The following is a 144,179-nucleotide window of genomic DNA, read 5'->3' as shown; positions in this document are numbered from 1 at the left end:
TGTACTCTCGTTGGACTGGAAACATACTGCTGCAGAAAATTATCTTGAACACATTCCAGGAACTCTCGCCATTCTTGCCATTTGTGCTATTCCTATCCCAGCATATCTTTGGATCATTGAAGTTCCCCATTATGATTACTCTATAATTCTTGTACCTCTCTATAATTTCTTTGCAAATTTGTTTCTCCACATCCCTTCCACTAGTTGGTGCTCTATGTACCACACCATTCAATGTTATTGCGCCTTTCCCACTCCTTATCTCTTGCCAGAGAGATTCCGTCCTTGACCCCTCTGGAACATCCTCCCTCTCCAGTACTGTAATGCCATCTTTAACCAATATTGCCACTCCCTCCACTTTTCTTCCTTTCCTGTCTCTCCTAAACACCTTGTACCCAGGAATGTTTAACGCCCAGTCCTGCCCTTCTTTGAGCCAGATCTCTGTTATAGCAATAATAACATAATTCCATTTGACAACCTGTGCCTGCAGTTCACCAATCTTATTAATCACAGTCTGTGAATTCACATACATGCACATTAACCCTGATTTAGGCTTCACTTTCCCCCTTATTCTGACCCCATCTAATGAGTTACTATTGCCTACTCTAATTCTATCCGCAAGCATGACCCAGACCTCCCTGTCGCTTGCCATTTCAACACTCCACCCTGCTCTCATGACCACATGTCCATCCTTGGTCTGCTGCATTGTTCCAGTGAAGCTCAACGCAAACTGGAGGAACAGCACCTCATCTTCCGACTAGGCACTTTACAGCCTTCCAGACTGAATAATGAGCTCAATAATTTTAGACCATGAGCTCTCTCCTCCATCCCCACCCCCTTTCCGATCCCCCCTTTTTTCCAATAATTTATATAGATTTTTCTTTTCCCACCTATTTCCATTATTTTTAAATGTATTTCCATCCATTGTTTTATCTCTACCTTTTAGCCTATTTCGATCCCTTTCCCCCACCCCACCCCCACGAGGGCTATCTGTACCTTGCTCGTCCTGCTTTCTACCCTTAATGTCACCTATTAGCACATTCCTTAGATAATATCACCACCTTCAACACCTCTTTGTCCTTTTGTCTATGACATCTTTTGGCTATCTCCACCTATCACTGGCCCTCTATCCAGCTCTACCTGTCCCACCCCCCCTCCTTAAACCAGCTTATATTTCACCTCTTTTCTATTTTTCCTCAGTTCTGTTGAAGAGTCATACGGACTCGAAACGTTAACTGTGTTCCTCTCCGCAGATGCTGCCAGGCCTGCTGAGTTTTAAGATATATTTACTCCTGTACTCAAATCCCCTTGTGATGAAGGCCAGCATACCAATTGCCTTCCTAATTGCTTGCTGCATCTGCCTTAGCTGAACAAGAACACCCAGGTCCCTTTGGACATCCATACTTCCCAACATCTCACCCTTTAAGAAATACTCTGCCTTTCTGTTTTTTTTCTATCAAAGTGGGTAACTTCACGCTTATTCACACTACATTCCAACGGCAATGTTCTTGCCCATTCAGTTGGCCTGTCCAAATCCCCTTGACGCCTCCCTGCATCCTCCTCACAACTCACACTCCCACCTAGTTTTGTCATCAGCAAATTTTGAAATACTACATTTTTTGCTGGCAAAAATGGTGACAACCCACATGAGACCTCCCTGAGTGCACTAGTTCATTACGAACTTCCCAGCTAATGTAATCAAGAAGACGATCAAATGCCCAAGAGTGGCCTCCCAGTCTGAAAAGCATCAAACTGTACACATATTATACCGTACTTGCAGTCACAGGAAATGTCTTCCAGAAGCCTGTACATTTTGTTAGTGTTAGACATTGCGAAACGAAAGGGTCAGAATCTTTCCTGACAGAAGACATTGAAGCAATGCAGGAGTTTCTCTGAACAACCTGTCAAGGATTAAAGTGAGTTTTAATGGAGTTTTGATCGAAAGAAAAATTGCAGTGGCTGAAGAAATGGAAACTGAAAAAAGTTAGTTAGCATCTTTACAAAGGGAAGGAGGGGTAAGTGCTTCTGGCTTGGACCCAACAACTTAAATTTATATAGCGCCTCCAACACAGAAAAACATCCCGAAGCGCTTCACCAAAGCCGAATCAGAGAATGGCAAGCGACAAAGATACGACAGGTGGGAGGTAGCATCAAGGAGGGTCTTAAAGGACAAAATAGCGACCGGGTAGATGGAACCAGCTGGCATTTCTCTTCTTAAAAACATGTTACAAGTATCGTTAAAACTAGAATGAGCTACGGTTCCAGACAACATTGATCCTCACCCAACACCATCACCACAACAGGTTATCTGGTCCTTTATCTAATTGCTATTTGGCGGGAGCTTGCGGTCCACAAATTGGCTGAAGCGTTTCCCAGCCTTTCAACAACTTCAAAAAGTATTCCATTGCCCATGAAGCGCTTGGATGATAGCTAAAGATTGTGAAAAGCAGTCCATCAATGAAAAGACATCTCTCCTTTCACAGGTTTGATTCGGTGCCTATGCTATTGCTCTAATTTTAAGAGCATTGAAATGATATAAAAAATATACTGAAGGGCTGTTTTGTTTAAAAAGAAATAAACACCATTCTGAAAATGAAGGTCTGGCGCTGGCTCTTTAAAGCACAGTCATCATTTCTATTTATCCAGTTTAATTACCCTGTAAAACTCCTTAAAAATGTGCTGCTGTTCCAAGTAATTTAGTTAAAATCCGATGGTTAAAGTCCTGGGAATTAAACAAAAGTTCACCTAAATGCAAAGGAAAGGACAGGATTTGGGATCTAAGACCTGGCTGGCAAATCTCCTTTGCTGCTTTCAGAGGCTTGTCCACCTGTACACAAGTGAGGAATAGACACTGGAGCAAAAGACAGCACTGGTCACAGCAGCAAGTTCCAGGGCACATTACCTGACATGACATTTGCTCACCTTCTCCCGATTTTCTTGGAGGCGGTTTGAGGGGCGACTTGGAAAGTTGGAGTGGTCACTCGCAGGCTCACAGCATTTCCAGTGATCTCGACTCCTGCAGCTTCGCTTTGGGAGTTCCTTCGCCGCCCCCTTGGCGTGTTCTTTTTCTTTCTCTCTCTCTCTCTCTCTCTCTCCCTGTCTGTTTGAGAAAGTTGCCGAGCTGCAGTTCTGGCTCTGTGCCCTGAGCCCGAGGAGCTGAAGGAGGGATCGGCTTTCTCCAACTTGGCAGACAGGACAGCTCCTCGCCAAGTGTAGAGGGCATCAGGGGCAGGACTGGTCGACAGGTGAGGTCAGCCTGAAGGGGGACAAGCGGTGGGTGCCTGGAGGAAGCGGCGAGGCGAGTGCTGAAGGGAAGAAGCGATTGTGGTGACAGGGGGAGACTATGAGACTATGAGTCTTACCCCTGTCCTTCAGCCCAAGGAAGTCAGTGTCGGATTTCCCTTCATGTCGGGGCACGATTCGACACTTAAATGAAGGGAACGCGTTAAACAGGTCCGGGGATGTCTGCAAAGATTGAAATGACTGTGCAGCTTTAGGTGGGGCGTTGATTTCATCATTTAATGATCATAAATAATCAAATCAATCTGAAGGAAGCAGACCCTTGAGAGGGGCGGAAACGGTCAATTGCACCAGGAATGTTAACATCCTTGTTTGTTATGCTGCATCTTGTCTGTCCCCAGGCATTTCCAGTTATTTCTATTCAGATTGATACAGTCTCGACGTCCTGAGTGCCTTTGGCCTTCTGTGCATGTAAATCATAAGAACCAACGAATTAGGAGCAGGAGTAGACCATTCGGCCCCTCGAGCCTGCTCCACCATTAGATAAGATCATGGCTGATCTTCTTGTCACCTTAACTCCAATTTTCTGCCTACCTCACCCCCACTCCCCCCCCCACCCCCCCCATAACCTTCACTTGTCAATCCAAAATATGTCTAACTCAGCCTTAAATATACCGATGACCCAGCCTCCACTGCCCTCTGGGGAGGAGAATTCCAGAGACTAATACCACCCTGACAGAAGAAATTCCCCCTCTTCTCCTTCTTAAATGGGAGACCCCTTATTTTGAAACTGTGCCCACTTGTTCTAGATTCCCCCACAAGAGGAAACATCCTCTCATCACACCTATTCTGCCAAGCCCATCAGAATCTCATATGTTTCTCGTTCTTCTAAACACCAATGTGTTTAGGCCCAATCTACTCAACCTTTCCTCATAGGACAATCCCTTCATCCCAGGAACCAGCCTAGTGAACCTTCTCTGAACTGCCTCCAATGCAAATATATCCCACCTTAAGCAAGAAGACCAGAACTGTACACAGTATCCCAGGTGTGATCTCACCACTGCCCTATACAGTTGTAACAAGACTTCCCTAGTTTTATACTCCATCACCCTTGCAATAAAGACCAACATTCCATATGCATTTCCCTTCCAAGTCACTCACCATCCTGACTTGGAAATATATCGCCGTTCCTTCACAGTCGCTGGGTGAAAATTCTGGAACTCCCTCCCTAACAGCACTGTGGGTTTACCTACACCACATGGACTGCAGCGGTTCAAGAAGGCAGCTCACCACCACCTTCTCAAGGGCAATTAGGGATGGGCAATAAATGCTGGCCCAGCCAGCAATGCCCACATCCCATGAATGAATAAAAAAAAATGAACCTGCATACCGACTTAATGTGCAAGGACACACAGATCCCTCTGTACTGCTATTTAAATAACATGCTGCTTTTCTATTCTTCCTGCCGACGTGGACAAGATCACATTTTCTCACATTACACGCCATCTGCCAAATTTTTGCACACTCACTTAACCTATCTATATCCCTTTGTGGACTCTTTGTCTCCTCCTCACTATAGTACAAGGGTTTGGCACATATAGGGTTAATGTGGGACTGTGTACAGTACCATCCACACAGTGATTTAAGAGAACACATGATCTGCACCTAGAGGTCAGCGTAGTGTTGGACAGAGGTGTGTGTAGAAGCAAGCATGGAGACAGCTTCTAGTTTGAACCTTTACCGTATCTTTGTATATAGTTTCTAGTAGTTAATAAATGCTTACCGTTGAACTACCTAAAACTACGAATAACTTATTAAGACCTACCAAACTACACACAACACCTTACAACATGGTGACAGCAAATGGAATATCTCGAAACCTCGCAGAGACTGCAGAAGAAGATTAAAATCATGGAACATGAAGGAAAAGTCAAAGAAGCATTCTGACCTGAAGAAAAGCTCAAGGAATGAAAGCTTAGAGGGAAATCATCATAGAAAAGTTCCAAGGAAAGGCTTGGAAGCTGAAGGCAGAAATTAAATTCCTCGCTGCAGCAGATGACTCAAACCAGCTTCAATACCCAGAGTGTGCAGAGTCAGCAGACCCAGCAATTCTGGGACAACACCGGTCCTGAAAAAACTGCAGTGGTCAAAAATTTCTGTTTAAACCACAGTCCAAGAAAGCTGATTCCCAAGTCAGCGCCTAAACAAATTAAAACAAAATAATCAATTAAAAAATAATCACAAATGCATAGGCAGCTTAAAAATCCCAGCAAAATCCAGGATTCGACACTCCCTAGACCTAAGAACATTGCTGTAAAGCAGGGAAGACTCTAGCCAGTCGATCCAGGCAGCCATTGTTGAAAAAATTTAAATGCTGAGATTGCAAACGCCATTTCTGCAGGAGCCCACCAAAACTGGAAAGCGCTGTAAAACCCTTTGTGCAGAAGCGTAAGGCGACACTATCTTTGATTTTCAGAATCCTCTTAAAGCTGAACCTGCAATTTAATATTTTACTATGGATAAAATGTTACTTTGGTGTCGGTGCAGACTTGATGGGTCGAAGGGCCTCTTTTGCACTGTGTGATTCTGTGATAAGAAATCCACTCTTCCAGATCAATTTGGACTTATCCAAGGCCCAGATCAATCACAAAATTGGGGATCTGGAGAAAGAGGTTCCTTAACTGCATGATTTCTTCAGGTATGGATAAAAAGACAGAAGTTGAACAATTTAACACACTACTTTATTCAGTCAGCCCAATAGCTGACATTATAATAGTTATACAAGGAATCAACAAATCATCTGCAAAATTTGGTGAAGTTTTAAAATCATTCAACACTTATTTTAACCTCAGAAGTAACAAAATCTTTGAAAGGGCTAAATTTAATAAACGTGTCTGGCAGCCAGGAGAACTTGTCAACTCCTTCATAAATGATCTGTACAGACTGGCTGAAGGATATGATTACAGTGACCTGAAATCTGAGCTAATCAGGGATAGAATAGTTGTAGGAATGGCAGACGATGTACTCTCAGACATACTTCAAGCAAAGGAAGATCTAGCCCTTGAAAAAGCCATTCAGATTGTCAGATAATCTGAATTCTGTTTGCAGCACAGATCCATATTAAGGGGAGAAAGCAAACTGTGGTGCAAAGTAAACCCCACTGTCCAGTTAGTGAAACAGCACAGAAACAGAGACACCCTGAGTAGATGACAGTCAAGAGAGGAACCAGCAACGAGAAGAGCCTCACCCTCCAGCTCCGATGCCAGTTGCAGAGATAAACCCTGAGACCACAGAGCAGAGAAAAAAAACACTGTAGCACTGAGCCCAGAGTTTGTCTGCCCCGTAAAGACATGGATAAACTAGCCGCCTTCTATCACTACAATTGGGGAATCGATAAAGAGTGATTCAATGGCAAAGAATGGAAATAAAGGATGAAAAGACACCCAGATGCCAGAACAACCTCTGATTCAACAAAGTTTACCTGCAGTGATGGACCCTACCTTTGGAAGGGTTATAAGGCCGCCAGACTGCCTGAACCCATGACCCCAGAGACTTGAGAGCAGAAGATGGGGCAGTAGTAATGATACCATACATGGGTAAACTGGGATAATTTGTAAATACGCTGGATAAAGACTAGGGGGGAGGTGTGGGTCTGGCACATAAATGGTTAAGGTGGGACTGAGTACAATACTGCCCACACAGTGATGTAAGTGACAAAGTTTTACCTCATGTCCCTTCTAATCCTTCTACCAATCACCATAAATCTGTGCCCCCTGGTAATTGACCCCTCAGCTCGGGGAAACAAGTCTTTCTTGTTTAGCCTATCTAGGCCCCTCATAATTTCGTAAACCTCAATTAGGTCACCCTTTAGCTTCCTCTGTTCTAAGGAAAACAACCCTAGCCTATCCAGTCTCTCCTCATAGCTGCAATTTTCAGGCCCTGCCAACATTCTTGTCAATCTTCTCTGCACTCTGTCCAGAGCAATTATGTCCTTCCTGTAATGTGATAACCAGAACCGTACACAAAATTCCAGCTGTGGCCTAACCAGAATTTTATACTGTTCCATCATTACATCCCTGCTTTTGTATTCAATACCTCTCCCAATAAAGGAAAGCATTCCATATGCTTTCTTGACCACCTTGTCCACCTGCCCTGCCATCTCCAAGGACCTGTGGACATGCACGCCAACGTCTCTCACTTCCTCAACCCCTCCCAATAACTTACTGTTTATGGAATATTCCTTTGCCTTCTTGACTTCTCTAAACACATTATGTCACACTTTTCCAGATTGAATTCCATTTGCCACTTCTCCGCCCACTCAACCAAACTATTGATATCATTCTAGAGTCAACAACTATTCTCTTCACTATCAACTACACGGCCAATTTTTGTGTCATCTGCACATTTCCCAAACATTCCTCCCACATTTAAGTCTAAATCATTAATATATACAACAAACAGCAAGGGCCCTAACACTGAGCCCTGTGGAACACCACTGGAAACTGTTTTCCATTTACAAAAACATCCATCGACTATTACCCTTTGTTTCCTGTCACTGAGCCAATTTTGGATCCAGCCTACCACCTTCCCCTGTATCCCAAGAGATCTCACTTTCCTGACTAGTCTGTCATGTGAGGCCTTGTCAAATGCCTAACTGAAATCCATGTAGACAACACCTACTGCACTACCCTCATAAATCTTTCTTGATAATTCTTCAAAAAATTCTATTAAGTTAATAAAACACAATCTTCCCCTAACAAAACCATGCCGACTATCCCTGATTAATCCGTGCCTTTCTAAGTGACAATTTATCCTGTCCCTCAGAATTGATTCTAATAATTTGCCGACCACCGAAGTCAGCTCACCTCTCAGCCTTGTAAAATTTGTCTTCCCCCAATTTAGAACTTTTACTCTTGTTCTAACTTTGTCCCTTTCCACAATGGTGTTAAATCTATCTATATTATGGTCACTATCTCCAAAATGGTCCCCCACTGCTACTTCATCCACTTGCCCAGCTTCATTTCCTAAGACTAAATCGAGAATTGCGCCTCCTCTCGTTGGGATTGTTATTTGCTGGCTAAAAAGTTCCCTTGAATGCAGTTCGAGAATTTTGTGCCTTCTGTGCCCTTCACAGTGTTAGTATCCCAACTGATATTAGGGTAGTTGAGTCCCCAGTGATTACTGCCCTATTGTTTTTGCACCCAGAAATTTGTCTACATATTTGCTCTTCTAACTCCCTTCCACTATTTGGGGGTCTATAGTACACTCCTAGCAGTTTAGCTGCCTGTTTTTATTTCTGAGCTCAACTCTTTTGGCCTCATTTGATGCTTCATTTAGTATATCATCCCTCCTCACAGCTGTAATTGATTCTTTAACCAATAATGCTACACCCCCACCTTTTTTATCCCACTCCCTATCCTGCCTGAAAACTCTATATCCAGGGATGTTGAGGTGCCATTTTCACCCCTCCTTAAGCCAAGTTTCCGTTATAGCGATCTCATGTTGCCATGTATCTATCAGTGCCCTCAGCTCATTAGCTTTATTTACTATGCTCCTTGTATTTACATATATCCCTTGAACATTGCCAAACTCCTGTGCTGTACACTTTTTAACTTGTGCTGCTTCTGTCTTTCAGAGTCACTCACTAATTCTCCATCTCCCGTTCCTTGCCCTGAATTTGCTCTCAGGTTCCCATCCCCCTGCCAATCTAGTTTAAACCGCCGCCAACAGCACTAGAAAATCTCCCTGCGAGGATATTCATCCCAGTCCTGTTCAGGTGTAGATCGTTCAGCTTGTACAGGTCCCACCTTCCCTAGAACCGGTCCCAATGCCTCAGAGAGCTGATGCCCTCCCTCCTACACCAGATTTCCAGCCACGTCTTTATTCACTTAATTCTCCTATTTCTATACTCACTTGCATATGGGACAGGGAGTAATCCTGAGATTACTGCTTTAGAGTTCCTGCATTTTTAATCTCCTTCCTAGCTCCCTAAAATCTGTTTCCAGGACCTCATCCCCTTTCCTACCTAAATCGTTGCTACCAATGTGGACCATGACCCCTGGCTGATAACTCTGCCCCAGAAGAATATCCTGCAGCCGCTCCACCACATCCTTGATCATGGCACCAGGGAGGAAACAAACCATCCTGGAGTCACATCTACGGCCACAGAGACACTTGGCTGTTCCCCCAACTAACGAATCATCTATTCCTACTGCTTTTCCCCTCCTCTTTCTCCCCTCCTGTATAGCAGAGCTGCCTGTGATGCCACAAATTTGGTTCTGATTGCACTCCTCTGAGGAACCAACATCCTCACTGGTATCCAAAACAGAAAACCAATTGGTGAGCAGGACCCCAGGGGGTTCCTGCACTACCTGCCTAATTTTTTTGGACTGCCTGGTGGTCACCCATTCCCTTTCTGCTTCCAGGCTCCTAAGATGCAGTGTGACCACCTCTCTGAACGTGCTATCCAATTAGCTCTCAGCCTCGCGGATGTGCCACAGTTAGTCCAGTCACCACTCAAGCTCCAAAATCCAGAGCTCAAGGTTCTGTAGCTGGTGACACTCCCTGCACATGTGGTGATCTAGGACACTGGTAGCATCCACAACTTCCCACATATTACAAGACACGCATTCCAAATGACCAAGCTGTCCTGCCATGGCTTCAATTTACTTCCCTTGCGTTAACTTTATTTTACTTTGGTTTACTTATACAGCTTTATTTTATCTGGCCTCGACTTAACTTTATTTCCCTATTGTTTGTGTTTCTTACTTAAATGTAAATAGCCCTTTCTTTTAAAAATAATGTGTTTTCCTAATTCTCAGCTACTTGTTGACACTGCCTAACAGCAGTTTCTCACCAACCAATGAACTTATGTTTCTCCTGTGATGTTAGGTGCTGCTGACTGCCTGGCTCGGGGTCCTCCTCTCGCTCTCTCCTCCAGGTGCTGTTGACTGCCTGGCTCAGGGTCCTCCTCTCGCACTCTCCTCTAGGTGCTACTGACTACCTGGCTTGGGGTCCTCCTATCGCACTGTCCCTTCAGTGCTGCTGACTGCCTGTGTCATACATCAAGTGTTTCCCTTTTATCTATCTTGCTTGTTACATCCTCAAAGAACGCTAATAAAATTGTCAAACATGATTTCCCTTTCACAAAACCATGTTGACTCTGCCTGATTGTATTATGTTTTCTAAATGTCCTGTTACTAGCTTCATAATGAATTCTAGCATTTTCCCAATGACAGATGTTAAGCTAACTGGTCTATAGTTTCCTGCTTTCTGTCTCCCTCCTTTCTTGAATGGTAGTGATATGTTTGCAGTTTTCCAATCTGCTAGGACCTTTCCAGAATCTAGGGAACTTTGGAAAATTACAATCAATACATCCACCAGCTCTGTAGCCACTTTTTTTAAGACCCTAGGATGTAGGCCATCAGGTCCAGGGGATTTGACAGCCTTTAGTCCCATTAGTTTTCCCAACACTTTTTCTCTAGTGATTGTGTTTGTTTTAAGTTTGTCCCTCCCTTTTCCCCCTGCTTTTCTACTATTCTTGGGATGCTTTTTGTGTTTTCTACTGTGAAGACAGATACAGAATACTTGTTCACAGTCTCTGCCATTTCCTTGTTTCCCATTATTAATTCCCCAGTCTCACCCTCTAAGGCACCAATTTTTACTATAGCTACTATTTCCCTTTTATAGAAGTTTTTACTGTCTTTTTATATTTCCTGCTAGTTTTCTCTTATACTCCAATTTCTCCCCATTATTTTGATCCCAGCTGATGTTACTGCTGGACAAATCAGATCCCAGGGTGGAACCCGGCTTGATCCGTCCTATCTTTTATTTTTTGTTTAAAAATGTGGAGGATGGCTACTGAACAGAGTCACAGGAGTCTGCCGATAAACTTTTAACAATAGAATAAAACATTTATTAAACAATAAAATATGAACTATATTACACTGCTGCTTCACCCCGACTATACCTTTACAGATATATAGACAAATAGTCGTTTTGTAGTACAGAACTTGATTATTGCTTGACCAATCGGGGTCCAGCTGCCTGGTTTAAATTTTAAACAATTCTTGGCAGTTAACTGTCAATCACAATCATTGGTGCATTCTCCATGGCAACGCCTCTATCAGAGTCCACTTGCCAACCACATAGAGTATAAATTGTTGTCTTTGCTCTATATTGGTATTCTTGCGAAGTTTCCTGAAGAGTGGAAGACGAAAAGCTTCAACATGCGTCTTTTTTCAACAATGCATACAAATTCGTAAAGATAACACAAGTTACAAAATCTATCTTATACTCGAATGTTCACAGTAAGCATAGAGTTCATGTAAACTAATAGGTGAACTGCAGTCGGACACACCACACTCCAAAACCAAGTTTCTGTGGACTTCTCATCAACTCCCCAGACGCTCATCACACGGTGAGCCAACCAGTCTCACTGAAATGCTGTCTTTCTCACGAGGGCTTCCAATCTCCATGTTCCAAGAACTTGCCCTGGAATTCTCTCCCAAATGACGCTTTCACTCAGACATCTCCAACAAGGATGCGCCCCCAGGGTTTCAACCTCTCTTCCCAAGGTTCCTTTCCCCTGGATCTCTACATGCATTCAAGATTCATCTTCCGCAAGCACACTCTCGGATATTCAACTGTGCCAAGCAGAACACCACTGATCCAAAGACCAGTAGTGAGGAGTCACCAACCTTCGGCTGTCTCCTCAGATCTTCTGGCTTCTCGCAAACCCACCTTGTTCCAACTTTGCTCCACACAGCTCTGGCTCTTTAATTCAGAGCCTTTTTACTCTGCTCCTCACTCTTAACTTCACTTAACAGGATCTGTTTCAGATCCCTGTCCTTGTCCCTTAACTTGACTGTCTTCCTGGGACCTCTTTCTGTCCCACTCCGGGTTTGGGACTTTTTCTTTGTTTTGGAACCTGCTCCAGATCCCCCCTCCTCTGTCTAGCTTCTTCTGGCACTTTCTTCCGAATGGCATTCTCTTCTAGATCACGTGACCCTCTTTTCCCGCTGTTTCACTTTCTTCCTTATTTTCCCTTCTGCTCAGGCGTGCGGGAACAGTTTCCACCTAAAAATGTTTTTAAAATGCGCATGTGCGCAAGGCCGTTTACCAGCCCATGACCGAGAAAATGCACCAGTTGCACACATGCGGCCATTCTCCGGCCAGCACGTGCGCAGAACCACTAAAGATTGGAAGGGAGAATGGACTGTGCATGTGCAGCCCTTTCAGAGCTGGGGCCCGCTGGGAACTGTAGTTCTCAGCCTCTGAGGCCCGATCTCCATCTTGAAAGGCACATTTTCTCTTTTGCTTCTGGGGTCCGTCACACCTTCACTTTGTTTTAGTCTTTACCCATTCCTAAAATTTTCCTAAGTTTCTGGCCTCCCACTAACCTTTACAGCATTGAACACCTTTTCTTTCAAGTTGACACCACCTTAACTTTCTTAGTCACGGATGGTATATCCTTCTCAAGAAGAAATATATCTTTGTTGAGACGTATTAAATACCTCCCATTGCTTCTCTACTGTCTTACCTTTTACCCTATTTTCCCATTTCACTTTAGCCAATTCTGCCTTCATACCCCTTGTAATTGCCTTTACTTGAGATTAAGACACAAGATTCAGACCCAGATTTTTCGCTGTCAAATTGAATGTGAAATTCTAACATGTAACGATCATTCTTATCTAGAAGATCTATTACTATGAGGTGATTAATTAGCCATGTCTCATTACACATTACCAAGTCTAAAGTAGGCTGTTCCCTGGTTTGCTCCAGAACATATTGTTCTACGAAACTGTCCTGAATACACTCTATGATCTCATTCTCTAGAATACCTTTGCCAGTTTGATTCATCCAATCAATATGAAGATTAAAATCTCCCATGATTAGGGGAAACCTTTCTTACACGTCCCCACTCTTTTCTTGATTTATACTCAGTCCTGCTGTGCGGCTACAATCAGGAGGCTGATAAACCAATCCCGCCAGTGTCTTCTTTCCATTGCTATTTCTTAACTCCACCCAAACTGTTTCAACATCTTGATCCTCTGAACCAAGGGCAGATCAATGCGACTGGTAGGAGTCATCCTCAGTCCCGAGGGATTGACTAAGGAGAAATAAGAGTTGCATGTGAGACGTTGAACTGATCTCTTGCCAGTATTTGAAGAATGCAACCGGCACATTCTTCAAAAGCAGAATAATTCCCTCCACTACTGAAGAGGGACAGAGGTGATGTTTTCGCTGTGTTTAAATCCCTAGGGAAGGATTTGGCAGGCAATCGCTTGGGAAGATCAAACCTCCATTCGGCAATTGCCTTATAATCAGAACCATCCGATACTCCAATTTAAATCACAAACATTGGGTCATTCTGTCTTAAATTAATAGCTACTCAGAAAACATTAAAAGAATTTAAACCACTTCTGACTCCTGGGTTACCAAAGTGCTGACATCCCCTCTCTGACCCCTCACGAGACACCCCCAACCACCCTGAGCTCCCCACTGACCACCCCCCACGACCATCTGACCCACACCCCTCACTGACCAACCAAAGCCCTAATTGACCACCTGACCTCCTGAACCCCCACCCCCCACTTGACCCCCTCACTGACCACCCGATCCCTCACGCCCCCACTGACCAACCAACCCCCTACTGACCATCCAAACCCCCAACTGACCACCTGACCCACTCAACCCCACACTGACCACCCAACCCCCCCACCGACAACCCAAACTCCAGACTGACCAACTGATGCCCTCATCCCGCACTGACCACTAGACCACCCAACCCCCCACTGACCAACCGACACCTCTGACCAACCTGCCCCACTGACCATCTGACCCTCACTGACTACCCAACCCCTACCCTGACGGACCCCCACTACTCCAATGGACCCCACCCAACCGACCCCCCTGACCGACTCCTCAAACACCCACCCCCACCCCCCACTGAACACTGGGTGTCCCTGACCAGCTCACGACCGACCCCACTTGCCATCTGACGCTCAACCCCAAACCAATTTATGCCCTCAACCGGCCAAATACCCCCCACCAAACTGCACCCCCCCAACTAAACACCGCAGCTCCCACAACACTCAAGAAGCTTGACACCATCCAGGGCAAAGCAGCCCACTTGATTGGCACCCCATCCACAAACATTCACTCCCTCCACCACTGATGCACAGTGGCAGCAGTGTGTACCATCTACAAGATGCACTGCATGAATTCACCAAGGCTCCTTAGACAGCACCTGCCAAACCCATGACCACTACCATCTAGAAGGACAAGGGCAACGGACATACGGGAACACCACCACCTGCAAGTTCCCCTCCAAGTCACTCACCATCCTGACTTGGAAATATATCGCCGTTCCTTCACTGTCACTGGATCAAAATCCTGGAACTCCCTCCCTAACAGCACTGTGGGTGTACCTACACCACACGGACCACAGCGGTTCCAGAAGGCAGCTCACCACCACCTTCTCAAGGGCAATTAGAGATGGGGAATAAATGCTGGTCCAGAAAGCGACGCCTATATCCTGTGAAAGAATTTTTTAAAATCCCGAGCCCCACCCCCTATTGACCAACCATCCCCCCACCAATGACCAACTGACCCCTACCAGACCAAACACCCACATCCCCACTGACCACCAACCCACTACCATCACCCCCCCAACCTTACCCACTTAACTTACAAACCTATATTCTCCATGGCTTCTGAAAGTGGCTGGACCTTTAAACTTACCTGCTTTACAGAAGCTGGTGCCATAAAAGGAGAGGGGGATGGCTTCCTTAACTCCGACTCTGCAGCCCTCGACTGAAGGCCTCAGGAGCGCACTGCTCTACACAGTTCTCGCCCGGCCTGAGTTGGAAAGCTAGGTGAGAAAGGATCGGCTGGATTTCCAGGTAGGAAACATCGTAAATAGGAGCAGGATCAGGTCATTCGGCCCTTCAAGCCTGCTCCACCATTCAATATGATCATGGCTGATCCTCTATCTCAACGGCATACTCCTGCGGTCTCCCCTTGATGCTTTTAAAGTCCAGAAACCTATCTAATTCTTTCTTAAATATATTCAGTGACTTGGTTTCCAGAGCCTACTGTGGTACAGAATTCCACACAAGTTCGCCACCCTCTGAGTGAAGAGGTTTCTCCTCATCTCAGTCCTAAATGGCCTACCCCATATCCTGAGACTGTGACCTCTTGTTCTAGGCCGCGCCCCCTCTGCCAGAGGAAACATCATCCCTGCATCCAGCCCTTCCATCCCTATCAGAATTTTACATGTTTCAGTGAGATCCCCTCTCCTTCTTCTAAGCTCCAGCGAATACAGGCCTAGCCAGCCCAATCTCGCCTCATGCGACAATCCTGCCATCCCAGGAATCAGTCTGGTGAACATTTGCTGCACTCCCTGTATGGCAAGAATATCGTTTCTTAGGTAAGGAGACCAAAACGGCACACATTACTCCAGGTGTGGTCTCACCAAGGCCATGTACAGCTGCAGTAAGACATCCTTGCTCCTGTGCTCAAGTCCTCTCACAAATGAAGGCATTTGCCTTCTTAACTGCTTGCTGCACCTGCATGCTTCCTTTCAGTGATTGGTGTACATGGACACCCAGGTCCCTTTGTGCATCAACATTTCCCAATCTATCACCCTTTAAATAAAACTCTGCCTTCCTTTTTTTCCCACTGAAGTGGATAATAGAGTCATAGAATCATAGAGGTCTACAGCACAGGAAAAGGCCCTTCAGCCCATCAAGTCTGCGCCGGTCAAACAAGTACCTAACTAATCCAATCCCATTTTCCAGCACTAAGTCCATAGCCTTGTATGCCATGGCAAGTGCATATCCAAATATTTCTTAAATGTTATGAAGGTTTCTGCCTCTACCACCCTTTCAGGCAGTGAGTTCCAGATTCCCACCACCCTCTGGGTGAAAAAATTCTTCCGCACATCCTCTCTAAACCTCCTGCCCCTTACCTTAAATCTATGCCCCCTGATTATTGATCCCTCCACCAAGGGAAAAAGTTCCTTCATGTCTACCCTTACTTATGCCCCTCATAATTTTATGCACCTCAATCATGTCCCCCCTCAATCTCCTCTGCTCCAGAGAAAATAACCCCAGTCTATCCAATCTCTCCTCATAACTAAAACTCTCCAGCCCAGGCAGCATCCTGGTAAATCTCATCTGCACCCTCTCTAGTGCAATCACATCCTTCCTATATTGCGGATTCCAGAACTGCATGCAATTCTCTAGCTGTGGCCTAACCAGCGTTTTATACAGTTCCAGCATAACCTCACTGCTCTTATATTCTATGCCTCAGCCAATAAAGGTAAGTATCCCATATGCCTTCTTAACCACCTTATCTACCTGTCCCGCTACCTTAAGGGACTGGTGGACATGCACACCAAGGTCCCCCTGATCCTCGGTACTTCCCAGGGTCCTACGTTTCATTGTGTATTCCCATGCCTTGTTTGTCCTGCCCAAGTCTGGGTTAAATCCCATTTTCCACTGATCAGCCCATCTGACCAACCCTTCTACTTCCTCCTGTAATCTAAGAATATCCTCCTCACTATTTACCACCCCACCAGTTTTCGTGTCATCCGCGCACTTACCGATCAACCCTCCTACATTCAAGCCTATATCATTTATATATACCACAAACAGCAAGGGACCCAACACTGATCCCTGTGGAACTCCACTGGACATACGCATCCAGTCACAAAAACACCCCTCGACCATCACCCTCTGCTTCCTGCCACTCAGCCAATTCTGTATCCAATTTGCCAAATTGCCTTGGATCCCATGGGCTCTTACCTTCGTTATCAGTCTCCCATGAGGGACTTTATCAAAAGCCATGCTGAAGTACAAGTAGACTACGTCAAATGCATTGCCCTCATCTACACACCTGGTCAGCTCTTCGAAAAATTCAATCAAATTGGTCAGACATGACCTCCCCTTAACAAAACCATGCTGACTGTCCTTGATTAATCCCTGCCTCTCCAAGTGTAGATTAATTCTGTCCCTCAGATTTGCTTCCAATAGTTTCCCCACCACTGAGGTTAGACTGACTGGCTTGTAGTTCCCTGGTTTATCCCTTCCTCCCTGCTTGAATAACGCTACCACATTGGCTGTCCTCCAGTCCTCTGGCACCTCTCCTGTTGCCAGAGAGGTATTGAAAATTATTGCCAGCACCTCTGCTATCTCCTCCCTTGCCTCACTCAACAGCCTGGGATATATTTCATCTGGGCCTGGAGATTTATCTACTTTTAAGCCTGCCAGACCACTTAGAACCTCCTCCTTTTCTATGCTAATTTCTTTAATTATATCACAGTTCACCTGCCTGATTTCCAAACACACGTTGTCCCTTTCACTTGTGAACACTGACACAAAGTATTCATTTAGAACCCTACCTACGTCTTCCAGCTCCACACACAAATTATCACTATGGTCATTAATGGGCCCTACTGTTTCCCTAGTTATCCTCTTACTCTTAATGTACTTGTAAAATAACTTTGGATTTCCCTTTATTTTACCTGCCAATGTTTTTTTATGCCCCTTTTTGCTCTCCTAATTTCCTTTTTAAGTTTCCCCCCTTACACATTCTATACTCCTCTAGGGCTTCCGCTGTTTTGAGCCCTCGGTATCTGCCTTAAGCCTCCCTTTTTCTCTTTACCCAATCCTGTATATCCCTCAACATCCAGGGTTCCCTGGATTTGTTGGTCCCACCCTTTATCTTTACTGGAATATGTTGGCCCTGTACTCTCCCTATTTCCTTCTTGAATGAGTCCCACTGCTCTGACGCAGATTTACCTAAAAGTAGCTGCTCCCAGTCCATCTGGCCAAATCATATCTGATCTTATTAAAATTGGCCTTCCCCCAATTTCGAACTCTGAATTCAGGCATATCCTTGTCCTTTTCCATAACAACCTTAAATCTAACGGAGTTATGATCACTATCTGAAAAATGTTCCCCTACTGATACCTCTACCACTTGCCCGGCTTCATTCCCTAAAATTAAGTCCAGGATCACCCCCTGTCTTGCAGAACCTTCTATATACTGGCTTACAAAGCTCTCCTGGATGCATTTTAAGAATTCCCCTCCCTCTGAACCGATCACACTATGACTAACCTAGTTAATTTTGGGAAGTTGAAATCCCCCACTATTACTACCCTATTATTTTTACACTTCTCTGAAATTTGCCTACATATCTGCTCTTCTATTTCTCCCTGACTGTTTGGGGGCCTATAGTACACTCCCAGCAATGTGATTGCTCCTTTTTTGTTTTTAAGTTCTACCCATATGGCTTCATTTGAGGAGCCTTCTAAGATGTCATCCCTCCTTACTGCTGTAATTGATTCCTTGATCGATATTGCAACATCCCCTCCTCCTTTACCTCCTTCCCTGTCTCGCCTGAAGACCTTATATCCTGGAATATTGAGCTGCCAATCCTGCCCCTCTCTCAACCTTGTCTCTGTGACAGCAATGACATCATACTTCTATGTGTTAATTTGTGCCCTCAACTCATCTGCCTTATTTGTCAGACTCCTTGCATTAGAATAAATACCATCCAACCTTGCCAAACTCCCTTGTGCCTTAACTGGTCTATAATTTCTATGCCTTCCAGATTCACTTGCTCTCTCTTCTAATTTTGGGTGTGCATCTCCTGCTGGATCCTACTGACCCTCCTCTCAGGATCCCATCCCCCTGCCAAGTTAGTTTAAACCTTCCCCAACAGCATTAGCAAACCTCCACACAAGGATGTTGTTCCCATTCCAGTTCAGGTGCAACCTGTCCACCGTGTACAGATCCCACCACCCCCAGAAATGGTCCCAATGCCCCAGAAATTTAAAGACCTCCCTCCTGCACCATCTCTCCAGCCACACATTCATCTGGATTAACCTGCTATTTCTATACTCACTAGCGCATGGCACTGAAAGTAACCCAGAGATTACTACCTTTGAGGTCCTGTTTTTTAATCTGCTTCCTACCCCCCTAAATTCTGCTTACCGGACCTCATCCTTCTTTTTACCTATGTTGTTGGTACCAATATGTACCATGATCTCTGTCTGTTTGCCCTCCCCCTTTAGAATGCCCTGCAGCCATTCAGTGACATCCTTAACCCTGGCACCAGGGAGGCAACATATCATCCTGGAGTCACACCTATGGCCGCAGAAACACCTGCGGCCATAGATGCGTTTCTTGGAGCAATATGTTGTGGAACCAGCCAGGGAGCAGGCTATTCTGGATTTGGTTTTGTGTAATGAGATGGGATTAATTAATGATCTCATAGTAAAGGATCCTCCAGGGAAGAGTGATCATAGCATGATAGAATTTCAAGTTCAGTTTGAGAGTGAGAAACTTGAGTCCCACACTAGTGTTCTGGAGTTAAACAAAGGTAACTACATAGATATGAGGGCAGATTTGGCCCTAGTGGACTGGGCAGGAAGGCTACAAGGTAGGACAGTTGATGAAGAGTGGCAGATATTTAAGGAGATATTCAATTCCTCCCAAGTAAAATATATCCCAATGAGGAAGAAAGATGGTAAGAGGGGGAAAAAGCATCCATGGCTAAGCAAGGAAGTTAAAGATAACTTAAAGCCAAAAACTAAGGCATACCAAATTGCAAAGGTCAGTGGCAGGCTGGAAGATTGGGAAACTTTTAAAGATCAACAAAGGGTTACTAAAAAAATAATAAAAAGAGCAAAGGTAAATTATGAAAGAAAACTAGAGCAAAATGTAAAAACTGATAGCAAAAGCTTCTACAAGTATATAAAAGGAAAGAGAGTAGCTAAAGTGAATGTTGGTCCCTTGGAGGACGAGACTGGGGAGTTAATAGTGGGGAACACAGAAATGGCAGAGACGCTTAATCAATATTTTGCCTCAGTTTTCACAGTAGAGGACACAGTCGAGTGGATGTTTCCCCTTGTGGGGCATTCTAGAATGAGAGGCCATAGTTTCAGGCTAAGGGGTGGTAGATTTAAATCAGAGATGAGGAGGAATTACTTTTCTCAAAGGGTCGTGAATCTGTGGAATTCACTACCTCAGAGTGCAGTGGATGCCGGGACGCTGAATAAATTTAAGGAGGAGATAGACAGATTTTTAATTAGTAATGGGTTGAAAGGTTATGGGGAGAGGGCGGGAAATTGGAGTTGAGGCCGAAATGAGATCAGCCATGACCGTATTGAATGGCAGGGCAGGCTCGAGGGGCTGTATTGCCTCCTCCTGCTCCTAGTTCTTATGCCTGTTCCCCTTACTATCGAGTCTCCTGCCATTATTGCTCTTCCCCTCTTTTTCCTCCCCCTCCCCCCACCCCCACCCCACCCGTGCAGCTGAGCCACTCACATGAGCCATGATCATGGCTGCACTCTCCAGGGGAATCGTCACTCCCACCGTTTTCCAACACAGGAAAACTATTCTCGAGCGAGTTGCACCCTGGGGATTTCCTGACTACCTGCCTGACACCTTTCTCCTGACTGATGGTCACCCATTCCCTCTCTGTCTGCGCTTCCATCAGCTGTGGGGTGACCACGCCTTAAAACGTGCTATCCACGAAACTCTCAGCCTCGCGGATGCACCTCAGTGTTTATAAGGTAACTTCACATTTATCCACGTTTTACTTCGTCTGCCATGTATTTGCCCACTCACTTAACCTGTCTAAATCGCCCTGAAGCCTCTTAACATCCTCCTCACCGCTCACATTCCCACCAAGTTTCGTGTCATCAGCAAACTTGGAAATATTACATTTGGTTCCCTCATCCAAATCATTGATATATATTGTGAATAGCTGGGGCCCAAGCACTGATCCCTGCGGTACCCCACTAGTCACTGCCTGCCCTCCAAAAAAGACCCTTTTATTCCTAATCCCTGTTTCCTGTCTGCTAACCAATTCTCAATCCATGCCAATATATTACCCCCAATCCCATGTGCTTTAATTTTATACACTGACCTCTTATGTGGGACTTTATCAAAAGCTTTCTGAAAATCTAAATATACCACATCCACTGGTTCTCCCTTATCTATTCTGCTAGTTACGTCCTCAAAAAAACTGCAGTAGGTTTGTCAAACATGATTTCCCTTTCATAAATCCATGTTGACTTTGTCTAATCCCGCTGATATTTTCTAAGTGCCCTGTTATCACATCCTTTATACTAGACTCTAGCATTTTCCCTACTACTAATGTTAGGCCAACCGGTCTCTAATTCCCCTTTCCCCCCCCCCCTCCTACTTTTTAAATAGCGAGGTTACATTTGCCACCCTCCAATCTGCCAGGACTATTCCAGAATCTATAGAATTTTGGAAGATGACAACCAACACATCCACTATTCCCATGACCACCTCCTTTAGTACCCTGGGATGCAGATTATTGGGCCCTGGGGATTTATCAGCTTTCAGGCCCATTAATTTCTCCAGCACTATTATTTTAGTGATACTAATTTCCTTCAATTCCTCCTTCTCACTAGATTCTTGATTCCCTAGTATTTCTGGGAAGTTATTTGTGTCTTCCTCCATGAAGACAGAACTAAATTAGTTGTTTAAATGCTCTGCCATTTCCTTGCTGTCTATTATAAATTCTCCCATTTCAGATTGTAAGGGACCTACATTTGTCTTCACTCATTTTTTTCTTTTTATATACTTATAGAAGCTTTTATAGTCCACTTTGATGTTCCTTTCAAGTCTACTCTCGTACTCTATTTTTCCCCTCTTAATCAATCTCTTAGTCCTCCTTTGCTGAATCCTAAACTGCTCCCAATCCTCAGGCTTGCTACTTTTTCTAGCAACTTTATATGGCCCCTCTTTGGATCTAATACTATCCTTAATTTATTTTGTTAGCCATAGTTGGACCACTTTTCCTGTTGTGTTTTTGCACTAGTATAACCGTTGCAATGCATACATTCGTTCCTTAAATATTAGCCATTGCCTATCCACCATCATGCCTTTTAATGATGTTCCCCAAACTACCTTAGCCAATTCATGCCTCATACTTTCATAGTTTCCTTTGTTCAGATCTAGGACCCTAGTTTCAGGTTGGACTACTTCACTTTCCATCCTAATGAAGAATTCTATCATATTATGATCATTGTTCCCTAAAGGATCCTGCACAACAAGATTATCAATTGACTCCTTCTCATTGCACAATACCAAACCTAGGATAGCCTGTTCCCTTAACCGATAGACGGTTCCTTAACATACTGGTCTAAAACACCATGTCGTACACACTTCAGGAATTCATCTGCCATAGTATTATTGGTAATTTGGTTTGGCCAGTGTATATGTAGATTAAAGTCACCCATGATTACTGTAGCACCCTTGTTACATGCATCTCTAATTTTCTGTTTAATGTTGTCCCCTACCTTATCACTACTCTTTGGAGGTCTATAGACAACTCCTATTAATGTTTCCCACCCCGTGTTGCTTCTTAGCTCCACCCAGACTGATTCTACATCTAGATTTTCTGAGTCAATATCCTCTCTCAATATCGCACTGATTTCATCCTTAACCAACAACGCCACACCATCTCCTTTTCCTTTTTGCCTGTCCGTCCTAAATATCGAGTACCCTTAGATATTCAGTTCCCAGTTTTGGTCACCCTGCGGTGCTATATGGTACCTCCTGGAGCCATATCTCCGTAATCACAATCATATCATACCCATTTACATCTCTATGCACTGTTAGTTCATTTACCTTATTGTGAGGGCTCTGAGCATTCAGATACAGTGCCTTTGGACTTGCCTTTTTAAGATTTTTACACATTTTTTTTAATACTATTTGCTGCTAGCCCTTGTTTCCTCTGCCTTCCACTTTTGTCTTCTACTTTTCTGTCTTTCATTTCTATCTTTGTTTCACTCCCTTGTGTTTCCCAGCTCAGTTTCCCATCCCCCTGCCACTCTAGCTTAAACCCTCCCCCACAGTACTAGTGAATACCCCTGCGAGGATATTGGTCCCGGTCCTGCTGGGGTGCAACCTGTCCAGCTTGTACAGGTCCCAGATTTCCCAGAATCGGTCGCAATGCCTCAGGAATCTAAATCCCTCCCTCCTACGCCATCTCTCCAACCACACATTCATCTGGTCTATTCTCCTATTCCTGATCTCGCTATCATGCGGCACTGGGAGTAATTCTGAGATTACTACCATTAAGGTCTTACTTTTTAATTTATTTCCTAGCTTCCTATCTTCTGCCTTCAGGACCTCATCCCTCTTTTTACCTATGTCAATGGTTCTGATATAGACCACAACCTCTGGCTGTTCACCCTTCAGAATGTCCTGCAGCTGCTCAGTGACATCCTTGACTCTGGGCACCAGGGAGGCAGCACACCATCCTGGTGTCATGTCTGCGGCCACAGAAACGCCTATCTGTTCCCCTTACGATAGAATCCCCTACCACTATTGCAGTCCAGCAGTTTTTTTTTAAACTTAGCTGCAGCCTGTTTATTTTTAAGATTAAAGAGCAGAGGATTTTAAAACAAAACTTCAGATCGTGACAGTTATAGAGAACTTATCAACCCTTCAAGAGCATTTATGCCTACTCCATCAATTCCTGATTCTCGCTCTGTGCGTTAAGGCCCTTGCAACAGTCTAAATGGGCTTCTTGTTGAACTCAGCACCGAGTGCAAATGGCCTTGCTGAGTTCAAGATTCTCTCCTGTGTGAATCAGTCCCTTCCCCCTTTCCCCTATTGGATCTGCTGCAAACAAGGGCAGGACTTCTGCATCCAGGTCCCACCCACCATTCTTAAGGGGACTGTGCCAAAATCTGTTTTTGGATGATGTTGCCAATGGGGCACCATGTCGATGAGAAATAGAAGAAAAGTATTCTCAACAACAAATATACTTTGTAAATGTATCCCACGTTAATTGTGGTTGAATAGGTGCAGCAGGCAATTAGGAAGACTAATGGAATGTTAGCCTTTATCGCAAGAGGGTTTGAGTACAGGAGTAGTGAAGTCTTGCTTCAATTGTATAGAAGCTTGGTTAGACTGCACCTGAAGTACTGTGTGCAGTTTTGGTCCCCTTACTCAGAAAGAATATCGTTGCCATAGAGGGAGCGCAACGAAGATTCACCAGACTTGTTCCAGGGATAATGGGAGATCGGGGAAACTGGGCCTGTATTCTCTAGAGTTTCGAAGAATGAGAGGTGATCTCACTGAAACCTACAAAGTACTTAAAGGGATGGACAGGGTAGATGCAGGTACGATGTTTCCCCTGGTTGGGGAGTCCAGATCCAGGGGACACAATTTCAAAATAAGGGGGAAGCCACTTAGGACCGAGATGAGGAGAAATTTCTTTACTGAGAGGGTTGTGAACCTTTGGAATTCTCTACCCCAGAGGGCTGTGGAAACTCAGGTAGAGATTGATAGATTTCTGATTAACAATAACGTAAAGGGTTATGGGGATAGTGTGGGTAAAAGACATTGAAGTGTTCAATCAGCCAAGATCGTATTGAATAATGGAATAGGCTCAACGGGCTGAATGGCCCTCTCCTGCTCCTGTTTTCCTATAGTTCTACATGAAAGCAGCCTGGTTCTCTAGGATACCACAGTTTTCCTGGTGACTAAGATGGCATTGCACATTTTGTTCATTGTTCTGGTGTCCTTCCTCCCCCCACAAAATATGATGATGTGAAATGAATATTGAACATTTATCCAATAAATGCAAAGCTTGTCACAAAGATAATGTTGATTACTATAGCATTTCATGGTACAGGATCATTCCGTTCTGGGAGTTAATGGCTGTTCAGTTCTCCTGAGCAGGGTTATGAATCAAGTCAGTTTATAACTTAATCAGAAATGTAAAAGGGGCATAATGACATTGATCAAGCTGTCTTGTTTCTCACTACAATACATGGGAATGCAAGATGTAATTAAGATATTCTTACAATTGCTGTTAATCTTCAGACAGAGCTGCATGAAAAAGAGCACGTCCATGAAATCAGCATTGGTAATGCAACAAGCAGTTCAAACACAGACTGGGCAGCCTGCAAACAAGGAGACCCTCTCCCCACTCTGCTTCCCACTCCCGAGCTGTTCACAATTGTTGACATTTGATGCCACAAATTTTGTTTGCGATTATGCAGCACCTTCAAAGGAATTCCAGTCAACTCTAGGTGATCGTGAGTCAAGTGGGTTCAGTCACAGCGGACGTATGGTCTTGACCACACCCAGGAGCTTCCCAGACATAGGAACACATGAACATATGATGTCGGAGCAGGATTAGGCCAATCTGCCCTATGAGTCTGCTCCACCATTCAATAAGATTATGGTTAATCTGGTTGTGGTTTCAGTTCCACTTTCCTGTCTGCCCCCATAACCCTCAACTCCCTTGCCTAACAAAAATCCATCTAACTCTGCCTTGAATAAATTCAACGACCCAGCCTCCACACCTTCCGGGGAAGTGAATTCCACAAACTAACGACCCTTTGAGAGAAAAAAGTTTTCCTCATCTCCATCTTAAAAGGAAGTCCGTCTTATTCTTAAACTGTATACCTGAGTTTTAGTTTCTCACACAAGAGGAAACACCCTCCAGGTATTCACCCTATCCAGTCCCCTCAGGATCTTACATGTTTTAATAAGATCACCTCATTATTCTAAACTCCAATGGGTATAGGCCCAACCTGTTAAACCTTTCTTCATAAGATAAGCCCATGATCCCAGGAATGAGTTGAGTGAACCTTCTCTGAACTGCTTCTAAAACAATTATATCTTTTTTTCAAATAAGGAGACCAAAACTGTACTTCAAATGTGGTCTCGCCAAGACCCTGTACAGCTTTTATATTCCATCCCCCTCGCAATAAACACCAACATTCCACTTGCCTTCCTAATCACTTGCTGTACCTTTATGCTAACTTTATGTGATAGGTCTAATAGTTTTCCTGGCACCTTTTCCCTGGTGATGGTGATTGTACTAGGTTCATCCCTCCTGTTCACCTTTTGCTTTTCAAGATCTTTGGGAAGTTTTCTAAGTCTTCTACAGTGAAGACAGAAACAAAATACCTGTTCAAAGCCTCCGCCATTTCCTTGTTTCCCTGTATCAATTCCCCGGAGTCACTCTCTAGAGGACCAGCACGAGCTTTAGTTCCTTTGTAAAAACTCTTACTCTCTTTTTATATTACTAGCTAGCTTTTCCTCATACTCTGCTTTCTGCCTCTTTATTATCTTTTTCGTTGTACTTTGCTGGTTCTTAAAGTCTGTCCAATCCTCTGACCTACCGCTAATCTTTGCAGATTTATACAGTGTTTCTTTCAATTTGATACTACTCTTAACTTCCTTATTTAGGCACAGATGATGCATCCTTCTTTCTCACTGGGATAAATCTTTGCTGAGAGTTATTAAATATCTCCTTAAAAGTATTTAAATCTCCTGCCTGAAGATTTATCATTATAAGTTTACAGTTACTAAAGGCTTTAATCCTTCACTATTTACATTACTGGCACCTTCAGGGCTCTAGCTGATGGAAACATACCTTACAGACAACGTCCCAGACACCACCATCACCATCCCATGGTATGTCCTGTCCCACCGGCAGGACAGACCCAACAGAGGTGGTGGCACAGTGGTATACAGACAGGTGGGAGTTGTCCTGGGAGTCCTTGACATCGACTCTGGACCCCATGAAGTCTGATGGCATCAGATCAAACATGGGCAAGGAAACCTCCTGCTGATTACCACGTATTGCCCTCCCTCAGCTGATGAATCAGTGCTCCTCCAAGTTGAATACCACTCGGCGGAAGCACTGAGGGTAGCAAGGGCCCAGAATGTACTCTGGGTGGGGGACTTCAATGTCCACCACAAAGACTGCCCCAGTAGCACCACTACTGACCGAGCTGGCCGAGTCCTAAAGGACATAGCTGCTAGACTGGGTCTGCGGCAGGTGGTGAGAGAACCAACAAGAGGGAAAAACATACTTGACCTCACCCTCACCAACCTGCCTGCCGCAGATGCATCTGTCCATGACAGTATCGGTAGGAGTGACCACCGCACAGTCGTTGTGGAGACAAAGTCTGGCCTCCACATTGAGGATACCCTCCATCATGTTCTGTGGCACTACCACCGTGCTAAATGGGACAGATTTCGAACAGATCTAGCAACTCCTGGGCATCCATGAGGTGCTGTGCGTCATCAGCAGCAGCAGAATTGTACTCAACACAATCTGTAACCTCATGGCCCGACATATCCCCCACTCTACCATTACCGTCAAGCCAGGGGATCAACCCTGGTTCAATGAAGAGTGCAGGAGGGCATGCCAGGAGCAGCACCAGGCATACCTAAAAATGAGGTGTCAACCTGGTGAAGGTATAACACAGGACTACTTGCATGCCAAACAGCATAAGCAGCAAGTGATAGACAGGGCTAAGCGATCCTACAACCAACGGATAAGATCTAAGCTCTGCAGTCCTGCCACATCCAGTCATGAATGGTGATGGACAATTAAACAGCTCACTGGAGGAGGGGGCTCCACAAATATCACCATCCTCAATGATGGAGGAGCCCAGCACATCAGTGCAAAGCATTTGCTACAATCTTCAGCCAGAAATACCGAGTGGATGATCCATCTCAGCCTCCTCCAGAGGTCCCCAGCATCAAAGTTGCCAGTCTTCAGCCAATTCGATTCACTCCACGTGATATCAAGAAATGGCTGAAGGCACTGGATAATGCAAAGGTTAAGGGCCCTGACAATATTCCGGCAATAGTACTGAAGACTTGTGCTCCAGAACCTGCCGCGCTCCTAGCCAAACTGTTCCAGTACAGTTACAAGACTGGCATCTACCTGGCTATGTGGAAAATTGCCCAGGTATGTCCTGTACACAAAAAGCAGGACAAATCCAACCCGGACAATTACCGCCCCATCAACCTACTCTCCATCATCAGTAAAGTAATGGAAGGGGTCATCAACAATGCTATCAAGCGGCACTTGCTTAGCAATAACCTGCTCACTGACGCTCAGTTTGGGCTCCGCCAGGGCCACTCAGCTCCTGACCTCATTACAGCCTTGGTTCAAACATGGACAAAAGAGCTGAACTCCCGAAGTGAGGTGAGAGTGACTGCCCTTTGACATCAAGGCAGCATTTGACCGAGTGTGGCATCAAGAAGCCCTAGCAAAACTGGAGTCAATGGGAATCAGGGGGAAAACTCTCCGCTGGTTGGAGTCATACCTAGCACAAAGGAAGATGGTTGTACTTGTTGGAGGTTAATCATCTCAGCTCCAGGACATCACTGCAGGAGTTCCTCAGGATAGTGTCCTCAGCCCAACCATCTTCAGCTGCTTCATCAATGACCTTCTTTCCATCATAAGGTCAGAAGTGGGGATGTTCGCTGATGATTGTACAATGTTCAGCACCATTTGCAACTCCTCAGACACTGAAGCAGTCCATGTCCAAATGCATCAAGGCGTGGACAATATCCAGGCTTTACATGACAAGTGGCAAATAACATTCACACCACACAAGTGTCAGGCAATGATCATCTCCAACAAGAGAGAATCTAACTATCACCCCTTGATGTTCAATGGCATTACCATCACTGAATCCCCCACTATCAACATTCTGGCGGGGCCAAGGTAGAAGCGTTCATGTCGCGGCCCTGTTCCAACCAATTCTACCACCACCACGCACAGCAAGTAGTGTATACAACATTTTCGTACCACTGATTTGATCAAGTACCAACATCATGCCTGAAGACGGAAGTCGTTGATGTCAGAAACACGGGTCTTTTTCAAGACCGGCATTGACTGTTATATCTGCTAACGTTGAAGGGTTCTCTGTAGCGAAACAAAACATCCTCGCTACATTATGCAGTGAGTTGCAGTATAATGTCCTCTACCTGCAGGAGACACACAGAGGAAGTGAGAACAACCGCCCAAAAATACCAGGAGTGTTTCTGGTTATTGAAAGACCTCATTGACAACATGGCAGTGCTGTATTTGTTAGAGCTGGTTTAGTTGTAGAAGCCACTTCTAAAACAAAGGAGGACAACATCAAAATTCTAACTGTAGAGCTGAGCAAAGTAGTAGTGACCTCAGTGTACAAGCCACCTGGCACAGATTTCAGCTTCTCTAACCCTGTACCCAACCTGCACAGTAAACCACAGATCATCATTGGAGACTTTAATAGCCACAGTACCCAATGGGGGTACAAAGAGTCTAACAACGACGGAGAAGCAGTCGAAGAATGGATGGACGCTAACCTGCTTAGTCTCATCCACGATCCTAATTTGCCAGCCTCCTTCCACAGTGCCCGCTGGAAGTGTAGTTATAACCCAGGTCCTGCCATTGTCAGCAATGACATCGGTGGCCTCTGCAAGAAGCTTGTCACAGACCCAATACCACAGACACAACACCATCCTATTGGTATCCAGGTAAATGCAGCAGTGTTACCAACCATCATACTATTCAAAAGGCGCTTCAACTTCAAGAAGGCCGATTGGAACAGGTTCACACGAGCACTTGGCAGTAAGGTTAAACGCATTAAACCATTACCTGAGCACTACAACCTGTTCGCAAAACCTGTCCAGAAAACAGCCAGAAGGAAGATCCCCTGAGGTTGTAGAGCACACTACATCTCTGGTCTCACCAAGGAGAATGCTGAACTCCACTGGGAGGATGTCTCAATGTTTGTATCTAACTCCTTCTCAGAGGAAACAATATCTACCAGTGAGAGGGTGACGTTAAGTATCTCTCAAGAGCGTCAAAACACCTGGGACACCTTGATAGAGACAACAGATCTTACAAAAAACAAGCAAGAAGGCATGGTCTCTCATATGCAAACTTGGAGGTGATCCCAAGAAAGCTGCCCAACATCCAAATGTGTCTGCTAATCAAGTTGCACACCAGTTGCTCCTAAATGGAAAAATCAACAAGAAACAACCAAGAGCACAACTAGATAGGAAGAAGTACAGCGATGACCTTGGCTTCACTGGACCATGCACCATGGAAGAGCTGGAAACTGGTACATCTGGTCTAAAACACGGGAAAGCAATTGGTCTTGACAACATAGCAATGGAGCAGATAAAGCATTTTGGAAAGCAAGCAAAGAAGTAGCTCCTACAATTGTTCAACCATTGTCAACACACAAGCAACCTAATATTTGGCAGAAGGCACATCTAATAGCACTATTAAAGCCCGGAAAAGATCCCTCAGATCCTAAGAGTTTTCGGCCAATTTCACTGCTTTGCCACACCAATAAGTTGTTTGAACGCCTGATACTCAATAGGATAGCACCAACTGTAGCTGAGAAGATCATTCCAGAGCAAGCAGGTTTCCGCCCCGGTAAATCATCAACAAGCCAACTGCTCAACCTCACACAACATATTGAAGATGGTTTTGAGCAAGGGATGATAACAGGTGCTGTTTTTGTAAACCTGTCAGCAGCATACAATACAGTGAACCATAGACGTCTCCTCTGCAAGATCCTAGAGATGACAAAAGATATTCACTTAACAGAGCTGTTAGAAAGCATGCTTCAGAATCGCCGGGTCGATGTTGAACTAGGTGGGAAGCACAGCAGGTGGCGTATTCAGAAGAATGGTCTTCCTCAGGGAAGCATGCTTGCACCGCTGCTATACAACATCTACACGAATGACCAACCTATAGACAGTGTCACACACCGTTTTATATATGCTGATGACTTATGTGTCACTGCCCAAAGCACTGATTTTAACACCGTGGAGAAAACGCTTTCTGAGGCCTTGGAGGAACTAACATCCTACTATAAAGAAAACCACCTTTGCGCAAACCCATCAAAGACGCAAGTTTGTGCATTCCACCTCAGAAACCGTGAAGCCAAACGCCAGCTTAAAGTAACCTGGTGTGGAGCAACACTGACGCATTGCGAGCACCCTATCTACTTAGGAATCACCCTTGACAGATGCCTCACCTTCAAGAACCACATCGAAAAGACAAAGGCAAAAGTGAGCACACGAAACAACATCCTGAATAAGCTTACTAACACAAAATGGGGAGCAAGCTCGAAAACATTGCGAACCAGTGCACTTGCTCTTTGCTATTCCACTGCGGAATACGCCTGCCCTGCATGGGAAAGATCTACTCATGCTAAGAAGATGGATGCCGTTCTGAATGCAAGCTGCCGACTTATCACAGGTTGTTTAAAACCAACAAACGCCAACAGCCTATATATCCTGGTGGGTATCACTCCCCCTGATATAAGAAGAATGGTAGCCAGCAAGAAAGAACGACTCTGTCAGACATCAGATGAGAGGCACCCTCTACATGGTCATACACCTACACCCAACCGCCTAAAGTCAAGGAAGAGCTTCATGAACAGTGTTGTTCCATTATAATCAACCCCATCTGAAGCCCACATCGCCTTGTGGAAAGACCGGCTCGCCAGTCTCGAACAACCCCCAGCGATGGAAATTCTACCGGATGAAAGCTTTCCCCCAGGAGCTAATTGCAACTGGGCAAGCTGGAAGTGCCTTAACAGACTTAGGACTGGTGTAGGTCGTTCAAAGGTGTCACTAAGAAATGGGGATATATAACCTGTCCGACAACTTGTGAATGTGGAACTGAGCCACAGACTATGCAACATCTCCTGCAATGTCTATCGCTAGAGGAACCCTGCACTGTTGCAGATCTTGCCGAATTCAACAACAAGGCGCAAAAATGTGTCCAGTTCTGGCTGGGCCATGTATAGACTGTCCGTGGACAGATAAGAAGAACATTCTGGGGGTTACCATTGACCAGAAACTGAACTGGACTAGCCATATAAGTGCTGTGGCTACAAGAGCAGGTCAGAAGCTAGGAATAGTGCAATGAGTAACCCACCTCCTGACTCCCCAAAGCCTGTCCACCATCTACAAGGCACAAGTCAGGACTGTGATGGAATACTCCACACTTGCCTGGATGAGTGCAGCTCCCACAACACTCAAGAAGCTTGACACTGTCCAGGACAAAGCAGCCGCTTGATTGGCACCACATCCACAAACATTCACTCCCTCCACCACCAACACACATTAGCAGCAGTGTGTACCATCTACAAGATACACTGCAGGAATTCACCAAGGCTCTTTCGACAGCACCCTCCAAACCCACGACCAATACCGTCTAGAAGGACAAGGGCAGCAGATAGATGGGAAAACCACCACCCTCCAAGTTACTCGCCATCCTGACTTGGAAATATATCGCCGTTCCTTCACTGTTGCTGGGTCAAAATTCTGGAACTCCCTCCCTAACAGCACTGTGGGTGTACCCACACCATATGGACTGCAGCGGTTCAAGAAGGCAGCTCACCACCACCTTCTCAAAGGCAACTGCAATAAATGCTTGGCCCAGCCAACAAAGCCCACATCCTGTGAATGAATAAAAACAAAATTGGGAAATGCTCAAAGTGCACCTCTAGATACAATGGCTTGGTTGCAACTGTAAATTCCAATCAAAAGCCAACCAACATTTATCTTCAAGGTCAGAGTTAGATGTGTAAACACTAACAATAAATGACCCATTTCTGGACCTGTGGCTTGAGCCAGGGTGGTTGTTGTTATTTCCATATATAGAAGCTAAAAGTTAGCAATTCTGGGGAAAAAGGGTTATAAAACACCATTAGAGATAAAAAAAATTATTCATATGGGTTACAGATCAAATAGTTATATGGAAGGTAAAATAATTTGTTCACATTTCTGTTTTAATTACCCCAAAGCATGCCACATCATCATGGAAATAGGATGTGGGGTCTTTTGTTTAATTTGTGCGTGTGTGTGCTTGCTGGCAGAAGTAGGTAGTTCAGTTTGAGAACAGAGAGAAGCAGTTGTAGCTTTGCTCTGATGAAGACTGCATCTCACTGGACTGAAAGAGCAGCCAAAAAAAGGTTTGGCCTGCATTTCAAGCAGAGAAAATACTAACATCATTATTCATTGTGTGGATGGCAGGTGAGGCTCTATCTCAGTTTGGATTTCATGAGGGAAAAGCAGAGTGAAGGTTTTCCTAGTTTGAATCTATAGGAAGAAATCTACAGTGGTCCTCATAGAGTCTTGTGGCAGAAAGCAGCCAGCAGAGTTAGTTTAGAAAGCTATGCATAGGCAGTTGCTGAGAAATCTACAGTCTTCAGGTCAGTGAGGGAAACAGTGGAAGGTCATGTCGCCAAACAGCTAATGAAAAGACCCCCATATCATCTTACCTCGGAGGAATAGCTGGAATACAATGGAGAATTAAAGTAAATTCTGGAGGACTGTGGCATACCTTTTGGAAGGAAAAGTGAATGAACTTTCAGGATTTCTTAAGATAAGGGAAGCAAAAAAAGTACCATTGAATTTATAGCGTAAGTGTTTATAAGTTATAGAGCTGTTAATGGTACTCACCTTGTTTAATTCTTTATGGTATGAAGTTTAATTTTATTGAAGAATGTGAAATCTTGTGGTGCAGTTCTGTTGATTAATTGATGGGTGTTCAGATTGCTTCTTCAAACAGTAATGGTCACTAACAGTGTTATGTTTTACTGTGGGGTCAGTTTGTTCAAAGGTATCCAGGATTGGGAAATGGATGTTGACCTTGCCAGTGATGCACATATCCCAAGAAGGAATCTTTTAAAAATTTACCAATCCTAATAAAATGAATCCTAATAATGCTTTTGGATTTGTTTGAGTGCAATCAAGTCCCTGGAAAGAAACAACTTACATATTTATATAGCGTCTTTGAGAACCCCTGGACACCCTAAAGCGCTGTAAAGCTACTTGTGAAGTGTCGTCAGTGTTGTGATTATAAAATCAAAGGGTACATTTCCACATTGAAAAACTGTTGAAACTGCTCTTCGGAAGCCTGAATGAATCAAAGCTGAATGAACCTCAATTCTTTTTTAGCAAAATCCTTATTATTGAAACAAATACCATGGGCAAATCATGAGGCAAAGAAAAAGGCAGAAAATGATCGAAATGGAACAGTTAAGGTAAGGTTTAATCTCATCAGAAATTAAAATACAACATACACTTTTTTGGAACAGTCCATTGTCATCCCTCCACCGACTCAAAATTGCACTTCAACAAACTTAAACGAATTACCTTCCAGTGGGTTCCAACCCATATTTCTGTTTGTATGGCTCATTTAAGTTTTATAGTTTCATTTTAAGAAGTTACATTACATGGATGGGATTCTTAAAGTCAATATTAACAAAATGAATATGATCTTATCTGCAGTACCAAATCATACTCACATTCAGAAGTAGCTTGAAACAGAACTTTTTGTTACACTGACGTGACCAGAACAGTCTAAATGAAAGGACTGTGGAGAAAACCTGAGCCTTCAAACATCTCCATTTTCTTTTACACCAAGGTACAGCAAACAATAGGTGGAAGGTTAGCTTGTTATTGCTGGGTGTTGGGACTGCTCGAATCACAAAGACACGTTGCACAGAGCTGGCGGGGTGCAGTGGGTCTTCATATTTTGACAGGCATCTGATGTAATTGTGCGGCAGACATCTGGTTTCCCACTTGGAAGTGTAAAAGTCTCTGATGTCCAACCAGTGAAAAAGACGCTCGTTAATGACTTTCCTCCTTCCTGCTCAAGTGATGCTGAGTCAGTCAACAGGAGCCTTGGCACAGGTCATTGCTTTTATGAAATGGATGGTAATTTTGGTTGTACATGATGGATTTATTATACAAATAGCTCCAACATTCAGAAACATCTACCAGAGTCAGGGGAACAGGCATTTACATTAGGAGCCTGTCGTCATCATCAGCAGTGCCATGTCTGTGGAAAGAAGCTACCCATCAATAGTGCCACATTTCAGTAAATCACATCCACAGGTTAACAGCGAGGCAGAAAAACAAAAAGCTTCACTTTGTAACTAACCAACCTGTAGAATTGGAGAATTGAGGATTTGGTTAAATATATTTGTATGGGGATGATCAAAAGATAACCATCCTTAATGACATAAAAGGTTGTGCAGTAAAACTGATGACAAAATGGAATTAGTCACCACTGTATCGAATCTTACAGCACAGAGGGAGGCCACTCAGCCCATCATACCTGTGCCAGCTCTTCTATTTATTGGGTTCCCTTTGGAAAGTTGCTACTGAATCTACTTCCACCTCTTTTTCTCAGGCAGCGCATTCCAGGTCACAACAACTCACTGCATGAAAAAAAATTCTCCTCATCTTCCTCTGGTTCTTTTACCAATTGCCTCAAATCTGTGGGTTCCTGAACCTCCTGCTCCTACCACTGGAAACATCTCTTTATTTATCAAAATGCTTCATGATTTTGAACACCTCTATTAAATCTCCCCTTAACCTACTCTGCTCCAAGGAGAACATCATACAGTATCAAAGTTTTGAAAAACTAACTCTGAAAATATCTATGAAATGATTATATATGTAAAAATTACCAGAATCATAACCGTATTTAGATCATAATAGAATGATTAGAGTCCTGTACACAGAGATTAATATATTAACAACCCCATCTACAAGTCATAGCAGCATACCTGGGACCAGTGCTGAAGTGCACCCAAGGATGATGTGCATTTGGATAAAGACTGGAGTCAGTCCTCTATCATCACTTTTATGTGACAGGCAACTAAAAAGTGAAGTTGTACCTGTGTAACAAGGTGCCACCAGGTACCAGTGGAAACATTCACAATTCAGTTCATTTCATAGAATCATAGAATGGTTGCAGCACAGGAAGAGGCCATTGAGCCCATTGTTGTCTGTGCTGGCCCTCTGCAAGAACAACTCAGCTCATCTCATTCGCTCGCCTTTTCCCTGTAGCTCTGCAAATCTTTTCTATTGAGATAATTATTGAATTCCCTTTAGAAGGTCCTGATTGAATCTGCCTTTACCACGGACTGAGGCGGTGCATTCCAGATCCTAACCATTGGCCGTTAAAAAGGTTTTCCTCGTGTTGCCATTAGTCCTTTTGTCAATCACTTTAAGTCCGTGTCCTCTGGTTCTCAGCTCTTCTGCCAATGGGAACAGATTTTGAACACCTGCCAAATTACCTCATAACCTTCTCTGCTTGAAGGACGATAACCACAGCCTCCCTAGTCTCTCCACTTAACTGGTGTCCAAAGCTTTGACAGAAAGTTCCATGTCTGACCTCTAATTTCGGGCTCCCACACAAAGTGGAGACATTTTCTTCTCCATCTGCCTATGAAACCATCAATGAGAGGAATTTCCAGGATATTTTTCTCCCTCCAGAATTAGTCCAGGTGTTTTTTTTTTGGGTTGGTTGTCCCTCCAGAAGGTAACGTGGTTGGTGTTTGGGGAATGTGGTAGTCATGGTGCTCAGTAGCACCATTGTTGGACAGTCTCAACGCATGATCTTATTCTTGGAATTTTAAAAAAAAATCTGGAATTTGAGTTTTAGTCACACTTTGTCAACTTACAGTCTGTAATATGTGCACCATTCTGACTACACTACAAAACTTTCCACTCCCTGATTATCTCTGCTGATTGCAGTTTGGTTATTAAAATGTTACATTCCACAGAAGTGCCAGAATACAGCTCATTAACCATGCTCAAGTAATAAGGCGTTCGTCAATGTCTGTCAATCACAGTCAGCCCGTACTGCTGATCGACAGCAAGATTGATCACATTGTTCATTTTAATTGCAAAGTGAATTAGGACAGGAGACCGATAACTCAAAGCTACACCCACTTTGTAGCAAGTCAGTAGAAGCTGTCTAATTGTGATGGAGAGACTGGGATTTCAAGGCTGTTTCAGGAATCCTAATTGGACCAGTTTGGATTGTTTCCACTAGGTAGATGGTGGTATAGTGGAAATGTCACTAGATTAGTAATCCAGACGCTCGGGCTAATGCTCTGGGGACATGGGTTCAAATCCCACCACAGCATTCAATTCAATTAATAGAATCTGGAATTGAAAGATAGTCTCATTAATGGTGACCATGAAACTATTAAGTGTAAAAACCCATCTGGTTCACTCGTGCCCTTTAGGGAAGGAAATCTGCCAGCCTTACCCGGTCTGGCCTACATGTAACTCCAGAACCACAGCAATGTGGTTGACTCTTAACTGCCCTCTGATTTCCAGCATCCACAATATAATTATTATAAAAAGTGACTGACAGTGATGCCACAGTACCCCGGGGGGCAGATGACACCCGACAGAAGTGAGATGCCCCAATACTTCCCCGCACTCCACATTCTCCCTGCCGCCGACCCTAGTTCCCGTACCCCAATTCTCCCCTTACTGGCACCTGGGATCAAACTTCTTGTGAGGTGCAGTCTTGGAGTTAGCGATACTAAGGCAAGCAAAAAAAAACCCCAAAAATCAAGAGGCAGTGTTAGGCAATTCTTCTGATGTCAGAATTTTTTTCCCTCTCATCAGCCACTAGCTCAGAGGGTCGCTTTTCCTAATAAAATGGATTGGTCTGCAAATCTCATCTTGACTAGCCTTACCTGCTCAGTTCTAGTGCCGCCCTGTAGACTTTCATGAAGCTGTGTAAATCTGTCTGTGGAAATCCATTCAGCTGATATTTCTGCAACACGAAACCAACCGTGAGGAGTTGATACATGAGAACTTTTGTCTTTAACATTTGCAGGTGAAACAACTCTGGTCACAGAATAAACAGTCTTGTGGTGATTGTACAGAAGCTTCAATAGCACTCAGGTCTTAATTTGATAATCAGGGATGGGGGACTTCAGTTATGTAGAGAGAAAGGAGAAAGTACTTCCACTAGCAGCAGGGTCCATAACCTGAGGAAAGTCATTGATAAAAGCAACAAAGGCAACATGAAGAAACAGTTTTTGAGGTGATGATCCGGAATGGGCTGTCCAAAAAGGCAGTGGAAGCAGATTCAATAGTAACTTTTTAAGGGATTATTAGACATATACAGTAAGTCCCCACTCACTATAATACCAGTAAGTTAATGGGGCCTGTAATCTTGTTGAGCAAGATTCGTTTAACATCTTTTCCCACATGGCCTGATTGGCACCATTTTGGAACCTCCAAATTGTGATCATTCCCACTCCTTGTCCTCCAAGTTGCAGCTTCTTCCCCCTCTCTGACCCACCCTCTCACTGAACCTCCTGCTCCCTGTCTCACACTCTCACCGCTTCCCTCTCCTGGACCCGCGTTCCCGTTCGAGATCCGGATCCGATCCGAAGCCGGAGCTCCGACATTGTGGAAGTGTGAGTCCCGGTGGTGCTGGGGCCACTACCCATGTCAGTTTATTTTCTGCCTCACTGCCCTTCACCCGAGGCCTCACTCACAGCGAGGGTCGAGGAGAGGGAAGCAGCGAGAGGGGGAGTCAGCGGGCGGGAGGTTCGGTGGGAGGGTGTGTGTGGGGCAGGGGAGGATCTGCGGTGACCAGGAGGATCAGGGACTGGGAGGTTTGGGAAGCAGGAACCTGAGCAGGAGGTGCTGGAAGTAGAAAGTTACACTTTTCGTCTGTAATTTAAACTTATTTTAAAAGTTATTTCATTTACCAGCATAGGAATTTAACAATGTTTTGTTTTACTTCAACTTAGAGGGTATAATGTTTTAATATTTGTTTTTTTTTCCTGATTAGGAAGAACCTAATTACAGTTTGAACATTGATTCCTTCCTGAACCAATGTTTCACTTAAATAGCCGTGGTTTCAGGAACGTAACACAACTTTAAGTGAGGACTTACTCTACTTGAAAAGGAAACACTTTGCAGGGCTGTGGAAGAGCTGCGAGAGTAGGTGGCTCTTTCAGGGAGCAGAGACAGGGGTTGGCATCTTGTTGTGGTGTCGGAGGTCTCGCTTGGCGACTGGAGGGCTGGCCAGAGGCCTCCGCTGCTTCTTCAGGAAGGCCCGCCGGAACCCCACGCCAATCAGGCAGTGACGATGCCAGCGGAGGGGCCTTCCCTTGGAATCCAGGTCCAGGGGTGGAAGCTTCGCCCACCGTGAGCTGCTGGCCAATCAGAGGCCGTCAGCTCTTGCGCGCAGCAGCGCCATTTGGGAGGTGGCGGCTGCTGCCAGAAGGACAGGCACCGGAATCCCAGGATTGCATAGCGACCCTACAGGTGAGTAATGGGGATGGCATGGAGGGGGGGTGGGGGTGGGGGATGGTGGGACAGTTTTGTGGGGTAGGGTCGTGGGCAGAGGGGTCCAAGGCAGTCAGTAGCAAGGTGGCTTTCAACGGGCCCCTCATACCCGACGTCCAGTCCCTCGTTCAGGCGCTGAGTGCCTTTGATCGAGGGAATCCCTACGTCCCCGTCCCCCCCGCCGAATCTCTGGAGGCGACGAGCTGGCTGCACAGTTTTAACCATCAGGCATATCGCTTGGTGACAGGTCCGTATCAGGGGCAGTGGCGTGAGGCACTTCCGTGGTCACTGATTGGCAAAGAGGTGCATTGGCAGAAGGTGAAATCATTGCAGGTGATTCTCTGGTTGCGACTGGAGAGATAGGAATGGAACCAGAGCCAGGAATGGAAGCAGACACACCAGGTCGGACAATGGTGAAGAGATGTTGGATGCGGATGGTGTAGTCGATCCTGTTGAAGGCTGCAGACAGGTCAAGAAGGAGGACGGGTATTTTACTCCAGTCACAGTCACATAGCAGCTCTTTGTTTTTAAGTTTGTTTAGAGCCGTGACAGGCCGGAAACCTGATTGGGTGGGATTTAAACATGGAGTTCCTGGAAAGATAGGAACAGATCTCGGAGGCTCCACCATGTTCAACAACTTTGGAAATGAACAGAAAGTTAGAAATGGGATAGTAGTTTGCAAGGACAGAGGTATTGGGCATTGTGTTCTTTAAAGAGAAAGGTGATGACTGCAGATTTGACGGAGAGAGGGGCATAACCTGAAGACAGAAAATCATTAACAAATATCAGCTAACATGGGAGCCAGGAAGTGAAGGCGGGTGATCAGCAGTTTAGTGGGAATAGGGTCGAGGGAGCAACAGGTGGGTCTGAGAGAGAAGATAAGCTCAGTAAGGGCACGTGGGGTGATAGGAGAGAAACTAGAGAAAGAGTTTGGGGTGTGGGGTGGGGTGGGTGGAGGGGGAGCCCTAAAGGAAGTTTGACCAGGTGGTTTGGTGGGAAGGATGGACACAGCAGAGGCAGCTGATTGGATTGCCTTAAACATAACAACAAAAGGAAACCCACGATGTCCTCGCACTTGATGTTGGAGATAAATGTGGAGAGAACAGGGAAGTGGAGTTTAAGAAGCCACTAGCAGTAGACAAGAGAAGTCAGGAGTCATATTTGCACTCCAGGATAATCCTGTATTACCGAGGAGTTCTGATTGTGAAGAACGGGACGCGATAGTGCTTTACGTGATCCAGTAGAACTGATGGTAAATGGCTAAATCAGGTGTCCACCATAAGATTTAAGTCTGCGTCCCTCTGACCTAAGGAAGCAGAGATGGGGCTGTACAAGGGAGATCAACAAAGGTAAGCCAGAGTAATGGTTTTAATTGGGGCAAAGTGAGTTTGTGACTGAGCACTTCTAGATTTGCAAAATGGGAGTGGTGGGATGGGAGAGAAGCAGCCAAACTCAATCCCAAACTCGTCAGACTTCCCATCCCAGCAAGGATCAACATCCAGGGGGAACGTTGGCCCAATTTCCCTTTCCTACCCCAATGGCATGTAGACTGTCTTTCTCAGAGCGGCTAGAGAATTGAACCCGAGGCCTAACTGCCCACATAGTTCACCTTCTGGCTTCACTAACTCAGCCAACAGAGAGATTACCCTGGACCACTCTGAGGTAACAGTCAGGATAGGTGGTCAGCCTTCCACCATTGTACTAGAGTCTTCAGAAATTCAAGATTAATTCCCTAGACACTGCTGGCAGCAATCCAGGGAAAATAATTCGGGTTTTTTTTTAAAAGGGTATTTTATTCACTTTCTTTGAATAATTTGTTTACTGAGTATAAAAATATTGAGAATGTATGGCTGCTTGAATGATTCTTGACAGAAACCTGTGCACCTCCTGATTCCTGCAGCAAGACAATGTGCAAGCAATATAATTTATTCTTTATTCATTCGCGAGATGTGGACATCGCTGGCGAGGCCAGCGTTTATTGTCCATCCCTAATTGCCCTATCTTTACTAACTCAGGCAACAGGGAAACTACCTTGGATCACTCTTAGGCCTGTGGCCTTCTTGGATAAAACGGAGTGGCTTGTTATCAAAGGGAAGATAAGAGTCCAACCACATTGCTATGGGTTGTAAGTCACAGGTCGGACAGCGCAGATAAGGACATTAGTGAATCAGATAGGTTTTTAACAACAATACAGCCACAATTACCGAGAATGGCCTTTTATTTACATAACTAAATTCAATACCCCCAGCTGCCATGGTGGGATTTGAACTCATTATGCTGGAACAGTAGGCCCGGCCACTGGATTAAGAGTCCAGCAACTTAACCACTATGGTGCCATACCCCAGTCTGTGTGAGTGAATCGAACACAGAAGTGTAGGGCAGGAGGTTTGGACATGAGAAGACATGTAAAGAAGAGGGCCTAGGATGCCTGCAAACGCATTTAGCAACCTTAAACTTGAGGGCAGGCTCGATAGTTTGATTAACTATATTAGAAGAAAAGTTTACTTCGGGCAGCCAACCTTTTATCAAATGGAGCCAGTCAGATCCACGTGTCTGTGATAAGAAAGAGACAGACAGACAGAAAGGAACCAAATCAAGTATATAAATGCAAGGAAGTTAAAAGCAAAATTTAACAGGAATGTGGTAAGGCTGCGCTTAGGAGAATTACCCTCAACTTTTTAATATCTTTTTCCAGAGATGGTAGCAAAACTCTTGAATGCTTGAAAAATGCTATTTTGTAAGTGGAAATTGTGAAGAGTGGGTTCCCCCAACCAAATTTTTTATACACTGGAAATGGCCTTTTTTGGTGAAACATGGTAGGGTTTGAACTCCCCAAAGCCACTTCCTGCTAACACAAAAGGAATGATAAAGGAAATATGTTTAACAAGCTGAAGCATTTGCAACCACCTACAGCCAGAATTGCCGAGTGGATGATCCAACTCAGCATCCTCCTGAGATCCCAGCGTCACGGATGCCAGTCTTCAGCCAATTCCATTCACGCCACATGATATCAAGAAATGGCTGAAGACACTGGATACTGCATAGACTATGGGCCCTGACAATATTCCAGCAATAATACTGAAGACTTGTGCTCCAGAACTTGCTGCGTCCCTAGCCAAGCTGTTCCAGTACAGCTACAACACTGGCATCTACCCGGCTATGTGGAAAATTGCCCAGATATGGCCTGTCCACAAAATGGAGAACAAATCCAACCCAGTCAATTACCATCTCATCAGTCTACTCTCGATCATCAGTAAAGGTGTTGTCGACAGTGCTATCAAGTGGCGCTTATTCATCAATAACCAGCTCACTGAGACTCAGTTTGGGATCTGCCAGGGTCACTCAGCTCCTGACCTCAATAAGGCCTTGGTCCAAACAGGGACAAAAGAGCTAAACTCAAGCCATGTGGCGAGAGTGACTGCCCTTAACATCATGACAGCATTTGACCAAGTGTGGCATCAAGGAGCCCTGGCAAATTGAAGTCAATGGGAAGCAGGGGGAAGATTCTCCACTGACTGGATTCATGCCTAGCACAAAGCAAAATGGTTGTGATTGTTGCAGGTCAATCATCGTTGTCCCAGGAAATTGCTGCAGGAGTTCCTCAGGGTAGTGTCCTCGGCTCAACCATCTTCAGCTGCTTCATCAATGACCTTCCCTCCATCATAGGGTCAGAAGTGGCGATGTTCGCTGATGATTGCAGTGTTCAGTACTATTCACAACTCCTCACACAATGATGCAATCTCTGTCCTAAGCATCAAGACCTGGACAACACTCAGGTTTATCTGCCAAGTGGCTAGTAACATTCATGCCACACAAGTGCCAGGCAATGACCATTTTCAACAAGAGAGAATCTAACCATCCCCCCATGACAGTCAATGATATTACCATCACTGAATCCCCCACTATCAACATCCTGGGGGTTACCATTGACAAGAAACCGAACTAGACCAGCCATATAAATACTCTGGCTACAAGAGCAGATTAGAGGCTGGGAATTCTGCAGCTAGTGACTCACTTCCTGACTCCCCAAAGCCTGTCCACCATCTACAAGGCACAAGACAGGAGTGTGATGGAATACTCCCCACTTGCCTGGATGAGTGCAGCTCCAACAACACTCAAGAAGTTCAACACCATCCATGACAAAGCAGCCGGCTAGATTGACACCCTATCCACCACCTTGAACATTCACTCCGTCCAGCACTAACAGACACACTGTGGCAACAGTGTGTATCATCTACAAGGTGCACTGCAGCAACTCACCAAGGCTCCTTCGACAGCACCTTCCAAACCCGTGATCTCTCCTATCTAGAAGGACAGGGGCTGTACACTTATGGGAACACCACCATCTGCAAGTTCCTCTCCAGGTCACGCACCACCCTAACATCAAACTATATCGTCATTCCTTCACTGTTAGAGGGCAAAAACCTGGAACTCCCTCCCTAACAGCACTGTGGATGTACCTGCACCACATGGACTGCAACAGCTTAAGAAGCTGGCTCACCACCACCTTTTCAATTAGGCATGGGCAATAGGGTTGTGGTGAGGTGGGGAGCGGGATAAGGGCTAGGGTTAGAGTTAACCCTATACCTAACCCAATTGGGATGGGCAATAAATACTGGCCTTGCCAACAATGCCCGCATTGCATGAAAAAAAAATTAAACTCTTGCACAAAAATCTATTGTCATAAACCATTAACAAAGCTGTTTTTTTTTAAAGAATTAGCTTACCTTAATTGTTTCATAAGTGTCAGTAATAAGGGCAATAAAGAGACTCAGGACCATGTAGATGAAGAGGCTGATGAAGGAGTACAGGTAAATCCTGCTGAAGAGCCAGAGCAAGTTACTTTTCTCTTGTATTTCCGCAAATGTTGCAAACATGTCATCACCGTTGATCAAAGAGAAAAGGCATTCAGCAACGGCGCTTAACTTTTCAAACTGAAAGGATAAAGAATAGAACAAATAGGCAATTTGAACGTGACTCACATCGATATATTAATCTAGATGGGTGACTGGTCATGCAGCATGTACATATATCCAGCCCTGCTTCCTGATTGGTGCACACCAGCAATAGGAAACTATTTGTCACATGCTCAGCAGAGACCAATCAGATCAGAGTATTATACATCACAGTAAACCACCACCCTTGTTTAGTAAGCTCAAGTTAAAGTAACTCTAGTTATAAACCTAAGTGGATTAGTCGGCGCAACAGTAAATGTAGCAAAATAATAAGATTTTGAACTGAACTTCTAGCCAAGCCGAGTGGATATCCTGGGCCCTGGGAGGCCCCTTGTGGCTGAATTCATCAATGAAACCTATTTGGAGGAGTGGGCTGTCCTTGGGTAATACCATAAGAGGCTCAGCTTGATCCCTCCCCTTCCACAAATTAACACATCCCAGCACTACCCACCTCCCACCATCACCTGGGGCCCTCCTCAATCTGAAGCCTAGGGTCTATGTAGTACTGGCAACAGTCACTGCCTACCTGGTGCCAGCCTCTGACTGGCCAGCAGCTCTCAGTGGGCAGGACTTCAGCCCCCATGGTCCTTGATCCTGGGGGAGCCTGCCACTTGCTTGTCAGGGCCTGAGTTTTTTTTAACCTTTATTATTTAATGGGACATGAGTGTGACTGGCAGGGCCAGCATTTGTTGCCCATCCCTAATTGCCCTTGAACTGAGTGGCTTGCTAGGCTATTTCAGGGGACAGTTAACAGTCAGCCACATTGCTGTGGGTCTGGAGTCACATGTAGGGCAGACCAGGTAAGGACAGCAGATTTCCTTCCCTAAAGGACATTAGTGAGCCAGATGGTTCACATGGTGTGACAACTGATGATAGTGTCATGGTCACCATTACTGAGACTAGCTTTATATTCCAGATTTATTAACTGAATTCAAATTCCGCCAGCCGCCATGGTGCGATTGGAACCCATGTCCACAGAGCATTAGCCTGGGCCTCTGGATTACTAGTCCAGTGACAATACCATTACGCTACCATCTCCCGCAAGATGTAGCAGCCCTTCCCAAAATGAGGTCATGCAGGGCTCCCCCTGGCTTTCCAGGTGGCTAGCGAGACCCCTGTCACCTCTATTAAATTCAGCCCACTGAGTCTACCAGGACAGTCTGACTGTGGGTCTTGGGAACAAAGTAGAAGCAGGCGGTTTGGGGTTGGGGGACCATGAAGTTGGAGGCTGCAGAGGAAAAATTTCCAGACGGAATGAGATCATTGACAGGACTGGAAACAATGGCTTGGTGTTTGGTAGCGGAGTCATGATCCAGGGGGAGGTAGAAGCAGGCGTCAGAGAGTTGCCATTCAGCCTCTGCAAGGTAGAGGTCAGTACGCCAGACAACAACAGTACCACCCTTGTCAGCGGGATTGATGGCGATGTTAAGCTTGGACCTAAGAGAACAGCGTGCAGCAAAGTTCAGAGGGAGATGGGTTAGAGTGAGTGAGGGGAGCAGAGAAATTGAGACGGCTGATGTCACAGTGGCAGTTCTCAATGAAAAGATTTGGTGAGGATAAGAGGCCAGAAGGAGGGGTCCGGGACGGGGGAGAATATTGGAGACCTGGGGATGACTCTTGTCCAAAGAAATGGGCGTGGAGGCAAAGGCAATGGAGAAAGAGCTCAGTGTGATGCGAGCTGGAACTTGAGTTAGGGGTGCAGGGCCATCAAACTGAGGCCTTTGCTCAGGACAAATCACTCAGAGGGGAAGGTCGGAAGGTACCATGAATACCTGGCAAGGAGATTGGAAGAAAAAGATGGCGTCAGAGGGAAGGGAAGGAGAAGGTGGATTCAGCAAGCGTGGGTACCCGTGAGTTGTTGAAGCTTGCAATCCTTAAAAAAGATAAAAAGGTTTTTCTTACAATGTCAGGTGAGATGAAGGCTGAAATGAAACAGCTTTGAGGTAGAATGCGTGGGTGCTGCTGAAGAGAGAGGGCGAGAGTGTGCACGTGGTGGTACATGGCATTGTGTTGATTTCTGGGTGTTGGGAAAACAGCAGTTGGAGGAATTCTGAATGTCTTAAAAGTCCCTGTAATTGTGGGTGGATCCAGAACACAATGGTGGAATTTCAGTTGGAATTCACATGGAATAAGTCAGGGGTAAAGACAGCCGCTGACGAAGGTGTGGCTGTGAAAGCTATTTTTTTTTAGACACCCAATGAAAACTCAAGAGTGAAATAGAAAATGGTGAAGGTGAACAAGGTAAAAGAAACCCTGTTGGAGAGAAGAGCAGAAATTCTTCAAGATGGACATTCCTGGAAGAGAAGTGGCAGCGAATTAAACTCTGATGCAAAAGCAAAATACTACAGATGCTGGAACCCTGAGACAAAAACAGAAAATGCTGGAAACACTCAGCTCAGCAGTATCTATGGGGAAGAGAAACAGAATTAACATTTCAGATGTGACCTTTCATAGGTTCTGATGCAATCATTATCCAAACCTTTTTCAGCAACTTGAGTGTTGCTGAAAAAGTGACATTCTGTCAAAGTTTTTCATCTTGCACTCATCAGGACACAATTGCAAGAATACCATAGAAACATAGAAACTAGGAGCAGGAATAGGCCATTCAGCCCTATGAGCCTGCTCCGCCATTCAATATGATCATGGTTGATCCTCTATCTCAATGCACATCTTCCTGCTTTCTCCCCATACCCCTTAATGCCCCTAATATCCAAAAAATTATCAATTTCTTTCTTGAATATACTCAGTCACCCGGCTTCCACAGCCTTCTGTGGTAGAGAATTCCACAGGTTGACCACCCTCTGAGTGAAGAAATCTTTCCTCATCTCAGTCCTAAATGGCCTTCCCTGTATCCTGAGATTGTGACCTCTGGTTCTAGACTCTAGGGGAAATATCCTCCCTGCATCCAGTCTGTCTAGCCCTATTAAAGGTTTATACATTTCAATCAGATCCCCTCTCATTCTTCTAAACTCTAGTGAATACAGGTCCAGTCGAACCAGTCTCTCCTCATACGACAGTCCTGCCATCCCTGGTATCAGCCTGGTGAACCTTCGCTGCATTTCCTCTATGGCAAATATATACTTTCTTAGGTAGGGAGACCAAAACTGCACACAATACTCCAGGTGTGGTCTCACCAAGGCCCTGTATAGCTGCAGTAAGACATCCCTACTTCTGAACTCAAATCATCTTGCAATGAAGGCCAACATCCCATTAGGCATCCTAATTGCTTACTGCCTATTTACTTGCATTGACTGGTGTACAAGGACACCCAGATCCCTTTGTACATCCACATTTCCCAATATATCACCATTTAAATAATACTCTGCCTTTCTGTTTTTCACACTGAAGCGTATAACTTCACATTTATCCACATTATACTGCACCTGCCATGTGTTTGCCCACACACACAACTTGTCTAAATCACCCTGAAGCCTCCATGCATCCTCCTCACAACTCCACCCAGTTTTGTGTCCTCAGCAAACTTGGAAATATTGCATTTGGTTCCCTCATCCAAGTCATTTATATATATTGTGAATAGCTGGGTCCCAAGCACTGATCCCTGTTGTTCACCACTAGTCACCGCCTGCCACCCGGAAAAAGACCCATTTATTCCCACTCTCTGTTTCCGGCCTGTCAACCAATTCTCAGTCCATGCCAGTATATTACCCCCAATCCCAAGTGCTTTAATTTTTCCCACTAGACTCTTGTGTGGGACCTTATCAAAAGCCTTCTTGAAATTCAAATACACCACATCCACTGGTTCTCCCTTATCTATTCTACTAGTTACATCCTCAAAAAACTCCAGTAGATTAGTTAAGCATGATTTCCCTTTCATAAACCCATGCTGACTTTGTCTAATCCTGTTAATGCTTTCCAAGTGTTCTGTTACCACGTCTTTTATAACAGACCCTAGCATTTTCCCCACTACTGATATTAGGCTAATTGATCTGTAATTTTCTCTCCCTCCTTTTTTTAAATAGTGGGGTTACATTTGCCACCCTCCGATCCGTAGGAACTGCTCCAGAGTCTATAGAATTTTGGAAGATGACCAAATCTCAGATCTTTGGTAGATTTGGTGCCTTTACAATTCTGTCCTGATTAGTGCAGGACAAAAAGCTTCAAAAGCATGTCTCTCTTTTTCAAATCAACTCCATTGGAAAATCTACGTCCCAAAGAAAATTAGGATTGAAAACTACACTCCCTCGCATGAAAGAATATTTTGTTCCCTTTTCCCTACATGTGGTTTATGTTTTTGTGACGTGTTAGCCATTCAGTGAGGTCATGGCTGATATGTATCCGAATGTCACCCACACTCCTTGGGTCCGAAACCCTTATTACCGGTGTCCAGCAAAAGTTTTCCCGCCTCGGGTTTAAAATGATTAATTAAGGTAGTATCTACCATTTTACGTGGGAGAGAGTTCCGTGTTTCCAGTGCGCTTTTGTGTGAAGAGGTTTTTCCTAACTTCTCTCCTGAATGGCCTGGCTCTGATGTTAAAAATAAAAAGATGTGCATTTATATAGCACTTTTCACATTCACCGGACAACTCAAAGCATTTTACAGCCAATGAAGTACTTTTGAAGCATAGTCACCGTGTAATGTAGGAAACAGAGCAGCCAGTTTACACACAAGCTCCCACATACAGTAATGACATGACCAGGTAATCTTCTTTTGATTGAAGGGTAAATATTGGACAGAACACGGGGGATAACTACCCTGCTCTTTCTTAAACATCACCTGAGAAGGCAGACAGGGCCTTGGATTAATATCCCTTCTGAAAGACGAAACAAGATTTCCAGGCTGCTTATCTCATTTAGTGTTGGTGGGAACATAGGAATAGGAGAAGTAGGCCATTCAGCCCCCTTGAGTCTGCTCCACCATTCAATAAAGTCATGGCTGATCTGATGTGGTCTTAACTCCATTTTCCTGCCTGTTCCCCATAACATACGTACATACGAACTAAGAGCAGGAGTAGGCCACTCGGCCTTTTGAGTCTGCTCCGCTATTTAATAAGATCATGGCTGATCTGACTGTAACCTCCCGCCTACCCCTGATAACCTCCCGCCTACTCCTGATAACCTTTCACCCCATTGTTTATCAAGAATCTTACTACCTCTACCTTTAAAACACTCATAGACTCTGCTTCCACTGCCTTTTGAGAAAGGAAGTTCCAAAGACTCAAGAACCTCTGAGAGAAAAGATTTCTCTTCATCTCTGTCTTAAATGGGTGACCCCTTATTTTTAAACAGTGACCCCTAGTTCTAGATTCTCCCCACAGGAGGAAACATCCTCTCCACATCCACCCTGTCAAGACCCCTCAGGATCTTATATGTTTCAATTAAGTCATCTCTTACTCTTCTAAACTCCAGCGGATACAAGCCTAACCTGTCCAGCCTTCCCTCATAAGACAACCCACTCATTGGCGGTATTGGTCTAGTAAGCCTTCTCTGAACTGCTTCTAATGCATTTACATCTTTCCTTAAATAAGGAGACCAGTACCGTATACAATATTCCAGATGTGGTCTCACCAGTGCCCTGTACAATTGAGGCATAACCTCCCTACATTATATTAAATTCCTCTCACAATAAATTATAACATTCTATTCGCTTTCCTAATCACCTGCTGTACCTGCATATTAGCCTTTTGTGATTCATGCACTCGGACACCAAGATCCCTTTGAATCTCAGAGCTCTGCAATCTCTCACCATTTAGGTAATATGCTTCTTTTTTATTCTTCCTGCCAAAATAGACAATTTCACATTCTCCCATATTTTACTACATTCGTCAGATCTTTGTCCCTACGCTTAACCTATCTATGTCCCTTTGCAGCCTCCTTATGTCCTCTTCACAATTCAATTTCCTACCTATCTTTGTGTCATCAACAAATTTCACAACCATACCTTTGATCCCTTCATCCAAGTCACTGATATAAATTGCGAAAAGTTGAGATCCCAGAGCTGATCCCTGTGCCTCATTACATCCCGCCAACCAGAAAAAGACCCATTTATGGCTACTCTCTGCTTCCTGTTAGCTAGCCAATCTTCTATTCATGCCAATATGTTACCCCCTACACCATGGGCTTTTATTTCCAGCAATGACCTTTCATGTGACACTTAATCCTTGACTGCCTTGTAAATCAAAAGTCTGTCTAACTCAGTCTTCAATACATCCACTGACCTAGCTTCCATTGCTTTCTGGGGTGGAGAATTCCAAAGACTAATGACCCTCTGAGAGAAGGAATTTCTCCTCATCTCTGCCTTAAATGGAAGACCCCTTATTTTGAAACTGTGCTCCCTAGTTCTAGATTCACCACAAGGGGAAACATCCTCTCAGCATCCACCCTGTCAAGGCCCCTTGGAATCTGATTTGTTTCAATAAGCTCACCTTCTGTTCTTCTCAGTTCCAATGGGATTAGGCCCAACCTGCTCAACCTTTCCTCATATGACAAACCCTTTCAACCCAGGAATCGGCCGAGTGAATCTTCTCCGAACGGCTTCCAGTGCAAGTATGTACCTCAAGTAAGGTAACCAAAACTGTACACAATACTCAATGTCGTCTCACAATGCCCTGTATAGTTGTAGCAAGACTTCCATACTTTTATACTCCATCCCTTTGCAATAAAGGTCATTCCATCGCCTTCTTAATTACTTGCTGTACCTGAATGCTGACTTGGTGTGATTCATGTACAAGGACATCTAGATCCCTCTGTACTACAGCATTTTGCAGTCACTCTCTATTTAAATCATATTCTGCTTTTCTATTCTTCCTACCAAAGTGGACAACCTCACATTTTCCCACATTACACTCCATCTGCCAAATTTTTGCCCACTTACATAACCGATCTATATCCCTTTGCAGATTCTTTGTATCCTCCTCACAACTTGTCTTCTTACCTATCTTCGTATCATCAGCAAGTTGGGCTACAACACAGTCCAAGGCATTTATATCGATGGTAAATAGTTGACATTTGGCTGCCATGTTTGCCGACTGCACTTTGACCGAGAAGCGCTTCTGGAGGTCCTGTGGGCAGGGATTGTCGACTGTCTAGGATTGTCTTGTAGTCTTGAGGGATTAATGCATAATCTTTAGAACACTGCTACTGGCAAGTCCGGAGAAAGATCATAGGGACATGAAAAAAAAGAGATGCTCCTTTTCCCCCACTTTCTTTGAACATTTTTGTTAACTGGTCATGAAAATATTGGAGATGGGAAAAAAAACTGTCGTTTGACTGACAGCCAAGAATCATCCAGCGGGACAACAGTGAGGATGAATGTGTCAAGTGACTAATATCAGGGGTGGGGCAGTTGGAAGGCATGTGATGGAACCACCAGGAATATAAAAGATGGCAACCCAACCCAAGGATGTGAAAGACGCAATATCAATGCAAGATTTTCTCCTCCAAAGACCATCTTTAAGTACAAAACAACAGCAATGTTATGATGAAAAGTCATCAACCTGAAACATTAACTCTATTTTTTCATTTATTCATAGGATGTGGGAGTCGCTGGCTAGGCCAGCATTTATTGCCCATCTTTAATTACCCCTTGTGAAGGTGGTGATGAGCTGCCTCTGTAAACTGCTGCAGTCCATGTGGTGTAGGTACACCCACAGTGCTGTTAGGGAGGGAGTTCCAGGATTTTGACCCAGCGACAGTGAAGGAACGGCGATATATTTCCAAGTCAGGATGGTGAGTGGCTTGGAGGGGAACTTCCAGCTGGCGGTGTTCCCATGCGTCTGTTTCTCTCCACAGATACGATCTGACTGTTGGTATTTCCAGCATTTTCTGTTTTTATTTCAGATATCCAGCATCTGCAATATTTGTTTTTTGTGAAGTTTATTTTATATTCAAACGAGGTGATAAAGAGTTCAGGATTTAACAGGGGGAGGGGTGTCCTGCCTCACCACAAATAGAGTCAGCAGCCCCGCAGCCATTTAACACTCTGAGGGGTGTTAATTGTTCGGGGTCAGGACTTCTGCCCCTCACACAGAAGTCCTGCCTCAGAGAGCTGCCGGCCGGTCTGATTGATCAGCAGCTCTGTGGCCCCAGCAGCACCACTGGGAGCTGTGGCCAACACCGGGACTACGGGTCGTCCCACGAGTCTAATTGCCAAAGTCAGGATGGGGTTAAGTGCGTGGGGTATTGTGGCGGGGGCAAGAGGGGAGGCCTTGGGTGGCAGGTTTAAATGGAAAGACCAAGGGGGAGAGGTCACCCGGGGGAAGGGAGGCAGACTTTGGGAGGGACTGGTCAGGAAAGGGGGCCAGTGATGAAGGATCCGCACCCTCTCATTCCCATCAACTTTCCCACCCTAGGCCCAGGCAGGTTTACCTGCCGGGCCTCCCCGCTAACCTTGTAGCTAAACTCTCCCCCATCCCTGAAACAATTCTGGTAAATCTCCTCCGCACCCTCTCAAAGTCCCTCACATCCTTCCTAAAGTGTGGTGACCAGAATCGGATGCAATACTCTAGTTGTGACCTAACCAGAGCTATATAAAGGTTCAGCATAACTGCCCTGCTTTTACACACAATACCTGAATGGCAACATCATTCTACAAACTGTAAAACAAACACCGTAATTTTTTTCTTAATGTTACTATTTTCCACTAATTATTGGAAAACCAGTTGCTGCTCAACTCCAGGCTTCACTTCCTGTAACAACACTGACCTCTACTGGACAGAATGATACAGTACAGAAGGAGGCCATTCAGCCCATGTCTTTGAAAGAGCTATGCAATCAAATACATTCCTTCTCTTTCCCCATAGCTCTGCAAACATTTCCTATTTCAAGTATTTATCCAGATTTTATTCCCATTGCCTTTTCAGCACCGCATTCCAAATCACAACAGCTTACTGCATAAAAAGAGATTTTTTAAAATTCATTCATAAGATGTGGGTGTCACTGGCTGGGCCAGCATTTATTGCCCATCCCTAATTGCCCTTGAGAAGGAGGTGGTAAGCTGCTTTCTTGAACCGCTGCAGTCCATGTGGTGTAGGTACACCCGCAGTGCTGTTAGGGAGGGAGTTCCAGGATTTTGACCCAGCGACAGTGAAGGAACAGTGATATATTTCCAAGTCAGGATGGTGAGTGACTTGGAGGGGAACTTCCAGGTGGTGGTGTTCCCATCTATCTGCTGCCCTCGCCCTTCTAGATGGCAGTGGTCGTGGGTTTGGAAGGTACTCATCTTCTTCACAGGTTCTTTTTCCAATTACCTTAAATCTGTGTCTTCTCCTTATCAACCCTCCTGCCTGTGTAAACAATTCCTCTTATTTACTCTATCGAAACCCCTCATGATTTTGAACACCTTTATCAAGTCTCCCTTCAACCTTCCTTGCTTTGAGGAGGAACTATCTCTACTCTCTCCACTCAAGCTGGTGGCCTAGTAGATAAAATCCATTGCTTTGCCAATGTACTGTGACAAGGAAATGAAAGCAGAACATTCTGGAACTAATTAGCAGCCCTCTCAGCCTCTGAAAGAGAACAACAGGGCAGATTTTATATTGAACACGTCTTTATGTCAGTAGTGATTACCTTTGAGTGATACGGTCCCAGCACAATCCACCCACAGAACATGTAGCCCAGGTATATCATCCCAGCGCAGCAACAGAAGCGTAGCACTTTTGGAAAAGCTCCTCGCATTGTTAAAATAAGCACCTGTGAACAGGGTAAAGCAGCATTAAACTGAGGATTCATTCCACCACGCGATGGAAATTTCAGGCAAGTCATCGGGGTTGAGTCTCTGCCAGTAATATTGGCACGATTTGGGCATTATTGGCTGAAATGGCGCAAACAATTGGGCGATTTCAAGCGTGAGTTATGCCCAAAGCTACTTACGCTCATGTTTACCACGACCTTTCCCCCTGATTCAACACACAATTCCCTGGATTTGGCCCTGACCACAAAACTCACCCCTCCCCAGGTGGAAATTTCAACATTTCACCGAATGCACTGGGTGCGGGAGGACTCTTCAAATCATGCCCATTATCCCAGGCGTACAGGCACCAGTCGGCACTTTTTAAAGAGGTTTTTCATATAAATAAAAATATTTAAATTATTAAGGAATTAACTGGTGTACATCTGGAAAACTATTAAATGTTTGAGTGTGATTTATGAAATCATTTCAGTGATTTTAGATCAGGTCATTCACAGGTTGAGGAATGGACAAACTTATTAAAAATGCTTATTTTTGGTGATAATCCCATTTTCGGCTGGATTAATAAAACTGCACCGGGTTCCCACTCTTAAATACGTCAAGGGATACATTTTAAAGGAAGCAAGGAAACTGCCCAATTGCACTGGTCCATGGGAGATGTTACATTTGTGGTTATGGTAATTAATTTTAATGTAAACTTGAAACCGAACTGAACCAGCTCAATTTCGAGCATGTTCTGGGCACATTTTCCCAATTGGAAGTTCTACCACATTATTCTGCTGTGACACTTACGTTGTATTTCTGAAAATATCCCAGGTATCTGATTACCCCAACCCAGGAGAAAAGGGTAGAGGTGCCGAGGAAAATACTACAAACGTCATATGTCGTGAGGTTCTGAAATCAAAAACAAGGATTAATTATGCACCTTAGAAAATAAGCAACTGAACTGGGTAGAAGAGCCAAGCTATCTAGGGCTGAACAAGTAATTAAAAACAGCCCCTTAAGAGTGCAAAATAACTAAAAGCATTAACAAAGCACTGGGATTTATTTCTAGGTGCATAGAATTCAAAACTGGTAAATTTATGTTAAAACTTGTATAGGATACTGGTCAGCATGAATTTACAATACTGTACACCGTTCTGGCCAGAAGGCATTTGAGAAGGTGCCACATCAAAGAGTATTCTGGAAAATAAAAGCTCATGGTGTAGGTGATCACATATTGGCATGAGAAGGAAGCAGGGAGTTGGCATAAATGGGTCTTTTTCTGATTCAAAAACAGAATTACCTGGAAAAACTCAGCAGGTCTGGCAGCACCGATGCTGCCAGACCTGCTGAGCTTTTCCAGGTAATTCTGTTTTTGTTTTCGATTTCCAGCATCCGCAGTAGTTTTTTGTCTTTTTCTGATTGGCAGGATGTGACGTGTGGTGTGCCACAGGGATCAGCGCTGGGGCCTCAACTTTTTACAATTTATATCAATGACTTGGATGAAAGGACAGAAGGATTGGTTGCTAAATTTGCTGATGATACAAAGATAGGTAGGAAAGTAAATTGTGAGAAGGACATATGGAGGCTACAAAGGGGCATAGGCAGGTTAAGTGAGTGGGTAAAGATCTGGCTAATGGAGTATAATGTGGGCAAATGTGAAATTGTCCATTTTTGCAGGAAGAATAAAAAAGCATATGACCTAAATGGTGAGAGATTGCAGAGCTCTGAGATTCAGAGGGATCTGGGTGTCCTAGTGCATGAATCACAAAAGGCTAATATGCAGGTACAGCAGGTAATTAGGAAAGCGAATAGAATGTTATCATTTGTTGTGAGGGGAGTTGATTACAAAAGTAGGGAGGTTATGCCTCAATTGTACAGGGCATTGGTGAGGCCACATCTGGAGTATTGTGCACAACATTGGTCTCCTTATTTAAGGAAGAATCTAAGTGCATTGGAAGCAGGTCAGAGAAGGTTTACCAGACTAATACCAGGAATGGGCAGGTTGTCTTGTGAGGAAAGGTTGGACAGGTTAGGCTTGTATCCGCTGGAGTTTAGAAGAGTAAGAGGTGACTTGATTGAAACATATAAGATCCTGAGGGATCTTGACAGGGTGGATGTGGAGAGGATGTTCCCTCTTGTGGGAGAATCTAGAACTAGGGGTCACTGTTTAAAAATAAGCGGTCACCCAGTTAAGGCAGAGGTGAAGAGAATTTTTTTCCTCTCAGAGGTTCATGAGTCTATGGAACTCTCTTCCTCAAAAGGAGGTGGAAGCAGAATCTTTGAATATTTTTATGGCAGAGCTAGATAACCTTTTTCCCACTTGCTTATCGAGAATTTATCAGGGGTAGGCGGAAATATGGAGTTGAGGTTAATTCAGATCAGCCGAGATTTTATTGAATGGTGGAGCAGGTTCGTGGACCATTGACTCACTCCTGCTCCTCATTCATATGTTTGTATGTCTGTCCATATGATCTCCAGAGTACACAGGACATGGAAGCAATAGTGAACCATGGCTCAGTTGCTAGCACTCTCCCCCCGAATCACAAGGTTCTGAGTTCACATCCCATCCCAGGGCTCGAACATAACAATCAAGGCTGATGCTCCACTGTGGTTCTGAGGGAGTGCAGCAGTGTCAAACGTGCTCTCTTTTTGATGCGATGTTAAACCAAGGCCCCATCTGCCTGCTCAGTTGCATTTTTTTAATGCATTAATGGGATGTGGGTGTCATTGGCTAGGCCAGCATTTATTGTCCTTCCCTAACTGCCCCTTGAGAAGGTGGTGGTGAGCTGCTTTCTTGAACCGCTGCAGTCCATGTGGTGTAGGTACACCCACAGTGCTGTTAGGGAAGAAGTTCCAGGATTCCGACCTAGTGACAGTGAAGGAACGGCGATATATTTCCAAGTCAGGATGGTGAGTGACTTGGAGGGGAACTTCCAGGTGGTGGTGTTCCCATGTATCTGCTGCCCTTGTCTTTCTAGCAGTCATAAATTTGGAAGTTGCTGTCAAAGGAGCCTTGGTGAGTTGCTGCAGTGCATTGTGTAGATGGTACACACTGCTGCCACTGTGTGTCAGTGGTGGAGGGAGTGAATGTTTGTGGATGGGGTACCAATCAAGCAGGCTGCTATATCCTAGATGGTGTCGAAATTCTTGAGTGTTGTGGGATACTCATCCAGACAAGTGGAGAGTATTCCATCACACTCCTGACTCGTGCCTTCTGTATGTAAAAGATCCCATGTGCTCTTTCAAAGAAGCGCAGGGGAGTTATTCCCATTGTCCTGGCCAATATTTATCCCTCAGTCAGCATCACAAAAACACGGTCATTATCACGTTGCTGTTTGTGGGAGCTTTCTGTGCACAAATTGGCTGCTGGATTCCCTACAAGTGCTGCTCATAATATGCAAAGTACAGACTGTTTTCAACCAGCCTGCACTTGCAATCCCAAAACAAGATGTCTACTGTTAGATGTGATTCAGAGATTGGGCAGCAAGATAACATTCAAATTCACCCCTCACGTTCAAACAGTGGGCAAGTTGAACATTGCTGTCTTCTCTCTAAAAAATAACTAAATTAAGTTGGTTTTTATGTGTGTGTGTGTGGCCCGCAACTGATTTTGTCTATGTGTGAATGGACCGTGATAAGAAAAAGGTTCCCCACCCCTGGTCTAAGGAATGACACCACAGGGAAACTGTATAACCTAAGACATTATTCCCTTCATACCTTGGATGTTATTTCCATTTTAATGACAGAGCCAGTGATGGTCATCAGGTCACTGATGATAATCAGGATGTACCAACCATTCAAAAACTCGAAATGGTCAGATAAACACACACTCTTACTGTATCTCTTCAGAAAGAAAGTGATAAATCTCTGCAACAATAAAAAATAAAGGTTACTGTCAAACCTCATCAGCTTATTTTTCACATCACAACATCTTCCATTCTGCGCAGTAAAACCACCACGCCGTCTTCAACGGGAACGATTATCAAACTTGGCATTGAGCTTCTGGTCACCTGACCTAATATCTCCTGATGGGTCTCAGTGACAAACCTCGTTTACCGATGCCCCTGTCAAATGCTTCGGGAAGGTTTACAACATCAAAGGGTGCTAGATATTCGGAACTCCCTTCCACAAATGGCAACTGGTGGTAGATCAATTAATCATTTTAAAACCGAGATTGATTGACTTTTTTTAGCCAGGAGTATTAAAGGATTTGGGGCAAAGAGGTTGGGGTCGCATATCAACCATGATTTCACTGAATGGTGGGACAGGCCTGAAGGGGCTGAATAGCCCCCTCCTGTTCCTACATTCATAAAGGTATTACATAAATGCAGATTGGTGTTGTTGATAATGCTCTGTAAATGCTGGTTATTATTCTTAAAGGTGCTACATAAATGCAGGTTATTATTCATAAAGTTGCTATATAAATGCAGGTTATTATTTGTAAAGGTGCTATATAAATGCAGGTTGTTATTTTTAAAGGTGCTATATAAATGCAGGTTGTTATTTTTTAAAGGTGCTATATAAAGCAGGTTGTTATTTGTAAAGGTGCTATATAAATATAAGTTATTATTCTTAAAGGTGCTATATAAATGCAGGTTATTATTTGTGAAGGTGCTATATAAATGCAGGTTATTATTTTTAAAGGTGCTATATAAATGCAGGTTGTTATTTGTAAAGGTGCTATATAAATGCAGGTCATTATTCGTAAAGGTGCTATATAAATGCAGGTTGTTGCAGATGAAAAATAATATAAAACAAATGTTTAAACATTTTTATTTGTCCCATTCGAAATCTCCAGAGTTGTCTGTTTAGAGACGACTTTGCCTTTAGTTCCAGTCTGTTACACAGCCTAGGCAGCTCAATCACTACATGTCGGGACTCCTAATCACAGGGTCATTTCAAGTCCCACATTGGGTAATGAATTTTGGGGGAGATGGGGGTGTAGTGGTATTGTCACTAGACGAGTAATCCAGAGACCCCAGGCTAATGCTTTGGGGGCCTGGGTTCAAATCCCACCACGCCAGCAGCTGGTGTAATTTAAATTCAGTTAATAAAATCTGGAATAAAAAGCTAGTGTCAGTAACGGTGACTGTGAGACTATCATTGATTGTTGGGAAAACCCATCTAGTTCACTAATGGTCATGAGGGAAGGAAATCTGCCATCCTTACCTGGTCTGGCTGACATGTGACTCCAGATCCACAGCAATGGCCTAGCAATCCACTCAGTTCAAGGGCAATTAGGGATGGGCAACAAATGCTGGCCTTGCCAGCGACACCCCCCATCCCATTAAAGAAAAAAAAGTTCCAACACTTTTTTAAATTTGCTTCCTAGGTTCTGCTCTTCCAATTGGGGAGCAGCAACATGTGAAGAGCTAGTGAGGGCAGTGATGCTTTCGCATGCTATCCAATCAAATCAGGGCAACTAGTCTCCCACGTCCTGGAAGAGGTCAAGATAAATACAAGGAACATGACTGGCACAAACCCAACGTATCTCTACTACATGTGGCTCTGTGGGTAGCTCTCTCCCACTCCAGCAGCCAGAGAGCAAAACTCCAGACGGACACTCCCACTGCAGTAGTGAGGGGGTGCTGCACTGTTTGAGGTGCTGTCTTTGAGATGAGACATCAAACTGAGGCCCCGTCCGCCCTCTCTGACAGACAGGAAAGATCCTACTGTGAAGAGGATCAGGGCAGTTATCCCCTGTGCCCTGCCTAACATTTATCCCTCAAGGTCACTAAAACTGATTTACAGAATCTCACTGTTTGTGGGAGTTTGCTGTGTGCAAATTAGCTGCTCCATTTCCTACATCATAACAGTGGGGAAATGTCAAACATTTGGGCTGTCTTGAGGTCATTAAAGGTTCTGGTTGGCGTGGGGAAGTGACCGTTGGTCGGTGAGCCTCCTGGTTGAACCAGCGCAGATCAGGTGGTGAAGTGGCTCTGACAGAGCTTGCTCAGAGATTCTTGCTGCCAATTGGCTGATCTTTGCTTTGTCAGATCTGCAGGCCGAAGGGCGGAATCAAAACGCGTTTAAAATCAGCCGGGGGTTTCAGACACGACTCCTGCAATCATTTCGTTCTGCAGTCAAATATGTTTTGAGATTGAAAAGATCGAAACCAAACATTAAAGTGACGCGTTACTTGTCGGAACCTATCAATCAGGTGAAATTTTCAATGCAGAGAACAGCTGGTAGATGCAGATGATAGATAGATAGATAGATACCTTGTGTAGGTTCAGGCCAAGGATAATAGACCGGGTGCAAAGGACAAGTGACATCAAACAGATCAGCACGACACAGGCATCAAAGATCAGGATGTAGTATGAGTTCTTTGAAACTGGAAAGACAAAGCAATATAATTGGCTCATCAAACAATACTTGTGCTCTGAGATTATATAATACAAGGATTGATGTGCTAATTTCATCCTTCACTGTGTACAGTACTCAAGCCTGAAGAATGTCATGGTTATGGTGCTAGACCAGCAGCCTAGAGGCTGAGGGTTCAAAGCCCAGCATGGTGAGACAGAGTGCCAACTTAGCAAGGAAACTCATTGGACTCACTCATGTTCTTCAGGACTGGGGACCTGAACGCTGCATTGGTCTGCCCTACATTCTCCGATTCCAATCCACTCTTTATGTCCTCCCATAGTATGTCAGTCAGTGACAGCCATGGTTCAATGGATAACCTCGAGTTAGAAGGTTGTGGGTTCAAATCCCACTCCAGGATTTGACCATAAATCTCCAGGCCGACACGCCCAGTGCAGTAGTGAGGGAGTGCTGCATTGTTAGAGGTGTCATCTTTCACATGAAATGTTGAAGGTCCTGCCTGTTCTTTCAGCAGATGTAAAAAATCCTGTGGCGCTACTTTGAACAAAAGCAGGGTAGTTCCCCCTGGTGTCCTGGCCAATATTTACCCTTCAAGTTAACATATAAACAAGGAGTGGGCCTTTGAGCCTGCTCTGCCACTTCATAAGATCATGGCTGATTGATAGTAACCTGAAATCTGCATCCCTGATAACCTATCACCCCCTTGCTTACCAAGGATCTATCCACCTCTGCCTTAAAAATATTCAAAGTCTCTGCTTCCACTGCATTTTGAGGAAGAGAGTTCCAAAGACTCACGACCCTCTGAGAGAAAAAATTTCACCTCATCTCCGTTTTAAACGAGCGACCCCTTATTTTTAACAAGTGACCCCTAGTTCTAGATTCTCCCACAAGAGGAAACATCCTGTCCACATTCTCCCTTCAGGATCTTATATGTTTCAATCAAGTTGCCTCTTACTCTTCTAAACTCCAGCGGATACAAGCCTAGTCATAAGATAACCTGCCCATTTCAGGTATTGGTCTGGTTAACCTTCTCTGAACTGTTTCCAACACATTTACATCCTTCCTTAAATAAGGTGGCCAATGCTGTACACAGTGCTCCAGATGTGGTCTCACAAGTGCCCTGTACAAATTAAGCATAACCTCCATACTTTTGTATTCAATTCCCCTCATAATAAATGATAACATTCTATTAACTTTCCTAATTACTTGCATGCTAGCCTTTTGTGATTCACGCACTAGAACACCCAGATCCCTCTGCACTTCAGAGCTCTGCAATCTCTCACCATTTAGATAATATGCCTCTCTTTTATTTTTCCTGCCAAAATGGACAATTTCACATCTGTCCACAATATTCTCCACTCAGTTAACCTATCTATATCTTTTTGTAGCTTCCTTATGTCCTCTTCACAAATTACTTTCCTACCTATCTTTGTGTCATCAGCAAATTTGGAAACCATCCCTACAATCCCTTCATCCAAGTCATTTATATAAATTGTAAACAGTTGAGGTCCCAGCACTGATCCCTGTGGCACACCACTCGTTACATCTTGCCAACCTGAAAAAGACCCATTTATGCCTACTCTCTGCTTCGTGTTAGCCAGCCAAACTTCTATCCATGTCAATATGTTACCCCCTACATCATGAGCTTTTATTTTCTGCAATAATCTTTGATGTGGCACTTTATCAAATGCCTCCTGGAAATTTAAGTACAGTACATCCACTGGTTCCCCTTTATCCACAGCACAGTTTACTTCCTCAAAGAACTTGAATAAGTTGGTAAAACACGGTTTCCCTTTCACAAACCCATGTTGACTCTGCCTGATTGCCTTGAACTTATTCAATTGCACTGCCAAAGCTTCTTTAATAATAGCTTCGTACATTTTCCCTACAACAGGTGTTGAGCTAACTGGCTTGTAGATTCTCGCTTTCTTTCTCCTCTTTTTGTATCATTTGCTATCTTCCAATCTAATCTAGGGGGTTTCAGAAAATTTAAACCAATGCATCAACTATCTCATGAGCCACTTCTTTTAAGACCCTAGGATGAAGACCACCAGGACCCCAGCACTTGTCAGCCCACAGCTCCAACAATTTACTCAGTACCGCTTCTCTGCTGATTGTAATTTTCCTGAGTTCTTCCCTCCCTTCCATTTCCTGATCCAAAACTGCTTCTGGGATGTTACTTGTATCCTTTATAGTGAAGACTGATGCAAAATACCTGTTCAATTCATCTGCCATTTCATTGTTTTCCATTATCAATTCTCCAGACTCACTTTCTATAGGACCAACACTAATTTTGTTAACTCATTTCTTTTTTAAATATTTATAGAAACTCTTACTTTCTGTTTTTATATTTCTCTCATACTCTAATTTCTCCCTCCTTATTAAGCTTTTAGTCATCAATCACATTGCTAAAACAGATCATTGCATCATTATCACGTTGCTTTAGTGGGATCTTGCTGTGTACAAATTGGCTGCCGCATTTCCCACATAACAACAGTGACAGCACTTCTAAAAGTGCTTGCCTGCCTAGAAAGCATTTTGGGGTGTTTGACAGTCATGGAAAGCGCTTTTTCATGGCAATCAACCCGGCACTACCATCCACATCCTGAGCGCAAGAGATAAAGGTTAGGGCAGTACCAGCCTCACAGGAATGAGACAAGTATTGATAGACATTTTGGAACCGTAATCTTATCTAAGTAGCACAGCTCTGGCAGGTTTTATACCAAGGTACCTCGGTGGTACCACCAAGGGCTTGAACTCTTATGTCTTTGTTGCTAGTTTCTTAGTGACCTTCTAATGGACTCAAGAGGGAGGGATAGCAAAACATGCAAAGGAACTGGAGGTTGAGAGTCTTCACACAATAACCACTTAACTGCCCTAGAACCCAATGCCTCTTAATGGATCATGGGAACATAGGAACAGGAGGAGGCCATTCAGCCCATCAAGACTGCCCTGTGATTCAATGGGATTGCAGTTGATCTGAATCCTAAATCCAATTACCCACCTTGGTTCTGAAACCCTCAAATGCCTTTCACTAAAAAAAATGTATCGTTCTCAGTTTTGCAATTTTCACATGACCCCCAACCTCAACAGCTTTTTTGGGGAGAGGGTTCCAGATTTCCACTACCCTTTGTGTGAAGAAGGTGCTTCCTGAGAAACCAATGGCCTCAACACCTTACAACGGCAACCGACACTCGGGAACACCACCACTGGGACATTCCCCTCCAAGCCATCCTAACCTGGAAATATATCGCTGTTCCTTCGCTGTCACTGGGTCAAAATCCGGGAACTCCCTCCCTAACAGCACTGGGGGTGTACCTACACCACATCAACAGTAGTGGTTCAAGAAGGCAGCTCACCACCTTCTCAAGGGCATTTAGGGATGGGCAATAAATGCTGGCCCAGCCAGCGAAGCCCACATTCCCGTGAATAAACAATATAAAAAAATAACTGGACCCACTGCTCGTTAGTTCTTGGGTAGGATTTCAGTACAAATGCAAAATTATTTAAAGAAATCGACACTAGTCACCTGTCCCACTCTCTCCCTTGGCTCTGTGTCTTCATAGAAGCATAGAAAGGTTTGCAGTACAATAGGTAGCCATTCGGCCCATCGTGTCTGTGCCAGTCAAAGTGCTATCCGGTCTAATCTCACTCTCCAGCTGTTGGTCTGTAGTCTTGTAGGTTACAGAACTTCAAGTGTTTTTTTTAATGTTATGAGGGTTTCTGCCTCTCCCACCCTTTCAGGCAGCGATCCCGATCCCCGCCACCCTCTGGGTGAAAAAGTTTCCCCTCAACTCCCCCCTAATCCTTCCACTGATTGCTTGACATTTATGCTCCCTGGTTATTGACATCTCTGCTAAGGGAACTAGGTCCTTCCTATCCACTCTATCCAGCCCCCCCCCCCTCAAAATTTAATAGACCTCAATTAAATCTCCCTTCAGCCTCTCGCCATTCCCGGAAACCCTCCTCTGGACCCTCTCCGGCACCTTCCAGAATGTGGTGAGCTGAACTGTACCCCAAACATTGACCTGATTTTACTCTTCTAAGATGCAGTGGCGTTTGCTACACAGAGTATTTTCACGTTGTTAACCATACATTAGATCACATAGTTCTGAGAGTAATCACATTGTGCAATGTTTCCTAAGTCTCTCTTATATTAATTTTGCTGTCCTTTGACAGGAATATTCTAGAGCAGGGTTTCTCGACAGGGTCCATAGTTTCAAGGGGGAGGCTTCAGTCAAACTAAAACTGGTGATCAATATCCATGATCATCAACCTTGGAACAATGCTGCCATCGAGTGGCTCTCCTGAGAATTGCAGCTGTAAAGATCTCTCATTGAGCCCCAGCCTCTGGTTTATTCACTTTAGTCCCCAAACATTCTTCACCATGAACTACACAAATATACAAACATACGAACATTGGGAGCAGGAGTAGGCAGTTTGGTCCCTCAAGCCTGCTCCGCCATTCAATAAGATCGTGGCTGATCTGATTGTGGTCTCAACTCCACATTCCGCCTACCCACCCACCCCGATAACCTTTGACTCCCTTTTTAGTCAAGAATCGAGCTCCTTCCGCCTTAAAAACGTTCATTGACCCTGCCTCCACCACTCTCCGGGGAAGAGTGTTCCAAAGATTTACTACCCTCAGGAGAGAAAATTTCTCCTCATCTCTGCCTTAAATGGGGGACCCCTTATTTTTAAAACATGTCCCTTAGTTCTAGACTTTCCCACAAGGGGAAACATACATGTTTCAATAAGGTCGCCTCTCATTCTTCTAAACTCCAATGGAAACAGGCCCACGCTGTCCAACCTTCCCTCATAAGATAACCCCTCCCCCCATCCCAGGGATCAGTTGAGTGAACATTCTCTGAACTGCCTCTAATGCAATTATATTCTTTCGCAGTTCTCCAGACGTGGGCTCATTAATGCCCTGTACAACTGTAGTAAAATGTCCTTACATTTATATTCCATTCCCCTTGCAATAAGCACCAACACTCCATTTCCTTCCTAATCACTTTGCTGCACCTGCATACTAACTTTTTGTGATTCATGTACCAGATCACCCAGATCCCTCTGTACCTCAGAGTTCTGCAATCTCTCCCCATTTAAATAATTTGCTGCTTTTCTATTCTTCCTTCCAAAGTGGACAAGTTCACATTTCCCCACATTATACTCCCTCTGTCAAATTTTTTGCAAACTCACATAATCTATCTACATTCCTTTGCAGGCACCTTATGTCCTCTTCGCAATTTACTTTCCTACCTACCTTTTGTGTCATCAGCAAATTTAGCTCCCATACATTTGGTCCCTTCTTCCAAGTCATTGGTACAGATTGTAAACAGTTGAGGGGTCAGCACTGATCTTTGTGGCGCTCCAACTGAAAATGACCCATTTAGCTAAACTCCCTGTTAGCGAAAAGCCCATCTGCTTCGCTAACGCCCCTTTGGGGAAGGAAATCTGCCGTCCTTACCTGGTCTGGCCGACATGTGGCTCCAGACCCACAGCAATGTTGACGCTCAAGGGCCCTCTGAAACAGCCCAGCGAACCACTCAGTTTGAGGGCAATTAGGGACGGGCAACAAATGCTGAGCTCGTCAGTGACACCCACAATCCCAAGAAAAAGAATTTTTTTTAAAACGCGAACACACTGTTAACACGAATGTTTCCTATCTTTTGACGATAGAGGATATTGGTGAGGTACTTGCTTCTTGGTCAAAATCTGCTGTTACCAGCGAGGCCTCAGCTTGCCACGCGGCCTGTATTTTAGCGCCTCTATGGAAGCGGGCAGGGAGTGGGTAGGGGAGAGGTGTGTGTAATTCGTGTCCGGTGTTTTTGGGCTCCACCTATTGCCAAATTTGGTCGGGTGTATTCCAGGAGGTACAGTCACATGACTCACACCCCAAGCTCCCACCCGTTTGTAAAGTAAACCGCCCAGTTTCCTCAGTAAGACATACCCCATTGGCCAGGGCCTCAGATTTTCACACCCATCTGCCTCTAGGCCGACTCCCACCAGGGGCTAAAAACCCTCCCCAATTTTTTTTCTGAACAAATAAATGAAAGCGATCAAAGAAAATGTACAAAAACAAATCTCTTTTAATGCCCCGAGCGATTCTTTCCCCGGGGTTGCTGAAGCAGGGGGGTGGCACAGGGGTGGAGAATGGATCCCCCATCAGATTCAGGTAAAGGTGAAACAAGGAGAAGCAGATTTATCTGTCACTCAGGGTCATGCGGTTATTGTGCTTCCCAATGTTGTACCTGATACTTTCGGTCTCGATTGGAAAACATTCACAGCAGAGCGTTGGGATTTTACAGTCCCGGACTGACTAAAATCCCTTTCACACAACTGTTCAATCTTCTGAATAGAATGAAAATTGGAACAAGAGCCTCCAACCTCAGCAAGCCCTTTGAATCATTATTGAATGTAACGTCCTACTGGGGACAGCTCGTTAAACAGAAGGGGAAGGTGTTGACGGAGAGTAAAGCAAGAGTTCAAACTCCTCAGATCCTTCTAGAAACTGTGACAGTTAAGGACATCAACAGACTCAATTAAATCCAGGCACGGCGATGTCGGAGCAGGATGGCGGAGAGCTAAAGCGAGGTCAATGGCTCCAGTACGTCAACATAAAGAAGTAAACACAGGGTAGTAATATGAATTCCAAAGTCTGTCCCTGAGCTGCAGGCTCTGTTGATCTGAATGTGCAATGTATGGGTGGAGATTGATGGAGCCAAGGGTTATCGACGCCTTTGTGTCTGAGTATCCCAGTGGAGTTTGCCCAGTGTCTCAAAACCGTCTCCCTGTACAGGGAATGGAGATGATTTTCAAAGGTTCAATCTCCAGGTAATGCCTCCAACCACCGTCCTCTCAGCTCTCAGGAGCCCCTCTTCGGAACAGCTTGGCAGCGGCTTGGCAGAAACTTAGCAGTTAAGTCAGTCCATCAGCCAACTGGTGCATTTTCCATGGGCAACGCCTTTGCCAATCAGAGTCCACTTGCCAACCAATCAGCACTCTCTTCTCATGAAGTATAAATTGTTGTTTGTTCTCTTTACATTTGGCATTTCTGCAAATGTCCTGATGAGTACAAGGCGTAAAACTGCCACATCTCTTTTTTTTCAGTGATTAAGTGTTTCTTCACGGATAAAACTCTCTGCTCCAACCAGCCCACCTGGCAAAGCCACATCCATTCCAACAATCTTCTGATGTGCTGCAGAGGGTGTCCCTGGAGGACATGTTCGAATAGGCCGTAAACCTTTACAGCTTAAATCACATTGAACCTGTGCCCTACCTTGGATAACTGATTTGTCAAAATATGGTTTCCAACAAAAAGCAGGTCACTCCATACAATTTTGCATAAGTATTCCCAAAGACATTGTGCCCGGAATGGATCCAAGTGATTAGAAGTTATTTGCCTTATCTTTGTCTAAGTTTTGGAGTGTTTGACACAGCTCATGTTCTTTATATAAAGGTTACAATCACCATAAGTTTAGATTCTGTAAAAGAAGTTAAATTACTTACGGGAGCCGGATATCACCCAATCTTTACATTCCCTGCTTGTGGTGTCACTCTCCAAACTTATCTTAATGATCCCACTGTGGGCTGCATTGTCAAAGGTGATCTGCGATTGGAATAGAATAAGCTATTAGATATTAATCGCGATGATTTCAGAAAAACCCCTTCTGAGAAATCCTCATCTCTCATCCACCTCTCATCGCTAAGTCAAGGAAGCATCGAAAGTAGAAAGGTTCCCCATTATATTATTATAGACCCTTGTGTCCCATCCGTTTGTTTGAAGTAGATGCAGTAAAACCCACCAAATATTTATCTATCCACTTCCCTCTTTGCCGTGGCATAGCGGTGTTGTCTTGGACTAGTAATCCAGAGATCCAGGGTAAAACTCTAGAGACCCAGGTTCGAATGCCACCACAGCAGATGGTGGAATTTGAATTCAATAAAAACCTGTAATTAAAAGTCTAATGATAACCATGGAACCATTGTCGTAAGAACTCATCAGGTTCACTAATGTCCTTTAGGGAAGGAAATCTGCCATCCTTACCTGGTCTGGCCTACATGTGACCCCCGATCCACAATAATGTGGTTGACTTTTTAAATGCCCTCTGAACAAGGGTAATTAGGGATGGGCAATAAATGTTGGCCTTGCCAGCGACGCCCACATCCCATTAATTAATAAAAACAACTTGAAAAATCCCACCATCTCCAATATTCAATCCCAGTCGAATGTTCTCCAGATTTCGCCTCCTCCTCTCAGGCCCCAGATTCACCAGAACAGGAATCAGTGTTTTCTAGGAGAACAAGTGGAGGGGAAGGGGGGGAACAGGTGAGAAGGGGAAAGTCGGGGGGGGGACAGGTGAGAAGGGGAAAGTGGGGGGAACAGGTGAGAAGGGGAAAGTCGGGGGGGGGGACAGGTGAGAAGGGGAAAGTGGGGGGGACAGGTGAGAAGGGGAAAGTGGGGGGAACAGGTGAGAAGGGGAAAGTGGCGGGAGCAGGTGAGAAGGGGAAAGTCGGGGGGGGGACAGGTGAGAAGGGGAAAGTGGGGGGAACAGGTGAGAAGGGGAAAGTCGGGGGGGGACAGGTGAGAAGGGGAAAGTGGGGGGAACAGGTGAGAAGGGGAAAGTGGGGGGACAGGTGAGAAGGGGAAAGTTGGGGGGACAGGTGAGAAGGGGAAAGTTGGGGGGACAGGTGAGAAGGGGAAAGTGGGGGGACAGGTGAGAAGGGGAAAGTGGGGGGACAGGTGAGAAGGGGAAAGTGGGGGGGGGACAGGTGAGAAGGGGAAAGTTGGGGGGGGACAGGTGAGAAGGGGGAAGTGGGGGGGACAGGTGAGAAGGGGAAAGTGGGGGGGACAAGTGAGAAGGGGAAAGTGGGGGGGACAGGTGAGAAGGGGAAAGTTGGGGGGACAGGTGAGAAGGGGAAAGTGGGGGGACAGGTGAGAAGGGGGAAGTGGGGGGGGACAGGTGAGAAGGGGAAAGTGGGGGGGGGGACAGGTGAGAAGGGGAAAGTGGGGGGGACAGGTGAGAAGGGGAAAGTGGGGGGGACAGGTGAGAAGGGGAAAGTGGGGGGGGACAGGTGAGATGGAGAAAGTGGGGGGGGACAGGTGAGAAGGGGAAAGTGGGGGGGACAGGTGAGAAGGGGAAAGTGGGGGGGACAGGTGAGAAGGGGAAAGTGGGGGGGACAGGTGAGAAGGGGAAAGTGGGGGGGACAGGTGAGAAGGGGAAAGTGGGGGGGACAGGTGAGATGGGGAAAGTGGGGGGACAGGTGAGAAGGGGAAAGTTGGGGGGCAGGTGAGAAGGGGAAGGTGGGGGGGCAGGTGAGAAGGGGAAAGTGGGGGGGGACAGGTGAGATGGGGAAAGTGGGGGGACAGGTGAGAAGGGGAAAGTGGGGGGGGAAGGTGAGAAGGGAAAAGTGTGGGGGGGACAGGTGAGAAGGGGGAAGGGGGGGACAGGTGAGAAAGGGAATGTGGGGGGGGAGAGGTGAGAAGGGGAAAGTGGGGGGACAGGTGAGAAGGGGAAAGTGGGGGGGGAAGGTGAGAAGGGAAAAGTGTGGGGGGGACAGGTGAGAAGGGGGAAGGGGGGGACAGGTGAGAAAGGGAATGTGGGGGGGGAGAGGTGAGAAGGGGAAAGTGGGGGGACAGGTGAGAAGGGGGAAGGGGGGGACAGGTGAGAAGGGGAAAGTGGGGGGACAGGTGAGAAGGGGATAGTGGGGGGACAGGTGAGAAGGGGAAAGTGAGGGGGTTAAGGGGGAAAGAGGGATGTGAGAGGAGTGAGTGGGAAAGTGTGGAGGATGAGAGGGGTAGGGAGGGGACCAATACAGAGGGGTAATATGGATGAGGCGATATGGGGGATTAAGGTGGGGGGCGTGAGTGGGGAGCAAGTGGGAGCAGGAGGAGGGGAATGAGAGGGTGAACCAAAGGGAGGAGTCAGAGCAGGAGGGTTGAGAAGAGGGGGTGGGCAAGAGGGAAGGTGAAAGGGAGAAATCTGTGGAATTTTTTTTTCTTTCTTTTATTCATTCATAGGATGTGGGCGTCACTGGCTGGGCCAGCATTTATTGCCCATCCCTAGTTGCCCTTGAGAAGGTGGGGGTGAGCTGCCTTCTTGAACCGCTGCAGTCCATGTGGTGTAGGTACACCCAAAGTGCTGTTAGGGAGGGAGTTCCAGGATTTGGACCCAGTGACAGTGAAGGAACGGCGATATATTTCCAAGTCAGGGTGGTGAATGGATGGAGGGGAACTTCCAGGCGATGGTGGGAATCTGCTACCCTTGTCCTCTGGGTGGTAGTGGTCGTGGGTTTGGAAGGTGCTGTCTAAGAATCCTTGGTGAATTCCTGCAGTGCATCTTGTAGATGGTACACACGCTGCTGCTACTGTGCGTCGGTGGTGGACAGAGTGAATACTGAAGATGGTGGATGGGGTAATCATATGGTAATTGTTACTGACTGTCAATCAACCTCCCTGTCCCACAAGGGGAACAATTCTAAGTATAGACTCTCATTCCTTAAGGTTGTGAATTGTTTCAGGAGATTTTACAAAAGTTAAATTTTAAATGTTCAACTTTTTAATTCTTACTTTGTCTATTTTTTCCTCTCTTGCTTTGTCCAATCTTGCCCTCATTTTATTTCTCCTTCTGTACGTGGTCTGATAGTTAATTCACCCACTCTCATTTAGACTTCCTTCTCATTTCATCCTCTGTTTCCCAAACCGTTTAATCTCATGGATTTAGGAGATTAACTCTTGATCCCATCAATCATCAAGGTCCCAGGTGTCACGTTTGCCTCATCGTGCTCTTATCAGCTCCCGAATTTTGTGAGAAAGCTTTTTAAAAGCTAAACGTGCAAATTGCATTTTTAAATCAGGGCAGGTTGCCAAAAGCTCCACCCCAGACAATTCAGCTCCCGTGAGTTCGGACCATCGAAAAGGAGATTTGCCCACTTTTAGGTCTGACCAATTGCCATTTCTTTTTCTAATATTCACCCGCTCAAACCTACACCTGGGTCATCACTTGTTTACATCTCAACCACACAAGACAGGCAGTGAAAGGAGGTGAGTCACTCACAGTAATCCTAAACTCATAGCAGTCCGGCAACTCATTGATGTGAATGGTTTGTAGATCAATCCCCTTTAGTTTAAAGGAGATTTCCAGGAGTATTAACCTTAATAAAAATAAAGGAAAAAAATAATGCAGTGCATGAACACGACTAAAACGTGACATAGAGATAAACATCTCACACACAGACACACACAAACACACCGACAGGTACAGAGGGAGTTGGGCATTACATATACTTCTGTGAATCTGTGCTGCACCATCAGATTCAGATACAGAGTACACTATATGTACATTACCTGTAAAATTCCAGGTCAAAAAACGATGAATTGTTCACTTTCCATTCTTTTGGGCTGTCACTTGGTTCGATATTTATGCAATCTGTCAGTAAACAAATTACTAATTACAACTCATCATTGAATAAAAACGTGCATTAATTTTTCTCTAGGACAGGCAAAATCCATCCACTATTCCTGACCCCTTTAAATCAAAATGATCTCATCCCTGTTTCAACACAAGTGGTCAAATTAACCATAATTGAAATGATGTCAGATAAACAAATACAAGGTCCCAGGGAGTTGCTGAGAAGTTTCGGTTTGCGCACAAGCTGAAATATATTTATCTCTATTCAGTGACAGTAAATTCCCACCCTTTGCAGCAGTTATGTTCTTGCAAAACCTCGCAAATAGCGAAACTGCGAACAATGAAGATGCTTTTCCATGGGGCTCAATTCGATTGGCTCCAGCCATGTGAGGGCAGCACTGGTTTGAGCAGTTACTCTGCAGCAAATTGCAGGGCAGTACCTGTATCCAACAGGCGGGGGAGCCTCTGAGCAATACAACACTGAAGATTTCAAAATGAACAAAGCCATTATTGCACTGAGATGTGGACATTTGCATCGAACGTTAATGGCGTTACCATCACTGAATCCCCACCTCTCAACATCCTGGGGGTTACCATTGACCAGAAACTGAACTGGACTAGCCATATAAATACTGTGGCTACAAGAGCAGGTCAGAAGCTAGGAATCCTGCGATGAGTAATTCATCTCCTGACTCCCCAAAGCCTGTCCACCATCTACAAGGCACAAGTCAGGAGTGTGATGGAATACTCCCCACTTGCCTGGATGAGTGCAGCTCCAACAACTCTCAAGATGCTTGACACCATCCAGGACAAAGCAGCCGCTTGATTGGCATCCCATCCACAAACCTTCATTCCCTCCACCACCGACACAGTAGCAGCAGTGTGTGTACCATCTACAAGATGCACTGCAGGAATTCACCAAGGCTCCCTAGATAACACCTTCCAAACCCATGGCCACTACCATCTAGAAGGACAAGGGCAGCAGACACATGGGAACACCACCACCTGGAAGCTCCCCTCCAAGCCACTCACCATCCTGACTTGGAAATATATCACCGTTCCTTCACTGTCACTGGGTCAAAATCCTGGAACTCCCTTCCTAAAAGCACTGTGGGTGTACCTACACCACATGGACTGCAGCGGTTCAAGAAGGCAGCTCACCACCACCTTCTCAAGGGCAACTAGGGATGGGCAATAAACGCTGGCCTAGCCAGTGAAGCCCACATCCCCTGAATGAATTTTTAAAAACACAATTTGACACCGAGCCACATGAGGCAATATTGGGGCAGGTGACCAAAAGCTTGGTCAAAAGGATCTGTTTTACAGGAAGAGAGAGACAGAGAGAAAGAGAGCGAAAGACACATAGAGAGGTTTAGGGTGTGAATTCCAGAGCTTAGTTCCCAGGCAGCCGAAGACATGGCTGTCAATGGTGGAGCGATTATAATCGGGGATGCTCAAGAGGCCAAAATTTGGAGGAGTGCAGAGATCTCATAGAATTCTAGGTTTGGAAGAGATTACAGCGATAGGGAGGAGGCATGGTGCATTGGTTTGAAACCAAGGATAAGAATTTTCTGATCAAGGTTTTGTCAAGCCACTTATGACACACGAACAAATCAGTTTATCTACTGCAGTAACTATTAATGCCTTTCAACTGTTGCATCATTTGCGTGATCAATACCTGTGGAGCCAATATTATCTTTTTTAAATTCTAACGTTAAGTTATCAAGCTGCCCAGTATGAAATCTGAATGGTCTTCCTCCAACTTAGTTACATGCCGATCTCTCAGAAAGCACAACAACTCTGCATTTTCCCCAGAGAGTTATTGTTTATTATCATTAATGTTTGTTATTGTTTATAGTACAAAACGCGGGCTGGCATTTTCTGGCCCTGGTGTGGTGGGTCCTGTCATGGTGGGTGTGGCCAGGGTGGGTGTGGTCATGGTGGGCGTGGCCAGGGTGGGTGTGGCCAGGGTGGGTGTGGCCTGGGTGGGTGTGGCCAGGGTGGGCGTGGCCAGGGTGGGTGTGGCAAGCCTTTCAAACTTCCATTCACTTCGGCGTGACCGGAAGATCCCGCCGGTGGGAGGGGCTGGAAAATTCCGGCCACCTTCTGATAACGTTTCCCCGGAATGCCCTGAATTTTTTTTTGTGTCACTTTTTTTGCCCGTGTCTAATTGCTTCTGAGGGCAGTCGCTACATCGCCGTGCGTCACATGTAGGCCAGACCGGGTAAGGACGGCAGATTTCCTTCCCTAAAGGACATTAGTGAACCAGATGGGTTTTTAGGACAATCAGTGATAGTTCTGTGGTCACCATTACTGGTGACTAGCTTCATATTCCAGATTTATTTTTTAAATGAATTGAATTTAAATCCTACCAAGCTGCTGTGGTGGGATTTGAACCCATGAACCCAGAGCATTAGCCTGGGCCTCTAGATTACTAATCCAGTGACAATACAACCACGCCATTTCCCCGTACATTTTTCTTGCTGATGTGTGAATGGTGAATATTGCTGCATGCACAGTCACACGACAGGTCAAGGTTCTACATTTCCCATCCTGTACATGGCCACAGATAATGAGGGGCATTAAAAACCCTGACTCCTTTTATGAAAACTCTTTCACCTGACCTCAGGAGCAGAGAGTTTACCGTGTGAGAATCACAGTGTCACTCGGTACATGAACCACATCTCTGGCAACACAATCAATCTCAATCACGGGGGTGGAAGGGAGACGCGAGTCAGGAGAGACTGGGCCAGTGTTGGTTGGCAAACCGCACTCACCATGGTTTCCGTGGAAGTCGGATGGTGCTGCCTTTCAGAAGAGACACCAAACAGAGGCCCCATCTGCCCTCCAAGTTCCCATGACACCCTTTCGAAGATGAGCAGGGGAGTTAACCCCAGTGTTCTGGTCGATCTTTACCCTCAATCAACACCACAAAACAAATGATATGGTCATTTTCACATTGCTGTTTGTGGGAGCTTGCTGTGCGCGACGGGGCCACTGTGTTTCCTACTTTACAACAGTGGCCGCACTTCATTGGCTGTAAGTGCTTTAGGACATCCTGAGATTGTGAAAGGCACTATAAAAATACAAGTCTCTCTTTTTAATTCTCTCTCTTACCTGTCCATCTCTCTTACCTGTTTCAATTGTTGGATTGACTGCCATGATGTCGTTCGAGATTACAGGCATGGTTTTCATATAAAGCTGCTTACAGATTTGCAAAGATGTCTCATTATTTTCATTTGAATCATAACCATAATTCCCGACTGTCACACTCTGTAAGTGCAAGTACTTGGAGGGAAAGTACACAGAATTAAATATTTATAGGGCACAAAATATTAAAAACCAGAATACAATATCCTCCATCCTCTCCTCCCGGTGAGACAGACAAAATGACCATTCAAACTTGCCCCTGTTGAGTGTCAGCAGGTCACTCCATGCAGGTGGTATTGTGAGTGAAGGGTTCATCAAATGGGATTTTACTGGCTTCTCTATACATTAATTTCTCATAACTTTTCAAGTGGGGCTGATCTCATGAACCCCTTAGATAGAGCAGGAGAGACCTGTATCATGGCCAATAATTATAGCATTATATTATCATAGAATGATCACAGGACAGGTGGAGGCCATTTAGCCTTTTTCTTTGTAGATTTATGGGCTCTGGACATCGCTGGCTGGGCTAGTATTTATTGCCCATCCCTAATTGCCCTCGAGAGGGTGGTGGTGAGCTGCTTTCTTGAACTGCTGCAGTCCATGTGGTGTAGGCACACCCACAGTGCTGTTAGGAAGGGAGTTCCAGGATTTTGACACAGCAACAGTGAAGGAACGGCGATATATTTCCAGGTCAGGATGGTGAGTGACTTGAAGGGGAACTTCCAGGTGGTGGTGTTTCCATGTATCTGCTGCCCTTGTCCTTCTAGGTGTTGAGGTCGTGGGTTTGGAAGGTGCTGTCTAAGGAGCCTTGAGTTCCTGCAGTGCACCTTTAGATGGTGCCACTCTGCATCAGTGGTGGAGGGAGTGAATGTTTGTGGATGTGATGCCAATCAAGCGGGCTGCTTTGACCTGGATGGTGTCGAGCTTCTTCAGTGTTGTGGGAGCTGCACTCATCCAGGCAAGTGGGGAGTATTCCATCACACTCCTGACTTGTGCCTTGTAGATGGTGGACAGGCTTCGGGGAGTCAGGTGGTGAGTTACTCGTTGCAGGATTCCTAGCCTCTGACCTGCCCTTGTAGCCACAGTATTTATATGGCTAGTCCAATTCAGTTTCTGGTCAATGGGATCCCCCAGGATGTTGATAGCGGGGGACTGTTGTGTCCCTGTCAGCTTTCACCTAGTCCCACTCCCCAGCCTGTTCCCAGCAGCCCTGCAAATATATTCTCATTAGATAATTATCCAAATCCCATTTGAAAGCCATGATCGAATCTGCCTCCACCACACTCATGGGCGGTGCATTCCCGGTCCAAACTGCTCATAAAAAAGATTTTCCTCATGTCGCCTTCGATTCTTTTGCCAATCCCCTTAAATCGGTGTTCTCCGGTTCTTGGACCTTCCACCAATGGGAACAGTTTCTCCCTCTCATAATCTGCCCAGACCCCTCATGATTTCGAAAACCTCTATCAAATCTCCTCTCAGCCTTCTCTTCTCCAAGGGGAAAGGGGGTCAGCTTCTCCGATCCCTCCGTGTAAGTGAAGTCTCTCGCTCCTCAAACCATTCCCATGAATCTTTTTCTACAGCCTCTCAAAGCACCTTCACATCCTCCCTGAAGTGCCATACTCAGGATTAGATGCAATGCTCCACTTGAGGCTGAACCAGTGTTTTAGGAATGTTCACCGTAAATGCCTTGCCTTTGTTCTCGACCACCCTATTGATAAATCCCAGGATGCTTTATTAACTACTCTCTCAACCTGTCCTGCCGATTTCAATGATTTATGCACTTATATCCCCAGACCCCTCTGCTCCTGCACCCCCTTTAGAATTGTACCCTTTATTTAATATTCCTTTCCTCATTCTTCCTGCCGAAATGTCTCACTTACTCTTCTCCAGATTAAATTACAACTGTCACCTGTCGACCCATTCCACCAGCCTGTCTACATCCTCTTGAAGTCTGTCACTATCCTCCTCACAGTTCACAATACATCCACGCTTTGCATCTGTAAGTTTTGAAGTTATGCCCTCTATACCCAAGTTTCGGTCATTAATGTAGATCAAGAAAAGCTTAGGTCCTAATACTAACCCCTGAGGAGCCCCACTATAAACCTTTCGCCAGTCCGGAAAATAACCGTTCATCTCTACTCTCTGTTTCCTGTCACTCAGCTAACTTTGTATCTATGCTGTCGCTGCCCCCTTTTATCCTACGGTCTTCAACTTTGCTGACAAGTCTGTCATGCGGCACTTTATCAAATGCCTTTTAGAAGTCCGTGTACACCACATCAACAGCATTACCCTCGTCAACCCTCTCTGTTACCTCATCAAAAAACTCATTCGAGTTAGTTAAACACGATTTGTCCTTAATAACTTACCAATCTCCTTCAGCAGCACTTTCCAAACCTAGAAGGACAAGGGCAGCGGATGCATGGGAAGCACCTCCACCTGCAAGTCACACACACCAGCCCAACATGGAATTATCGGGAGGATTTTTCCCTCGTTGGGTTTGGGCTCGGTGGGGACGGTCAGGAACCCGACCACCGCCCGCGATGGTGGCCACATCACCATTTCACGCCACAGGACAGGCCACAGAGCTGCCTCAGGGAGATGAACATTTTTCAGAATAAAAAATAAAGCCTTCTAAAACGCTATGAAGCATGTAACCCCTCGTGTGACTCTGTCACATGAGCAGGGACATGTTATTAATTAAATTTGAAAATTTTTATTTTATTTTTATTTTGCTGTTGGAAACCTCATCCCGCCCGTGGATGAGGTTTCCAAATATAAATGCAAAGGCCACTTGGCCTTTTTGCCTGCCCACCAGCAAAAAGTTTCTTTTAATTCACCTTTTTAATGGCCTTAAAAGGCTTTTTGATTGTTGGCGGAGGTGCTGCCGATTGAAATATGGCGCGAGTGCGTGATGATGTCAGGACGCTCGCCCGATGTCATCGCGAGTCATTTTACACTCAATCAGGTCGGGCACGCGCCCGCCTGATGAGCTAAAAATTCAGCCCAAATCACCATCCCTTCAGTGTCACTGGGTCAAAATCCTGGAACTCCCTCCCTAACAGCACTGTGGGTGTACCTACACCACATGGACGGCAGCGGTTCAAGAAGGCAGCTCACCACCACCTTCTCAAGGGGCAATTAGGGATGGACAATAAATGCTGGCCTTGTCAGTGACACCCACATCCCATGAAGGAATTTTTAAAAAAGTAAATCCATGCTGGCTTTCCTTGATTAATCTCCATTTGTCCAAGTGGATATTAATTCTGTCCCAGATTATCATTTCTAAAAGTTTTCCCGCCACCAACATTAAACTGAAAGAGAAACAGAAAATGCCGGAAAAACTCAGCAGGTCTGACAGCATCTGTGGAGAGAGAGACAGAGGTAACGTTTCAAGTCCGTATGATCCTTCTCAGCTCTGAGGAAGGGTCATATGCGCTCGAAATATTAACTCTGTTTCTCTCTCCACAGACGCTGTCAGACCTGCTGAGGTTTTCCAGCATTTTCTGTTTTTCTTTCAGACTTCCAGCACCTGCAGTATTTTGCTTTTACCAAGGTTAAACTGTCTGGTCTGTAGTTGATGGGCTTAACCCTCCACCCTTTCTTCAACAAAGATGTAACATTTGCAATTCACCAGTCCCCTGGCACTACCCCTGCATCTAAGGGAGGAGGGGAAGATTATGGCCAGTCCGTCCGCCATTTCCACCCTTACTTCCCTCGGTATCTTCAGATGCATTTGTTCCAACCCTGGTGACTTATCGACTTTAAGTAAAGACAGTCTTTCTAATAATTTTTCGTCCATCCAGTGTCTCAACTGCATCCTCTTCCCCCGTGACTTTGGCAGTATTTCCTTCCTTGGTAAAGATAGATATAAAGTGAAAAGTACCTTATTTGGCTTTGAAAGGTTATGAGGCTGTGAACTTTCTTTTCTTCCTTCGTTATTGGCCCCAGGCATCAACAAGCAGCCTCCAAGACATCCAAGATGCTTGGGTTTGTGAAACAGGACCTCCATCACTCTTCAATTACAGCGGAGGAAATGCCGTATCAAACACTTAGCAGGCCACAACCTGAGTACGGCCTAGCCACTTGGGACCCATTTACTGCTAAAAACATTACTCTCCTTGAGTGTTCAATGCCGGTCAGCTCGTTTTACTTGTGAGATGCCAGTGTCTCGCAGTTGGTCATGCCAATAGGCTGGTGCAGCCCCCAGAACTGAAGATAGGCCCAATTTTGAATGGGCAATTAAACATTTCTAAGCAGTACATCAAGTCCAAAAGTAACTGAGCTTGAAGTGTTCACAACCAACAGCTCCAACTGTACACACCCCAATGTGCTTCCTTTGCTAACTCAGTTTCCCAAGAACAATTAAGGACTGGAACAACCTCGCACAAACCTTGATCTCCAAGCCCTCGAAGGAGTCAAGTTAAGGAAAATCTGTTGATTTTCTTTTACATTAATGTGACCACCGACTGCATTCATAGCGCACCTTCTGTGAAAATTCCATAGTGGAACTTACAGGGGGAAACCCTACCAAGTACCAAGCCCCTTACTTTGTCAGGAGCATGTATGGATTGTCAGCCTGGCTTTTAACCTGCAATCCCATTCATTTGGTTTGGCTGCCTTATTACATATTTTACAAGAAGCACTGACATTATGACACTGATATTACACACCTTGAGACAGCTTTGTAGGTGCTGCATTGTGTACACTTCAAGAAAAAATGAAACAAGTGTGAAGATGATTGAAAGCAATCATATTTTAAGCATTGCTCCATTCTTTCTTTTGGAAAATTTTAAATACATTAAAAAAATGAATCAAATAGCTGGGTTGGTCGAATACCTGGTTAACAGCATAAGACACACCATCATAAACTTCCTGTTGAGTATATACAACAAAGCTGTCATCATTCTTATCGGAGTCTTGGTATCTTTTCAGGAAGAGGTGTTTAAAAGCAATGGAATTTTCCTCTTTGAATGATACAACGAGTTGATTGCTCAGACCAAAGAGAATCAGCTGAAAGAGACACAATGATGATTGTTCAATCAAAAAGCCGTGACATTCATGGATTTGTCACAAACTGACAGTTAACAGACATTCCCCTACAAAATTCCCCTACACCACATTCTTGTCCTCCCATCTCTCCTTGCCAAGGTTCCATGGCAGTGACACTTTGTCTGGAGTTATCACTCATGATTTATAGAGATATGTGCTTAGGCTTTATGAGGTAAGAGTCCAGTTTGGATGTCAATCTTTATGAATATAACCTTTAATGTAGCAAAATATCCCCAGTTCACAGGAGCATTATTCTGGCACAGCGGATGGTAAATGTTGAGCTGCTCAAATCCCAGAGGGAAACTTGAAACAGCTGCCACAACTGTTCTGCAATTTGTATTTTCATTTTGTGATGCGTGCCTTGAATTCAGTAGTAATAAGACCACCAAGTCTTAGAGGGTCTTTACAAAACTAAATTAATTTATTAATAAATGATTTTAAGCACATGCATAGGTCTACAAATTACTACTATAGTAACTCCTAAATCTCCTCATTAATCTAGCTCCCAGTTACACCTTCGTTAAGGCAACAGTAAAACAACATAGATTTTAACAGACCCAGGCAAAGCACACAATACCCTGGACATTGATATTTAAAATGAATTTTCTTCTGCTGTTCCTGGAGGCAGCAGCTTGGTACATAGAGGCTGGAGCCTTGTTGGATTTTAGAAAGCCTTCTTCCTTACACATAACCTCATCTCCTTTTTAATGTAAATCCTATTGTCCCAATATGTCTTTGCAACTTTACTTTTTCCATAATATAAATCTTTCACAGTACTCATATTATCAGTAATCTTTGGGAAAAATAAACACACTGTTTTGGCTTAGCCTCTGTTGGCTAGGGGTAACACCTTACCATCTCTTTGAAATTCATGACTCTGGTTTATCTAAAAATGCAAATGTTCTTCACACCTCACATTCTAAGACTTCAGCCATGTTTACATAGTCAGCATTTCAAACCTAGTTTCCCTTCTGAAACATCAAAGCACCCAGACCAGCTATCTGCAATTCAATTAAAACCCCCCCACACACACCTACACACAGAGAAACTAATCCAAGCCCCACTATTAACCTACCTTTACAATAAATTACAATAATATTATGAAAATTATTATATTTTCATGACAGCGTTCATCAAACAGAATATGACACGAAGCCACACAAGATGATATTAGGACAGTTGACCAAAATCTTGGTCAAATGGTCAGTTTTAAAGTGCCTTCTAAAGGTTGAGAGAGAGAGAGAGAGGTGGAGAGGCCAAGGTTTAGGGAGAGAACTCTGCAGTTTAGGGCCTAGCCAGCTGAAGACACAGCTGGCAATGGTGGAGTGATTAAAGTCAGGGATCTCAGATTTGGAGGAACGCAGGGACCTTAGAGGGTTGTGGGGCTGGAGGAGGTTACAGAGACAGGGAGGGAGGAAGGTCAGAGAAAGGGATTTGAAAACAAGGATGAGGATTTGAAATCAAGACATTGCTTGGCCGGAAGCCAATGTAGATCAGCGAGCACGGGATGAGGGAAGGAATGATATCCCAGACTGGTCCAACCTCTTCCTCATCTGCAATGCATGGAACACTTTCAGCAGCAATACTTGGATTATGATCTCCAATTAAACTGTTTCCCTCTTCTTCGTTATCCCTCAGCGGTAACCGCACTGCTTTCTCCTCAACTCATGGCAACTTGGTGGGTTCTACTTGCTCACACCGCACAGAAGGAGGCCATTCAGTCTGTTCCACCTTTCAATTACACCATTGCTGATCTGTACCTCAACTTCACTGAACCACTCTTATTCCATATATCTTGATACCCTTACCCAACAAAAAAAAACCTTTCAATCTCAGCTTTGAAATTTTTAATTGATACAGCATTCACAGTCGTCTAATGGGAAGAGTCCCTCCTGACCTCACTCCTTATATGGCACGGCTGTAGTTTAAAAGATTATGCCTGCTTGTTGTGGATTCTTATATCAAAGGAGATAATTTTCTCTCTACCCACTCCATTGAAAGCCTTGGTTAGATTGCTCTTCAAAACTCGATTATACAATTTGCCCTCATAATTTGACCCTTAACCCCTGGCATCATTCTGGTGAATCTGCCTAGCAACCCCTCCAAGGCCAAAATATCATTCCTGAGGCTCGCTAGCCAAAACTGAACACAGTGTTCCAGATGGGGATGGAGGGACTGGCAAAGATAGTGAATAAGGACTTGGCCACAATTCGTATTTTAAGGCAGAGATGGATAGATTCTTGGTAAGCAAGGGGTGATTGGTTATCGGGGTAGGTGGGATGCAGATTTCAGGTTATTAGATCAGCCATGATCTAATTAAATAGCGGAGCAGGTTCGAGGGACGAATGGCCTACTCCTACTCCTTGTTTGTATGTTCAAAAAAGCAGATTTTTTAACATGTTTTTGTTCACAGAGTGTGAGGCCATTGGCAAAGCCAGTACTTATTGCCCATCCCTAATTATCCTTGAGAAAGTGGTGATGAGCCACCTTCTTGACTACAACTTGCTAGACCATTTCAGAGAGCATAACTTCATGGGAATGGGTAAGGATGGCAGATTTCTTTGCTTAAAGGGCATTAGTGAACCAGAGAACCATTAGTGACCTGGATTAATGATAATCTGGCAGTATTATGGTTACCATCACCGATCATAGCTTTTTTCGGTATTCCAGAATTATTTTTTGTTTACTTATTCATGGGATGTGGGCATCACTGGCTGGGTCAGCATTTATTTCCCATCCCAAATTGCCTTTGAGAAGGTGGTGGTGAGCCGCCTTCTTGGACCGCTGCAGTCCATGTGGTGTAGGTACACCCACAGTGCCGTTTGGGAGGGAGTTCCAGGATTTTGACCCAACGACAGTGAAGGAACGGCGATATATTTCCAAGTCAGGGTGGTGAGTGACTTGGAGGGAAATCTCCAGGTGGTGGTATTCCCATGTGTCTGCTGCCCTTGTCCTTCTCTAGATGGTAGCGGTCATGGGTTTGGAAGGTGCCGAAGGAATTAATTAATTGAACTTAAATTTCCAAGCTGCTGTGATGGGATTTGAACTCCCGCTTCCAGTTTATCAATCCAGGCATCTGGATTACTAGTACAGTAACATGTATAACATATATAATAGTGATCATTAAACCACTGTGCCGCTAGGATTGGAATTGTAGAAATAGATTTTAAAAACTATTAGTGGTGATTATTACTCAATGAGAGATTGTACAAGAGACGTTACTCATACTTAGGATGAGCTAATCACTGAAACCTGGTAAGAAAACCCCCCAAAAAATGAGGAAGGATTAGTGAGATTTCTGATTCAAATTTTCAGGAGACAGAGAGATTGTGCTGGGGGATGTGACTCTCTTCTTCAAAACAAAGTAGGGAAAGTGACTGGCGAACAATTATAAGACAGTTAATCTTACTTCTGTTGACGTTAAACCACTTGACATGGACTTTCCACAACATTAAGGCCCATGGTGTCCTGCTGTCTGCTGGCACTCCCAGGCCCCAGAAGGAAAGACCAGTTCGGACCAGTAGTCTTAGTTCCCAGTTTTTACTGGTGTTCCATTTTAAGGTATACAAGACCAGTTTGGACCAGTCGTCTTATTTCCCCAGTTTTTACTGTTTTTTCGTTCTGGGGCTCCACCAGAAGTGATGATAATATTAAACTTCTTAACCCAGAGAGTGGTGAGAATGTGGAACCCTCTAAAACAAGGACGTGTTGAGGCAAATGGTATAGATGGATTTAATAGCAAGCTCACGGAAGACAAAGGTGAAAGGGATCGAAGGATTTGCTGCTAGATTTAGATGGAGTAGGATAGAAGGAGGCTTAAGTGCTGGAATGGATTGGGTGGGCCGAATGGTATCTTTCTGTGCTGTACATTCTATGTAAACCAATATAATTGACAATAATGATGATTAATATTGAGTGTTAACATAATAAAACAATTATTCACTCCTATCATACCAGAAATGCAGAACTGAGAGGTATTAAGAATCAGGAATGGTTGGACAGGCTAGAGTTCTTTTCTCTACAAAACAGAAGGTTGAAGGATGACCTGATAGGAAATTTAAAAATTAGGAAAGGGTTTGATAGGATAGACTTGGAGAAGATATTTCCACTTCTGGGGGGAAGCCAGGACTAGAAGCCATAAGTATAAGATAATCAATAGGGAATTGAGGAGGAACTTCTTTACCCAGAGAGTGGTGAGAGTGTGGAACTCACTACAACAGGAAATGGTTGAAGTAAATGGTACAGATGTATTTAAATGGATATACACAAGGAGGAAAGGAATAGAAGGAAAATTTGATGGGTGAGATGAAGAGGGGCAGGCGGAGGCTCATGTGAAGCATGAACTCTGACATAGAGTGGCCTATTTCTGTGCTGGAAATTCGACATAAAATAAATAGGCTTAGGCTAACAGAAAAAACTGGGAGAGGAAAAGGTCTCTGAAATTGTAACTGAGGTCACTGAGAAAAGCAGAAGTAATCGGAAGGCAAAAAATAGTCACTAGCTTATGGAATATATGAGTTGCTGAAGAAAACAGGTGGCAAACAAAAATAGGGACATATAAAAGGAGCAGGCAGGGATAGGGAGGGAAGGAGGGGAGAGGGCAGGAAGGAGGGGAGAGGGAGGGAAGGAGGGGAGAGGGAGGGAAGGAGGGGAGAGGGAGGGAAGGAGGGGAGAGGGAGGGAAGAAGAGAAGAGGGAGGGAAGGAAGGAGGGGAGAGGGAGCGAAGGAGGGGAGAGGGGGGGAAGGAGGGGAGAGGGAGGGAAGGAGGGGAGAGGGAGGGAAGAAGGCAGTTGGGGAAGAAGTTGAGGGGTCAGGGGCTGGAGGGGAAGTGGGGAAGGGCCAAGCCACAATACTGTCAGGGCAAAACAAACAATAAATGTTGATAGTTTGAAACTCAAAAATGAAGTAAGCAATGAGAAGGATGGTAAGAGACTTCAGGAAGACATAGACTGGAGGAATGAGCAGGCACTGTGTGCGGGCATATGTACAGAAATCTTTGAAGGTGACAGGACAATTTGAGAAAGTTATTAAAAGAAAATCATATGGAACCCTCGGCTTTATAAATAGAGGAATAGAATTAAAAAACAAGGAAGCCATACTGAACCTTTAGAATAAATTAACTGTTAGGCCTCAGCTGGAGCACTGGGGACCAGGCCAAGACCTTAGAGAGGGTACACAAAACATTTATCAGGGTGACACCAGGATGAGGAACTTCAGTGACGTGGAGAGACTGGAGAAGCTGGGATTGTTCTCCTTAGAGCAAAGTAGCTTCATAGGAGATTTGATAGAGGCGTTCAAGTCTGGAATACACTGCCTGGAAGTGTGGTGGAGGCAGGTTCAATCAAGGCATTCAAGAGGATGTTGGATGATTATTTGAACAGAAACAATGTACAGGGGTCCGGGGAAAAGGCAAGGCAATGGCACTAGGTCATAATGCTTATTTGGAGAGCCAGTGCAGACACGATGGGCCCAATGGTCTCCTTCTGTGCCACTGAAATTCTGTGAAAATCATGAAGGATTTTGATAAAGTAAATATGGAGAAACTGTTTACATTAATGGCAGAAAGTTCAGTTAACCAGAGGGGACAGATTTAAAGTGACAGGCAAAAGAGCTCCAGGGGAGATGTGGAGACTTGTTTCGTGCAGCGAGTAATTTAATTGGGTCAACAGGTGTGAGCATCATTGGCTAGGCCGGCATTTATTCCCCATCCCTCACTGCCCTTGAAAATGTGCTGGTGAGACACCTTCCGGAACTCGAAAAGCTGAGTGGACCTGGCAGAACCCAAACTGAGCATCAGTGAACAGTTTATCGCTACGAACTGTTCTGACGAAAGGTCACGACCACAGAACCTTAACTCTTAACTCTTTCTCTCACCACAACCCAGACCTACTGCGTTTTTCCAGCACTCAGTCTTTATTAGCCCAGACATTCGTAAGGAGGACTTTGCAGTGTTGATCGATGGTGTGTCTTTACTGTTTTCGGGTACCTAGGTCAATGCTGGGTGGTCTGTCTGGTTTTATTCTTCTCCGACTTTCCTGCAGCTGTTTTGGTACAGCTTGCTAGGCCATCTCAGAGGGCAGTTAAGAATCAACCATTTTATTTTCTTCAATGGATAACTTTTATGCACAATGTTTTTTTCTTTCCTTCCTATCACTTTGCGAATCTGAACTGCACTTTGTGGAACAGAGTCTCAGATTCAAACAGCTATCACCCCTTAACTGAAACTCCCAAAGGTAGTTATTGGGACTCTTTGAACTTGAATAATCATTGAGTGTCATATTTACAGACCCAAACGAATTACAAAACATCCACGTCCAAAAGTAGCTTGATTCCCCACTCAAGCTTCGCAAAGGTGAATCTTAGAACCCTTTGTATCAGGTTAAGCTGGGAAAAGATACTGGCTTTAGCTAGTTGTTTTTTAAAAGATATATATATATATATATATATATACACACACACACGAAACCATCACATGACTTTGTGACTAAACTAAAGCAAACTCAACAAAACTAAAACAAACAAAATTGCTTCAGTTTTGACACAGCAAGTTACCTCAAGTTACAGGGAGCTGGCTAGCATGGGTATGGTGATGAAGTGATTATGTTACTGAATGAATAGTTCACAGAATGGGTTCAAATGCCCGCATGGGGGCTGGAGAATTGGAATTTTAAAAAAAATATCTGGAAATATACAAAGCCGGTTTCGGTCAAGGTGACCTTGAAGCTGCCATATTGTCGGAACGCCCCTTAGGGCAGGAAGTCTGCCTTTCTGAACCAGTCTGATCTACCCATGACTCCAATCCCACAGCATCATGGTTACTCTTAACTAAACATAAGAACATTAGAATTGGAGCTGGACAGGCCCTTCAGCCCCTCAAGCCTGCTCCACCATTTAACAAAATCATGACTAACCTTCTACTTCAACTGCACCTTCTTGCTTTATCCCTTGGTATCCAAAAATCTATCGATCTCAGTCTTGTATATACTCAAAGACTGAACATCCACAGCTCACTGGGGTAGAGAATTCCAAAGATTCACAAACCTCTGAATAAAGAGTTTTCTCATCATCTCCACCCTATATGGCTGCTCTCACAGAATCACAGAATTGTTACAGTGCAGGAGGCGGCCATTTGGTCCATCGTCTCTGCACCAGCTCTCCGAATGAGCAATTCACCTAATACCATTCCCTCAACATTCCCCTCAACCCTGACAGTGACCCTGTGCTCTAGATTCCCCAGCCAGGAAAAAACATTGTCTCAGTGGCTGTCCTGTCAGGACCCTTAAGAACTTGATATGTTTCAATTAGATTACCTCGCATTCTTCATACTTCCAAGGTATATAGGCCTAATCTATTTACACCCTCCTCAGGACAATCCCCTCATCCCAGGAACCGGTCCAGTGGATCTTCACTACGCTCCCTTTAGGGCAAGTATGTCCTTCATAAGGCAGGGAGACCAAAGCTGCTCACACTATTCCAGGTGTAGCCTCACGAGGGTCCTGTATAACTGTAGTAAGGCTTATACTCCAACCCCTTTGTAACAACATCGACCACAATTGCCCTCTAAAGCGACATAACAAGTGACTCAGTTACAGCAAAACGCTATAAGACAGTGGCTCAAGGGGGCAGCTGACCATCACTTTCTCCTTGGGCGACAAGGGATGGGCAATAAATGCCAACCATGCGGACAATGCCCACATTTTAAGAATGAGTTTTTAAAACTCGTGTCACTTGCACTCCCTATACCAGATGCAATGTGGTGACAAAGGTCAGAGGCCAGATATCGGTTACCAACGATTCCATTTGTACGATCACCTTACCCCGACATATCAGCCGTTACTTTTTGAAAGGGCACAAGTGAATGAAAAATGGGATGTTAGCATGAGTAGGGGGCAGGGTCTTCTAACAATTGCATCTGTAGTAGGCAGACGGGGATAATTAAAACACATACAGGCAATTCATTGTGTTCACTCTGGCCCAATAATCACCCAACTGTCTTATAATCACAAAGTGAAGCAATAAAAACAGAAAATGCTGGAAAACACTCAGCAGCTCCACCGCACCACCCCCCCCGACCTTAAACAGTATGAAATCCATCACATTTCTATAATAAAAGCAAAAAACTGCGGATGCTGGAAATCCAAAACAAAAATTAAAATACCTGGAAAAACTCAGCAGGTCTGACAGCATCTGCGGAGAGGAACACAGTTAACGTTTCGAGTCCGTCTGACTCTTCAACAGAACTAAGTAAAAATAGAAAAGAGGTGAAATATAAGCTGGTTTAAGGGGGGGGGGGTGGGACAGGTAGAGCTGGATAGAGGGCCAGTGATAGGTGGAGATAGCCAAAAGATGTCACAGACAAAAGGGCATTTTGTCTATGACATCTTTTGGCTATCTCCACCTATCACTGGCCCTCTATCCAGCTCTACCCCCACCCCACCCTTAAACCAGCTTATATTTCACCTCTTTTCTATTTTTACTTAGTTCTGTTGAAGAGTCATACGGACTCGAAACGTTAACTGTGTTCCTCTCCATCACATTTCTACTTCTCTTTAGCCCTGAAGAAGGGTTATACGGGCTCAAAACGTCTCGCTCCACGGATGCTGTCGGACCTGCTGAGTTTTTCCAGCATTATTTGTTTTTATTTCAGATTTCCAGCATCCGCTGTATTTTGCTTTCAACAAAGTGAAACAAGGCAGGACATGTCTATCACCCTGGCTGTTTACAATCGCATGGTGTGCTACTCAGCAAAGTCTAACACTGCTTGAACCAACACAGGTTCAGGATCAAAGTGAAAATGTTGGGGTGGGGTGTTGAGTTCTGTTGAAGGGTCATGAGGACTCGAAACGTCAACTGTACCCTTCTCCGCCGATGCTGCCAGACCTGCTGAGTTTTTCCAGGTAATTTTTATTTTTTATGTTGGGGTGGGGGCCTGAAATATGTCAGCAAATCGCAGCAACACAGATTGCACTGGACATAAAGAACATTGTGATTAGAGTTGAGCAGTAACTTGAACTAGTAACCATTTCAAACAAATAATCTTGATTAAATGCTAAAATGATCACATATCCTACTGCAGGAAGAAAGGAATAGAAGGATACGCTGAGAGTTAGGTGAAAAGGGAGGGGGTCTTCTTTCTTGTTATTCATTCATGGGATGTGGGCTTCGCTGGCTGGTCCAGTATTTATTGCCCACCCCTAGTTGCCCTTGAGAAACCCCTTCTTGAACCACTGCAGTCCCTGCGGAGTAGGTACACCCACGGTGCTGTTAGGAAGGGTGTTCCGGGATTTTGACCCAGCGACAGTGAAGGAACAGCGATATATTTCCAAGTCAGGATGGTGAGCGACTTGGAGGGGAACTTCTAGGTGGCGGTGTTCCCATCTATCTGCTGCCCTTGTCCTTCTAGATGGTAGTGGCTGTGGGTTTGGAAGGTGCTGTCTAAGGAGCCTTGGTGAATTCCTGCAGTGCATCTTGTAGATGGTACACACACTGCTGCTACTGTGCGTCAGTGGTGGAGGGAGTGAATGTTTGTGGATGTGGTGCCAATCAAGGGGTTGCTTTGTCCCGGACAATTTCAAGGCTCTTGAGTGCTGTGGGAGCTACACTCATCCAGGCAAGTGGGGAGTATTCCATCACACTCCTGACTTGTGCCTTGTAGATGGTGGACAGGCTTTGGGAAGTCAGGAGGTGAGTTACTCGTCACAGGATTCCTAGCCTCTGACCTGCTCTTGTAGCCACAGTATTTATATGGCTAGTCCAGTTCAATTTCTGGTCAATGGTGATCCCCAGGATGTTGACAGTGGGGGATTCAGTGGTTGTAATGCCATTGAACATCAAGGGGTGATGGTTAGATTCTCTCTTGTTGGAGATGGTCATTGCCTGACACTTGTGTGGTGTGAATGTTACTTGCCTAAGCCTGGATATTGTCCAGATCTTGCTGCATTTGGACATGGACTGCTTCAGTACCTGAGGAGTCGTGAATAGCGCTGAACATTGTACAATCATCAGTGAACATCCCCACTTCTGACCTTATGATGGAAGGAAGGTCGTTGATGAAGCAGCTGAAGATGGTTGGGCCGAGGACACTACCCTGAGGAACTCCTGCAGTGATGACCTGGAGCTGAGATGACTGACCTCCAACAACCACAACCATCTTCCTTTGTGCTAGGTATGACCCCCAACCAGTGGAGAGTTTCCCCCCTGATTCCCATTGACTCCTATTGACTCCAGTTTTGCTGGGGTTCCTTGATGCCACACTCAGTCAAATGCAGCCTTGATGTCAAGGGCAGTCACTCTCACCTCACCTCGGGAGTGCAGCTCTTTTATCCATGTTTGAGCCAAGGCTGTATTGAGGTTTATGCTCCTGTGGAGCATTAACACTGGCATGGACATGTTGCGACGTATGATTTATTTCTGTGCTGTATACTTGATGTGATATTTTTCATTATTTTAAAAATCTCTTAAATCTCCCTTCTCTAGTCTGATAGAAATAAACCCTATGCCTCAACATTTTGCCTCAATTTTGCTTTGAGAATAGTGGTTAGGCTATCAGAGCTCACCACTTTGATAGATTAAATCCACAAACAGCTTCGGGAATCCATGCAGGCGCAGCTAAACACAGCAATTTGGAAGTTGCTGTCTGAGTTGTTCTGCTCCTTCACAGACTGCACTATAACTATTCCTCACTGACTGACTGCAAAGTCGTTTCATATAAAAGGCTTGAAGGCATGATGCTTGTGCATTAATTACCCACTAAACATGGCAGAAAACATTAGGGCTGGTGCATTCACTGGCTTTGAAAATTTAACTTTAATTAAATTCTGAACTAATGAGACTCAACACTTGTAAAGTTCAATATTTTAAAAATGTTTCTGTTACTTTTTCTCCTTGTCTATTTTAATCCTGTCTTTCTTTCCCAATCATTATTTTGCCTTCTGCACATAATTCAAATCTAATTTATTATTCCTCGTTTACACTGTGTGTGTCTCAGTGAGCATTATTGGATCATAGAATGATACAGCGCAGAAGGAGGCCATTCAGCCCATTGTGTCTGTACTGGTTCTTTGAAAGAGTTATCAAATTAGCCCTGCACTTGGCCCTTTCCCCATAGCCCTGCATATTTTCCCTCATCAAGTACTTATCCAATTCCTTTTTGAAAGTCACAATTGAATTTGCTTCCACCGCCCTTTCAGGCGGTGCACTCCAGATCACAACACTTTGAGTAAAAAGAGTTCTGTGCACGAGGCCTATAGTTCTTTTGCCAATAATCTTAAATCTGTGATCTCTATTTATTGACCCTCCCAGAAACAGATTCTCCTTATTTACTCTTCCAAAATCTTTCCCAAGTTCTGAGTTTTGCAACAGTACCTCTACCGGAGATAAGGAGAATTTTTTTTCTCTCAGAGGGTTGTGCGACTTTGGAATTCTCTGCCTCCAAAGGCATGGGGAGAGGGGTCATTGAATATTTTTAAGGCAGAGGTAGATTGATTCCTTTGCCTAACAAGAATCTGAGGTTATCAGAGGTGGACGGGAATGTAGAATTCGAAACACAAACGGATCAGCCATGAACGTATTGGATGGCAAAGCAGGCTCAAGGGGCCAAATAGCCTACCTCTGCTCCTGTTTCATGTGTTCATACGTACGTAAATAATAATGCAGCTCCCTTGTCTTTAGCTTCAGCTCCCTGAACTCCCTGAAAACAGCAAGGGCTGATTACATTTTTCTTCAATCTGATTGATTGAAGAGTTTCACTGTTGTTTGCTTTGTTCACACGTGCTACATATCCTCTGGAGAGGGCTGCACACTGGATAAGATGCTCAATGACAGTACGTCTCCACTCTAAAGCCCGTGGAAACTCTGTGGACAGCTGTTAGCAATAGTGAACATCGTACCTCATTCATTCACCACTGACCCCAAAATCCATGCTTGCGTGATAGGACATTGAATCCTTTCAAACTGAGGTGGGGAGTGTAGTGGGGAGGGTGGTTAAGTGGGTAAATTACCTCCATAGAAACTTCATCTCAACATCATAAAGCATAACCCTTTAACTGAGTAAATATGTGTTGCTTAAAAACCTTTGAATAGGTGGCCTAGTGCTAACGTCATTTGGCTAGTTACCCAGAGTCCCAGGCTAAATTTTTGGGGACATGGGTTCAAATCACTGGTGGAATTTAAAATTCAGTTAATAAATGGAATTGACAGCTAGTCTCAGTAATGGTAACCACAAAACGATCATTGATAATTGTAAATAGCTAGTTCACTAATGTACTTTAGGGAAGGAAGTCTGCCATTCTTACCCAATCTTGCCGACATGTGAGTCCACAACCAAAGCAATGTGGTTAACTCTTAAATGCCCTCTGAAATGGCCTAGCAATCCACTCAGTTTGGATTAGCAACAAATTCTGGCCTTGCCAGTGACGCCCACATCCCAGGAAAGAATAAGCTTAAAAAAAGATAGTTTTTCACTCAGGTCCCATTCCAGAGACCTGAGTACAATAATCTAGGCTGAAGGGGTTTGTTGCGCTGTTAAACATGCCAACGTTCATTAAACAAATGCCTCTCAAGTGGGCATAAATTATCCTATGGCACTATTTTGAAGCAAAGGAGAGTTATCTTGGGCAATATTTATCCTCAATCCAAATCACTAAAACAGATTATCTGGTCATTAACACACCGCAGTTCATGTGCTAATTGGCTGCAGGATTTCTTATATTACAACCAATGAAGTCACTGTTGTAAAATACTCTGGGGCATCCTGAAGTCATGAAAAGCACTATAGAAATGCAAGTCATTCTTCAAAGTGAACGTTAAGTCCAGTTATTTATGTCAACAATGTTTTTGTTACCTGCGTCGTTACCATGACAATTTTCAAAACTTGCAAGCAGAGCTTCCAAGGAAATTGGCGCCTGGCTCTGTACTTTTCACACGGGCTCATGAAGAAATAGTTTAGGTCCTCCCTCAGCCACCTCTCTTCATCCATTGTGTCCACACTTGGGGTTACGGTGAACTGAAAGTCCATCGCTTGGTTCAAAGAGAAGTTATTTGCTGACATGCCCAACTGTTTCCTGCAAAGAATGGTCAAATCAAAGTTTTTTTTACAGAAACATAAAAACAGAAGGAGGCCATTCAGCCCCTCGAGAATGTTCTGCTATTCAATGAGCTCATGGCTGATTTGTATCCCAACTCCATCCACCTACCTTGGCTCCATCTCCTTTTATACTCTAGGGTAACAAAAGTCTTTCCATCGTGGATTTTAAATGAGTTGAGTTAGCAGCTGCATTTTGTGGAGGAGAGCTCCACTCCTCTGCACCCTCAGTGTGAAGAGGTGTTTCCCAACTTCTCCCTTGAATGGCCTTGGCTCTGATGTTAATGCTCTGTCCACTTGTCCCTAGACTCCTCCCACCTTTGTTTTAAACCGCTTTAAAATAAGGATGATTGATTTACACTCCCTCGGAGCTGCTCGGGGACCAGCAATCTCACTGCCTGCCCAGTTTTATTCCATGTAACACTGCAAACAAACATGGTGAATGCAATAATTTACACAATGTCGTGACTCATCAACTCGAGTCCCCTAAACACTTGTGCTAAAATCCAAAAAGCACAGAATACATCAGAGTTTAGCGTCACCCTTCAAAGGTTTCATTCCCGCGTGAACTTTCACTTCCGCCTTCCTTCAGAAATCCCCAATCTCTATTGCCAAATGAGTCATTTAATATCAATAGTCTCTCAGTGAAAAGATAATTGGAATGTACTGCCCCCAGATCCAATAATACCTGTTAAAATACAGACCAGCCATGAGCTCACTGAACGGTGGAACGGGCTGAATGACCTGCTCGATTTCCTATGTCCCAAACATAATATATAAGCATCGATTGCAACGGTAAATTACTTCAGCTTCAAAATGTCCAATTTTTCCTTCAACAGGAAAACCAGTTCTCCAACCACTTTGACCAAAAACCGATTGCAAAACCACTCGAACACTGTGTTTGAATTCCTTATCTTTCGTTTAATGAACAAATAAATCTCTCCTGCTCAGGTCAAGACGCAGAATCACAGAATCTTAAGGGCACAGAAGGAGGCCATTCGGCCCATCATGTCTGCACCGGCTCTCCAAATGAGCATTATGCTGCCCTGCCTTTTCCCCTGTGCCCTTGCACATTGTTTCTATTCAAATAATCATCTCATGTCCTCTTGAATGCCTCAACTGAACCGGCATCCACCACACTTCCTGGCAGAGCATTCCAGACCCGAACCACTCGTTGGGTGAAAAAGTTTATGAGACTGTAGCTTATCACGCATGTAAATACATAAAGCTGATGACCATACAAAGGTTAAACATTTACAACAGTCCTCTTTGTTAGCAACAACCTTTAACATGGTGAACCATCCCAAAGTGCTTCAAAAGAGCCACTGTCAAACAAAATTTGACACCGAGCCATGAAAGGAGATATGAGGGAAGATAACCAAAAGCTTGGTCAAAGAGGTAGATTTTACATCTCAAAAGAGGCAGTAGGGTTAGAGAGATAGAGGGATTTAACAAGGGAATTCCAGAGTTTAGGACCCAGGCTGAAGGCATGGCCATCCTGTTTGTGGGGATATTAAAATCGTGGATACTCAAGAAGTCAGAATTGAAGGAGTGCAGAAATGACAGAGTTGGAAGAGATTACAGTGACAGGAAGGAGTGAGGAGGGATTTGAAACAAGGATGGAGATTTTAAAATGATGGCATTGCCAGACCAGGAGTCAAAGTAAATCAGCAAACACATCTACATCTCCACTCCCCAAAGCTGGTCACTCATCGACTGTTAAACAACCAACAAGCATTAGGTTTGAACCCTCTTTGTCTGAGGCATAACATCCATCCACCCGATTACATTGTTAAAACCGACTCACTGATCCCAACGACAGAAAGTGTCAGATTGGGATAATGGAGCAGCAATGCATAGACTCTTATGTTGCCCTAAATCAAAGGACAGCCACAAACGCACCAGGGCTTCTTTCACATCAGCTTCACCGTCTGGAAAGGAGAAGGGCGGCAAGTACATGGGAACAACCACCACCAGCAAGGTCCCCCTCCAAATCACACCATCCTGACTTGGAAATATATCCCCGTTCCTTCACTGTCGCTGGGTCAAAATCCTGGAAATCCCTCCCTAACAGCACTGAGGGTGTACCTACACCACATGGGCTGCAGTGGTTCAAGAAGGCAGCTCACCACCACCTTCTCAAAGGGGCCATTAGGGATGGGCAATAAATGCTGGGCCCAGCCAGCGAAGCCTATGTCCCCAGAATGAACCTTATGAAGAAAAAAAATAAAAGTGCCTTAAATCAGCTTTCCATTGGCCAATCCTCTTCTCAAATAAAATTCCAACAATGAGGTCAACAAAAGGCTGAAAGTGGAAGAGATGTTGGAAGTTCAGAACAGGTCAGTCAGCAATGGTAAAGGTGAGAAGAGGGTTAACGCTTTTCACCAGTATCACAGAATGTCTCTTACCTGGTGCTCTCTCTCTCTCTCCCCAGGGTTTGTCCGGTTTTCATGGGATGGGCTCCTTACTTTTAGTTTTAGCTCAGGTCCCCAACCAAAGCGTTATCCAGCCCGGAATTTAAACAAAAACAAAGCTGCTGGAAAACCTCAGCGGTTCAGGCGGCGAGTGTGCGGGGAGACAGAGCTAATGTTTCAGGTCCAGTGACCTTTCATCAGGGACTGGTTTCTGGTCTCAGGTTTACAGAGGGTCCCATTCCCACCCTCTCCAGCTCCTCTCAATAAGGCGTCTGCAGTTCACATTGAAGTTTCCCCTTGGAGGAGGTAGTAACTCTGGAGATCAGTCAGGGCATGAGGGGTTCCGCAAATCTCCGGTTCCGCGTCTCGCTGAAGCCTCCGAGCCGAGGAATAAACTCCCTCCCTCCCGGGACAGCACCCAGGACAGGCGGGGCAGCAAGAGGAGCCGAGCCGGGCGAAGCCGAGCCAGAGACTGGGAGCACCGCCGAGCTGAGCCAGCCAACTGCACTGGGAGGCTGAATCTGTGTGTGTGTATGTCTATATGTGTGTATGTGTTCATATCTGTGTGTGTACGTGTCTATATGTGTGTGTCTATATCTGTGTGTCTACATGTGTGTGTGTGTCCATATCTGCGTGTGTGTGTACCTGTCTATGTGTGTCTACATCTGTGTGTGTATGTGTTCATATCTGTGTGTGTGTCTATATCTGTGTGTGTCTACATCTTTGTATGTGTGTGTCCATATCTGTGTGTGTCTACATCTGTGTGCATGTGTCTATATCTATACCTGTGTGTGTCTGTCTATACCTTTGTGTCTGTGTTTATATGTGTGGGTGTGTGTGTGTATATGTGTGTGTTTATATCTGTGTCTACGTGTGTGGGTGTAATGTATATGTGTGTGTCTGTGCTAATAGGATTCGATCCCTCTCTTCCCTAGGCTGTGTGCGGAGGTTCGTTTAAAAAAAACATACAGAATTAATTTGGGATCCATTTCCATAAATAACCTGCCTCCAATACCTACAACTGACGCTGATCAGTTGCTCATACTGTGAACACTTTTCTGTGTGTGTGTGTGTTTGAGCTTTGTTTAATAAGACCATGTGGGACACACTGCCTGACAGGGTGATGGAAGCAGGTTGACCAATAACTTTCAAAACTGGGAGACTTTGTAAATCCTTGAAAAAGGAACAAGATGGACTGACTGTTCTCCTGTGCTGTGTTGTTCTATGAGGCATTGGGTTCCCCCAGCATAAACCGAAAGTGCTCCCTTTTTCCAGGTCCACAACTAGTAAGGAATTGGAATAAAAACAAAAAATGCTGGAAAAAACTCAGCAGATCTGACTGCATCTGTGCAGAGAAACAGAGTTAATGTTTCGAGTCTGAATGATTCTTCTTCAGACCTGCTGAGTTGTTCCAGTATTTTTTTATTTCAGATTTCCAGCATCTGCGGTATTTTGCTTTTATTTTAGGAAGGAATTGGAGCTTTCCTTTCAGAAAAGGAAATATTATTACACCCAGTGTCAACAATACACTCCTGCCAGAGGCACTTACCAATCACAAATAGCATCAGGTGCATGGTGTACAGGCACATAGGTACAGCAGCACAGTGGTTTTGTTACTGGACTAGTAATCCAGGGGTTAGGATTAATGAGCATCCAGTTAATTAAATAAACGTAGAATAAAAAGCTAGCATCAGTAATGGTGACCATGTCATGACTTGATTGTTGTAAAAACCCATCTGGTTCACTAATGCCCTTGAGGGAAGGAAATCTGCCGTCCTTGCCTGGTCTGGCCTACATGTGACTCCAGACCCACAGCAACAGAGTCGACTCTTAACTGCCCCCTGGAATGGCCGAGCAAGTTGCTCAGAAATGTTCAAGGAGGTGATTCACCACCATGTTCCCAGGGGTAACTGGGGATGGGCGAGACATGCTGGCGTTAGCAGAATACATTTTTTAAAATGATGGAAGAGAGGCTGGAAGCCAGAGGGACCACCCCCAGGGACAGCGTCCTACCTGTGAATGTGCGCGTGTTCCTTTAGCTAGCTTTGTATGTTCCTAACCAACCTGAACAAACTTTAGGAGGAAAATTCTATCCTCATGTTGGGGTGGGAGAGAGAGTTATAGCATCACTATTAATGGATCAATAACAGTGACACTGGGTCACACCAAGAAAGTCAAAATACAATATCGCCAATATGGGATGGTCCAAGCAAATTTTTTTTAAATGCCAAAATAAGCATCAAGCAAACAATACCTTCCCACCAAATCAGTAAGTTATTATTTACGCCTACAGAATGCACTATACCACAGGTGTGCGGGTTCCTTCAACCATCTTTGTGTTTACAATAAGCCTGGACAAGCTTTGCAAGGAAAATTCTATTCCCATTGGGGAATTAAAAATCTGTAACACCCATTTGCAGACACCCAAGGACCCACAGCAGGACTGGCTCAGGTACTCCAGCGTCCCTGTGTGAAAGAAGTGGCGATCGGCCTGCCAATTCTCCCGGACCGTCCTGCAGTCTTCAGGAATTGAAGGTTATTCCCTGGACGCTGCTACAAGCAACCCTAGGAGAAATACCACTGGGGCACTCAGATACAGGCATCTTACTTTGAACTTCCTATGATTGCTCCTGTTTATCAGTTAGAAAAATACTGGAGATAGGGGGGGCAATTAGGGGTGGACAATAAATGCTGGCCTCACCAGTGACGCCCACATCCCATGAATGAATGGAAAAAAAACTAAGGGGATGCACATGAGGGAGGAAGGAATAAAAGGATATGCTGATAGTGTGAGGTGAAGAGGGAGGAAAGGAGGTGGCTCATGGGAAGCAGAAACCAGTTGGTCCCAATGACCTGTTTCTGTGCTGGAGACGCTCTTATTTGAATGTAATTCTGTGAATGTGATACTTACATCCAGAGGCCAACGCTGGTAAATGAGACTGAAAGTTACTCCATTCAATAGATCTATATGAATTTTTTTTCAATGTGCAAGTCTTAAGACCATAAGACCATAAGACATAGGAGCAGAAATTAGGCCAATCGGCCCATCAAGTCTGCTCCGCCATTCAATCATGGCTGATAAGTTTCTCAACCCCATTCTCCCACCTTCTCCCCGTAACCTTTGATCCCCTTACCAATCAAGAACCTATCTATCTCGGTCTTAAATACACTCAATGACCTGGCCTCCACAGCCTTCTGTGGCAATGAATTCCATAGATTCTTGAAGTCTCTCTGAAGTCTTGAAGCTCTGTGCTTAAGCCTTTCACTTTAAGATCACAGCAGGCTCTGGTTGGTGTATCCCAATTTCAGCCTGACAAGGTACTATCCACCCATCTCAAAACTTGTTCTTAAAATCCTCTTCTAGCATGCATGTAAGCCTATGTATATTACACAGACCTTCCCCATGAACTTTGAATTGAATGTTGACCTTTAAGTCAACAGTATAGATTGGAGCTTTCTTTCTGATGAACATGCATTTACATATGATCATTCATGCCACAATACCCTCAAGCATTGTGATTTTAACTGTTCTTCAAAATAAATTTTATTGGTATAATTTCTGTACTGTCCCAAACTAAACCTGTGCATTAAAGAACTTGGATGATTTAAAATGGAATTTAAAAATGTATTCATTCGTGGGATGTGGGCGTCGCTGACTGGGCCAGCATTTACTGCCCTTGAGAAGGTGGTGGTGAGCTGCCTTCTTGAACCGCTGCAGTCCACGTGGTGTAGGTACACCCACAGTGCTGTTAGGGGGGGAGTTCCAGGATTTTGACTCAGCGACAGTGAAGGAATGGCGATATATTTCCAAGTCGGGATGGTGAGTGACTTGGAGGGAAACTTCCAGGTGGCGGTGTTCCCGTGTACTTGCTGCCCTTGTCCTTCTATGTGGTAGTGGTCGTGGGTTTGGAAGGTGCTGTCTAAGAAACCTTGATGAATTCCTGCAGTGCATCTTGTAGATGGTACAGACAGCTGCTACTGTGCATCAAAATAATAATTTAGCGAAACAAACAATTTTGGAATCTCATGTAGCTCACATCACAATTAAGTTTTATCATCCAATCTAGTTCCGCTAGTTTATCAGCAAAGTAAATAACAGTTAACTGACCAAGCCAGTTAATCATTAAACAGTCATGTTTCAGAAGTAGAACACTGACAGATTATACATACATTTGAACATACAAACGTATAAATTAGAAGCAGGAGTAGGCCATTCGGCCCCTTGAGCCTGCTCCACCATTCAATAAGATCATGGCTGATCTGATTGTGGCCCTCACTCCACTTTTGTGCTGATCCCCTACACACTTTGACTCCTTTGTCAATCCAAGATCTACTCAGCTTTAAAAATATTCAATGGCCCTGCCTCCACTACTCTATGGGGAAGAAAGCTCCACAGACTCACAACCCTCAGAGAAAAAAATTCTCCACATCTCTGTCTTAAATGGGACTCCTTATGTTTAAACTGTGTCCTCTAGTTCTAGTCTCTCCCACAAGGGGGAACATCCCCTCAGCATCCACCCTGTCAAGTCTCCTCAGGACCTTATATCTTTCAATAAGATCGCCTCTCATTCTTCTCAACTCCAATTCAGTTGAGTGAACCTTCTTGCCAACTGGAAAATGACCTATTTATGCCTACTCTCTGTTTCCTATTAGCGAACTAATCCTCTATCCATCCTAATATGTTATCCCTTACACCATGAGCTATGTAACGTAGTTACCTTTGATGTGGCACCTTGTCAAAAACCTTCTGAAAATTTAAGTACACCACATCTACAGGTTCCCCTTTATCCAAGGTTGCTTGTTACTTCCTCAAAGAACTCCAATAAATTAGTCAAACATGATTTCCCTTTCACAAATCGATGTTGGCGCAGCCTGATTGCATTGTGATTTTCTAAGTGTCCTGCGATAACCTCCTTAATAGTAGATTCCAGCATTTTGCCTATGACAGATGATATGCTAACTGGCCTGTAGTTTCCTGCTTTCTGTCTCCATCCTTTCTTGAATAGAGGAATCATATTCACGATTTTCCAATCCGATGGGACCTTTCCAAAATCTAGGGAATTTCGGAAAATTAAAACCCCAATGCATTTACTATCCCAGTAGCCACTTCCTTTAAGACCCTAGGATGAAGTTCATCAGGGCCTGAGGACTTGCCAGCCTTTAATTCTAATTGTTTTCTCAGTAACCTTTACCTAGTGAGTGTAATTGTTTTAAGTTCATCCCTCCCGTTCACCTCCTGATTCACAATTATTTCTGGGTTGTTACTTCTATCCTGTACAGTGAAGACAGACTCAAAATATCCATTCAATTCATCCACCATTTCCTTATTTTCCATTAATTCCCCAGACTCACTAACGAATGAGCACTCACTTTGCTTACCCGTTTCCTTTTCAAATACCTGCAGAAACTCTTATCTGTTTTTATATTTCTAGCTAGCTTTCCCTCGTACTCTAATTTCTCCCTCCTTATTAAGCTTGTACCTACAACACATGGGCTGCAGCGGTTCAAGAAGGCAGCTCACCACCACCTTCTCAACAGCAGTTTGGGATGGGCAATAAATGCTGGCCCAGCCAGCGATGCCCACATCCTACACAAAGTCATCCTTTGCTGTCCTTTTCATTCTGTCCAATTTTCTGACCTGCCATATAGGGCTATGGGCCAAGTGCTGGAAAATGAGATTAGAATAGATAGGTGCTTGATGGCCGGCATGGATAGGGATGGGCCGAAGGGCCTGTTTCTGTGCTGTATAACTCTACGACTATGACACTCATCTTTGCAAAGTTATGCACTTTTTCTTTCAATTTGATGCCAGCTTTAACTTTCTTAGTTAGCCACAGGCCATGCATCCTTCCCTTAAGAGTCTCTCTCTTTCTCTCTCTCTCTCTCACTGGAATGTATCTGTTCTAAATATTCTGAAATTCTTGCTTCAGCTTTGCTTTTAGACATAGCTTCTGCCCTGCTGGTGCACTCTAAATGCCGGGTTCCTCATTGTAAACACTATAATTGAAGCAACAAACCTGGGATTAACGGCCGTAAAGTTAATGATTCCCTTGGTGCCCTTTACACCTACCAGCTAAAGAAAGCACTCAGTTGCTTCTTCCCTTCTGACTGATGTGCTCTAGACCTCCTAGTGGCTGAGGTGTCACTCGCACAGAGTTACCTCTCCAGGCTTCTCCTTTCAAGTTTGCACACGCAAAACTGACAGCTTCAAAAAGACGACAGAGCTCTCACAGAGACCAACCGGACAGGAAGAGTAACACCAGTAGAAAGTGCAGTGCTGGCTCTGAGAGCTTGCAAATACCAGTGCCCTTCAGAATGGAATGGGGACACACTGCAACAATTACAAAACGTTAAAAAATGTTTAACTTCTCACAGTTGAATTTTAACAAATCCTGGCACGTAGAAATAAGATTCAGACATTCGGTCAAACAAATAACAAATTCGTTATTAATAATAGACGACCATCTATGAAACAACAAAACAAATTACTCAAGAATGAAAAATGACCATTTTAGAAGCTGAGAATTGGTAACAATCCTTCGCTCAGAGTTCCATTTTAAAATACACTCTGCAGTTTATTACCGACGAGGTTTATTAAAAAATATAGCAAATCAGTCATGATTGTCCTAATCATCCAAAACCTCATTGGACATGTTCTATGATCATTAACAGAACTTACAGAAGGCCAATGACTTACAGTTCAACATATGCCTTCTTCCAAAAATGAGTCGACAGAACTGAACTGAACTCTAAAAGACAGGAAGTGACTTTTGCAGCAAGTGTTAGGATCCGACCATTTCAACTAGTGTGCAAGTGACAGCATAAGGAAATGGTGTGAATCATCATTATGTATTTAAACTAATGGTTATAAAAAGTACCACAACCTGCACGGAAAAAAACAGTTCGTGGTAGGCTTATAATACTGCTAAGTTTTAGGTTAGATCAGTATAGGGTTTGACAACCCATGATGTCTCTGGAGTCTCCAGGAATTAACTAGCCTCACAGACACTACTACGAGCAACCCAATAAACGCAATGGTGATAAACAATTAGTTTTTAAAAATATCTAAAGATATAAATAAAAAATCTGAGATGGGGAAAAATAGGTGCATAGTAAAAAAAAAAATCCAATCATACAAGGAAAACTGTGTTTGCTTTCCAGTTGGTCTTAGAAAGAGGGGGCTGGATGGTGTGAAGTTCTTGGGGCAGGAACAGTTGTTTATTCAGCCAGAGACATTTAGAATTAGGACTGCGTGAGTTGGTAAACATGGATCCTTTTATTATCTCTTCCTAGCAGACTCCCTCTGCTAGTACATGTGTGTATGTAGCCTCAAGAAGGCAAAATGCACAGTACAATTTTCAATACGCTACCGATGGATGGGCATGTCGGCAATGGCAGAAGTGTGGGTACGAGGCAAATGTAGAAATGAGGTGATGTGATGACACCTCCAGGAATACTTCCAACCAAACCTGGCAACCCTAAATCAGTAGTTTGCACATACTGAGTCATATAGCTCGAGGTTCAAGCCCCAACTATAAGGCTTGAGTGCATAATCTAGGCAGATGCTCCCTTACAATACTGAGGGAATGTCATATTTTCTGAGATCACTATCTGATGAGCAGTAAGTGATCGGAATGTCCGAAACAACATTCCCCCCTCAACCAACCAGATTAACCGAGAGTTTAGTTTATGGGTTTGATGGGGTAATTTCCACCAACGGGATACTGCAATCAGTTCAGAAAGACTACTACACAATGGAGCAATGTCATGTATGAATTTCAGTGCCAGTGCAGTGCCAGATACATAGGCCATACATCCCAGCAACTGGCTGATCGAATCAAACAGCATGTTCCTTCAATTGTTCATGCTAGGCAGAGTACAGACCATACTCAACCAGCCCACGTGCATCAGTGGGGGAGGGAGTAAAATGTCGAAGCTGGCAGATAGGACAAGCAGGTTGCTTTGTCCTGGGTAGTGTCAAGCTTCCTGAGTGTTGTGGGAGCTGCACTCATCCAGGCAAATGCGGAGCATCCCATCACACTCCTGACTTGTGCCTTGTAGATGGTGGACAGGCTTTGGGGAGTCAGGAGGTGAATTACTCACCACAGGATTCCCAGCCTCTGACCTGCTCTGGTGGCCACAGTATTTATATGGCTAATCCAGTTCAGTTTCTGTTCAATGGTAACCCCCAGGATGTTGATTCTGTTGATGGTACAAAGTAAGTAATTCTGGGTGTGAATTGTATTGTGAAAGTACAATGTAATATTGGGACATAAGAAACCAAAGAGTGTTATCTGGATGGAAAGTAGCTATTCTGACACAAAAGGAAGTTTGTTAAATATTGCAATTACCAGAACAACTGGATGATTCAAGGCATTTCTGTATTGAGTGAAGGGTGAATTAAAAGGGGAATATTTTAATTGTACATCTTTGCTATCCAGTGTCTAACTTTCAGTTTGCTAATGTCATAATTCCACACAACTTTACCTCATCTAAAGTTGCACCTGCAGAACTTAAACTCACTTTGAACATCCAACTCTACAGTTTTCTCATTAAACAAATCCTATCGCATTCATAAGGTGTGACTTGTAATTTTACAATCCATATCAGTTTTTCCTTAGCCTCCATGCTTTTTAGACAATATTTATTTTTCCACAGCCATCTACCCACTGTAAGGTATGAAGCTGCTGATACTGCAGGTCAGACTTCATTGTTGGAGACTGCCTCTTAGGAAAGAAGGTTTTCCCAGATCCATATTGGCCTACACCTGTGGCTCAGTGGGTAACTTGCCTCAGGGTGATAAGTGTGTGTGTGTGTGTGTGTGTGTGTGCGTGTGTGCGTGCATGCGTGTGTTCAAGTCCCACTCTAGAGGCTCCAGTACAAAATCTAGTTCAACACTTCTAGTGCAGGGCTGAGGGAGTGCTGCACTGTCTGTGCCGTATTTCAAATGAGATGTTAAATCCTGTTCTATCCTCCCAGGTGGGTGTAAAAGATTTCATGCTACTATTTTGAAACAGAGCAAGGGGAGTTCTCCTTCACTGCTCAGCCAATACTTATCCTTCAAACAACATCAGTATAAAAAACACATGGTCATTTATCACTGAAGGATCTTTCTGTGCACAAATTGGTTGCCATATTTCCTACATTACAACAGTGACTACACTTCAGAAGTACACCATTGCCTGTAAGGTACATTAGGGTTAGATGTCCTGGGGTCAGAAATGGCACTATACAAATGCAGGTCTCTTTATTGTTCTTTAGATTACATTTTTAGAAGATTCTGCCTACTCATTATCCGTATCTATACATTAAAACTTTCAACTGTACTTTATATTGAAAGAGGATATCTTATTTAGCATATTGGGATTCTTAGAATAAGTAATTTCAGTTACACAGGTTGGAGAAGTTGGGACTGTTTTCCTTTAAGAGAAGGTTGAGAGGAGATTTGATCAAGGTGTTCAAAATCATGAGGGGTCTAGACAGACAGAGTAGACAGGGAGAAACTGTTCCCACTGGTGGAAGGATGGGGAACAAGAGGATAAAGGTTATGGTAATTGGCAAAAGAAGCAATGGGGACATGGAGGGGAAACTTTCTCACGCAGTGAGTGGTTAGGGTCTGGAATACATTGCCTGAGAGAGAGTGCAGTGGAGGCAGATTCAGTTGAGGCACTCAAGAGGGAGTTGGATTTATATCCAGAAAGGTTACAGGGCAGAGGGGGAATGGCACTAAGTTAATTGCTCCTACAGGAGAGCCAGCAGAGACATGTTGGGCCAAATGGCCTCCTTCTGTGCTGTCACAATTCTGCGAAACATTAGTAGATATCAGCACAATCTCCAGCTGACACCATTTCTCCCCAGGGTTCAAAAAGCTATAAACTCTCAGCATCTGTTTCATGATGGAATCCCAATCAATGAAGAGGTTACTTTGTGTCAGTTTCACAGCAGATCTAAAAAGGAAATAAAGTGACATCCGTTTTTGTGTAAAAGGCAGGGTGTCCTTGATGTAATGTTAATAACACACCAAGCCTCCTTAGACAGCACCTTCCAAACCCATGACCACTACCATCGTGAAGGACAAGGGCAGCAGACACATGTAAACAAGACCACCTGGAAGTTCCCCTCTTAAGCCACTCACCATCCTGACTTGGAACTACATCGGCGTTCCTTCACTGTCGCTGGGTCAAAACCCTGGTTCTCCCGAACAGCACCTACACCACATGGACTGCAGCGGGTCAAGGCGGCAGCTCACCACCACCTTCAAGGGGCAACTCAGGATGGGCAATAAATGCTGGCCTAGCCAGTGATGCCCACATTCCATGAATGAATTAAAAGCATACAGCAAGAATAACACACAAGGTTAAAGGCTAGTCTACAATGTATATTTTTAAAGGAACGACCACCAACGTGTTGAAAGGATTATGGATGGGGGCAGGAGCAATTTACACGAGTTTAGAATTGAAGGACTGGAGATCGGTGTTGGAACAGCAATTTTCTCACAAATCGTACACATTCCATATAATACTGGGCGCATTGGGAGTGGTGACAAGATGGGACACAGAAATTATTTTAAATGACTCCTCTTTGAAATGCCTCTAAAATTTTTAAAAAGATGTTCCAGAATAAGCAAAGACAGACACCAGGTGGATTAGGTGGCTACTCAATTTATTTCACTTCCAAAATGAAATGTGCTTTTTTGATTTACATTTGCAATATTCCTCATTTGAAATTAAGATTTACCAAGCATATATTAAATTTTTGATCATGTAAACGATTAACATGTAAAAAAGTCAAATTCTGGGTGCAAATTAGTTCATTTTGCTACTTCTGCGACCACCTTTTGGTTCATGACATTATCTGGAGCCAATATTCATTCACACAACACCTGCCACCCCCCCAACACCCCACCCCCATTACCACCATTATTGGAATGCCCCTAAGCAGCAACCCATCAGAAAATTCATGAATCAAAAAGCAAAGAAGAGGAAAAACACAAGGAGAAAAATCAGACAGAACCTGGTTAACCAAGGATCTTCAACCACCTGCCTCTCATAGGGTCTCCACTAATACGATTTTAATTCCAATACTCATTGGATTTTTTCCTTTTCACCTGACGACCAGCATCAAGCCTTTCAAATTTGTTTGAGATTAAAGATTAGATGCAGAGAAGTTATTGAACTAATTGGAAAATTAATGCCACTGGGCCAACTGCTGAGCAGTTTGTGAACTCCTTGCTACAAGCGCCCATGAAACGGCCTTACAACCAGTGTAATAGTAGCTCAATGGCAGAATTATACCAAGAAAAGAGGCGAGTTTGAATTTCCAAGGCCTCAGATGGACAAAGCTAGCCCATAAATTAGAGTTATAACAAAGTCCACATTTTAGTGGCACACTGCCACCACAGTTCTACAAAAGGATGGTATAGGGCCTTGTAAAACGAAGTTTTTATGACAATCACAACACCTGTACAGGCGTAAACATGTACCATTACAATCGTATCTGTTGTCTCAAACCCCTTATGTTAAACATAAATATAAATCTGCAGAAGCTGATTTTTATCTTAGGCAGCTTGTTATTTCATCGAAGCAGAATATCCAGTCACAAATTAGGTCATGTGCCCTTGTGGTATTCAAACAAGTCAGCTCTCGATCGACCTAAATGAACAGGAAGAACAACGTTTCTCCCTTTCTCACCACAATCCCGATCTATTAGGTTGGATCGGCCGCTCTCCATTTTGTCAGAACAAACTTGAGGGGCTGAAGGGCCTACTCCTGTTTCTATGCTCCTATGTCAGACCTACAAAACAATAATAGAGAAACAAACTTTGAAGAAAAAAAAACAATAGCCAAAACAATATATGCATTTCAAGTGTGCTGTTATCAGAGTCAGAGTGCCACAGAAGGAGGCCATTGGGCCCCAGAGTCCATGCTGGCTCTCTGTACAAACCAGTCAGTCCCATTCCCCCCACTATCTGCAAATTTATTTCCTGCAAGTGCTCATCCAACTTCCTTTGGAAATCATTCATCATCTCCATTTTCACCACCTTCACAGGCAAAGAGTTCCGGGTCATTACCACTCACTGCGCAAAAAAGTTCTTCCTCACACATCCCCTGCATCCCCTACCCAAAACCTTAAATCCATGTCCCTTAGTCCTTCTACCATCAGCTAGTGGTTGTGAAACATTCACCCTTGACCGACAAAATGCAGTTCCTTCTTTTGATAGTTGCTTCGACAGCATCTTCCAAAGCCATGACCTCTACCACTTAGAAGGACAAGGGCAGCAGATAGATGGGAACACTGCCACCTGGAAGTTCCCTTCCAAGCCACTCACCATCCTGACTTGGAAATATCTCGCTGTTCCTTCACTGTCACTGAGTAAAAATCCTGGAACTCCCTCCCTAACAGCACTGTGGGTGTACCTACACCACATGGGCTGCAGCGGCTCAAGAAGAGGCCTCACCACCACCTTCTCAAGGGCAGTTGGGATGGGCAACAAGTGAGAGTGTCGCCATCGATGCCCACATCCCATGAACCAATAAAAAAGTCAAATTATTTATCATCGTGCAAGTTGTATAATGTGGAGGCTGGCAGCAGGAAGTGTCTATAACAAGATGTACAGACCAGGATGCCAAAGCCATACCTCCCCATCAACTCTGAAAAAAGTGGTTCTGCAGATTTTCAGTGCATCAAGACCTATACACCCAACTCTCTCTCGCAGGAGTGACCAGCGTCACTCACCACCTTCGTACATCAGTGAAAGACAAATGGGCAGGATTCTCCACCCCTTGCCCACTGCCAGGATTGTCCAGTCCCGCCAAAACTCAAATCGAATTTTGGCGGGACCATCGAATCTCCTGCGAGGTGTCCTGCCACAACGAGGCCAGAAAATCCTGACCAAAAGGGTTTGCAACTTTCTAAACGTGCACTGACAGCAACAACCTGCATTCCCAGGATGCCTTTAACACCATAAATGATAGCAAGGCACTTCACAGGAGCATTATCACATGAAATTTGACAATTAAAAGCCACATGAGAAGATGGGCAGACAGGTGAGGTAGGTCTGTTGTCTCATGTCTCCTCTAGTGCTTTTTCCAATTACTGTGCCCTCTGGTTACTGCCCCTTATGCCAACTGAAACAACTCCTCCATATTGTTAGGAACTAGAATTAGTTTTAAGTAAGTTTATTTTATTGGTGGGTGTTAGAAATAAGCTATAGCTTTAAGTTTAATTTATCTGTTGTATGTGGGGTAAGAAAGGGAAACCTGGGTTTTGGTCACTTTAGAATGTTGCCTGAAAGTCTGTGGGTTTGTTTGTATATCTGCATTTTAATGAGGTTTTATGACCCTTGAAGTGGAGAGCTGTGTTTCAATGGGTTGGGTGGGCGAGGGGGTGGTGGGGGGAGATTGGTGGTTTAGGGAAGTTAAAACAAAAGTAGGGAAATCTGTGCAGTTGCCTCACAAAACAGGGGGCCCACAGAGACAGGGAAGAAACAGAAAAGCTGTTTGATTTGAGTCGGCAGAGGCATTCTGCAGAAACTCCGAGACCAGGCAGGAAGGGAGCTGCAGGGAGCAGGTCCCAAAGCAAAATAAGTCCCAAAACCCAGGGAGTTGTGCAGATTGTCCCAGGAAGACAGAAGTCAAGGGAAAAGAACAGGAATTTGAACGGGTCCTGTTCAGTGGAACTGAAAGTTAAGGAACAGAGGAAAAGGTGCCGCATTAAAGAGAAATCTGCGGGGAGCAGAATCGAGGCAAAGGGGGCTTGAAAGAGGCCAGAGGATCGGAGGAGACAGCCAAAAGGTGGGTGACTCTATTACGGGCTTGTGAAATAGTTGTGTCCTGTTGGCATGGCTGAGTATCTGAGTGTGTGTGTGAAAGGCGAAGCTTGAATGTACGTGGTGATCAAGGGGAGAGGAACATCAGGAGGAGAGGTTGAAACCCTGGAGTGGATCCTCATTAAGACGTCCAAGTGAAAGTGTAGCTTGGAAGAAAATTCCAAGGCGAGTTCTTCAAGAGTGGAGATTGGAAACCCTCGTTGGAAAGACGGAGTTCAGTGAGACCAGTTGGCTTACGATGTGACAAGCATCTGGAGGGGGATTTAATGAGAGGTCCACTGCATCTGTTTTGTGGTGGTATCTGTCACTTGGTTTCAGAGTGTGGTTTACATGGACTATATACTTAATATGACCATTAGAGTATAAGATTTTGTAACTTGTGTTATGCTTACAAGTCTATAAATATATATGTACAAATAAAATATATATATATAAAAATACATAAATATATATTATATATATCTATACCTATAAAGGTATAGTTGTAGGTGAATCTAGTTAATTCTTTCTTGTTTAATAAATGTTTTATTTTTCATTAAAAGCTCATCAGCTGACTCCTGTGACTCTGTTCAGTAGCTCTCTACATTTCTAAACAAAAAATAAAAGTTAGGATCTATCAAGCCGGGTTCCACCATGGGACCTGACTTGCCCAGTAGTAACCTCAGCTGGGATTGTAACAGTATTTACTCTACCACAACCCTTTCAGGATTTTGAACACCTCTCAAATCTCCCTTAACCTTCCCTGCTCCAAGGAGAACAATTCTAGCTTTCCTACATCCCTGGTCTCATTCCAGTAAACCTCCCCTGTACTCTAAGGGCCCTGACATCCTCCCTGAAGTGTAGTGTCGAGAATTGAACACAAAGTTTCAACTGGGGCTCAACCTGTGATCTATAGGCAAGTTTACTAGTTACATGCTAGGATTGGGACAGGGTTACTGACTTACAAAAAAAAAAAAACAAACACTCACCTGTTACAACAGCAGGAGAGAGAAATAGGCATCTCCTCCACTCTATACCTGCCTGAATCGGGCAGATCTTTGCACTCTGCTATAAAAACACGCAAGTCAGTCTGAGGGAAGCCATCCTGTTGGTAAAGCTGAAGGGAAGAGCAGAATAAGCAAGTACTGGTCAGTACTGAGGTATTTAGAACAATTTATTACACATTGTTAAACCAAAATTCAATGGTCTCTTCAACCTAGAAGAGAAGAAGTGAAACAGGTTTCTCTCAATAATATGATTGCTAGACAGGAGGTAACCTGGCAGCAACAGAAGTTGCAGTTTTCAACTGAAGACGCAAAAATAGATTTCACGTGTCCTATGTTCTAAAATCAAAAGCTAAGTCTCAACAGTTCTCCAATATGAACAGAACTCAAATTTATTTATTTATTTTTTACAGTTGCCAGCTCCTCCCTCAGCTCACTGTATAAAACATCCAAGACGGAAGATGCTGGAGACTCAAAAAAAAACTTTAAAACCCTGGCACTGGGGTGTAAACTCTGGAAAAACGCATCTCCACACCCACCCCACCCCTCGCACAAGCAGAAACACTAGTCACAGTTATGACATGGGATAGTACATTAGAAAACAAAAGGCCTACATTTAAATAGCACTTTTCACAACCACCGGCCATCTCAAAAGTACTTTGTTGCCTGTAAAGTGTAGTCCATGTTATTCTACATCTTTGTGCATCATTGGTCTTTGTTTTCACAATAGGTAAAGTAAGATGCATCTCATTATTAAGTGCGGTTTGCTATAGTAATAGGTCAGGGACACATTTATGAAAAAAAGTCGGGTATGGAGCACAAGAGACAGGAGCGGAATAGACTATTCGGCCCCTCGAGCCTGTTCTGCCATTCAATGCGATCATCGCTAATCTTGGACTTCAATTCTACTTTCCACCCACTCCCCATATCCCGCAATTCCCCAAGAGGCAAAAAATCTGTCTATCCCAGCTTAAATGTATCCAATGATGGAGCATCCACAATCCTCTGGGGTAGAGAATTCTGAAGGTTCACAACCCTTTGAGTGAAGAAGCTTCTCCTCACCTCAGCCCTAAATAATTGCCCCCTCACCCTAAGACTTGTGCCCCTTTGTTCTCCATTCTCCAGCCAGTGGAAACAACGTCTCAAGTGTCAATGGGGAAACTTTTCTACAGAAAAGATCCCGGCTCTAACAATTGCCCACCACCCAGGGAACACCCTGAATTGAAGTGATGCTGCAAGGCATTTCACATAAATACAAGCACAACAAAAAAATCTGAAAAATTGGAAAAATGGGAGCATATCTGTTGTCACCATGACCAGTCAGTCCCTGCATCGAGGGAACAGTCTACACAAAGCATTCTTCATTATCGGGATGTGGGTGTCACTGGCAAAGGCCAGTGTTTATTGCCCATCCCTATCTGCTTGGATTTGGTACAGGTGTGGGGCTTGCCTGGCCACTTCATCAGGTACTTAAAGGGGTCAACCACAATTGCCGGGGCTTGGGAGTTGCACATTGGCCGGACCTTATGATCACGGTAAGGTTTCCTCCTGAAACAGACATGATGATTTTATCTGACAGCTTTATGAGTACTAGCGGTGTTTTAATTTCTAGCTTGTTAATTGAATTCAACATATTAAGCTGCTATGGTGGGAACCTGAGCCTACATTCTCTGGATAATCAGTCCAGTAACATAACCAGTGCGAGCTGGTTAGCTCGGTGACCAATGTGTGATTCAGAACAATGCCAACAGCATGTGTTCAATTCCTGCTCTGCCTGAGGTAGACTTGGGACCTACCTCCTTGCCTGCCCCATCCTTGATGCAGAGCGCCGCCCCCCAAGCTATATACCCAACTGCCTCTCTAATAGAGAGAGGCGAGAAGAGAAGAAGAGAAAAGAAAGCGAGCACGCACGCTATGGTCCCTCGTGGACCTTGGCTGAGTACCTACCTAACATGATCACTATATTCTCTTTCTAACAGCACTGTGAGTGTTCCTACACAACAGGGACTGCAGCGGTTCAAGAAGGCAGCTCACCACCACCTTCTCAAGGGCAATTAGGGATGGGCAGTAAATGCTGGCTTTGCCAGCAATATCCACATCCCATAAACAAATAAAAAAAACCATTCGCATACTTTAGAATTCAACAATTCAGCTTCACAAAGCCTCCAAGTCCATTAAAAAGAAAGTTTCTTACTTATGCATTTAAATATAATTCGATAGGTAAGAAACCTAACCATTATGAATAGCTGGTTCTAGACAATCTAATGGCAGGATGACTCCTTACCTTAATTGTTTCATAAGCGTCAGTAATCAGGGCTATAAAGAGACTCAGAACCATGTAAATGAAGAGGCTAATGAAGGTGGATAGATAGATCCGACTGAACACCCAGATCACGTAGCTCTTGTCCTGCATTGCAGCAAAGGTCGCAAACATGTCATCTCCATTGATCAAAGAGAAGAGACACTCCGAGACCATATTCAAAGATCGAAACTGTCAGGAGAACCACAAGGCACACAATTAGTCTCCATTTGCCGAGGTGAGATTGTTACAACCTTAAAATCCAAACAATTCTGGCAGCCACACTATCACGGCATGAAACTCTTGATTATGAAATGTGCAGACGGGCAGAGGCCTTGGTGTTCATATACATAAACCCTTAAAACTGTGGCAAAGCAACTTGACAAGGCAGTTGAAAAAAATGTTTTTTTAATTTATTCTTTGATGGGATATGGGTGTCACTGGCAAGTCCAGCATTTGTTGCCCAACCCTAATTACCCTTGATTTGAGTGGCTTGCTAGGCCATTTCAAAGAGCAAGTAAGAGTCACCCACATTGCTGTGGGCCTGGAATCACATGAATGCCAGACCAGGTAAGGATGATAGAATTCCTTCCCCAAAGGGCATTAGTGAATCAAATGGATTTTTTTTAAACAATGGTCATAGTTTCATGGTGACCATTACTGAGACTAGGTTTATATTAATTGCATTTAAAATTTAAAAACTGCAGATTTCCTTCCCTAAAGGAACATTAGTGATGAGTTCTTATGACAATCGACAATGGTTTCATGGTCACTATTTCAATTCCAGATTTTATTAACTTAATTTAAATTCCACAAGCTACCATCATGGGATATGAATCTATATCCCCAGAGCATCAACTTGGACCTCTGGATTAATAGTCCATGGTTGTGGTTGTTGGAGGTCAATCACCTCAGCTCCAGGACATCACTGCAGGAGTTCCTCAGGGTAGTGTCCGAGGCCCAACCATCTTCAGCTGCTTCATCAATGACCTTCCTTCCATCATAAGGTCAGAAGTGGGGATGTTCACTGATGATTGCACAATGTTCAGCATCATTCGTGACTCCTCAGATACTGAAGCAGTCCATGTCCAAATGCAGCAAGACCCGGACAATATCCAGGCTTGGGCTGACAAGTGGCAAGTAACATTCACACCACACAAGTACCAGGCAATGACCATCTCCAACAAGAGAATATCTAACCATTGCCCCTTGACATTCAATGGCATTACCATCACCGAATCCCCAACTAACAACGTCCTGTGGGTTACCATTGACCAGAAACTCAACTGGACTAGCCATATAAATACTGTATCTACAAGAGGTCAGGAGGTAACTCACCTCCCAACTCCCCAAAGCCTGTCCATCATCTACAAGGCACAAGTCAGGAGTGTGATGGAATACTCACCACTTGCCTGGATTAGTGCAGCTCCTACAACACTGGACACCGTCCAGGACAAAGCAGCCCGCTTGATTGGCACCACATCCACAAACATTCACTCCCTCCACCACCAACGCACAGTAGCAGCAGTGTGTACCATCTACAAGTTGCACTGCAGGAATTCACCAAGGCTCCTTAGACAGCACCTTCCAAACCCACGACCACTACCATCTAGAAGGACAAGGGCAACAGATAGATGGGAACACCACCACCTGGAAGTTCCCCTCCAAGGCACCCGCCATCCTGACTTGGAGATGTATCATCATTCCTTCACTGTCGCTGGGTCAAAATCCTGGAACTCCCTTCCTAACAGCACTGTGGGTGTACCTATACCACATGGACTGCAACGGTTCAAGAAAGCAGCTCACCACCACCTTCTCAAGGGCAACTAGGGATGGGCAATAAATGCTGGCCCAGCCAGCGAAGCCCACATCCTGTGAATGAATTTTTTTTTAAAAGTCCAGACATATTACCACTACACCACCATCTGCCCCTAATTACTTGGTTCATAGATAGATAGAGGGATAGAATGTAAAAGCAAAGAGATCAAGTTAGGACTTTATAAATCACTGCTAAGGCCTTATCCGGAATATTGAGTACAATTCCGGACACGACACTTCAGGAAAAGACAGCGGAGGTTTCCCAGGGATGAGGGACTTTGGTTAGAAGGAGGGTTTGGAAAAGTTAGAACAGTTCTCAGTGGAGTAGAAGAATAGAACATTAAGTGATGATGTAATTGAGGTTCTCAAAATGATGAGATGTTTTGATGGAGTGAAGAAAGAAAATGTATTCTCTCTGGTAAGTGGGTCAATAATCAGGTACCATTGATTCAAAATCCTTGCCAAAAGATCTAGATTGAAGATGGAGAAATTCTTTCACCTAGAATGGTCAGGATTTGGAATGCTCTACTTGAGCAAGTGATGGAAACTGGTTCCATCAATAATTTTAAAAGGGAATTGGACAGGTTCTTGAGATACATGTTACAGATGAAAAGCAGGGATGCAGGATGAAGTACAACTTCTATTTCAAAAGAGCTAGCACAGGTATGATGGACCAAATGGCCTCCTTCTGGAAGTTTCTAGGACTATGAAAATCCACTTTCCTTTTTCCAAAGGCCCTGTCTATACACCATATAAAAAAAACGTTTCTCCAAATATAGCACTAGAACCTAGACCTATAGAATTTCCAAAGAAGATTCTTCTGTCCATTTTTTGATCACCTTTTGATGGTAGGGTCCCAGTACAATCCACCCACAGAAGCAGTAGCCCAGGTAAATCATAGATGCACAGCAGCAAAACCGAATGACATTTGGGAAGGCTGCTCGGAGAGTTAATATAAGAACCTGCGGTAAAAACAAAAGGGAAGTCAAAATTACAAAAAAAAACAGAAAGGAGGTCTTCAAAAGAGACACAAAGAAAGCCAAAACGCCTGGAGAATTTTGCCAACTCTTACATTATACTTCTCGAAAAAGCCCAAGTATCGGATGACTCCAACCCAGACAAGCAAGGTGGCTGTTCCTAATAAAATGCTGCAAATGTCATACGATGCAAAACTCTGCAAGGAAAAGAAAACAAAAGCTGGAGCTTGTGTAACTGTATCGAGGGGAACTCATGATGCTGTTAGGAGAGGCCATTCAGCCTCCTGAACCAGTTCTACCTTGCAATGAGATCATGGCTGATTGCCACCTTCTCCATATTTGCTCCACATCCCTCAATACCTTTGGTTACCAAAAATCTTATCAATCTCAGATTTAAAATTTACAATTGATCTAGCATCAAATGCCATTTGTGGAGAGAGTCCCAAACGTCTTACCACCCTTGTGTGTGGGGAGAAGTGTTTCCCAATTTCACTCCTGAAAAGTCTGGCTCTTATTTGTAGCCTACGCTCCCTACTCCCAGACTCCCCAACCAGTGAGAATAGCTTTTGTCCATCTATCTGTTTCCCTTAATATCTTAAACTTCAAATCAGATCACCCCTTAACTTTCTAAAATTCCAGGGAATACAACCAGAGTTTGATCTTTCACCCTGTTCATTTAACCCTTGGGAGTTCAGGTATCATTCTGCAATTCAATTGTCAACGCTAAGAGGTGAATGAAGAGCGTTGCTGGTGCTCAGGCTGATGCTACGTTTCATGAATAGAGTCTCGAGCTACGTCCGGAGGTCTTGCTTATAAAAGTTGGAGCAAATGCCCTTTAGTTGGGATGAACCACTTAGTGTCGAGGAGGTATCACTAGCTGTTAACCACTAGCAGGAGATTGGAGGCGTACAACTGACACAATGTGATATAGCTGCTGAACAGATGATGTGTGTATTTTCAAAGATGGCAATATAATGTTATTTGTAGAAGCCACAGGATAATGCAGGAAGTGAAAGAACACTTCACGGTAAACAATAGGGGGCACTAACTGGAAAGGGGGGCAGATTTAAAAGGAGGCTTAATAGGAGGTGTTCAAATTCATAAAAAAAGGATTTTGGGGAAGAGTAAATAAAAAGAAATACTTTGTAATAACGGGGGGGGGTGGGTGGGGGGTAGGGGCAGAGAAGGGGGTGCTCAGTAGTTAAAGGATACAGATTTAAAATAATTGGTCAAAGAACTGAGCTGTGGGGAAAGAGGAGAATTTAATTCATTAAATGCAGCCAGTTATAAAGGACCTGGAACACGGTGACCTGAAGGTGCAGTGTGAGCAGTGACTTTCAAAAGCGATTGGGAAAAAAAAAGGGAAATTTGCAGGGCTGAGGAAAAGCAGAGTGAGTGGAACTAATTGGATAAATCTTTCAAAGAGTCTCAGGCACAATTGGCTGAAAAGCCGCCTTCTATGGTGCAAGATTCCATGATTTGAGCCAGTGACTCCCTCAGGACCAAACAGGTTCAAGGTGTTGAAGGGCAAGTTTAAGACGGATTTCAGAAAGAATCCCTTCTGGCATGTGGTCATCAACTGCTAGAATGGGTCATCGGTACGAATGGCCTCCTCCTGTGTGGCATTAATAAACTGGTTCGCCAGCAGCTCTCTGTGGAGTTACACTTCAAATCTTAACCGCTAGCGATACCTCCTCCACACTAAATGGCTCATCCCAACCAAAGGGCATTTGCCACAACTTTTACAAGACCTCTCAACACAGCTCGAGGCTCCATTCATGAAACGTAGCATCGGACTGAGCACCAGCAACGCCCTTCATTCACCACGCAGACTTTTTATAATTCATTCACAGGATGCGAACATCAAGGCCAGCATTTGTCGCACGTCCCTCATTTCCCCTGAACTGAGTGGCTTGCTAGGCCATTTCGGGGGGTCAGTTAAGAGAAAAATCACATTGCCGTGGGTGTGGAGTCACGTGTAGGCTAGACCGGGTAAGGACGGCAGATTTCCTTCCCTAAAAAAAAGGACAATAGTGAACCAGATGGGCTTATTTGGGGTCATACGGTCTACTTCTGTTCCTATTTATTATGTTCATATGTTCGAGCATCAGGCTGGACTCTCGTTCCTTTCCTGTACCTTGGCTTCAATTTCCATTTTTAAGACGGATCCGGTAATTGTCAGTAAGTCGCTAACGATGATCAGGATATACCAGCCGTTCACAAACTCCATGCGGTCCGACCATGTCACGTTTTTATTATAGTGGAGCAAGAAAAAGTCAACAAACTCCTAGAGTGGAAGGACAGCAGCCGTTACTAATGGGTCAGTTTTATCAGCAGAATTACAATAAAACAAATCCTTATCCCAGCACCATACGTACATGCTGCAGCTTTACTCCATTGACAACAGATCGGGTGCAGAGAATTAATGAGCTCAAACAAATCACAACAATAAGGGCATCAAAGATCATCATGTAGTGAGTGTTCCTTTGTACTTTGAGAAAGAAAGAAATGCAAATTTTTAAAAAACTGAAGCAAATCAGCAGGTCAATGTTAGGTGCCGATTCAGAGCCATTTACAGATATTGATGGAAAGCAGGTCTGGGGCACCATCTAGTGGACAGGTGTTCGTTTTACAATTAGCACATTTACTGACTTCAAGTCATGAATTCGGACCATTATATAAAACTTCTATCCAGAAAGATCCTTAAGTTCCCACCAATTCATTTCCCTGGCCCCCCTCCTCCCACTCCACCTCCAACTGTGGCTTTCAATAGTTTCTCCAAAGGGGTCAGCTGAATTTGGATGTGTGTCATAAGGGCTGGAAAGGATGTGGCCAAGTTCATATCCATTTCTTTCTTTTTAAGAAAGGACAGAGAGAGTGAGAACGAGGTGGGGGGGGGGAGAGAGAGAGAGAGAGAGAGAGAGAGAGAGAAAGACCAAATTCAGGTAACGGTCGTTTTTTTTTTAAGATGACAAAGGCATTGGCAAAGATATATATTGACAGTTCAACAGGCTATAGCGTTACCCACATTCAAATCTCGTTTAAGTGAGATTTTGATTAAAAGGAAACAACAGCAGTAATTTTACGCCTAGTAAAAGCAGGTGCTTTGGGAGAGCAGAGGGATTTGGGAGATAGGAGTTTGTTTACAAGGCAACACTGCACTGTCACAATCTACTGAGGCTGCGTTACTGAATTGGGAATACCTGAACTAATAAGCCAGACACCACCAGTTAAAATCCCACGATTGCATTGGAGAATATGAACTCCATCTAAAACACTGTTTTTAAATCTTTTATCAGTAAAAATGACCATGAAGCCGTCAGATTAGAACGACAAGATGATACAACACTGGGGAATTATCCAGTTGGCCCTCTGATCCTTCCACATGGCCCCTTTGTGGTAAATACCCAACTCCAGTGCTTCAGGGAAGGAAACCTGCCTTCCTTACCTGTCTGGAATATTGAGAGACTTCAGTCCCAAGCCATAATCCATGCCTTCTTTACCTCTAGACGTGACTATTCCAACACACTCCTGGCTGGTCTCCCACATTCTACCCTCTGTAAACTTGAGATCATCCAAAACTCTCTCGCCCATGTCTTAACTCACACCAAGTCCCATTCCCCTAGCACCCCTGTGCTTACTGACCTACACTGGCTCCTCATTAAGCAAAGTCTTGATTTTAAATTCTCATCCTTGTTTTCAGATCTGTCCATGCCTCTCTCTCTCTCCCCACCTCTAATCCCCTCCAACTCTCCGAGATCTCTGCGCTCCTCTAATTCTGGCCTCTTACGCATCCTCGATTTTAATCGCTTCACCATTGATGCCCCCACCTTCAGTTGCCTGGGCCCCAAGCTCTGGAATATTCTTCCTAAACCTCTCCATCTCACTTGCTTCAAGACACCGCTTAAAACCTACCTTTTGTTGCTAAACATTTGGTCATTTGACCTAATATCTCCTTATACGGCTTATATTATTCCACAAAGCTCCAGTGAAGCACCTTGGGACATTTTATTGCATTTGTATAGTGCTTTTCATGCAAGTTGCCATTGTGATCTCTGAAGTGATCTAGCAATACAGTTACATCAAACCTCAAACCACTAAAAAGAATATCCCTATCCAAAAGCACTATGGAAACACCTTGACCACAGGGACTGTAGCAGTTCAAGAAGGCAGCTCACCACCACCTTCCCAAAAAGCAAGTAGGGATGGGCAATGAATGTTGGCCTAGCCAGCGATGCTCACACCCAGAGAACGAATGCCAAAATATTTAATACAAATGCATTTACCTCCCGTGTGGCAACAGTGAGGGGCTAGATGATCTCATGAAAGGAGCCCACGAACAACTTCTTGCTTCAACATTATAGGACTCAATTTTAAAAAGTGCAGCTCTTTCAAAATTTCTCTGCAGACAGGCAAAACTAAAATATACTTACCGCCCCCAGCAACATGCCATCCTTTACATTCCCGAATGGAGGCATCATTGTCCAAACTAATTTGAATTCTTCCGCTGTGTGCTTTATTGTCAAAGCTAATCTAAGAGACAAAAATCAACATAACTGTATAAATAAACCATTGGCTCTAAAGGTAGATTATTGGTCTCTGTACAACCTTTCCACTGTGTAAGTTATTGTGGAGGCTCCCGCAATACAACCTTCCCCATTTCATGCAGTTTATTACCTCTGTAGACATCACCCAATCCTACACAAGCCACTTGCAGCAAAATAGAAGCTCTCCAGTCAATTTTCTGGTATCTGAAGGATATGTATACAACAGTTACACCTGACTTTCTGCTCTGGCTGCCTGAAATTGTTGAGGGGAAGGAAAAAAAAATGCGTTGGCCCAAAGCTAGGAACTTATGCTGATTCACAGGGCAAAGCAATAAATCCAACAGGGTAGTTGGCACAAAAGTCACATTCACGCTGGCCAGAATACTGTGCCCAATTCTGTCACCAGACTTTAGGGAGGATGTCGAAGGTCTTGGAGAGAGTGCAGAGGAGACTTACTAGAATGGGACCAGGGTTGAGGGACTTCAGTTTTGCGGAGAGACTGGAGAAGCTGGGATTGTTCTCCTTAAGAGCAGAGAAGATTTAATAGAACTGTTCAGAATCATGGAAGGTTTGACAAGGAGAAACTGTTTCCATTGGTCGAAGGGTTGGAAACCAGATGACACAAATTTAAAGGTAAATAGCAAAAGAACCAGAGCAGGCAGATGATGAAAAATGTTTTTTTTTAATTTAGTGAGTTTTGATGATCTGGAAGGTGCTGCCTGAAAGGATGAAAGAAGCAGATTCAATAATAACCTTCAAATCGGATTGGTTAATACTTGAAGGTGAGAGAACCTGTAGAGTTATGCGGAAAGAGTAGGGTAGTGGGACAAAGTGGATCGGCTTTTAAATGAGCCGGTATAAGCCAGATGGGCCCCATGCCCTCCTATGCTGCAAGATTCAGCTACTATTACTAACATCAATGTCACAGAGTCACAGAATCACAGTGCAGAAGAGGTCCTTCAGCCCAGTGAGTCTGCACCGACACGAGGAACACCTGACCTACCTACCTAATCCCATTTACCAGCACTTGGCCCATAGCCTTGAATGTTATGACGTGCCAAGTGCTCATCCAGGTACTTTTTAAACGTTGTGAGGCAACCCACCTCCACCACCCTCCAGTGAAAACACCACGAGGCCACAGCCTCCCCTCCCCTACCCACAAACCCTCTTTAGGACAGGGGATCTGCCGTCCTTGCCTGGGTCTGTCCCACATGTGACTCCAGACCCTTAGCAACGTGGTCAACTCTTCACTGCCCTCTGACACAATGTCTAACACTATTTAGAGATTAGCAAAGTTCCTCTCCCAGCCCAATAAACTCACTAGTACAACTACTTCTGTGGGGACATTCAGGAAAATCTTCACATTAAAACAGGTGTGAGCTTGGATTTCTTTTGATAAGGTAGTTTGAATCTAGATATTATAGGTTTACAGAAGCAAGCAGCAACATGATTTTACACTGAACAAAGACCCAACACTTAACTCTAGCCCAAGAAAAGAACCACCTTAGGCCCGTGTTTAAAGACAAAAATCAACAAGGTGGAAACTCAATCCAGTTTTGTATTTATTAAACTTAAGACTACTGGCTTGCTGACAATAAGCCCCTCCTTCTCTTTGCCCAAGAATGCAGACTAAGGACAAGTCACTTACTGTAACACAAAAATCGTAACAATCAGGCAGCTCGTGACGACGGATTGTTTGTAGATTAATCGCCTTCAGTTTAAACTGAACTTGCACCATCACAAGCCTAATACAAAAGAAAGAAAAACATAAACACAAGTTTGTTTCCTCCAGAGTTTAAAAAACTTGTGCAGACTGTTATGACGTGGCAGGTGATATGTGCTAGGTGAACCAAACCCACAAGGGAAACTTAGTCATGCTATCACAATGGTTTTGCAATTTGCATTTATTACGAGAAGATTTATGCACCGAATTCAGAAGTAATGAGTCCACTAACACCTTGAGATTTTAAAAACTAAATGAAAACATTAACAAAAGAAAAGATTTCAAGCACATACATGAGGTTACAGTTACTTAATACTTCAATAAATCCCAAAATTCCTAATTAGCCTGACTCCCAATTACCCACCCCCTTTAAGGCAACAGTCCAAAATAGATTTTTAATTTAAATAGCAAACCAGCACATTTACCACAACACCCACTCGGCATTGGAATTCCAAAGGCTTTTCTCTAACTTTAGTTACTGGACAAGACTTTTGCTAACATAGCTGGAGGCTTCCCCAAAGCTGTTTCACATACTACTGTTAGATCTTGTATGGGCCCCCAACATAGCTTTGCATTCCTCTTTACATATATTTCTCTCTCTTTAATCTGTAAATTCCATTGCTCCTTATGCCTTTGGAGTTTTACTTTTCCCCATAATATAAACATCTTTCGTGTTCTAAATATGGTCAGTACCTTTGAGAAAAATAAACCTTGCCCCATTGATTATGTTAGTTGTTGACATCCTACCATCCCTTTGAAACTCAAACAACTCTTTCACTTATCTAAAAATGCAAATTTCCTTCACACCCTACATGCTAAAACCTCAGTGTTTACTCATTAGCACTTCAAATGCCTTTTACACCACCCCCCCCCAACTTCTTTTGATAATTTCAGACCGACTCTGATTCAATTAAATCACACAGACAGAACCATCTACACTCACACCCATAAACCGACCTTACAGCAAACTACAATAATATTATGAAAATTATGTGGCAAGTCATAAGTTCATTCCAAAAGCAATGAGAAAAGCAGCAAACCCCACCTGTGGAAATGTAGCGTCAAGTTCAGCTTGTTGTTTGGTGGATGCCCACTAAGCAGAGGCAGTATTGGTTCAACGTCAAAACACTCTGTGATAGAGAACGCACTGCAGACTTTACATAGGTTAAACCTTTGACATTATCCAACATTTTCCCTAAAGGATTGGCTTCATTGCTCCCCACCATACAAAGCAATTATGTTCTCTGCGCGAATTACACCTCACATGGTTGATAACGGCCAAGGGAGGAACTGTTGGCAAGGACAGGAGAGGGTGGGTGTGGAGGGGAAACATTCCCTGCTCTCCTACAAATAGTGCCACGAAGTCTGTAGATGCCACTTGAACTAGCAGATGGGATTTCCATTGTAGCATCCGTGAGAATGCCATCTCATACAACATTGTGCCAGTGCAGCATCAGCCCAGACTGGACACAGGACAAGAACCAACCACCTCCTGACAGAGTTAAGGGTTAAAAAAAAAAAAAGCTCTACATAACACACAATTCATCTACTCAAGGTGCCAAGAAGCCATTCTCTCTGTTCTGGAGACTCTAGAATTAGGGATTATCGTCTCAGGATAAGGAGTTGGCCATTTAGGACTGTGGTTAGGGGAAATTTCTTCACTCAAAGGGTTGTGATTTTTCGGGATTCTCTACCCAGAGGGCTGTGAATTTTAAGTTATTGAATATAGTCATGCCAGGGACTGATAAATTTTTGGGCATGAAAGTGGAGTTGATGTAGAAGTTTAGCCTTGCTCTCACTGAATGGCGCAGCAGGCTCGAGGGGCTGCTTGGCTTACTCATACTCTATGTAGAGTAATCTTCCAAATTAATTAACTGTAAAGTGGAGCTCCCCTTCAGAAAGAGGGATAAAAGGTGCTGAATACACACAAACCTATAAAGGGTAGAAATTGGGCCTCATTGTGCCTATTGGACGGCATAAAATGGGCGTGGGGATCTGTTTTTGGGTCAAAGTGTGCTTGAAAGATCTCCATCCATATAGATATCGGTGTTGCTGACAGCAACATAAAACACGTCGGAGGCCTCTTATTTACATATGCAAGGGTCTAACGCTGGTTTTAGCCTACCCTACTACCCCATCACACCCCCTTTTTTGGACATTGTGAGGAGAGCAGGATTCTTGACCAGCCACTGTGGGTTGAAGTTCTACAACCAATAAATTCAAAAACTAGACCAGTGCAGCCAAAGGGAGCAGGCATGATGTAGTGACTCTTCGGGTGCTCACTATCATCTTGTTCCTTATCCTGAGATGTACCTTCAGGTCACTTCCAGCAACAAAGTTCATCGTTTTAAAATGGGCACCCTGTATGTGGAAGCACAACCTCAACAACCATATTTAAATGAGGCCAGAGGCCCAATTTCAGTCAATATTGGGCCTCACATTTGGGAAGACCAGTTCCCTTGTAGACCCACAAGGAATTCCCGCCCCATCATGTTTTCTCATAAGCACCCTTTCATAACCATCCCCACGGTACTTTTGTTAAATATTGCAACTTTAATTTTTCAAATCTCTTAGCACTCGATTGCCAAGACCACTGCCTTCCCTACATTCTACCCCAACAAGGTTTGCAAGCATTTAAGGATGGAATTAATGGCCAAATTTGGAAGATGGTGGCCTGAAAGGAAACTGATAAATGTAGGGTGGATCAGTGAAAGGTTCTGCACTGTTGTGTTTGAAAAAGTAAATTTACAAAGCCACCTCATTGACCACTTCCCTCCGCCACCCCCCTCAAAAGACCTGGTAATGAGCAGCTCCCCCTTCAACCTTTCAAAGCAATATTGGTCCCAAATGGTGCTCCGCCATTCAATCAGATCATGTCCTCAACTCCATATTCCCACCTGCCCAGGTAACCTTTGACTCCCTTGTTAGTCAAGAATCGAGCTTCCTCTGCCTTAAAAATGTTCAATAACCCTGCCTCCACTGTGTTCCCTAGTTCTAGTCTCTCCCACAAAGGGAAACATTCTTTCAGTTTCCACCCTCTCAAATCCCCTCAGGATCTTATGTTTCAATAAGATCACACCTCATCCTTCCAAACTGCAATGGACGCAAGTCCAGCAGGTCCAAATTTTCCTCATAAGATAATCCCCTCATCCCAGGTATCAGCCGAAGGAACCTTCTCTGAACTGCTTCTAACGCATTTATATCCTTTCCCAAATAAGGAGACTAAAACTGTACACAGTACTCCAGATGTGGTCTCACCAATGGCCTACACAACCATAGCAAAGCATCCCTACATTTATATTCCAATCCCTTTGCAACAGAAAACAACATTCTATTTGCCTTCCTCATCGCTTGCTGTACCTGCAGACTAACTTTTCCTGATTCATGTACCAGGACACCCAGATCCCTCTGTACCTCAGAGTTCTGCAGTCTCTCTGCATTTAAGTCATTTGCTGCTTTTCTATTCTTCCTGAAAAAAATGGACAAGTTCACATTTTCCCCACATTATACTCCCACCTGCCAAATTTTGGCCACTAAAGGTTCACGCGACTGATTCCTGGGATGAGGGGGTTATCTTATGAGTTAAGGTTGGGCCTGTACCCACTGGAGTTTAGAAGAATAAGAATCTTATTGAAAGATAAGATGCTGAGGGACTTGACAGGGGGGGGTTGCTGAAAGGTGTTTCCCCTTGTGGGAGAGACTATAACGAGAGGACACAGTTTAAAAATAAAAAAAAAGGGGTCTTCAATTTAAGGCAGGGATGAGAAGAAATTGTTTTTCTCAGAGGGCAGTGACCTTTGAAACTCTCTTCCCAGAGGCAGGGTCAATGAAAATTTTTAAAGGCAGAGGTAGATAGAATCTTCACGAACAAGGAGTCAAAGGTTACCCAGGGTGTAAAGAATGTAGATTTGAGGCCACAATCAGATCAGCCATGATCTCGTTGAATGGTGGAGCAGGCTCGAAGGGCCGAATGGCCTACTCCTGCTCCTCATTCATATGTTCATTTGTCATGTCTGATATTCTACCTCAACTCCGCTTTCACACCCCAACTCCCAATTCCCTTGTACTCAAAGAAAAATGTGATCCCAATTATCAGGCGTATCAAACACTCTTCTCCATATGATAGAAACACACCTACCTGTTTCAATCTTTGGGTCAATGTTAAAGGACTCATTCCCAGGGCTGACACTTGCCCTTTTATAAAAATACTGACACACAGTCAACGGTGTTAATTCCGTCCCTCTCCTCTCATAGGCGTGATTGCCAACAGATATCTTACGCAGTTGCAAATACTAGAAGAGCAAAACCAAATTTGTTTGAGAGAGAAATTGTAGGCATTACACTGCAAGAGGAGAAATTCAAGCTAAATTCAGTAAGACCTTCCCCTTTGTGTCTTCAAATGTGTTAATCATGTGACAATGGTTGGGGAACCGATGGGAGGAGCCAAGACAGATTTTTTCCTGTTGAATAAATGGTTCCAAATCAGGGCTTCTCAAACTGAGTATTGACCCCAAGTGGGGTTGAGAGATGAGATTTTGGAGTCACAAGCTCCAAGGCAGTCCAAGCTGCACAGCTGTCACTGCGGAGTGCTAACAACAGCCAGGCCCCTTTAAGTCCTCGCATTTCTTTCTAATGGTGAGCAAGGCCAAATGGACAGAGCTTTGAGGCCTGATTCCTGCTGCAAAAAAAATTATGAAAAGGTAGGCATAAGAAAAACCCTGGAGTTTAAATAACTCCCACCACATTGAAATTCTCCCTCCTCCTTCACTCAAGAGCAAAAACACCCTTTATCTCCCAGGATTACAAGGAATCCAAAGCATTAAAATGGGGTCACACTGGGGAAAAGTTGGGAAGCACTGCACCAAACAAACAGTCTCCAGAAGAACTGATCGTTTCCTCCACCATTCCCTGGAATATAAAAAACCTCCATTCTTTGACCAAGGTATAACATACTCTGCAAATGCTCACAGAAAGCTTTTTGAAAAAGAGCATTTAGATCACACTTGGACTACTGTGCACAGTTCTGGTCTCACTAAGAGATGGAAGAATTGGAGAAGGTGCAAGAAAAAGGAAATCGACAAGAATACAATGTGACACAAGATGTAGTGTATTGAAAATTGCATTGTGCATTTTGTCCACTTGAGCCCACCATACACACATGTACCAGCAGAGGGAGTCTGCACGGAAGGGCTAATCAAGGATTCATGTTTAACAGCTTATGTGGTTCTAATTTTAAGTAAGTGTCTCTCATTTAATATATAACTGTTTCTGTCCCAAGAACTTTGCAAAAGAGGCTCTCTCTTGTATTGAGCTCTCAGCAACTGACAGAAGCTACCCTTGTCTTCCTTATCCTACTCTGTAGGTTCTTTGACATCCAGCGGGGTGCTAGGTTTACAAACCCCACTTTTTCTTTGTGGGAACATATTTGCTCTGAAGCCTCTCTTATCTCCTCCTCAAATACCTCCCACTGCTCGGACAGCGCAGCCGTTTCCAGTTCACCTTTCCCAAATCACATCTCGGCTCAGTAAAATTGGCCTTTCCCCAATTTAGAACCTTTATTCTTGGCCTATCCTTGCCTTTATCCATAATCAAATTATGATCACTGTAGTAGAAGGGTCTGGCACATACAGGGTTACTGTGGGGCGAGTACAGTACCACCCACAGTGACGTAAGCAGGTGTCAAGAGGATATAATAATGTTATTGGAAATTATTTTATAATAGAGTTCTACTGGGATCCGTGTCTATGTGTGTGTCTGAATTAGATTAAAGCCAGCTAGTCTGGGTGCTTTGATGTATAGTATTTTTGAGATGTTAATTAGATAAACGTAAGGAGGGTAGAAGGTAAAATGTAAATTTGCATTTGCTAAGAGAAACCTTTCAAGACTGCGGGTGAAATCTTACACCAAGCTAGAAGACGCCAAGCAGTGTGTTTATTTTTATTTTTTTAAATCAGCTTACTAATAAAATTTGTGGAATCAAAGAATGTTATTGTTAGAAAAGGTGAAGTTAAAAGCCTAGTGATAGCATGGAAAAGTTACATTCAAAGAGAAAGATATGTATAAAGGAGTGTGTGTAAGGTACAGGCATTTTAAGATCCAGCAAGTGTGAGAAGCCTCCAGCCTGTCTGCAAGGACCCAGAGCTGAAAGAAACCCATTTTGAATGTGACTATCCAGGATGTGTTCTGTCAGAGGTCTATTAAATCTATGAGATTTTCTGTTGTCTTAACGATAGTGTAATTGAAAGTCAGATTAATTAGTAGATTTTTGTAGTTAATATAGTAGTAATTTTGTAGATGTATATATGTGTTTACAATCTTTGTATCAATAAATGTTTACTTTAGTTTTATAAAACCTCTTGAGACTCAGTGGTCTTATTACTACTGAATTCAAAGCCTGCATCTCGAAACATACAAATTGCGAAAATGGGTTATGACAGTTGTTTCAAGTTTCCCTCTGGGACTTGAGCAACTCAGCCTTTACCATCGGCTGTGTCATAATAAAGGCACACGACCCAGACCTAGGGTCAGTGTGGTGTTGGCGAGAGACTTGTTAAGACCCAAGACGGAGATAGTTCCATGCCTGTACATAGCTACAAGTAGTTAATAAAGACTTGTTGTTAAGAGACAGAAAGCTACCTTAAGAGAGACACGTTCTGTAACGAACACCATCCCAACAATCACTACCACCAAAATTCTTTCCCATCAATACCTTTCTAACTACCTAGATTTAATCCCTAAAACAAAGTTCAGAACTGTCCCTTCTCTTGTTGGGTTTGTTACATTCTGGGAAAACAAAAATTCTTAAACTTTATTTTAGGAATCTGTGCCCTCTCTACCTTTTATACTGACTTTATCCCAGTTAATGTTAGGATAGCTGAAATCCCCCAAGGTTTCTGCACTTCTCAGCAATTTGCCTACATATTTGCTCTTCTAATTCCCTCTGATTGTTCGGGGGCGGCGGGTCTACAATACGCTCCCAGAAACGTGATTACTCCTTTTCGGTTCCTCCATTCAATCCGAGTTACCTCATTTGTTCCTCCAGATCTGGCTGATGATTATGAACTAGACCATAAATCTAAACCCTTTTCCCTGTAATCTCTATAAACACGAGAAGAAGGGAAAATGAAAGGAAGGCAAGTGGCCAGGGAAGAGAAGGGACAGTTGGGAATTCTCAGGAAATTTCTCCTCAGACCAGAAAGGAAGGTACTAAGGGTGGATGTAACATTCAAAAGCTTAAGTGTTTCCATTGTAACAAGGTGGGATATGTTAGGGCAGATTGCTGGAGATTAAATGGTAGACCTACTGCAGGAGTAGGAATGCCTAGAGAATCTTGAAGAGAGGGGTCCTCAGAAAAGGAAATGGTGGTTACAGCACCAGCAGTGGTACAGATGAAACGCGTTCCCTCAGAACACACAGGAAAGGGGGATATGGTTCAGGATATTTCAAAGTATTCTTCCGTGATTACTGGTGAAGGAACTCAGACTATTAGAGGGTCTGGATGTTTTGTGTTGAAGGGAGAAGTGTTCCCTAACTCCGCCAAAAAAAAAGTAAACAGATTAAAATTTTGAGAGAAACAGGGGGGCTGATCAATCATTGATGGTGTTGATGATAAAACTATCTGGAACAATATATGAAGGAAAAAGTATTAATAAGGGATATTAATGGAATTTATCTACCTTTTCCTTTGTGTAAAGTTAACTTACAAAGTCACTTTGTGAATGGAATTGTTACAGTAGCAATTATTCCTAAATCACCTATTGAAGGGGTGGATTTTATTCTGGGTAATGATTTGGCTCATGGAGACAGTAATTCAGCAACGATTGTATTGCAGCAGGCGGTTGATCATGTTGAACTTAACCAGCTTCAGGAAACTGTGGCCAGAAATGAAACATTTATGGCCGATAACAAGCAATTGAAGGAAAACACTGACTAAAATGTAGAAAATCAACTTTCATGCATGAAAGAGGAATTTGCTAATGAAAGAAGAGAATTGGCGAGAACAATGAGAATAAGTCACAGAAAGTAGAACGCTTGACTGAGGACTTGAAATGCCCAAATGATAAACTTGTAGAAGCAAACTTAACAAAAAGGTCAATCTTCAGCTGAAACTTGATGAACTTCGAGTATCAGTAGTTGTTATGAAATATCAGGGAAAATGCCTTGAACGAGAAATTGTTGGTACTTCAGAATAATTGGTTGAATGCAGAATTAAAAATCAAAATGAACGAACTGTTCAGTTAGTCGAACTTCAAAGCAAACTGAACAAAAAGGAAAGAGAAGACGTGTGGTATGGAGTGTCACAGTTCAAAAGGTGTTCCTGTGAGTAAAAGTTTCTTGCTGGATTGTGGTCCAGTTGAGCAGAGAACTGACCCAAGTAAAATTACTGATGTATCAACCTCAGTAATGGACAACATGAAAACTTATGTGCATGCAGAATTGGAAATCAAGAATTGCCAACAAAAAGTACTGAAAGCGCAAAATGGCCTGGAAAAGTCAATGACCAGAGGCTCTGATTTACAAATGCTTGCCGGTGCTAATATACAAAATACAGTAGTTGGAATTCAGGCAAGTGGACAGTTTGCAAAAGACCATCCAAAACCTGGAAAGGAGTGGAATGATATAGTTCATGGATTATGTAAAAGAATTGAAGGTTTGCAACAAACTATGAAACTCCACGGGGAGAATATAATTGACACTGCTCAAAGAGAAGTGGAAAAGACCTGTTCGAAATGGGATCTGGAGAAACGACAATATCATAAAAAGTTTATAGATCAAACCTAGCAGGTGTACGAAATGAAGGCAAAATACTGCAGCTGCTGGAAATCTGAAATGAAAACAAAAAAATGCTGGAAAAACTCAGCAGGTCTGACAGCGTCTGTGGAGCGAGAGAGAGAGACAGCGATAACGTTTTGAGTCCGTATGACTCTTCTTCAGAGCAAGAATACGAAACCCTCTTGTACGAACATAAGCATCTCAATAACATCCTTGAAACGGTGAAGGGAGATTTTGATCACAGAAGAGATGAGATGTTAATGCACAAAAATGCCATTTTGACTTTTCTAAATCGAAATGAGAATTTACCACACTTGGGTTCGTAAAATGAGCTCGAAGATAGAATTACACCTACAGCAAACGAAAAGGGCACCTGGGCTGTAGACTTAAAATGCAACAATTTTTGCTGAGTTAAAGACTGAGAATAAGAGTGGAAAGAATCATAAATGTTGAGTTATGATAATACTTTAATGTGCAAATTCCTTGTTATATTTATTAACTTTAAGTACATTTTTGTATTTGTACAATAACATGTCTAATTGTGAAACGAAATGGAAAATGTATTTGTGTGTATGTAATAAGCTATTGTTAGAGGTTTATGATGTTATTTTTGTGTGAGGCAGATGTAAGGCCATTGTAAAGAAACCTTCTTTTGTGAAGCTTTCTTTCATCCAAAGGGAAAGGTGTTAGGAAATAGAGATAGTTTAAGTTATTTTGGTATTTGTAGGTGTTAAGAATGAGTTTTAGCACTAAAGTTTAAGTTTGATTTGTTTTCTGTATCTGTGTTAAGAGATGTCAAATTGAGTTTTAGTTTCACTTTAAAAAGGCGGCTACATTTCTAATGAGGATTTTTACGACTGTTGCAGCAGCTAGGTTAAACAATGAGTTGAAGAAGAAAGAGTCCAGAGAGGCAGGTCCCTCCCACAGACACACAGAAAAGCTAGAAAGAGATAGCCAATCCCAAGCTAAAGAAAAACCCAAAAATCCAGAGGAGTGGAAGAGAGGAAAGTCCAAAGCAGACCTTTTAGTCAAAGGAAGGGCAGGAACCTGGAAAAAAAAAGCCTTGCTAATGAAGTTAAGAGTGAGGGGCAGAGAGAAAGGCTCCAAATTGCGGAAAGCAGATTTAAAAAGCAAGAACAGCTTTCAAGAGGCAAGAAGGTCCAGAGAGACAACTGCAGGTCTGTAACTCTTTGCTATGGGCATGTGTGACACAGTGGTGTACTGTTGACGGCTGAGTTGGTGAGAGTGCCTGGAAAACAGCTTGAATGCATGTGCTGACCCAGGGAAGAGGAACATCAGAAGGAGAGTTTGAAACCCTGGAGGTGAACCTTTGCAGAAGGCGCCTGAGACAAAGCATCGGTTTGGGAGAAGATTCCAAGGGGTGGTCTTGGAGAGTGGAGATTGGAAACACTCATGTGAAAGGCAGAGTGCAACGAGACAGTTTATATCACGGCGTGATAAGCATCTATGGGGAGTTGAGAAGATACCCATAGCATCTGGTTGAGGTGTCATCTGTCACATGGTTTCAGGGTGTGGTGTGTCTGATCACAGGGTGCCTATTGGTATATGGACTGTGTACTTACTGTGGACATTAAAATATAAGATAGCTTTTGTAAGTTGTGTTATCCTTACAAATCTGTATATATCTATAAAGGTATAGTTGTGGGTGAAAGAATGTTGTAATATAGTTTATATTTTCCTGTTGAATAAATGTTTTATTCTTTTGTTAAAAGTTCATCAGCTGACTCCTGTGATTCTGTTCAGTAGCTAATCTCCACGTATCTAGACAAACAAACAAAAGTTAGGGTCCATCAAGCTGGGATCCACTCTGGGATCAGGCTTGTCCAGGGGTAACCTCAGCTGGGATCATAACAAGTTCTAATTTATTCTTTCTTGGGGCCACAAAAATAAAAAAACCTCTTGCTCTCTTCACTCCATCACTTTCAGGTCCTTTAAAAGCCGATCTTAATTCTCCAAGGTCAACAACTCTAATTTACCTCATCATCACTTCAAATTTTCTATCTTTTGTTCTTTAAGTATTTTTTTTTTTAAATGGAGTGATAAATGTTCCTTGTTGTGAAACAACCTCTCTGGTACTGAAAATGAATTATTACAAGCATAGAATGTCATTCATGCAGCTTTTAAACGTTGTTGGAGATTTTAAAAATATTTTACATGCTGTTTTTCAGTTTCATAATCCAGTCTTTCCCTCTCTAGTTTCTATATCCAATTTCAATTAAAAGTAGTCTAACCTAAAGGACATGGCTACTAGACTGGACTGTGGTAGGTGGTGAGGGAACCAACAAGAGGGCAAACTTACTTGACCTCATCCCCAATCTACCTATCGCAGCTGCATCTGTCCATGGCAGTATTGGTAGGATTGACCACTGTGCAGTCTTCGAAGTCTTCACATTGAGGATACCCTCCATCGTGTTCTGCGGCACTACAATCATGTGAAATTATTGAACAGATCTAGTAACCCAAAACTGGGCATCCATGAGGAACTGTGGGCCATCAGCAGCAGACTTGTATACAACTATAATCTGTAATCTCATGGTCTGCAATATCTTCCACACTACCATTACCACCAAGTCAGGGAGCCAACCCTAGTTCAACGAAGAGTGCAGGAGGGCATGCCAGTAGCAGCACCAGGCATACCTAAAAATGAGTCATCAACCCGGTGAAGCTAAAATACTTGAAGGTTAAACAGTGAAAGCAGCATGCGATAGACCAGCAAACTAAGCGATCCCACAATCAATGGATCAGATCTAAGTTCTGCAGTCCTGCCACATTCAGTCGTGGTGGTGGACAATTAAACAACTCACTGGAAGCTCCACATCAGTGCAAAATATAAGCCTGCAGCATTCGCAACAAACTTCAGCCAGAAGTGCCGAGTGGATGACCCATCTCAGCCTCCACCTGAGGTCCCCAGCATCACAGATACTAGTCTTCAGCGAATTCCAAATGATATCAAGAAATGGATGGAGGCACTGGATACTGCAAAGGCTATGGGCCCTGACAATATTCCGGCAATAGTACTGAAGACTTGTGCCCCAGAACTTACTACGCCCCTAGCCAAGCTGTTCCAGTACAGCTACAACACTGGAATCTACCTGGCTCTGTGGAAAATTGCCCAGATATGTCCTGTCCACAAAAAGCAGGACAAATCCAACCCAGCTAATTACCACCCCATCAGTCTACTCTCTATCATTAGCAAAGTGATGGAAAGTGTCATTGACAGTGCTATCAAGCAGCACTTACTCAGCAATAACTTGCTTATTGATGCTCAGTTTGGGTTCCGACAGGGCCATTCAGCTCCTGACTTCATTACAGCCTTGGTCCAAACATGAACAAAGGAGCTGAACTCAAGGGGTGAGAGGATGAGGGTGACTGCCCTAGACATCAAGCCAGCGTTTTACTGAGTGTGGCATCAAGGAGCGCTAACAAAATGGAAGTCAATGGGAATCAGGGAGAAAACTCTCCGCTGGTTGGAGTCATACCTAGCACAAAGAAAGATGGCTGTGTTTGTTGGAGGTCATTTATCTCAGTCCCAGCACATCATTGCAGGAGTTCCTCAGGATAGTGTCCTCGGCCCAACCATCTTCAGCTGCTTTATCAATGACCTTCCTTCCATCATAAAGTTAGAAATGGGGATGTTCACTGATGATTGCACAATGTTCAGTACCATTCGTGACTCCTCAGATACTGAAGATGTCTGTGTTCATAAGCAGCAAGACCTGGACAATATTCAAGTTGGGTTGATAAGCGGCAAATAACATTTACGCCACACAAGTGCCAGGCAATGACCAGCTCCAACAAGGGAGAATCTAACCATCTTCCCTCAATACTCAATGGCATTACCATCGCTTAATCCCCCACTATCAACATCCTGGGGGGTTACCATTGACCAGAAACTGAACTGGACCAGCCATATAAATACTGTGGCTACAAAAGCAGGTCAGAGGCTAGGAATTCAGCAGTGACTAACTCACCTCCTGACTCCCCAAAGCCTGTCCATCAAGCGGACATTACAAGTCAGGAGTGAGATAGGAAACTGTCCATTTGCCTGGATGAGTGCAGTTGCAACAACACAAGAAGCTCGACACCATCCAGGACAAAGCAGCCCACTTGATCGATACCCCATCCACCACCTTAAACATTCACTCCCTGCATCACCGACTCACAGTGGCAGCAGTGTGTAACATCTACTGCTGCATGCAGCAACTCACCGAGGTCCCTTCAACCCACCTTCTAAACAGGTGACCGCTACCATCTAGAATGACAAGGGCAACAGACACATGGAAACAGCACCATCTGCAAGTTCTCCTCCAAGCCACTCACCATCCTGACTTGGAAATATATCACCGTTCCTTCACTGTCACTGGGTCATAAACCTGGAACTCCCTCCCTAACAGCACTGTGGATGTACCTACACCAAATGGACTGCAGCAGTTCAAGAAGGCAGCTCACCACCACCTTCTCAAGGGCAATTAGGGATAAGCAACAAACGCTGGCCTTTCCGGCAATGCTCACAACTCATAAAAGAAACAAAAGAAAAGGCACAAAAGAAAAGTTTAGGAGGAAATTGTACAAGGTTCAACTCCAGGTATGAAGTCTTACCAGACCAGAGCGCTGGGTTGCAGTTGCTTGATTTCTGAACCATCTCGGAGAATCCATAGTGGAATTGTCATTTCAAAATGGAATTGCCCTCAAATGGCAGTGATAATATTATCCAAGAAATATGGGGCATCCTCTATTAATCACTAAATCATTTAAAAGCTACTTGCATTTGTGTCACAGAACATGGGGAGGCGGTGGCAATAGTGGCATTGGCACTGGACTAGTAATCCAGAGACCCAGGGGAATGCTCTGGGGATCAGGTTCGAATCCTGCCACAGCAGATGGTGAAATTTGAATCCAATAAAAATCTGGAATTAAAAGTCTGATGAAGACCATGAAACCATTGTCAATTGTTGTAAAAACCCATCTGGTTCACTAATGTCCTTAACTGGTTTGGCCTACATGTGACTCCAGACCCACAGCAATGCAGTTGACTCTTAAATGCCCTCTGAACAAGGGATGGACAATAAATGCTGGCCTAGTCAGCAACACCCACATCCCATGAACAAAAAAAAAATTACAGCTGTTAAAAGATACTCAGCATTGTGATGCTAATTTACAAAACATGAGCAGCACATTTTCTTGAAGTTTGATTCTGAGTCATGCAAGAGAGAGAGAGAGAGAGACACACACAGAGAGGAAGAGAGAGTGGACTTTCTCCATAGCAGCTAGTGTTACAGGACGCCACTATCAAAGTCCAAATTTCCACTCATCCATTATACATCAGGAAAATGCCAGCAAATGCAATGCATCTGGGTTTGATGCTGCATCAGTAAATTGGAAATAAGCTCTCGAGGAAAGGAAAGTTTGAAATAGTCTGGTTTAAAAGTTTAATGAAAAGGTTTTTGCAATGATTTTATTTTCAAAACAGATCTATAATAAACACAACATTAGACTTTGCATGGACTAACAATGACCTGTTAGCCACTCTCAGGTCATTATCAGCAAAAAAAAAAATAAACAAAAGCTTGCATTTTATACAATTCCTTACATGAGCTCAAGACATTCTGGAGAACTGCAAGGTCAATGGACTACTATCGTCACTGTATTTAAGGGAAACCCAGCTGTCAATTTGCACACAGCAAGCTCCAAGGAGTTAAATGAGCTGATAAACTGCTGCTGCTGATGTTAGCGGAGGGATAAATATTGGTCTGGACACAGAACTATTCTGCTTATCTTCAAAGGAAAATGTTTTATATCTCTCAGAGAAGACAATGTCTCTTTTGAAAGATAACACCTCCAAGAGTGCAGCACTCCCTCAAGAACTGTCAGTTTGGATTATGTACTTGAACCTCTGGAGAACCAAGTGATACCATTCATCCCACTTACCTTATACTCCATAGAAACCTATAATACCCTTTATCATAAACTCAATTATCCAAACTAGAATCACCTGGGCTGGTTTGAGAAGTCAATCTTCTGGCCTATTTGATAAAAAGTCCTTTTCGAAAAAGCAAATTAAAATAACATCTCAGGAAAAGAATCTATTGTCTTGAAATGGAAGCTAGTCATGTGTGTGATATATATTTCAAAATACACAATGGGCACATTGAAGCCTGACTCAGTGTACCAGAAAGTGGGGTGAAGGGGCATTGGATCAAATACAATGATTCACTTACCTGACTGAATATAAAAGAGAGATGCTCATAGACTTCACTTTGCGTGTAGATTGCGAAATCATTATCGGCATTATCAGCTATATCCACATAGTTTTTAATAAAGAGATGCTTAAAAGCTATAGTGTTCTCCTCCTTGAAGAGGACGACCATCTGATTGCTCAGCCCAAACAGAACTAACTGAAAAGGAGGAAGGAACAGTAAAACAATTGCATTACAATGAATTTGTCAACAGATGAAGAAAGTTATAAATTATTTTCAAGGAAATATTTCCCTACATTCCATTTCAATGTGTACAGCTATGGACTGATTTTCAGCGATGTTACTGAGTAATAAAGTACCGAGGCCAGGACTCAGGCCTTCTGCTTGACCCACTGCCAGCCTCTGAGGTCACCTTTATTTCTGGCCCGATCCATTGGGCAGCTTGACCCTTTGGGTGGGGGTGGGGGGGGGGGTGCGCTGTTAGGGGAATGTTCGCTGCCACAGGAGTTGGACAATTGCAGAATTGTAATGAACAGGGTGAAGAGAGTTTCTGGTATAGGTAAAAGTGGTGAAGTCTACTGGGGTTGATTTGCTCACTCCATTGTACACCTATTAGTTGGCTATCCTGCCTTACAGATGTTCAATTCTCCTTCTGTTCCATCTTCCTTTGTGCCTTTTAAGGCAGATGAGGAGAATTTCTCCCCCCCCCCAACCCCCCGGAGGGTCATTTGTCTGTGGAATTCTCTTCCCCAGAAAGCAAGGAGGCTGGCTCATTGAACATATTCAAAGCTGAGTAAGACGGATTTTTGATAGATAAGGGACTCAAGGGCTGGGGGTGGCAGACAGGAAAGTGGAGTTGGGAACCACAACCAGATCTGCCATGATCTTATCAAATGCGGGAACAAGCTCAAAGGGCCAAATGGCCCACTCCTGCTTCGAAGTCCTATGTTGCTATGACAATGGACATTATGGCAGGCAGATATTCCATACATTCAACCATTGACACTGATGAAAAGCTTGACTTTTTAAATACCTAGTGGAAGCAAGGTTGAAAAATCCTCACAATATTCAAATAGGCAAAGATCCAGCAGAACGGATCCCTGTCCAATGCTGGAAAACTGCCATTACTCGGGGGAGGGTGGGAGGAGGAGGAGTGCAAGAGGTGAGGGTGAGGGGTGGGGGGGAGGTGGAAAGAAAACAGTGGTGATGAGGAGAGCCCCTACCCAAATTGTTAATACTGTCTTATTTCATTGCATTCAGGTAGCAGGAATTAGTTGAGGGTTTACTTGTGCTCCTACACCCAAATTATGGTCGTTGGTTTGGAGGTACATGCTTGTTGTGTGTGTGTCTCTAAGTTTGTAAAGATTAGGCTCCAGTTATATGTTAAGCTTAAGCTTCTTAAAAGCATCGTCATCACTTGCAGTGCAGAATGTTGGACCACAAAGAAGATAGGCAGGAAAATAATCAGTTCTTTTGAACTTTGGTGATTCTAAAGAATGCTCAAGGTCTTCTGGACTGATGAGCATACATACGAATTAGGAACAGGAGTAGGCCACTAGCCCTTCTAGTCTGCACCGCCATTCAATGAGATCATGGCTGATCCGATTGTGGCCTTAACTCCACTTTCCTGCCTATCCTGATACCCATCAACTCCCTAATTAGTCAAGAGTCTATCTATCTCTGCCTCTAAAACATTCAATGACCCAGCCTCCACCCCTCTCAGGGGAAGAGAGTTCTAAAGACGGAGTTCCAAAGACTCACGACCCTCAAAATAAATCCTCTCATCTCCACCTTAAACGGGTGGCCCTTATTTTTAAACCGTGTCCCCTATTTCTAGTCCATCCCACAAGGGGAACATCCTTTTAGCATGTCAGGAAACGAGTGGGTCTTACAACAGGTGAAAATTGAAAACACAGACCGATTGTCAGTGGTGGACAGACAGAAATGGAAATACTTTGGGTATCTGGCATGAAGCAACTGCATAGAAATGATGCTGGAAGGAATGATAGAGGGAAAACATAGCATACAATATCATTGAACTAACAGGCTCGAGTCTCACAAAATCAATGCAGCCGGAGGAAGAGAGTGCATGTTGCCATAGCAACTCGGCCTCAGTTATCTTCACAACCAGACGCATCCTTCATTGCCTGACGGTCAAATATTCTTTTAAAATTCATTCTTGGAATGTGAGCATCACTGGCGAAGCCAGCATTTATTAACCATCCCTACCACCACCACCACCACCACCACCTTCTCAAGGGCAATTAGGGATGGGCAATAAATGCTGGCCTTGTCAGCAGGACCCACATACTGTGAACAAATGAATAAATATATTTTAAAAAATTATCCTCAGGAAGGCGGTGGTGGTGAGCTGCCTTCTTGAACTGCTGCAGTCCGTGTGGAGCAGGTAGACCCACCATGGTTTTAGTTAAGGAGTTCCCAAGGGTTTTGATCCAGTGACAGTGAAGGAACGGCAATATGCAGGGATGGGAGTCAAGCATCGAATTTTGTTGCAGCCGCACTCATCCAGACAAGCGATGAGTTTTCCATCACACTCCTGGCTTGTGCCCTGTACAGGGTGGACAAGCTTTAGAGAATCAGGAAGCAAGTTATTCACCTCAGAATTTCCGCCCTTTGACCTGCTCTTGTAGCCACAGCATTGAGGAGGACTGGTACAGTTTAGTTTCTGGTCAATGGTTACCCCCAGGATGTTGATGATGATGGTGGCGGATTCAGCAATGGTAAAGCAATTGAACACAAAAGGGGGGAGACGGGGTGTTGGGACAGGGAAATGGTGAGATTCTCTTTTGTTGGAATGGTCTCAGTCACTGCCTGACACTTGTGTTATGTGCCTTTTAATCAGCCAAAGTCCATTTGTTTCAAATTTTGTTCCCACGAGTATATCACTAAAAGATATTACAGAACTAATTCATACCCAAAAAGTTTGGTAACTTATAGCTAGCTATTTGCACGTGTAAATCAAAATCTCAACAAAAAGGGATCTTACCTGGAGAGTAACCATCGCTATTTTCAGGATCTGCACTCCCAGTTTCCATGGTTTACGACCACGCGCTTGGAATTTTTCGCACGGGTTCATGAAGAAGAACTTGAGCTTTCTTCGGAGTTTGTCAGCCACAACTGGGTCATGCACAAAGCCACCATTCCTCACTAGTGAGCTAACATCTGCTGGCACTCCACAACTGTTATTGATGATCAGTTCTGGGCTCTGCATATCTGTTGTTTGGTAAAAGAAGAGAAACTGTGTCTCATCCAGACCCATCTTATGTTCCACATCTCATTACCACCCACCCACCTGACCTTTTGCCATCATCCATTTTGTCACTTAAGTAATAAAAACAGAAAATGCTGGAAAAGTTCAGCGGGTCTGGCAGCATCTGAGGAGAGAGAAACAGACTTAACATTTTGACTCCAATGTGATTTGGAACTGTCATTTAAATATTCCATCTTCTACCCTATTACAGACCTTTTTTTATTCTCTCCGTTTCCCTGCCTCTGCATTTGCTTAAAACTTGTCACTGCTCCAATTCCCCCAGCTCTGATGAAAAAAGTTCATCAACCTGAAACGTTAACTGCTTCTCTCTCCACATAATCTGCCCCAAACTGTTGAGTATTTTCAGCATTTTCTGTTTTTATTTCAGGTTTCCAACATCTGCCGTATTTTGGTTTTGTTAAAATAACGTCTCAGTTGGGGAGACAGAGGGCGGAATTTTACTGTCCCATTGCGATGGGGCTGGGGTCGGAAAATGCGACGAGACCTAGAAAAGTCCATTGACTTTGGAAAATCCCACCGGCAGGAGGGCCTGTAAAATTCCACCCAGACTGTCCAATGACCAACAAGCAAGGGACAGACCACCTACAGTTTGCACTTTGTGGAACTTATCCAACTTCATTAAAGTGACAACGAAAGATGATAGCGGAATGACAGCCTTACCCCATATGCCCCTGAAATCCTTGTCCATGCTTTAGTATCCATTAGACTTGATTATTCCAATGCCAGGCCAGCGCCTCCCCATTTAAAGCTCTTTTGCCCATATCAAGTCTCACTCATACATCACTGTGCTGACTGTCCTACACTGGTTCCAGTTGGAGTAAAGCTTTCATTTGGTTCTCATTTTGAGTTCCTTCAAGGCCTTACCCATCCCTATCGTGAACCTTCTCCTGCCCTACAACTCTCTGGAACTCTGCATTCCTCTAAACCTTTTGCTCATCCCCCACTTCCTCAGCACCTACACTGGAGACCATGCTTTCAGCAGCCCTGATTCTAAGCTCTGGAATTTCCCCCCCAAATCTCTCCACCTCCCAGGCCCTTTGAAGATGCTACTCAAAATCTTCTTCTTTGACCAAGTGTTTGGTCACTTGTCCTAATGTCGTCTTCTTTGGCGTGATGTCACTGCATGTCTGAATAGGGGAGGCAGTGTGTAGTGGTATTGTCACTAGGCTGGTGATCCAGAGACCCGGAGTAATGCCCTGAGGGTCTGGGTTTGAATCCCATCACGGCAGATGATGGAATTTGAACTCAATAAATATCTGGACTTAATTCTAATGACGACCATGAAACCATTGTCGATTGTCATAAAATCCATCTGGTTCACTAATGCCCTTTAGGGAAGGAAATCTGCCGTCCTTAATTGGTCTGGCCTACATGTGACTCCAGACCCACAGCAATGTGGTTGACTCTTAAAAATGCCCTCTGAACAAGGGCAATTAGGGATGGGCAATAAATGCTGGCCTAGCCAACAATGCCCACATCCCAAGAATGTATAAAAAAAAATACACTCATAAGAACTAGGAGCAGGAGTAGGCAATTCAGCCCCTTGAGCCTGCCCCACCCTTTCCCCACAACCTTTCAACCCGTTACTAAATAAAATTCTGTATCTCCTCCTTAAATTTATTCAGCGTCCTGGCATCCACTGCACTCTGAGGTAGTGAATTCCACAGATTCACGACCCTTTGAGAAAAGTAATTCCTCCTCATCTCTGATTTAAATCTACCACCCCTTAGCCTAAAAATATGGCCTCTCATTCTAGAATGCCCCACAAGGGGAAACATCCGCTCCACATCTACTTTGTCTACCCCCTTTAGCATCTTATATACCTCAATTAGATCTCCTCTCATCCTTCTAAACTCTAGCAAGTATTGGCCTAAACTGCTCAATCTCTCCTCATAAGACAAGCCCCGCATCTCTGGAATCAATCTAGTGAACCTCCTCTGAACCGTCTCCAATGCAACTACATCCTTCCTCAAGTAAGGGGACCAAAACTGTGCACAGTACTCCAGGCGCGGACTCACCAATGCCTTGTACAGTTGCAACAACACTTCCCTATTTTTATACTCTATTCCTTTAGTAATAAATGCCAAAATTCCATTTGCCTTCCTTATTACCTGCTATACCTGCATACTAGCTTCCAGCAATTCTCGCACAAGGACACCCAGATCCCTCTCGGAAGCATTCTGAAGTTTCTCTCCATTTAAATAATAAGTCGCCTTTTTATTTTTCCCACCCAAAATGGATAACCTCACACTTATCCACATTAAACTCCATGTACCAAATTTTGGCCCATTCACCTAACCTGTCCATATCCATTTGTAAATTTCTTATTTCTTCATTGCAACTTACTTTCCCACCTATTTTGGTGTAATCTGCAAATTTAGCAATAGTACCTTCTATCCCTGAATCCAAGTCATTAATATAGAATGTCCTGGGAAGTGCCCTGGGATAGGTTGTTGCGTTAATAGGTGCTACCTACAATGCAACTTGCTGTGGTAAGGTACACAAGTCATATTCAATATACATACTTCAAATGTTGTTCACATAAATCCATCGGAATCGAAAACAAGTTCGGAATCAAGGGCTGATATGGCAGCTGTTACCAATGCCCAAGAATGGTCAGGAAATTCCACTATTTAACTGGTGCACAACAAAAAAACATAATGAAACAAGCCATCACCATACTCCCTAGGCAGGCCAATAGATTTTTTAATATAAAGGGCACAGATTATACAGAAGTACACAAAAATACTTGGATCTTGCTATTCTTTTCACTCACCTATAGGGCAGGATATGTAAAGCAGCTGCACATTGATATCAAACATTATTATTCTGCCACTTTTGGAAGTCAAAGGTGGTCATTGATAAAACCCCAATCTCTGGGCAGGCTACAGAAAGCCACATTTTGCTGATGACACAAAAACACATTGTAAGCAGAATCTATTCATAACTCTTTGCAATTTTTAGTGAATGGGCAAAACTGTGCCAAATGGATTTCAATGTAGGCAAATGTGAGCTCGCCCACTTTGGGCCCCAAGGGAAAAAAGGATAGAATGGGATACTTTCTAAACAGGGAAAAGCTAGAAACAGTGAAGGTCCAAAGAGACTTGGGGGTCCAAATACAGAAAATAATAAAACTGGTTGCTGTCCTTTATATCTAAAGAACTAGAATACAAAGGAGTAGAAATCGCGCTTCAGCTATGCAAAGCCCTGGTTAGACCATACCTTAGGAAAGGCATATTGACCTTGAACGGAGTACATCTTCTCTCGAGGTCCCCAGCATCGCAGATGCCAGTCTTCGTCCAATCTGATTCACGTGATATCAAGAAACAACTGAAGGCAATGGAAACAGCAAAGGCTATGGGCCACAGCCACATCCTAGATACAGTACTTAAGACTTATGCTCCCGAACTATCCACACCCCGAACCAAGCTGTTCCAGCATAGCTACAACACTGATATCTACCCAGCAATGAGGAAACTTGCCCAGGTATGTCCCATCCACAAAAAGCAGGACAAATCCAATCTGGCCTGCAGTCAATCTATTCTGAATCATCAGCAAAATGACAGAAGGTATCAATGACAGCAATGCTTACCAAAAACAGTCCACTGACACTCAATTTGGGTACCACCAGGGCCACTCAGCTCCTGACCTCATTACAGCCTTGGTCCAAACATGGACAAAAGAGCTGAATTCAAGAGGGGAGGTGAGAATGGCTGCCCCTGACATCAAGAGCTTTAACGCTGGAGTCAGTGGGAGTCGGGGGGAAAATTCTACAACTTGGAGTCATACCTAGCACAGAGGAAGATGGTTGTGGTTGTTGGAGGTCAGTCATCTCAGTTCCAGGACATCACTGCAGGAGCTCCTCAGGGTAGTGTCCAAGGTCCAACCAGCTTCAGCTGCTTCATCAATGTCCTTCCTTCCAAAACAAGGTCAGAATGGGGACATTCACTGATGATCATGCAGTGTTCAACACCATCTGTGATTCCTCAGATACTGAAACAGACCATGCCCCCATGCAGACTGGACAGCATTCAAACTTGAGCTGGTAAGTTGCAAGTAACATTTGTACCACACAAGAGGCAGACAATAACCATCTCCAACAAGAGAGAATTTAACCATCGCCCTTTGAAATTCAATGGCATTACCATCACTGAATCCCCCACTATCAACACCCTGGGGGTTACCATTGACAAGAAACTGAACTGGACTAGCCATATAAATACTGTGGCTACAAGAGCAGGTCAGAGGCTAGGAATCTTGCGACAATTAGCTCACCTCCTGACTCCCCAAAGCCTGTCCACCATCGACAAGGCACAAGTCAGGAGTGTGATGGAATACTCCCCACTTGCCTGGATAAGGGCAGTTCCAACAACACTCAAGAAGCTCGACACTATCCAGGACAAAGCAGCCGCTTCAGTGGCACCCCATCTACCACCTTAACATTCACTCTCTCCAGCACCAGTGTATTTTAACAGCACTGTATGCCATCTACAAGATACACTCTAACTCT

At 44.0% G+C, this 144,179-nt stretch overlaps 2 protein-coding genes across 5 annotated transcripts; both read right to left on the bottom strand.

The window, feature by feature from the left end:
* Positions 1-34,107: 34,107 nt before the first annotated feature.
* LOC144692138 (mucolipin-2-like) lies at positions 34,108-101,959 on the bottom strand. 4 transcript variants are annotated; one of them, XM_078560636.1, is made up of 14 exons: positions 101,910-101,959; positions 92,559-92,778; positions 79,505-79,678; positions 74,653-74,806; positions 71,455-71,536; positions 71,165-71,261; positions 67,617-67,716; positions 60,002-60,114; positions 57,498-57,647; positions 54,588-54,689; positions 53,675-53,797; positions 43,922-44,128; positions 37,583-37,662; positions 34,108-34,917 (listed from the first exon to the last, which is right to left on the bottom strand). In XM_078560636.1, exons 2-14 carry the CDS (start codon positions 92,763-92,765, stop codon positions 34,878-34,880), a joined length of 1,629 nt encoding a protein of 542 aa, XP_078416762.1. In that variant the 5' UTR covers positions 92,766-92,778; positions 101,910-101,959; the 3' UTR covers positions 34,108-34,877. The 4 variants fall into 4 exon arrangements, with proteins under 4 accessions (XP_078416762.1, XP_078416763.1, XP_078416761.1 ...); XM_078560637.1 differs by lacking the exon at positions 101,910-101,959 and adding an exon at positions 101,283-101,429; XM_078560635.1 differs by lacking the exon at positions 101,910-101,959 and adding an exon at positions 92,911-93,286.
* An 8,045-nt stretch (positions 101,960-110,004) lies between these two features.
* On the bottom strand, positions 110,005-139,510 carry LOC144692718 (mucolipin-3-like). The gene is made up of 12 exons (XM_078561805.1): positions 139,385-139,510; positions 136,399-136,575; positions 125,526-125,679; positions 122,433-122,517; positions 121,313-121,409; positions 119,551-119,650; positions 117,496-117,608; positions 117,255-117,404; positions 115,213-115,314; positions 114,980-115,102; positions 112,308-112,514; positions 110,005-110,136 (listed from the first exon to the last, which is right to left on the bottom strand). The coding sequence occupies exons 1-12, from the start codon at positions 139,472-139,474 to the stop codon at positions 110,005-110,007; spliced, it is 1,530 nt and encodes a 509-aa protein (XP_078417931.1). The 5' UTR covers positions 139,475-139,510.
* Positions 139,511-144,179: the final 4,669 nt, after the last annotated feature.

This window comes from Cetorhinus maximus, chromosome 17 (assembly GCF_964194155.1).
Source record: "Cetorhinus maximus chromosome 17, sCetMax3.hap1.1, whole genome shotgun sequence".
Classification (NCBI taxonomy): Eukaryota; Metazoa; Chordata; class Chondrichthyes; order Lamniformes; family Cetorhinidae; genus Cetorhinus; species Cetorhinus maximus.
Note: the sequence above shows the minus strand (reverse complement) of the source record. Positions and strands in the feature narration are given on the sequence as shown.

Bases quoted from the DNA above. Each gene is read 5' to 3' on its own strand.
- LOC144692138 (XM_078560635.1), bottom strand. The intron at 57,648-60,001 runs GTATCTATCTAT...TTATTGTTGCAG, and splicing joins TTGGCCTGAACCTACACAAG to AGATTTATCACTTTCTTTCT. The intron at 37,663-43,921 runs GTAAGCTAATTC...TTCGTGTTGCAG, and splicing joins ACACTTATGAAACAATTAAG to AAATATCAGCTGAATGGATT.
- LOC144692718 (XM_078561805.1), bottom strand. From the start codon at position 139,474: ATGAACCCGTGCGAAAAATTCCAAGCGCGTGGTCGTAAACCATGGAAA. The intron at 119,651-121,312 runs GTAAGTGACTTG...TTTGTCTCTTAG, and splicing joins GTTACGATTTTTGTGTTACA to ATTAGCTTTGACAATAAAGC. The intron at 117,405-117,495 runs GTACGTATGGTG...CTTCCACTCTAG, and splicing joins ATGGAGTAAAGCTGCAGCAT to GAGTTTGTTGACTTTTTCTT.